Source organism: Pseudophryne corroboree, chromosome 8, assembly GCF_028390025.1.
Source record: "Pseudophryne corroboree isolate aPseCor3 chromosome 8, aPseCor3.hap2, whole genome shotgun sequence".
In the NCBI taxonomy this organism is placed as follows: Eukaryota; Metazoa; Chordata; class Amphibia; order Anura; family Myobatrachidae; genus Pseudophryne; species Pseudophryne corroboree.
This window is the reverse complement of record NC_086451.1, coordinates 33134299-33257830: the sequence shown is the minus strand read 5'-3', so window position 1 is coordinate 33257830 and position 123532 is coordinate 33134299. Positions and strand designations below refer to the sequence as shown.

The window sequence follows — 123532 nt, the reverse complement described above, 5'->3', positions numbered from 1 at the left end:
CAAGCGCTGAGTAGGTCTGAAGCTACTCTGAAACTGCACAAAATTTTTGTAGCCGTTCTGTGATGCGTTCGTTTGCACTTCTGCTAAGCTAAGATACACTCCCAGTGGGCGGCGGCATAGCGTTTGCACGGCTGCTAAAATCTGCTAGCGAGCGGTCAACTCGGAATGACCACCATTATCTTCATCCAAGGCTTAGTAAATAGCCCCTGAGCTGCCATATATTATATCTGAAGGTTATACTATAAAAGGATACAACTTTATTATTATTTTATTATTATTATTATTCTTTTTATTATGAATTACATTTTTGGCGCATGTAGCCATGAGGGAGTTTTTGAAGTTCCCTGCCAAACGCCCACTACTGCTCTGAGTGTTATTCTTGTACAATAAAACGCGACATATTCTTGGACTCTCCTTCAGTTATCAACAATCCACTTACGTCACGCTAAGGAATGTATGCTGTCACGTGTGACTAGCTGAAGATAAGGGTGGTAACGGGAGATTGTCTCCACACAAGATTACTTATCATCAGATACATGTTACTACCCCTATAATTACAGCAAGGGTTATTTACTAATAAAGGGGCTGATTCAGGGGCTGAATTGATTTGTAAGCAAATGGAGTTAACTAGGCATGCGCCGAAGCCGCAATGCGTATGTCCAGCGATGGTTCTGCACCTCCTGTCGCAGTACTCTGGACGCCGATGCCTGTTTTGGGTTGGAGGCGGCGACGGGGAGCGTTTGACACAAAGGGGGCATGTCGGCACTATTTTTTTTGTCTGTATGACGGCACTATTTTTTGTCTGTATGACAAGGCCAGTGTCTGCGTCTTCCAAGGCATATTTACTGGCTCTGCAATGGTGTTCAGACGGCCATTTTGATTAACCTTAGTACCTCTTATAGGTGCAGGTTGCCTAGCCATTGGGACTGCACCTCTTGACTGTCGACCTAATCCATGTCGACTTACCGTCCGGATACCAATCATACATGCCTTTATTACTGTGTCTTTATTATCTGACACTTTATGTGCTTGAAACTTTTAACTACAAATTCTATGTCAAATTCTATGTTACATTGGTCAAAGTGCAAAATGAGTTATTTGTGGAGTTATTTCCTGGCCGTTCTGGGACAGTAGGCAAGTATGATATATGTCCCGTCTCCACAATGTGCGTAGAGTGAAAGCCTGGGCACACACCCCAATGACTCCCACTGCGAGTGAGGGAAATAGAACAGACAGAGAGTGTCCACAATGTCTTCCCCGTAAAGACCTATCTAGGAAGAATAAGAGTCAAATGGGGGAATTCAGCTGTTTGCGCCATCAGCTGTCAGTGCTGGACACCCGACGGAGCAATTCAATTGTTGCTCCGCTCAGGCGCGAATAGTTTCCGGCGCTGGTGTTTCAGCTCGCTGCCTCCTGAAGTGGGAGCATAAATGTGAGATAAGTCCTGGTTTGGACGCCCTAACTAGGACTGTAGATGGGGTTTGCCACTTTATGCGGCGAAACCCTGTATAATTGGGCACGATAAGCGCAATAACTAATGGGCATCCAAAAACAATTGGATTGTAACATTGGATGCCCATTAATTATCGTGGCTTATAAAACAATTGAATCATCCCCAAAGGGTCTGTAAGCTGCTTTTATAATAAGGCTACAGTCATGTGACATTTGCTGATGCTTGCTGCTGATTGGCTTCCTGATATGTTCCAATCACTGCCATTGGCTGGTTTCTCCAGTGGGCGTTATATATTAGGCACATTTTAGGCAAATCAAGACCAATCCACGAATGACTGACAAATGGCCAAGAATGTTTTATATTACTGGGATGAGTTATCAAACCTCCAATAGAGATCAAGTGGAGGTGACCAACCAGATTCTGGCTACCATTTTATAGAACATACAAGATAAATGATAGTGAGAATCTGATTGGTTGCTACGGACTACAGCTCTTTATAAGGCTTGATACATCGTCCCCAGTGGTCAGGGCCGTAACTAGGGGTGTGCGAGCAATGCCGTCACTCAGCGCACAGGGGTCAGGGGTCGGCATCGTTGCTGCCCCACAGCAAGGAAAGGAATAAGAGGGGTGAAGGGATTTCTACTCCTCCATCTTTAATGACACTGTGTAGATACAATAGGTGTTAGAGAATGAGGACCATTAATAATCACAGGTTGTGTAAAGCAAAATTTGCTTAGCTATATAGATTATATGGATCAAATTCACGCTTGTAATTTGCATCACTTGTTTATTCCTCAGTATGTACCTCATCAGAATGTGTGCTATGGACAAATCAGGAAATTGTCGCTGTTTCCTCATGAGTGAGTCAGGAACAACGTGTTAGACCTGTTTTTCCCAAGAAGAAAAGGCCTGTTTCTCAATTTCACAACCAGGACTGACAGGTTGGGTAACACTGGTTATAATGTGCGGAGTCCGCCTTCAGCCGTCACTAGGCACTGCCACACGCCTCGCTAGATCATCACTTCTCACAGTTACCTCACATCTGTCCTGGCCGAAACTGAGGCCTTTATTCATACTTTATTCATGATTTCAGGCAGATTGCAACACCTATTCCCACCCGTGAGGGAGTGGGCTCTCCGGCTCAGTAAGGGTAATCTCAGGGTGCTAGAGGAATGATGAATTGCAACGGAATGATGAATTATGAAGGCAACAGAATCTGCAGAGCTGATGCTAACACAGGTGTCTACTCAGCAAGTAGCTACTTGCCCGTGTTTGTGTGTGTGTGTATATATATATATAATATATATATATATAGGGCTTGCTGACTTCCCAACTGCCCCCTCTGCCTATGCAGCTGTCATGGCATCAACATATGCAGTCGGTGCGGGGGCGTAGAGATGTGAGCATGTAATTGCGTCCCTGCTCACAGCTATACAATGCCCAGACTACCAACATTTTAAAGTAGGGGGCTACAATGACGCGATTCAGTGTGGAGAGCGTCATCGCCTCGCCCACTTTCGCTTGGTAGGCAGGCGGCTTCTGGGGTGTGTTGGCGGTTGCAAGGGTCTGCAGGCGGCTGTAGGTGGGTCGTGGCTGGCACCGAGAGATTTGCCTTTTTTTTCTGGGCGCCAGGAGTGCCGCATGATGTTTCGGGAGCCTCCTGGCCGTTCTGGGACAGTAGGCAAGTATGATATATGTCCCGTCTCCACAATGTGCGTAGAGTGAAAGCCTGGGCACACACCCCAATGACTCCCACTGCGAGTGAGGGAAATAGAACAGACTTGGGAGAGGAGGAGGACTGGCTATCCAGAGGTAAGTATGGGAGCGGGTGAATGGGACAAAGATGGGAGGGGAGCCACGATGGGGCATGGGGTCGGAACTGCGACAGAGTTAGGGGAGGGGGGACAGCAGAGATTGAGGTGACTGGGTATCAATGTTTCAGGCACAAATGGTCCTTTCTTAAGCTGTTATGTAGCAATAAATGGCTCCCGAGAGCCGAGTTGCCGAACCACCATCCACCGGGAGGCAGGACATGCAAGCTACGCGGCGGGGGTTAAATTTAGGCTCCCCAGAGAGGGTTAGGCTGCAGGGTGGGGGGGGGGGGGGGGGGGGGGGGGGGGGGAGGGTTGGGTTTAGGCTTAGGCACCACCGGGGAGGGTTAAGGTTAGGCTACGGGGAAGGGGAGAGGGTTAGGTTTAGGCTGCGGGGATGGCGGGTTAGGGGGCCAGGGGGAAAGGGTAAGTATATCTGATCATCGGGATGCTGCGGTCGGTATTCTGACGGCCGGCATCCCAAACGCCAGCCAATGAATCCCAACCCCAACTTGCTCAGTGCAAATGTTCCAGAGTGCCATCAGTTTCTCTCTCTCTCTCTATATATATATATTATCTAGGTTTATAGTAGGGGTTAGGGACTGGGGGGGGGGGGGTTAGGGTTAGGCTGTGGGGGGGAGGGTGGTTAGGGTAAGGCCGCGGGAGGGTTATGTTACTTCGGGCCAGTCCTCTACAAGGGTCTACATTACTCAGAAATGGTATGACAGTGTCATACTGTTTATGAATGTAACGGAGTAACACAGTCACTTTTTGGTGGAGTCTTTCCGACTGGACCGACATAGCGTGTGCAGCACGCGCTACATTGGTGACAGATCTGACGAGTATTGACCGGTCGTCAGGCTCTGGTGCAGTGTACACTGTAAAGGTGCATACACACCAGGATGTCCTCAGCGAGAGCCATGTGGCCGAATGCAGCATGTCCCCAGCAATCCAACCTGGCCCCCTCCTTCCCTGTCGCTGCCATCATTGGAAAGGGTGTATGCACTCACCCCGCGGGTCCCATCGTTGACGACTTCATATCGCACCATAAGGGGCCCATTTATCATTGAATATTTGCAGCTTAATCCCTGAAAACATAAATGCAATCAAGATGCTGGCATTCGGCATCCCGGCAGTCGGAATGCTGGCATCCTGAAACTGCTTGGAATGCCGACGCCGGCATCCCCGACATGGATAGCAATGCCGGTGCGGGGATGCTGAACACCAGAATCCCAATTGAGCCGGCACTGCAATTTTCCACTGTTAAAAGCCGGGGTGTGGGGGCTAGGTGTATGTGTTATGCAGAGCCGGCGCTACCCGCTCAGCAGCTCCTGCAAAGCAGGAGGCGCTGGTCGAAGAGGCGCTCTCCCCGCTCTGCTGTTGCTGCTGGCTCCCGGCTGCCGCTGCGTCTGTCTGTCACACTGTATGACAGACGCAGGCAACATGAAGCGCGGCTCCGGCTCCCACCCTCCTGTTTCTACACCCTCCTCCCCAATGAACTCTCCCACACAGAGACGGCTTTCAACCCCCTGCCGCCCACCGCAGATCCGATCTGATCTGCGGTGCTGCGGTCCCTGCTCTCAGCTGTTCATATACACAGAGCCGGCGCCGCATACTAGCGCTACAGGACAGCTGAGCGACGGCTCAGCTGTCCAATAGCATGTGAAACAGCAGCCTGCGGCTCAGTCATTGGCTGGGCACGCAGGCTGCACAGATGAGAGAAGAAGGAGGAGGGCTGATCCCGGACGGCATGTGGAGCCCTGTGTCACAGCAGCCTGTCAGCAAACAGTAAGGCTGCCTTTTTAATAAGATTTTTCTTTGCGCTGCTGCTAACATTAAAATTTACATCTTAGGCTGTGGGTCTCTCACACACACACACACATATACGTATATATATATATACACACACACACACACACATATATATATATATACACACACACACACTATATAGTGTGTATGTGTGTCTGTGTCAGTAGCGGATCTTGCCACGGGCAAGCAGGACTTTTGCCCGGGGCGCCGCCTTCCGGAGGGCGCGGCACCGTGGCAAGATCCGCCACTGCTGTCCGCTGTGTCCCCCGTCCGCCTCCGCCCGCCTCCTGTGAAGGGAACTAGACGCTATGCGTCTAGTTTCCCTTCGTGGAGAGTAACTTTGCTGAGCGGTGCGCGATGACGTCATCGCGCACCGCACAGCATAGGTCCACTCCACGAAGGGAATTAGACGCATAGCGTCTAGTTTCCCTTCGTGGAGAGGACCTTTTGCTGTGCGGTGCGCGATGACGTCATCGCGCACCGCTCAGCATTCAAGCGGCGCTAGCAATGTACAGGGGGCGTAACTGACCACGCCCCCTGTATTAGGCCACACCCCTTTTCCTGCCCGGGTCGCAGAGCGCCCTTGAACCGGCCCTGGTCTGTGTGTATATATACTATATAGTGTGTGTGTGTGTATATATATATATATATATATAGCACAGTGACTGATGGCGGCACTCTTTGGAAATAGGGGGTTCTCTGCAGGGCGAACGAGTCAGAACTGCGCATGCGCGGCATTCACATTGCGCATGCGCGTCGTTGCCCGGTGACGGAGGCGCGCACAGCGAACAAAGAAAATTAAGCCGAACACAAGAAGATTGACAGCGGAGAGGCGTTCCGGTGCGGATACTCACCGTTGGATGCCGTTTTCGTGGAGTGGTCATTCGATCGCAGGCGTGTCCAGGCAAATGGAGGGCGGATGTCTGACGTCAACGCCGGGAGGAACGTCGCTGGATCTATCGCACAGGGTGAGTATAACCAGCCTTACTCCTCAGCAGCATAAAACTTTTTTAGCTCAGCAGGGCTGCACAAGCAAACGCAGCCCCGCTAAGCTAAAATACACTCCCCCATAGGCGTGGATTAGTTAATCGCACAGCAGCAAAAAGTTGCTGGCTGCGATCAACTCAGAATTACCACCTTAATACAGAAAGAATCACACACGACTAACAAGTCCTTGTTAGTCGAACATTTCGGTGTTGCCACGTCAAATCCGGAACTGAATAGTCTGAAGTGATCGCAATCGCTGAGTAGGTTTTGAGCTACTCTGAAACTACACAAAAATTGCGATGCAACCGTTCGCACTTCTGCTAAGCTAAAATACACTCCCAGTGGGCGACGGCATAGCGTTTGCACGGCTGCTAAAAACAGCTAGCGAGCGATCAACTCGGAATGACCCCCATTGTGTATAAGGAGCACTACTGTGTGTCGTAATGTGAATTAGGTACAGAACTGTCTGGTGCACTATGAATCAAAGGCACTACGTGTGGTATAATGTGAATACGATTGTGATACTGTGTGGCGTAAATTGAATTTGGGACACTATTATGTGGTCACGCCCCTTCCATGTGAGACCACGCCCCTTTGTCGAGCACTGTCCCTTTATTACATATGGGAGGGAGGGCGCAAATTTATTGTTTGCAGGGGGGGCGCCGGACACCCTAGCACCGGCCCTGGTGTTATGTTTGGTCTGCAAGGGGAGGGTTAGGCTGCTGCGGTTGGAGGGTTAGCGCTAGGCTGCGGGGAAGGGGGTGGGAGGTGGTTAGGCACCCCCGGGGAGGGTTAGGCTGCTGCTGTGGGAGGGTTAGCGCTAGGCTGCGGGGAAGGGGGGGGGGAAGGTGGTTAGGCACCCGCGGGGAGGGTTAGGCTGCGGGGTAGTGAGGGTTAGGCTGCAGGGACGGTGGGTTAGGCACCACTGGGGAGGGTTAGTCAGGCTGTGGGAAAGGAGGGTTGGGGGGGGAGGTGGGAGCGGGACCCTCCCCGGCAACGGCCGCCACGCACCAATGGTCATTATCGCGGTATCCTATTACAGGCCGTTCTCATCTGCCGAAAATGGACCACGATTGCACAAAAACACACGGGATCCAGGATAAGTCCCTGATTCCATGTGTTATCGCAGCTCAAGCAGCCCGCTTATCCGCGATAAGTGCCGGCATCGGAGGGAGGAGCGCGCCACATCGAGAATAAGAGGATAGCTCCCAGCGATACAATTACCTGCGGGTAATTGGATACCGTCAATAGAAATACCACCATCATCTATTTGACAGGTTTTATACACAGTGAGGAGGGATCACCTAAGATCCCCCTCTTATACCCTTATACAGTACAGCCGCGGCGGGGATCAGTGGTCGGGGCATCTGACAGCCGCACCAGCCGATCCTCTGGGCCTATTTACGTGGGGTGGCCTGGAGTTGAAGCAATAATCCGGCCCTGCCGGAGGCTGAGCTCGCTGTACAGCACGCACGGAACAAGAACAGAGACAGCCGGGAAGGTCCTCTAGTGTAGGGGCGGAACCCGTGTGTAGGGGCGGAGCACGGACGCCTTTCCTGGTGACACCCGGTCCCTGGTAACCGGCGGCGTCACTAGGGAGCCCAGGAGACGGCGATACATAGCGGAGGGGAGGATGGACGAGCCCCGGGGGCAGCCTGTGCCGGGCTGGGTAATATACATGTACCTTCCTCTCAGCAACCAGGCTGTGTGTATGTCTGAGTGTTCCCTGTGTACATGCTGCACCATACCATTACATACTACATACACTGTATATACTGCACCTCACCACTATATACTACATGCACTGTATATACTGCACCTCACCACTATATACTACATGCACTGTATATACTGCACCTCACCACTATATACTACATGCACTGTATGTATTGCACCTCACCACTATATACTACATGCACTGTATATACTGCACCATACCACTATATATTACATGCACTGTATATACTGCACCTCACCACTATATACTACAGACACTGTGTATACTGCATATTATCACTGTATACTGCGTGCACTACTGAACCATACCACTATATACTACATGCACTGTATATACTACACCTCACCACTATATACTACATGCACTGTATATACTGCACCTCACCACTATATACTACATGCACTGTATATACTGCACCTCACCACTATATACCACAGACACTGTGTATACTGCATATTATCACTGTATACTGCGTGCACTACTGAACCATACCACTATATACTACATGCACTGTATATACTACACCATACCACTATATACTACATGCACTGTATATGCTGCACCTCACAACTATATTTCTCTATCGTCCTAGTGGATGCTGGGGTTCCTGAAAGGACCATGGGGAATAGCGGCTCCGCAGGAGACAGGGCACAAAAAGTAAAGCTTTTTCCGATCAGGTGGTGTGCACTGGCTCCTCCCCCTATGACCCTCCTCCAGACTCCAGTTAGATTTTGTGCCCGGCCGAGAAGGGTGCAATCTAGGTGGCTCTCCTAAAGAGCTGCTTAGAGAAAGTTTAGCTAGGTTTTTTATTTTACAGTGATTCCTGCTGGCAACAGGATCACTGCAGCGAGGGACTGAGGGGAGAAGGAGTCAACTCACCTGCGTGCAGGATGGATTGGCTTCTTGGCTACTGGACATCAAGCTCCAGAGGGACGATCACGGGTACAGCCTGGATGGTCACCGGAGCCACGCCGCCGGCCCCCTTGCAGATGCTGAAGACAGAAGAGGTCCAGAATCGGCGGCTGAAGACTCCTGCAGTCTTCAAAAGGTAGCGCACAGCACTGCAGCTGTGCGCCATTTTCCTCTCAGCACACTTCACACGGCAGTCACTGAGGGTGCAGGGCGCTGGGAGGGGGGCGCCCTGGGAGGCAAAATGATTACCTATAAAGGCTAAAAATACCTCACATATAGCCCTAGAGGCTATATGGAGATATTTAACCCCTGCCTAATTTCTCTAAATAGCGGGAGACGAGCCCGCCAGAAAAGGGGCGGGGCCTATCTCCTCAGCACACGGCGCCATTTCCTCTCACAGTTCCGCTGGTCAGGACGGCTCCCAAGTCTCTCCCCTGCACTGCACTACAGAAACAGGGTAAAACAGAGAGGGGGGGGCACATTTATGGCGATAATTTGATATAACAAAGCAGCTATAAGGGAGCACTTATTATAAGGCTATCCCTGATATATATATAGCGCTTTTGGTGTGTGCTGGCAAACTCTCCCTCTGTCTCCCCAAAGGGCTAGTGGGTCCTGTCTTCGTTAGGAGCATTCCCTGTGTGTCTGCTGTGTGTCGGTACGTGTGTGTCGACATGTATGAGGACGATATTGGTGTGGAGGCGGAGCAATTGCCAAATATGAGGATGTCACCCCCTAGGGAGTCGACACCGGAATGGATGCCTTTATTTATGGAACTACGGGATAGTGTCAACACGCTAAAGCAGTCGTTTGACGACATGAGGCGGCCGGACAATCAATTAGTGCCTGTCCAGGCGACTCAAACACCGTCAGGGGCAGTGAAACGCCCTTTGCCTCAGTCGGTCGACACAGACCCAGACACAGGCGATGACTCCAGTGGTGACGGTGACGAATCAACCGTATTTTCCAGTAGGGCCACACGTTATATGATTTTGGCAATGAAGGAGGCGTTACATTTAGCTGATACTACAGGTACCACTAAACAGGGTATTATGTGGGGTATGAAAAAACTACCTATAGTTTTTCCTGAATCAGAAGAATTAAATGACGTGTGTAATGAAGCGTGGGTTGCCCCTGATAAAAAACTGATAATTTCAAAGAAATTATTGGCATTATACCCTTTCCCGCCAGAGGTTAGGGAGCGCTGGGAAACACCTCCTAGGGTGGACAAGGCGCTAACACGCTTATCTAAACAAGTGGCGTTACCCTCTCCTGAGACGGCCGCACTTAAAGATCCATCAGATAGGAGGATGGAAAATATCCAAAAAAGTATATACACACATGCAGGTGTTATACTACGACCAGCTGTAGCGACTGCCTGGATGGGCAGTGCTGGGGTAGTTTGGTCAGAGTCCCTGATTGAAAATATTGATACCCTGGACAGGGACAATATTTTACTGTCGTTAGAACAAATAAAGGATGCATTTCTTTATATGCGTGATGCACAGAGGGATATCTGCACACTGGCATCACGGGTAAGTGCTATGTCCATTTCGGCCAGAAGAGCTTTATGGACGCGACAGTGGTCAGGTGATGCGGATTCAAAACGGCATATGGAAGTTTTGCCGTATAAAGGGGAGGAGTTATTTGGAGTCGGTCTATCCGATTTGGTGGCCACGGCTACAGCCGGGAAATCCACCTTTCTACCTCAAGTCACTCCCCCACAGAAAAAGGCACCGACTTTTCAACCGCAGCCCTTTCGTTCCTTTAAAAATAAGAGAGCAAAGGGCTATTCATATCTGCCACGAGGCAAAGGTCGAGGGAAGAGACAGCAACACGCAGCTCCTTCCCAGGAACAGAAGCCCTCTCCGGCTTCTACAAAAGCCTCAGCATGACGCTGGGGCTCCTCAAGCGGACTCGGGGATGGTGGGCGGTCGTCTCAAAAATTACAGCGCGCAGTGGGCTCACTCGCAGGTAGATCCCTGGATCCTGCAGATAATATCTCAAGGGTACAGGTTGGAATTAGAGACGGATCCACCTCGCCGTTTCCTGAAGTCTGCTTTACCAACGTCCCCCTCCGAAAGGGAGACGGTTTTGGAAGCCATTCACAAGCTGTACTCTCAGCAGGTGATAGTCAAGGTACCTCTTCTACAACAAGGGAAGGGGTATTATTCCACTCTTTTTGTGGTACCGAAGCCGGATGGCTCGGTAAGGCCTATTCTAAATCTGAAGTCCTTGAACCTGTACATAAAGAAGTTCAAGTTCAAAATGGAGTCACTCAGAGCAGTGATAGCGAACCTGGAAGAGGGGGACTTTATGGTATCCTTGGACATCAAGGATGCGTATCTCCACGTTCCAATTTACCCCTCACACCAGGGGTACCTCAGGTTCGTTGTACAAAACTGTCACTATCAGTTTCAGACGCTGCCGTTCGGATTGTCCACGGCACCTCGGATCTTTACAAAGGTAATGGCCGAGATGATGATTCTTCTTCGAAGAAAAGGCGTATTAATTATCCCATACTTGGACGATCTCCTAATAAGGGCGAGGTCCAGAGAACAGCTAGAGATGGGATTAGCACTGTCTCAAGAAGTGCTAAAACAGCACGGGTGGATTCTGAATATTCCAAAATCCCAGTTAATGCCGACAACTCGTCTGCTGTTCCTAGGGATGATTCTGGACACGGTTCAGAAAAAGGTTTTTCTCCCGGAGGAAAAAGCCAAGGAGTTATCCGAGCTTGTCAGGAACCTCCTAAAACCAGGAAAGGTGTCTGTACATCAATGCACAAGAGTCCTGGGAAAAATGGTAGCTTCTTACGAAGCAATTCCATTCGGCAGATTCCACGCAAGAATTTTCCAAAGGGATCTGTTGGACAAATGGTCAGGGTCGCATCTTCAGATGCACCTACGGATAACCCTGTCTCCAAGGACAAGGGTGTCTCTTCTGTGGTGGTTGCAGAGTCCTCATCTATTGGAGGGCCGCAGATTCGGCATACAGGATTGGATCCTGGTGACCACGGACGCCAGCCTGAGAGGCTGGGGAGCAGTCACACAAGGAAGAAACTTCCAGGGAGTATGGACGAGCCTGGAAACGTCTCTTCACATAAACATTCTGGAACTAAGAGCAATATACAATGCTCTAAGCCAGGCAGAACCTCTGCTTCAGGGAAAACCGGTGTTGATCCAGTCGGACAACATCACGGCAGTCGCCCATGTGAACAGACAGGGCGGCACAAGAAGCAGGAGTGCAATGGCAGAAGCTGCAAGGATTCTTCGCTGGGCAGAGAATCATGTGATAGCGCTATCAGCAGTGTTCATCCCGGGAGTGGACAACTGGGAAGCAGACTTCCTCAGCAGACACGATCTTCACCCGGGAGAGTGGGGACTTCATCCAGAAGTCTTCCACATGCTGGTAACCCGTTGGGAAAGACCAATGGTGGACATGATGGCGTCTCGCCTCAACAAAAAACTGGACAGGTATTGCGCCAGGTCAAGAGATCCGCAGGCAATAGCTGTGGACGCGCTGGTAACGCCTTGGGTGTACCAGTCGGTGTATGTGTTTCCTCCTCTGCCTCTCATACCAAAAGTATTGAGAATTATACGGCAAAGAGGCGTAAGAACGATACTAGTGGTTCCGGATTGGCCAAGAAGGACTTGGTACCCGGAACTTCAAGAGATGATCACGGAAGATCCGTGGCCTCTACCTCTAAGGAGGGACTTGCTTCAGCAGGGTCCCTGTCTGTTTCAAGACTTACCGCGGCTGCGTTTGACGGCATGGCGGTTGAACGCCGGATCCTAATGGAAAAAGGCATGCCGGAAGAAGTCATTCCTACTTTGATTAAAGCAAGGAAAGAAGTAACCGTGCAACATTATCACCGAATTTGGCGAAAATATGTTGCGTGGTGCGAAGATCGGAGTGCTCCGACGGAGGAATTTCAACTGGGTCGATTCCTACATTTCCTGCAATCAGGATTGTCTATGGGTCTCAAATTGGGATCTATTAAGGTTCAAATTTCGGCCCTGTCGATTTTCTTTCAAAAAGAATTGGCTTCAGTCCCTGAAGTCCAGACCTTTGTGAAGGGAGTGCTGCATATACAGCCTCCTGTGGTGCCTCCAGTGGCACCGTGGGATCTCAATGTAGTTTTGGATTTTCTAAAATCTCATTGGTTTGAACCACTAAATAAGGTGGATTTGAAATATCTCACTTGGAAAGTGACCATGCTTCTAGCCCTGGCTTCTGCCAGGAGAGTGTCAGAATTGGCAGCTTTATCTTACAAAAGCCCATATCTGATTTTCCATTCGGACAGGGCAGAACTGCGGACTCGTCCGCATTTTCTCCCTAAGGTGGTGTCAGCATTTCATCTGAACCAGCCTATTGTAGTGCCTGCGGCTACAAGTGACTTGGAGGACTCCAAGTTACTGGACGTTGTCAGAGCATTAAAAATATATATTGCAAGAACAGCTGGAGTCAGAAAATCTGACTCGTTGTTTATATTGTATGCACCCAACAAGATGGGTGCTCCTGCGTCTAAGCAGACGATTGCTCGTTGGATCTGTAGCACAATCCAACTGGCACATTCTGTGGCAGGCCTGCCACAGCCTAAATCTGTAAAGGCCCACTCCACAAGGAAGGTGGGCTCATCTTGGGCGGCTGCCCGAGGGGTCTCGGCATTACAACTTTGCCGAGCAGCTACGTGGTCAGGGGAGAACACGTTTGTAAAATTTTACAAATTTGATACTCTGGCTAAGGAGGACCTGGAGTTCTCTCATTCGGTGCTGCAGAGTCATCCGCACTCTCCCGCCCGTTTGGGAGCTTTGGTATAATCCCCATGGTCCTTTCAGGAACCCCAGCATCCACTAGGACGATAGAGAAAATAAGATTTTACTTACCGATAAATCTATTTCTCGGAGTCCGTAGTGGATGCTGGGCGCCCATCCCAAGTGCGGATTATCTGCATAAATTGTACATAGTTATTGTTAACTTATTCGGGTTATTGTTGTAGGAAGCCATCTTTCAGAGGCTCCGCTGTTATCATACTGTTAACTGGGTTTAGATCACAAGTTGTACGGTGTGATTGGTGTGGCTGGTATGGGTCTTACCCGGGATTCAAAATCCTCCCTTATTGTGTACGCTCGTCCGGGCACAGTACCTAACTGGAGTCTGGAGGAGGGTCATAGGGGGAGGAGCCAGTGCACACCACCTGATCGGAAAAAGCTTTACTTTTTGTGCCCTGTCTCCTGCGGAGCCGCTATTCCCCATGGTCCTTTCAGGAACCCCAGCATCCACTACGGACTCCGAGAAATAGATTTATCGGTAAGTAAAATCTTATTATTACATACACTGTGTATACTGTACATTATCACTGTATACTGCGTGCACTGCTGCACCATACCACTATATACTACATGCACTGTATATACTGCACCTCACCACTATATACTACATGCACTGTGTATACTGCACCTCACCACTATATACTACATGCACTGTATGTATTGCACCTCACCACTATATACTACATGCACTGTATATACTGCACCTCACTACTATATACACTGTATATACTGCACCTCATCACTATATACTACATGCACTGTGTATACTGCACCTCACCACTATATACTACATGCACTGTATGTACTGCACCTCACCACTATATACTACATGCAGTGTATACTGCACCTCACTACTATATACTACATGCACTGTGTATACTGCACCATACAATTATATACTACATGCACTGTATATACTGCACCTCACCACTATATACTACATGCACTGTGTATACTGCACCATACCACTATATACTACATGCACTGTGTATACTGCACCATACCACTATATACTACATGCACTGTATATACTGCACCTCACCACTATATACTACATGCACTGTATATACTGCACCATACCACTATATACTACATGCACTGTATATACTGTATGTTATCACTGTATACTGCGTGCGCTACTGCATCATACCACTATATACTACATGCACTGTATATACTGCACCTCACCACTATATACTACATACACTGTGTATACTGTACGTCATCACTGTATACTGCGTGCGCTACTGCACCATACCACTATATACTACATGCACTGTATATACTGCACCTCACCACTATATACTACATACACTGTGTATACTGTACGTCATCACTGTCTACTGCGTGCACTGCTGCACCATACCACTATATACTACATGCACTGTATATACTGCACCTCACCACTATATACTACATGCACTGTGTATACTGCACCTCACCACTATATACTACATGCACTGTATGTATTGCACCTCACCACTATATACTACATGCACTGTATATACTGCACCTCACTACTATATACACTGTATATACTGCACCTCATCACTATATACTACATGCACTGTGTATACTGCACCTCACCACTATATACTACATGCACTGTATGTACTGCACCTCACCACTATATACTACATGCAGTGTATACTGCACCTCACTACTATATACTACATGCACTGTGTATACTGCACCATACAATTATATACTACATGCACTGTATATACTGCACCTCACCACTATATACTACATGCACTGTGTATACTGCACCATACCACTATATACTACATGCACTGTGTATACTGCACCATACCACTATATACTACATGCACTGTATATACTGCACCTCACCACTATATACTACATGCACTGTATATACTGCACCATACCACTATATACTACATGCACTGTATATACTGTATGTTATCACTGTATACTGCGTGCGCTACTGCATCATACCACTATATACTACATGCACTGTATATACTGCACCTCACCACTATATACTACATACACTGTGTATACTGTACGTCATCACTGTTTACTGCGTGCGCTACTGCACCATACCACTATATACTACATGCACTGTATATACTGCACCTCACCACTATATACTACATACACTGTGTATACTGTACGTCATCACTGTATACTGCGTGCACTACTGCACCATACCACTATATACTACATGCACTGTATATACTGCACCATACTACTATATAGTACATGCACTGTATATACTGCACCATACCACTATATACTACATGCACTGTATATACTGCACCCCACAACTATATATTACATACACTGAGTATACTGTACATTATCACTGTATACTGCGTGCACTGCTGCACCCTACCACTATATACTACATACACTGTGTACTGTACGTTATCCCTGTATACTGCGTGCGCTACTGCACCATACCACTATATACTACATGCACTGTGTATACTGCACCTCACCACTATATACTACATGCACTGTATATACTGTACGTTATCACTGTATACTGCGTGAGCTACTGCACCATACCACTATATACTACATGCACTGTATATACTGCACCTCACCACTATATACTACATACACTGTGTATACTGCACCTTTACCATTATATCATACATGCACTGTATATACTACACCTTACCACTGTATAGCACATGTACTGTGTATACTGTACCTTATCACTGTATACTGCAGGCGCTATTGCACCATACCACTATATACTACATACACTGTGTATACTGTACCTTATCACTGTATACTGCGTGCACTACTGCACCTTTCCATTATATACTACATACAGTGTATATACTGCACCATACCATTATATACTACATACAGTGTATACTGCACCTACCACTATATACTACATGCACTCTGTATACTGCACCTTATTACTGTATACAACATGCATTGTATATACTACACCTTATCACTGTATAATGCGTGCATTACTGCACCTTATCATTATATACTACATACATGGTATATACTGCACTTTATCACTGTATACTGCACCTTACCATTAAATACTACATACACGGTATATATTGCACTTTATATACTGCACCTTACCATTAAATACTACATACACGGTATATATTGCACTTTATATACTGCACCTTACCATTAAATACTACATACACGGTATATACTGCACTTTATATACTGCACCTTACCATTAAATACTACATACACGGTATATACTGCACTTCATATACTGCACCTTACCATTATATACTACATACACTGTATATACTGATCCTTATCACTGTATACCACATGCACTTTGAGAATGATTGCTGCCCTATAAATGAACAACACAAGACAAGGCAGTTGTGGTGCTGCTGTCCTCCTATCCTGGGTGACCTGGATGAGACGTTGGCAGATATTCCCCACAGCACACAGATATAGATTGAGGCTGGCACCAGGAGGATTAGTTTAGAGTAGGTGCCCGTAGAGAAAACGCTTTCTGGTACTGAGGGGGGTAAAGAGCGCCGAGCTCGTGTCTGAGATTAGACTATACGGCGTGCTGGTGGGGAGATTTTTTTTATTAATTTTTTTTTTAGTTTGACGCCCTAAAATGTTGCTCACATAGGTAATGATCTGTAAATCAGAATTAATCAATTTAGAAAATGGACACAGCAGTGTTATTATATCATTATTAATGCCTTCACTAGTTAGTACTGGTGAGCGGCCGTTTCACCAAACAAATGTTCATTGAGACCCAATATTGGTGCGGATTCTGACGCTGCAGCGTCTGTGTGTGCGTCTTTTGCCGGTATTGCTTATGCGACTTTATACAAATACCGCTATAGGTCCTTTCCTGATGTGCAAGGTCTGAGACGCATCTTTACTTGGCGGAATACCACTTGGTGTGTTCCAGCCCCGTGCTAGGTGCAGATTCTCTGTCAGTATGGCGTCCAATGTGAGAGATTATCAGTGTTCACTCTAGCACCCTGCATCTGTCACATGCCATGCACTTCCTGCTTCCTGTCTGAGGTGTCGCTCTCTGTATCTCAGTGCTGAGCTACAGACTAGAGTGTGCTAGAAGCACCAGAGTAGAGAGAGCGACACCCCAGGCAGGAAAGAAGACCTGCACTTGTTGTGACAGGTGCATTTTACTAGAATGAACACCAGTTATGCTTTTGGGTTCGCAACCACTTCAGTGACATACCTGCGACACCCCATAACACGGACCATCTCCGTGCGTCACAGGGTCACCACTCTCACCATCTAGGAACGCCCAATACATTTTCAAGACGTTTCTGAGACGATGCGTCTCAAAGACAACAGGGACTCTGTGCGTGCGGGCTCTGGACACATGCGCAGAGCGGCTTAGATGCATGCATAGTAGAAAAGAAAGAGCTCAACTGCATCCGACATTGCATGGGGCTCTGGCTCATTGTGTTTACTTCCTATCCATAGTACCGCTCCCTTTGTGTAGAATCAGAACCCCGGTGTTATGTCTGCAATTATATACCGGCGTATAATACTCTTGGTATACACGTGCATGCCTGAGCACCAGGAGCGGTTCTTGGTGCGGGCAAGCAGTGCCTGCGCCTGGGGGGCGCGTCTGCAGTCACCCCGCAGGCACCGCCGCCTACCCGCACCCCGGCTGCAGCAGACGCCGTGGGCTGTGTGGGAGTCTGCTGCATCCGGCTCCAGTGACAGACACTAGAGGTCATTATTGACCTCTAGTGTCTGTGCGGCGCTGCTATGGGAGAGACGTCATGATGTCTCTCCCATAGAGAGGAGCCGCGGGAGGCCAGACGGAGCAGCAGCAGCGGTCGAGAAGCAGGAGCAGGGCAGTGGTAACGGTTGTTTTTTTTACATTTTTGTTTGTGTTTGTAAGCGGCTACTAAGGGGCACAACTACTGGGGGCAAAGCAACAGGGGGCACAACTACGGGGGCACAGTGACAGGGGGCACAACTACTAGGGACATAGCTACAGGGGGCAAATCTACTGGGGGCAAATCAACTGGGGGGCACAACTACTGGGGTCATAACTGTGGTCACGCCCCTCCCCTATGAAGCCACGCCCCTATCTTTTGACGCGCGCCAGAGGCGTGCACAGACTGTTTTACCGGGGGGGGAGGCACCAGTGTAAACTTTCTCACGGGGCGCCACACGGTGTAGAACCGGCCCTGCTGAGCACCCTACACTATGTGTCAAACCTCTTCCCCTTGGTGCATTATGTACGGTAATATATCCTGTAGCTGCCCCTCCCCATGAGAGCCGTAATGGGCTAATGAGCTTCCTGGTGGTGTCATGCCAATCAGACTGTATATCCCAATGGGATTATGGTGGGATGACTTCCATACGTAATGCCAGGCTTCGGAGCTGGTCAGAAAACACAACATTCTCGTTGGAAATAATCTGTTGGGTTTATTTTGTTCCCCTTGAGGAAACCTCAGTTTAGTCCGACCATTACTAATCTCCCAATGCTCAGATGTGATGAGAGATAATGACCAGAGCTGATAAAGCATCTATGCCCGTGCGCGCTGTAATCTTCTAAGACTCTAAAGTAGATTGCAACGTGTCGACTCTTAATGAGTCATTGTGCTGGCGTCGTCCTTCGCACGTCAGTGTAATGATGTCTATCAGCGATGGTGATAGAGCCGTGCAATTGCTGCTGGGTAATTCATCCAATTTGCGGCAGGTGTGTATGTGTGTGCACTGACCCACGTAAGTATACATGTGAGGCTGTAATGTTAGTTACTCGGTAGACTGAGCGATGTGTCTGTGCCTGTCTAGCTGTAGTTATAGTGTGATAGCTCTGCACTAAGGACTGTTGGGTCTGAGGTGACAGCAGCTCGTGTAGGGTTGAACATATATCATTTGCAGAGCGGTTCTTGCTTGTTTTTGCTCTGCGCATCCTCCGGGATCAGCTGTGCACAATGCACAGTCATTGGCAAAGCAGTCGCATAGCTGCATGCGACTGAAGGGGGCGTAACTGGGTCATAGCAGGGTGTGCGCACGTGTAGTTATGCCTATGTCAGATGATACCCTTCTGACATAGACGTAATTACGCGTGCACTATGGATAGGATTGGACTGATGCAAGTGACCATTGCAAATACACACATTTAGGGCATAATTCAGACCCGATCGCTGTTGTGCGTATTAGCAAGGCGGCGGATTATTGAACAACTGCGCGTGCGTACGGATCGCCAAACTACGAAAAAATCCTGCATCTTTTTTTTAACGCTAAGCGAACGCAGGCTGATTGTCAGGAAGTTGGCGTTTGGGGGTGGTAACCGGACGTTTTCTGGGAGTGTCAGCTCCATCCCAATCCGCCTGTTTGTTTCGCACTGTAGGAGTAAGTCCTGGGCTGCGCACAGACTGGAAAAATCATTAGATGGTGAGTGAGTTGCGAACGGATTTGTAGCTGATCGGCCTGTGCAAAGCTTTTCGCACGGCGTACGCAGACTTGCACAGGGCGGTTATTCACTCTGGCTGGGCGGGAACTATCCGATCGCAAACCTCAGCATATTCGCAGTGGTGCGTTCGGGTCTGAATTAGGCCCTTAGTTCATGCCTGAACAATTCTGACCAACTTGCAGTCAGTGGTACTGTACATCAACCCGAGTGTTATTATTCCTATGGGAAGGTAGTTAGAGGTCATTCAAAATAATAATGCTGCACAGTGGAGGATTTAGAGTATAGATCTTCTTGTACAGTGCTGTGGTATATGTTACAGCTATACAGCTAGTGAACGTAGTATTGGACTGCTTGTCTTTATGCTGTGGGGTTATACTACACAGAGGTAAACATGTTAGTCTGTCATAAAACTAGATATGTGTATTTCATAAGAGCTGTCATCACCGAGTCACGAGGAATGCAGCCTATCAATTCGCTAGGAATCGGTGACATCACTGAGTCACGAGGAATGCAGCCTATCAATTCGCTAGGAATTGGTGACCTCACTGAGGCATGAGGAATTCAGCCTATACATTCACTAGGCATCAGTGACATCACTGAGTCACGAGGAATGCAGCCTATCAATTCGCTAGGAATTGGTGACCTCACTGAGGCATGAGGAATTCAGCCTATACATTCACTAGGCATCAGTGACATCACTGAGGCATGAGGAATGCAGCCTATCAAACGTGGCCGGTCCCTACAGATATTCTGTGTACTTTTCAATAGAGTGTCATAGCCGACTGCCTTCAGTACTGTATATCTGCAGAGATCCAAGTCCTCCTCTTTCAGTTTTGAAACATAAATTTAGAATTTGTTTGCCCTGGAATTGCTCCCACTTTATATTATTAATAGGGTACCCTTCTGGCTGCGGTGCTTGTACAACAATGAAGGAGTTTAGTCATGCTTGGGAAAAACTCAAATCAAGTCAGGAAACTAAACCATCAGTAAGAAAAACAGTTAGATAGATTAGACCAGTTGCTGTCTAACTGCTGTTAGTGATCTATGGGTGGTATCCTATTACAGGCGATAAAACATCAGGTTTTTCACACTTTTTTCCGATGTTTCACCAATGTTTTTTTACAGGCGATCCAAATAGGATCGCCCGTAAAAAAACTGCTTTCCTCCCGAAAAAACCCAGAAGTTCAGTGAAACCTGGGTGTTATCATGGGAAATAGCCCCGTTTTCGCTGCATTGAGCATTTTGGTGGACGTTGGAGATCGATTTACTAAAGCTTCTAAAATATACAAGTGGAGGTTTTGCCCGTAGCAGCCAATCAGATTCTGTCTATCATTTTCTAGTATGCAATCGATAAATTTTAGCTATAAACTAAGTTGTTGCTATGGGCAACACCATCACTTTCTGTTTTACAGGCTTTAGTAATCTGTCATTCTGATGTAGCGGTCACTGGGATCCCCTGTGCTCTCCTTGTGTATGTTGCTGGGATTTGGGAATCTGATGTAGCGGTCACTGGGATCCCCTGTGCTCTCCTTGTGTATGTTGCTGGGATTTGGGAATCTGATGTAGTGGTCACTGGGATCCCCTGTGCTCTCCCTGTGTATGTTGCTGGGATTTGTGAATCTGATGTAGCGGTCACTGGGATCCCCTGTGCTCTCCTTGTGTATGTTGCTGGGATTTGGGACTCTGATGTAGCGGTCACTGGGATCCCCTGTGCTCTCCTTGTGTATGTTGCTGGGATTTGGGAATCTGATGTAGTGGTCACTGGGATCCCCTGTGCTCTCCCTGTGTATGTTGCTGGGATTTGGGAATCTGATGTAGCGGTCACTGGGATCCCCTGTGCTCTCCTTGTGTATGTTGCTGGGATTTGGGAATCTGATGTAGCGGTCACTGGGATCCCCTGTGCTCTCCTTGTGTATGTTGCTGGGATTTGGGACTCTGATGTAGCGGTCACTGGGATCCCCTGTGCTCTCCTTGTGTATGTTGCTGGGATTTGGGAATCTGATGTAGCGGTCACTGGGATCTCCTGTGCTCTCCCTGTGTATGTTGCTAGGATTTGGGAATCTGATGTAGCGGTCACTGGGATCCCCTGTGCTATGGGCAACACCATCACTTTCTGTTTTACAGGCTTTAGTAATCTGTCATTCTGATGTAGCGGTCACTGGGATCCCCTGTGCTCTCCTTGTGTATGTTGCTGGGATTTGAGAATCTGATGTAGCGGTCACTGGGATCTCCTGTGCTCTCCCTGTGTATGTTGCTGGGATTTGGGAATCTGATGTAGCGGTCACTGGGATCTCCTGTGCTCTCCTTGTGTATGTTGCTGGGATTTGGGAATCTGATGTAGCGGTCACTGGGATCTCCTGTGCTCTCCTTGTGTATGTTGCTGGGATTTGGGACTCTGATGTAGCGGTCACTGGGATCCCCTGTGCTCTCCTTGTGTATGTTGCTGGGATTTGGGAATCTGATGTAGCGGTCACTGGGATCTCCTGTGCTCTCCCTGTGTATGTTGCTGGGATTTGGGAATCTGATGTAGCGGTCACTGGGATCCCCTGTGCTCTCCCTGTGTATGTTGCTGGGATTTGGGAATCTGATGTAGCTGTCACTGGGATCCCCTGTGCTCTCCTTGTGTATGTTGCTGGGATTTGGGAATCTGATGTAGCGGTCACTGGGATCCCCTGTGCTCTCCTTGTGTATGCTGCTGGGATTTGGGAATCTGATGTAGCGGTCACTGGGATCCCCTGTGCTCTCCTTGTGTATGTTGCTGGGATTTGGGACTCTGATGTAGCGGTCACTGGGATCCCCTGTGGTCTCCTTGTGTATGTTGCTGGGATTTGGAATCTGATGTAGAGGTCACTGGGATCCCCTGTGGTCTCCTTGTGTATGTTGCTGGGATTTGGAATCTGATGTAGAGGTCACTGGGATCCCCTGTGCTCTCCCTGTGTATGTTGCTGGGATTTGGAATTTGATGTAGCGGTCACTGGGATCCCCTGTGCTCTCCTTGTGTATGTTGCTGGGATTTGGGACTCTGATGTAGCGGTCACTGGGATCTCCTGTGCTCTCCCTGTGTACGTTGCTGGGATTTGGAATCTGATGTAGCGGTCAGTGGGATCCCCTGTGCTCTCCTTGTGTATGTTGCTGGGATTTGTGAATCTGATGTAGCGGTCACTGGGATCTCCTGTGCTCTCCCTGTGTATGTTGCTGGGATTTGGGAATCTGATGTAGCGGTCACTGGGATCTCCTGTGCTCTCCTTGTGTATGTTGCTGGGATTTGGGAATCTGATGTAGCGGTCACTGGGATCTCCTGTGCTCTCCTTGTGTATGTTGCTGGGATTTGGGAATCTGATGTAGCGGTCACTGGGATCCCCTGTGCTCTCCTTGTGTATGTTGCTGGGATTTGGGAATCTGATGTAGCGGTCACTGGGATCCCCTGTGCCCTCCCTGTGTATGTTGCTGGGATTTGGGAATCTGATGTAGCGGTCACTGGGATCTCCTATGCTCTCCTTGTGTATGTTGTTGGGATTTGGGAATCTGATGTAGCGGTCACTGGGATCCCCTGTGCTCTCCCTGTGTATGTTGCTGGGATTTGGGAATCTGATGTAGCGGTCACTGGGATCTCCTGTGCTCTCCTTGTGTATGTTGCTGGGATTTGGGAATCTGATGTAGCGGTCACTGGGATCCCCTGTGCTCTCCTTGTGTATGTTGCTGGGATTTGGGAATCTGATGTAGCGGTCACTGGGATCCCCTGTGCTCTCCTTGTGTATGTTGCTGGGATTTGGGAATCTGATGTAGCGGTCACTGGGATCTCCTGTGCTCTCCTTGTGTATGTTGCTGGGATTTGGGAATCTGATGTAGCGGTCACTGGGATCCCCTGTGCTCTCCCTGTGTATGTTGCTGGGATTTGGGAATCTGATGTAGCGGTCACTGGGATCCCCTGTGCTCTCCCTGTGTATGTTGCTGGGATTTGAGAATCTGATGTAGCGGTCACAGGGATCCCCTGTGCTCTCCTTGTGTATGTTGCTGGGATTTGGGAATCTGATGTAGCGGTCACTGGGATCCCCTGTGCTCTCCCTGTGTATGTTGCTGGGATTTGTGAATCTGATGTAGCGGTCACTGGGATCCCCTGTGCTCTCCCTGTGTATGTTGCTGGGATTTGGGAATCTGATGTAGCGGTCACTGGGATCCCCTGTGCTCTCCTTGTGTATGTTGCTGGGATTTGGGAATCTGATGTAGCGGTCACTGGGATCCCCTGTGCTCTCCTTGTGTATGTTGCTGGGATTTGGGACTCTGATGTAGCGGTCACTGGGGTCTCCTGTGCTCTCCTTGTGTATGTTGCTGGGATTTGGGAATCTGATGTAGCGGTCACTGGGATCTCCTGTGCTCTCCCTGTGTACGTTGCTGGGATTTGGAATCTGATGTAGCGGTCAGTGGGATCCCCTGTGCTCTCCTTGTGTATGTTGCTGGGATTTGGAATCTGATGTAGCGGTCACTGGGATCCCCTGTGCTCTCCTTGTGTATGTTGCTGGGATTTGGAATTTGATGTAGCGGTCACTGGGATCCCCTGTGCTCTCCTTGTGTATGTTGCTGGGATTTGGGACTCTGATGTAGCGGTCACTGGGATCCCCTGTGCTCTCCTTGTGTATGTTGCTGGGATTTGGGACTCTGATGTAGCGGTCACTGGGATCCCCTGTGCTCTCCTTGTGTATGCTGCTGGGATTTGGGAATCTGATGTAGCGGTCACTGGGATCCCCTGTGCTCTCCTTGTGTATGTTGCTGGGATTTGGGAGTCTGGTGTAACGGTCACTGGGATCCACTCTGCTTTCCTTGTGTATGTTGCTGGGATTTGGGAATCTGATGTAGCGGTCACTGGGATCCCCTGTGCTCTCCTTGTGTATGTTGCTGGGATTTGGGAATCTGATGTAGCGGTCACTGGGATCCCCTGTGCTCTCCCTGTGTATGTTGCTGGGATTTGGGAATCTGATGTAGCGGTCACTGGGATCCCCTGTGCTCTCCTTGTGTATGTTGCTGGGATTTGGGAATCTTATGTAGCGGTCACTGGGATCTCCTGTGCTTTCCTTAGTAACATAGGGGGTGATTCAGATCTGATCGATGGGCTGCTCATTTTGCTGTCCTGCGTTGAGATAGTCGCCACCTACAGGGGGAGTGTACTTTCGCAGTGCAAGTGTGCGATCCTGTGTGTACGCCGAGCTACTAAAATCCACTTTGTGCAGTGTGTGCGCAGCCCAGGACTTACTCCTACAGTGCGATCACATCAGGCTGATCGGGCCGGAGCTGACGTCAGACGCTTGGTAACGCCTGCGTTTTTTTTGAACACTCTCAGTAAATGGTCAGTTGCCACCCACAAACGGCTTCCACCATTGCAGTGCATACGCATGCGCATTTAGTACCTGATCGCCCACTGTGCGAAAACGCACAGCAATGATCAGATCTGCATGACTACCATAGTAACAAAGTTTCTGAGGTTGAAAAAAGACAATTTGTCCATCGAGTTCAAGCTGTTAGTGATCTCCTACACTGAAATATTTTTAAGACTAATTTTAACTATGGTGAATGTTTAGCCGTAAACTAAAATACTCATTTGTTTTTTTTGTTTTTTTATTACTGTAGTACATGATTTACCCACCATAACCCTGGATATCTTTATCCATTAGGAATTTATCTAGCCCATTCTTAAAAGTAATGACCGAGTCCGCCATTACTACTCTCTCAGGCAGGGGATTCCAAATACGTATTGTCCTTACTGTGAAGAAACGTTTCCGTCTCTGTGTGTGAAATCTCCTCTCCTCTAACCTAAGCGGGTGTCCACGTGTCCTTTTTGATGATCTTACCAAAAACAACTCCACCGCTAGCCCCTTATATATTTGTAAATGTTAATCATGTCCCCACTTAATCTCCTTTTTTTTCCAGTGTAAACATGCCTAGCCTAGCAAGCCTTTCCTCGTATTCTAGCGTCTCCATCCCCTTAATCAATTTGGTCGCCCATCTCTGAACCTTTTCTAGTTCCAGGAGATCCTTTTTGTAGTATGGTGCCCACAACTGTGCACATTATTTGAGATTTGGCCTCACTAGTGATTTATATAGTGGGAGTATAACACACTCATCCCTTGCATCAATTCCCCGCTTAATGCATGCTAATATCTTGTTTGCCTTTTTTTGCTGCATTCCTGCTTTGGGTGCTACTGCTAAGTTTATCTATGTGAATACCTAAATCTTTTTCCAGTACAGAATCCCCTAGTTTCTCCCCATTTAGTATGTAGGTAGTGTTCTTGTATGGGATTTGGGAATCTGATGTAGCGGTCACTGGGATCTCCTGTGCTCTCCTTGTGTATGTTGCAGGGATTTGGGAATCTGATGTAGCGGTCACTGGGATCTCCTGTGCTCTCCCTGTGTATGTTGCTGGGATTTGGTAATCAGATGTAGCGGTCACTGGGATCCCCTGTGCTCTCCTTGTGTATGTTGCTGGGATTTGGGAATCTAATGTAGCGGTCACTGGGATCCCCTGTGCTCTCCCTGTGTATGTTGCTGGGATTTGGAATCTGATGTAGAGGTCACTGGGATCCCCTGTGCTCTCCCTGTGTATGTTGCTGGGATTTGGGAATCTGATGTAGCGGTCACTGGGATCCCCTGTGCTCTCCTTGTGTATGTTGCTGGGATTTGGGAATCTGATGTAGCGGTCACTGGGATCCCCTGTGCTCTCCTTGTGTATGTTGCTGGGATTTGGGACTCTGATGTAGCGGTCACTGGGATCCCCTGTGCTCTCCTTGTGTATGTTGCTGGGATTTGGGACTCTGATGTAGCGGTCACTGGGATCCCCTGTGCTCTCCTTGTGTATGTTGCTGGGATTTGGGAATCTGATGTAACGGTCACTGGGATCCCCTCTGCTTTCCTTGTGTATGTTGCTGGGATTTGGGAATCTGATGTAGCGGTCACTGGGATCCTCTGTGCTCTCCCTGTGTATGTTGCTGGGATTTGGGAATCTGATATAGCGGTCACTGGGATCCCCTGTGCTCTCCCTGTGTATGTTGCTGGGATTTGGGAATCTGATGTAGCGGTCACTGGGATCCCCTGTGCTCTCCCTGTGTATGTTGCTGGGATTTGGGAATCTGATGTAGCGGTCACTGGGATCCCCTGTGCTCTCCTTAGTAACATAGGGGGTGATTCAGATCTGATCGATGGGCTGCTCATTTTGCTGTCCTGCGTTGAGATAGTCGCCACCTACAGGGGGAGTGTACTTTCTCAGTGCAAGTGTGCGATCCTGTGTGTACGCCGAGCTACTAAAATCCACTTTGTGCAGTGTGTGCGCAGCCCAGGACTTACTCCTACAGTGCGATCACATCAGGCTGATCGGGCCGGAGCTGACGTCAGACGCTTGGTAACGCCTGAGTTTTTTTTGAACACTCTCAGTAAATGGTCAGTTGCCACCCACAAACGGCTTCCACCATTGCAGTGCATACGCATGCGCATTTAGTACCTGATCGCCCACTGTGCGAAAACGCACAGCAACGATCAGATCTGCATGACTACCATAGTAACAAAGTTTCTGAGGTTGAAAAAAGACAATTTGTCCATCGAGTTCAACCTGTTAGTGATCTCCTACACTGAAATATTTTTAAGACTAATTTTAACTATGGTGAATGTTTAGCCGTAAACTAAAATACTCATTTGTTGTTTTTGTTTCTCTGACGTCCTAGTGGATGCTGGGGACTCCGTCAGGACCATGGGGATATAGCGGCTCCGCAGGAGACAGGGCACAATAATAAAAGCTTTAGGATCAGGTGGTGTGCACTGGCTCCTCCCCCCATGACCCTCCTCCAAGCCTCAGTTAGATTTTTGTGCCCGACGAGAAGGGTGCAATCTAGGTGGCTCTCCTGAGCTGCTTAGAGTAAAAGTTTTGTTAGGTTTTTTATTTTCAGTGAGTCCTGCTGGCAACAGGCTCACTGCTACGAGGGACTTAGGGGAGAGAAGAAAATTCACCTGCGTGCAGGATGGATTTGCTTCTTAGGCTACTGGACACCATTAGCTCCAGAGGGAGTCGGAACACAGGTCTCACCCTGGGGTTCGTCCCGGAGCCGTGCCGCCGACCCCCCTTACAGATGCCGAAGTTGAAGAGGTCCAGAAACAGGCGGCAGAAGACTTTCAGTCTTCATAAGGTAGCGCACAGCACTGCAGCTGTGCGCCATTGTTGTCAGCACACTTCACCAACAGTCACCAACTGTCACTGAGGGTGCAGGGCGCTGGGGGGGGCGCCCTGGGCAGCAATGTATAATACCTTTTTATGGCTAAAATACATCACATATAGCCCTTGAGGCTATATGGATGTATTTAACCCCTGCCAGATCTCACAAACTCCGGGAGAAGAGCCCGCCGAAAAGGGGGCGGGGCCTATTCTCCTCAGCACACGGCGCCATTTTCCTGCTCAGCTCTGCTGTGAGGAAGGCTCCCAGGCTCTCCCCTGCACTGCACTACAGAAACAGGGTTAAAACAGAGAGGGGGGGCACTTATTTGGCGATATGATTACATATATAAAAATGCTATAAGGGAAAACACTTGTATAAGGGGTTGTCCCTGTATAATTATAGCGTTTTTGGTGTGTGCTGGCAAACTCTCCCTCTGTCTCCCCAAAGGGCTAGTGGGGTCCTGTCCTCTGTCAGAGCATTCCCTGTGTGTGTGCTGTGTGTCGGTACGTGTGTGTCGACATGTAGGAGGACGATGTTGGTGAGGAGGCGGAGCAAATTGCCTGTATTGGTGATGTCACTCTCTAGGGAGTCGACACTGGAATGGATGGCTTATTTAGGAATTACGTGATAATGTCAACACGCTGCAAGGTCGGTTGACGACATGAGACGGCCGGCAAACAAATTAGTACCTGTCCAGGCGTCTCAGACACCGTCAGGGGCTTGTAAAAACGCCCATTTACCTCAGTCGGTCGACACAGACACTGACTCCAGTGTCGACGGTGAAGAAACAAACGTATTTTCCTTTAGGGCCACACGTTTCATGTTAAGGGCAATGAAGGAGGTGTTACATATTTCTGATACTACAAGTACCACAAATAAGTATTATGTAGGGTGTGAATAAACTACTTGTAGTTTTTCCTGAATCAGATAAATTAAATGAAGTGTGTGATGATACGTGGGTTTCCTCCGATAGAAAATTATTGGCGGTATACCCTTTCCCGCCAGAAGTTAGGGCGAGTTGGGAAACACACCTTAGGGTGAATAAGGCGCTCACACGCTTATAAAAACAAGTGGCGTTACCGTCTCCAGATACGGCAGCCCTCAAGGAGCCAGCTGATAGGAAGCTGAAAAATATCCTAAAAGTATATACACATATACTGGTGTTATACTACGACCAGCAATCGCCTCAGCCTGGATGTGCAGCGCTGAGGGGGCTTGGTCGGATTTCCTGACTGAAAATATTGATACCCTTGACAGGGACAAGATTTTATTGACTATAGAGCATTTTAAGGATGCATTTCTATATATGCGAGATGCGCAGAGGGATATTTGCATTCTGGCATCAAGAGTAAATGTGATGTCCATATCTGCCAGACGACAGTGGTCAGGTGATGCAGATTCCAGACGGCACATGGAAGTATTGCCGTATAAAGGGGCGGTCCATCGGACCTGGTGGCCATGGCAACAGCTGAAAAATCCACCTTTTGTTACCCCAAGTCACATCTCAGCAGAAAAGGACACAGTCTTTTCAGTCTCAGTACTTTCGTCCCCATAAGGGCAGGCGGGCAAAAGGGCCAGTCATATCTGCCCAGGGGTAGAGGAAAGGGAAGAAGACTGCAGCAGGCAGCCCATTCCCAGGAACAGAAGCCCTCCACAGCTTCTGCCAAGTCTGCAGCATGACGCTGGGGCCGTACAAGCGGACTCAGGTGCGGTAGGGGGTCATCTCAAGAGTTTCAGCACGCAGTGGGCTCACTCACAAGTGGACTCCTGGATCCTACACGTAGTATCCCAGGTGTACATTGGAAATTCGAGACGTCTCCCCCTCACAAGTTCCTGAAGTCTGCTTTACCAACGTCTCCCTCCGACAGGGAGGCAGTATTGGGAACAATTCACAGGCTGTATTCCCAGCAGGTGATAATCAAAGTACCCCTTCTACAACAAGGGAGGGGGTATTATTCCACACTATATTGTGGTACTGAAGCCAGACGGCTAGGTGAGATCTGAAATATTTGAACACTTACATACAAGCGTTCAAATCAAGATGGAGTCACTCAGAGCAGTGATAGCGAACCAGGAAGAAGGGGACGATATGGTGTCACTGGATATCAGGGACGCTTACCTACATGTCCAAATTTGCCCTTCTCACCAAGGGTACCTCAGGTTCGTGGTACAGAACTGTCACTATCAGTTCAGACGCTGCCGTTTGGATTGTCCACGGCACCCCGGGTCTTTACCAAGGTAATGGCCGAAATGATGATTCTTCTTAAAAGAAATATGGACGCTTTCCTGATAAGGGCAAGGTCCAGAGAACAGTTGGAGGTCGGAGTAGCACTATCTTAAGTAGTTCTACGACAGCACGAGTGGATTCTAAATATTCCAAAATCGCAGTTTTTTCCGACGACACGTCTACTGTTCCTAGGGATGATTCTGGACACAGTCCAGAAAAGGATGTTTTCTCCCGGAGAAGAAAGCCAGGGAGTTATCCGAGCTAGTCAGGAACCTCCTAAAACCAGGAAAAGTATCAGTGCATCATTGCACAAGGATCCTGTGGAAAATGGTGGTTTCTTACAAAGCGATCCCATTCGGTAGATTTCACGCAAGAACCTTTACGTGGGATCTGCTGGAAATATGGTCCGGATCGCATCTTCAGATGCATCAGCGGATAACCCTGTCTCCAAGGACAAGGGTGTTTCTTCTGCGGTGGCTGCAGAGTGCTCATCTATGAAAGGGCCGCAGATTCGGCATTCAGGACTGGGTCCTGGTGACCACGGATGCCAGCCTGAGTGGCTGGGGAGCAGTCACACAAGGAAAAAATTTCCAGAGAGTGTGATCGAGTCTGGAGACTTCTCTCCACATAAATATACTGGAGCTAAGGGCAATTTACAATGCTCTAAGCTTAGCAAGACCTCTGCTTCAAGGTCAGCCGGTATTGATCCAGTGGGACAACATCACGGCAGTCGCCCACGTAAACAGACAGGGCGGCACAAGAAGCAGGAGGGAAATGGCAGAAACTGCAAGGATTCTTCGCTGGGCGAAAAATCATGTGATAACACTCTCAGCAGTGTTCATTCCGGGAGTGGAAAACTGGGAAGCAGACTTCCTCAGCAGGCATGACCTCCACCCGGGAGAGTGGGGACTTCATCGGGAAGTCTTCCACATGATTGTAAACCGTTGTGAAAAACCAAAGGTGGACATGATGGCGTCCCGCCTGAACAAAAAACTAGATATTGCGCCAGGTCAAGGGACCCTCAGGCAATAGCGGTGGACGCTCTGGTAACACTGTGGATGTACCAGTCAGAGTATGTGTTCCCTCCTATGCCTCTCATACAAAAAGTACTGAGAATCATAAGAGGGAGATGAGTAAGAATGATACTCGTGGTTCCGGATTGGCCAAGAAGGACTTGGTACCCGAAACTTCAAGAGATGTTCACGGAAGACCCGTGGCCTCTACCTTTAAGAAAGGACCTGCTCCAGCAGGGGCCTTGTCTGTTCCAAGACTTACCGCGGCCGCGTTTGACGGCATGGCGGTTGAACGCCGGATCCTGGAAGGGCATTCCAGATGAAGTCATCCCTACCCTGGTCGAAGACAGGAAGGATGTAACCGCAAAACATTTTCACCGCATTTGGCGAAGATATGTTGCGTGGTGTGAGGCCAAGAAGGCCCCTACAGAGGAATTCCAACTGGGTCGTTTCCTACATTTCCTGAAAACAGGACTGTCTATGGGCCTAAAATTAGGGTCCATTAAGGTTCAAATTTCGGCCCTGTCGAATTTCTTCCAGAAAGAACTGGCTTTAGTGCCTGACGTTCAGATGTTTGTAAAAGGGGTACTGCATATACAGCCTCCTTTTGTGCCCCAGTGGCACCTTGGGATCTCAATGTTGTTTTGAGTTTCCTAAAGTCACATTGGTTTGAACCACTCACCACTGTGGACTTAAAATATCTCACATGGAAGGTGACGATGCTATTAGCCCTGGCTTCAGCCAGGCGTGTGTCAGAATTGGCGGCTTTATCATATATAAAGCCCTTACTTAATTTTTCATTCTGACAGGGCAGAATTGAGGACTCGTCCTCAATTTCTCCTTAAGGTGTTTTCTGTTTTTCACATGAACCAACCTATTGTGGTACCTGCGGGTACTAGGGACTTGGAGGACTCCAAGTTACTTGACGTTGTCAGGGCCCTGAAAAATATGTTTCCAGGAAGGCTGGAGTCAGAAAATCTGACTCGCTGTTTAGCCTGTATGCACCCAACAAGATGGGTGCTCCTGCTTCTAAGCAGACGATTGCTCGCTGGATTTGTAATACAATTCAGTTTACACATTCTGTGGCAGGCCTGCCACAGCCAAAATCGGTAAAAGCCCATTCCAAAAGGAAGGGGGCTCATCTTGGGCGACTGCCCGAGGGGTCTCGGCTTTACAACTTTGCCGAGCAGTTACTTGGTCAGGGGAAAACACGTTTGCTAAATTCTACAAATTTGATACCCTGGCTGAGGAGGACATGGAGTTCTCTCATTCGGTGCTGCAGGGTCATCCGCACTCTCCCGCCCGTTTGGGAGCTTTGGTATAATCCCCATGGTCCTGACGGAGTCCCCAGCATCCACTAGGACGTCAGAGAAAATAAGATTTTACTTACCGATAAATCTATTTCTCGTAGTCCGTAGTGGATGCTGGGCGCCCATCCCAAGTGCGGATTGTCTGCAATACTTGTACATAGTTATTGTTACAAAAATCGGGTTATTCTTGTTGTGAGCCATCTTTTCAGAGGCTCCTTCGTTGTTATCATACTGTTAACTGGGTTCAGATCACAGGTTGTACGGTGTGATTGGTGTGGCTGGTATGAGTCTTACCCGGGATTCAATATCCTTTCTTATTATGCACGCTCGTCCGGGCACAGTATCCTAACTGAGGCTTGGAGGAGGGTCATGGGGGGAGGAGCCAGTGCACACCACCTGATCCTAAAGCTTTTATTATTGTGCCCTGTCTCCTGAGGAGCCGCTATATCCCCATGGTCCTGACGGAGTCCCCAGCATCCACTACGGACTACGAGAAATAGATTTATCGGTAAGTAAAATCTTATTTTTTTATTACTATAGTACATGATTTACCCACCATAATCCTGGATATCTTTATCCATTAGGAATTTATCTAGCCCATTCTTAAAAGTAATGACCGAGTCCGCCATTACTACTCTCTCAGGCAGGGGATTCCAAATACGTATTGTCCTTACTGTGAAGAAACGTTTCCGTCTCTGTGTGTGAAATCTCCTCTCCTCTAACCTAAGCGGGTGTCCACGTGTCCTTTTTGATGATCTTACCAAAAACAACTCCACCGCTAGCTCTGTGTATTGACCCCTTATATATTTGTAAATGTTAATCATGTCCCCACTTAATCTCCTTTTTTTCCAGTGTAAACATGCCTAGCCTAGCAAGCCTTTCCTCGTATTCTAGCGTCTCCATCCCCTTAATCAATTTGGTCGCCCATCTCTGAACCTTTTCTAGTTCCAGGAGATCCTTTTTGTAGTATGGTGCCCACAACTGTGCACATTATTTGAGATTTGGCCTCACTAGTGATATATATAGTGGGAGTATAACACTCTCATCCCTTGCATCAATTCCCCGCTTAATGCATGCTAATATCTTGTTTGCCTTTTCTCTATCGTCCTAGTGGATGCTGGGGTTCCTGAAAGGACCATGGGGAATAGCGGCTCCGCAGGAGACAGGGCACAAAAGTAAAGCTTTCCGATCAGGTGGTGTGCACTGGCTCCTCCCCCTATGACCCTCCTCCAAGCCAGTTAGATTTTTGTGCCCGGCCGAGAAGGGTGCAATCTAGGTGGCTCTCCTAAAGAGCTGCTTAGAGAAAGTTTAGCTTAGGTTTTTTATTTTACAGTGAGTCCTGCTGGCAACAGGATCACTGCAACGAGGGACTTAGGGGAGAAGAAGTGAACTCACCTGCGTGCAGGATGGATTGGCTTCTTGGCTACTGGACATCAGCTCCAGAGGGACGATCACAGGTACAGCCTGGATGGTCACCGGAGCCTCGCCGCCGGCCCCCTTGCAGATGCTGAAACATGAAGAGGTCCAGAATCGGCGGCAGAAGACTCCTCAGTCTTCTAAAGGTAGCGCACAGCACTGCAGCTGTGCGCCATTTTCCTCTCAGCACACTTCACACGGCAGTCACTGAGGGTGCAGGGCGCTGGGAGGGGAGCGCCCTGGGAGGCAAATGAAAACCTATTTGGCTAAAAAATACCTCACATATAGCCTCCGGGGCTATATGGAGATATTTAACCCCTGCCAGAATACACTAAAGAGCGGGAGACGAGCCCGCCGGAAAAGGGGCGGGGCCTATCTCCTCAGCACACAGCGCCATTTTCCTTACACAGCTCCGCTGGTCAGGACGGCTCCCAGGTCTCTCCCCTGCACTGCACTACAGAAACAGGGTAAAACAAGAGAGGGGGGGCAAAATAGTGGCAAAAATTATATTATAAAAGCAGCTATACAGGGAGCACTTATTATAAGGCTATCCCTGTCATATATAGCGCTTTTGGTGTGTGCTGGCAAACTCTCCCTCTGTCTCCCCAAAGGGCTAGTGGGGTCCTGTCTTCGTTAAGAGCATTCCCTGTGTGTCTGCTGTGTGTCGGTACGTGTGTGTCGACATGTATGAGGACGATATTGGTGTGGAGGCGGAGCAATTGCCAAATATGGGGATGTCACCTCCTAGGGGGTCGACACCAGAATGGATGCCTTTATTTATGGAATTACGGGATAGTGTCAACACGCTAAAGCAGTCGTTTGTCGACATGAGACGGCCGGACAATCAGTTAGTGCCTGTCCAGGCGCCTCAAACACCGTCAGGGGCTGTAAAACGCCCTTTGCCTCAGTCGGTCGACACAGACCCAGACACAGGCACTGATTCCAGTGGCGACGGTGACGAATCAACCGTATTTTCCAGTAGGGCCACACGTTATATGATTTTGGCAATGAAGGAGGCGTTACATTTAGCTGATACTACTGGTACCACTAAACAGGGTATTATGTGGGGTGTGAAAAAACTACCTATAGTTTTTCCTGAATCAGAAGAACTAAATGATGTATGTGATGAAGCGTGGGTTGCCCCCGATAAAAAGATGCTAATTTCAAAGAAGTTATTAGCTTTATACCCTTTCCCGTCAGAGGTTAGGGCGCGCTGGGAAACACCTCCTAGGGTGGATAAGGCGCTCACACGCTTATCTAAACAAGTGGCGTTACCCTCTCCTGAGACGGCCGCACTTAAAGATCCAACAGATAGGAGGATGGAAAATATCCAAAAAAGTATATACACACATACAGTTGTTATACTACGACCAGCTATAGCGTCAGCCTGGATGTGCAGTGCTGGAGTAATTTGGTCAGAGTCCCTGATTGAAAATATTGATACCCTGGATAGGGACAATGTTTTACTGTCTTTAGAGCAAATAAAGGATGCATTTCTTTATATGCGTGATGCACAGAGGGATATCTGCACACTGGCATCACGGGTAAGTGCTATGTCCATTTCGGCCAGAAGAAGTTTATGGACGCGACAGTGGTCAGGCGATGCGGACTCAAAACGGCATATGGAAGTTTTGCCGTATAAAGGGGAGGAGTTATTTGGAGTCGGTCTATCAGATTTGGTGGCCACGGCTACAGCCGGGAAATCCACCTTTTTACCTCAAGCTACTCCCCAACAGAAAAAGACACCGACTTTTCAACCGCAGTCCTTTCGTTCCTTTAAAAACAAGAGAGCAAAGGGATATTCATATCTGCCACGAGGCAGAGGAAGGGGGAAGAGACACCAACAGGCAGCTCCTTCCCAGGAACAGAAGCCCTCCCCCGCTTCTACAAAAGCCTCAGCATGACGCTGGGGCTTCTCAAGCGGACTCGGGGGCGGTGGGCGGTCGTCTCAAGCATTTCAGCGCGCAGTGGGCTCACTCGCAGGTAGATCCCTGGATCCTGCAGATAATATCTCAGGGGTACAGGTTGGAACTAGAGACAGATCCGCCTCGCCGTTTCCTGAAGTCTGCTTTACCAACGTCCCCCTCCGAAAGGGAGACGGTTTTGGAAGCTATTCACAAGCTGTACTCTCAGCAGGTGATCAAGGTACCTCTTCTACAACAGGGAAAGGGGTATTATTCCACTCTATTTGTGGTACCGAAGCCGGACGGCTCGGTAAGACCTATTCTAAATCTGAAGTCCTTGAACCTGTACATAAAGAAGTTCAAGTTCAAAATGGAGTCACTCAGAGCAGTGATAGCGAATCTGGAAGAAGGGGACTTTATGGTGTCCTTGGACATCAAGGATGCGTACCTCCACGTTCCAATTTACCCCTCACACCAGGGGTACCTCAGGTTCGTTGTACAAAACTGTCACTATCAGTTTCAGACGCTGCCGTTCGGATTGTCCACGGCACCTCGGGTCTTTACAAAGGTAATGGCCGAGATGATGATTCTTCTTCGAAGAAAAGGCGTATTAATTATCCCATACTTGGACGATCTCCTAATAAGGGCAAGGTCCAGAGAACAGCTAGAGAGGGGATTAGCACTGTCTCAAGAAGTGCTAAAACAGCACGGCTGGATTCTGAATATTCCAAAATCCCAGTTAATGCCGACAACTCGTCTGCTGTTCCTAGGGATGATTCTGGACACGGTTCAGAAAAAGGTTTTTCTCCCGGAGGAAAAAGCCAAGGAGTTGTCCGAGCTTGTCAGGAACCTCCTAAAACCAGGAAAGGTGTCTGTACATCAATGCACAAGAGTCCTGGGAAAAATGGTGGCTTCTTACGAAGCAATTCCATTCGGCAGATTCCATGCACGAATTTTCCAGAGGGATCTGTTAGACAAATGGTCAGGGTCGCATCTTCAGATGCACCAGCGGATAACCCTGTCTCCAAGGACAAGGGTATCTCTTCTGTGGTGGTTGCAGAGTGCTCATCTATTGGAGGGCCGCAGATTCGGCATACAGGATTGGATCCTGGTGACCACGGACGCCAGCCTGAGAGGCTGGGGAGCAGTCACACAAGGAAGAAACTTCCAGGGAGTGTGGACGAGCCTGGAAACATCTCTTCACATAAACATTCTGGAACTAAGAGCAATCTACGATGCTCTAAGCCAGGCAGAACCTCTGCTTCAAGGAAAACCGGTGTTGATCCAGTCGGACAACATCACGGCAGTCGCCCATGTGAACAGACAGGGCGGCACAAGAAGCAGGAGTGCAATGGCAGAAGCTGCAAGGATTCTTCGCTGGGCAGAGAATCATGTGATAGCACTGTCAGCAGTGTTCATCCCGGGAGTGGACAACTGGGAAGCAGACTTCCTCAGCAGACACGACCTTCACCCGGGAGAGTGGGGACTTCATCCGGAAGTCTTCCACATGCTGGTAACCCGTTGGGAAAGACCAATGGTGGACATGATGGCGTCTCGCCTCAACAAAAAACTGGACAGGTATTGCGCCAGGTCAAGAGATCCGCAGGCAATAGCTGTGGACGCGCTGGTAACGCCTTGGGTGTACCAGTCGGTGTATGTGTTTCCTCCTCTGCCTCTCATACCAAAAGTATTGAGAATTATACGGCAAAGAGGCGTAAGAACGATACTAGTGGTTCCGGATTGGCCAAGAAGGACTTGGTACCCGGAACTTCAAGAGATGATCACGGAAGATCCGTGGCCTCTACCTTTAAGGAGGGACTTGCTTCAGCAGGGTCCCTGTCTGTTTCAAGACTTACCGCGGCTGCGTTTGACGGCATGGCGGTTGAACGCCGGATCCTAAAGGAAAAAGGCATGCCGGAAGAAGTCATTCCTACTTTGATTAAAGCAAGGAAGGAAGTAACCGTGCAACACTATCACCGCATTTGGCGAAGATATGTTGCGTGGTGCGAGGATCGGAGTGCTCCGACGGAGGAATTTCAACTGGGTCGATTCCTACATTTCCTGCAATCAGGATTGTCTATGGGTCTCAAATTGGGATCTATTAAGGTTCAAATTTCGGCCCTGTCGATTTTCTTTCAAAAAGAATTGGCTTCAGTTCCTGAAGTCCAGACTTTTGTTAAGGGAGTGCTGCATATACAGCCTCCTGTGGTGCCTCCAGTGGCACCGTGGGATCTCAATGTGGTTTTGGAATTTCTAAAATCTCATTGGTTTGAACCACTAAAAAAGGTGGATTTAAAATATCTCACATGGAAAGTGACCATGTTACTAGCCCTGGCTTCGGCCAGGAGAGTGTCAGAACTGGCAGCTTTATCTTACAAAAGCCCATATCTGATTTTCCATTCGGACAGGGCAGAACTGCGGACTCGTCCGCATTTTCTCCCTAAGGTGGTGTCAGCATTTCATCTGAACCAGCCTATTGTAGTGCCTGCGGCTACAAGTGACTTGGAGGACTCCAAGTTACTGGACGTTGTCAGAGCATTAAAAATATATATTGCAAGGACAGCTGGAGTCAGAAAATCTGACTCGTTGTTTATATTGTATGCACCCAACAAGATGGGTGCTCCTGCGTCTAAGCAGACGATTGCTCGTTGGATCTGTAGCACAATCCAACTTGCACATTCTGTGGCAGGCCTGCCACAGCCTAAATCTGTAAAGGCCCACTCCACAAGGAAGGTGGGCTCATCTTGGGCGGCTGCCCGAGGGGTCTCGGCATTACAACTTTGCCGAGCAGCTACGTGGTCAGGGGAGAACACGTTTGTAAAATTTTACAAATTTGATACTCTGGCTAAGGAGGACCTGGAGTTCTCTCATTCGGTGCTGCAGAGTCATCCGCACTCTCCCGCCCGTTTGGGAGCTTTGGTATAATCCCCATGGTCCTTTCAGGAACCCCAGCATCCACTAGGACGATAGAGAAAATAAGAATTTACTTACCGATAATTCTATTTCTCGGAGTCCATAGTGGATGCTGGGCGCCCATCCCAAGTGCGGATTATCTGCAATAATTGTACATAGTTATTGTTAACTAATTCAGGTTATTGTTAAGAAGCCATCTTTCAGAGGCTCCTCTGTTATCATACTGTTAACTGGTTTTGATCACAAGTTGTACGGTGTGATTGGTGTGGCTGGTATGAGTCTTACCCGGGATTCAAAATTCCTCCCTTATTGTGTAAGCTCGTCCGGGCACAGTACCTAACTGGCTTGGAGGAGGGTCATAGGGGGAGGAGCCAGTGCACACCACCTGATCGGAAAGCTTTACTTTTGTGCCCTGTCTCCTGCGGAGCCGCTATTCCCCATGGTCCTTTCAGGAACCCCAGCATCCACTACGGACTCCGAGAAATAGAATTATCGGTAAGTAAATTCTTATTTTTTGCTGCATTCCTGCTTTGCGTGCCACTGCTAAGTTTATCTATGTGAATACCTAAATCTTTTTCCAGTACAGAATCCCCTAGTTTCTCCCCATTTAGTATGTAGGTAGTGTTCTTGTATGGGATTTGGGAATCTGATGTAGCGGTCACTGGGATCCCCTGTGCTCTCCTTGTGTATGTTGCTGAGATTTGGGACTCTAATGTAGAGGTCACTGGGATCCCCTGTGCTCTCCTTGTGTATGTTGCTAGGATTTGGGAATCTGATGTAGCGGTCACTGGGATCCCCTGTGCTCTCCTTGTGTATGTTGCTAGGATTTGGGAATCTGATGTAGTGGTCACTGGGATCCCCTGTGCTCTCCTTGTGTATGTTGCTGGGATTTGGGAATCTGATGTAGCAGTCACTGGGATCCCCTGTGCTCTCCTTGTGTATGTTGCTGGGATTTGGGAATCTGATGTAGCGGTCACTGGGATCCCCTGTGCTCTCCTTGTGTATGTTGCTGGGATTTGGGAATCTGATGTAGCGGTCACTGGGATCCCCTCTGCTCTCCTCGTGTATGTTGCTGGAACCTGGGAATCTGATGTAGCGGTCACTGGGATCCCCTATGCTCTCCTTGTGTATGTTGCGGGAACCTAGGAATCTGATGTAGCGGTCACTGGGATCCCCTCTGCTCTCCTTGTGTATGTTGCTGGGATTTAGGAATCTGATGTAGCGGTCACTGGGATCCCCTGTGCTCTCCTTGTGTATGTTGCTGGGATTTGGGAATCTGATGTAGCGGTCACTGGGATCCCCTGTGCTCTCCTTGTGTATGTTGCTGGGATTTGGGAATCTGATGTAGCGGTCACTGGGATCCCCTGTGCTCTCCTTGTGTATGTTGCTGGGATTTGGGAATCTGATGTAGCGGTCACTGGGATCCCCTGTGCTCTCCTTGTGTATGTTGCTGGGATTTGGGACTCTGATGTAGTGGTCACTGGGATCCCCTGTGCTCTCCTTGTGTCTGTTGCTGGGATTTGGGAATCTGATGTAGCGGTCACTGGGATCCCCTGTGCTCTCCTTGGGGTAAATTTACTAAGGTGGGAGATTTTTAGAACTGGTGATGTTGCCCATAGCAACCAATCAGATTATATCTATTATCTGCTAGAAGCAGCTAGATAAATGGTAAGTAAAATCTGATTGGTTGCCATGGGCAACATCACCAGTTCTAAAAATCTCCCACCTTAATAAATTTACCCCCTTGTGTATGTTGCTGGGATTTGGGAATCTGATGTAGCGGTCACTGGGATTTCCTGTGCTCTCCTTGTGTATGTTGCTGGGATTTGGGAATCTGATGTAGCGGTCACTGGGATCCCCTGTGCTCTCCTTGTGTATGTTGCTGGGATTTGGGAATCTGATGTAGCGGTCACTGGGATCTCCTGTGCTCTCCTTGTGTATGTTGCTGGGATTTGGGAATCTGATGTAGCGGTCACTGGGATCCCCTGTGCTCTCCTTGTGTATGTTGCTAGGATTTGGGAATCTGATGTAGCGGTCACTGGGATCCCCTGTGCTCTCCTTGTGTATGTTGCTAGGATTTGGGAATCTGATGTAGCAGTCACTGGGATCCCCTGTGCTCTCCTTGTGTATGTTGCTGGGATTTGGGAATCTGATGTAGCGGTCACTGGGATCTCCTGTGCTCTCCTTGTGTATGTTGCTGGGATTTGGGAATCTGATGTAGCGGTCACTGGGATCCCCTGTGCTCTCCTTGTGCATGTTGCTGGGATTTGGGAATCTGATGTAGCGGTCACTGGGATCCCCTATGCTCTCCTTGTGTATGTTGCGGGAACCTGGGAATCTGATGTAGCGGTCACTGGGATCCCCTCTGCTCTCCTTGTGTATGTTGCTGGGATTTGGGAATCTGATGTAGCGGTCACTGGGATCCCCTGTGCTCTCCTTGTGTATGTTGCTGGGATTTGGGAATCTGATGTAGCGGTCACTGGGATCCCCTGTGCTCTCCTTGTGTATGTTGCTGGGATTTGGGAATCTGATGTAGCGGTCACTGGGATCCCCTGTGCTCTCCCTGTGTATGTTGCTGGGATTTGGGAATCTGATGTAGTGGTCACTGGGATCCCCTGTGCTCTCCCTGTGTATGTTGCTGGGATTTGGGAATCTGATGTAGCGGTCACTGGCATCCCCTGTGCTCTCCTTGTGTATGTTGCTGGGATTTGGGAATCTGATGTAGCGGTCACTGGGATCCCCTGTGCTCTCCTTGTGTATGTTGCTGGGATTTGGGAATCTGATGTAGCGGTCACTGGGATCCCCTGTGCTATGGGCAACACCATCACTTTCTGTTTTACAGGCTTTAGTAATCTGTCATTCTGATGTAGCGGTCACTGGGATCCCCTGTGCTCTCCTTGTGTATGTTGCTGCGATTTGGGAATCTGATGTAGCGGTCACTGGGATCTCCTGTGCTCTCCCTGTGTATGTTGCTGGGATTTGGGAATCTGATGTAGCGGTCACTGGGATCTCCTGTGCTCTCCCTGTGTATGTTGCTGGGATTTGGGAATCTGATGTAGCGGTCACTGGGATCTCCTGTGCTCTCCTTGTGTATGTTGCTGGGATTTGGGAATCTTATGTAGCGGTCACTGGGATCCCCTGTGCTCTCCTTGTGTATGTTGCTGGGATTTGGGAATCTGATGTAGCGGTCACTGGGATCCCCTGTGCTCTCCTTGTGTATGTTGCTGGGATTTGGGAATCTGATGTAGCGGTCACTGGGATCTCCTGTGCTCTCCTTGTGTATGTTGCTGGGATTTGGGACTCTGATGTAGCGGTCACTGGGATCCCCTGTGCTCTCCATGTTTATGTTGCTGGGATTTGGGAATCTGATGTAGCGGTCACTGGGATCTCCTGTGCTCTCCCTGTGTATGTTGCTGGGATTTGGGAATCTGATGTAGCGGTCACTGGGATCCCCTGTGCTCTCCCTGTGTATGTTGCTGGGATTTGGGAATCTGATGTAGCGGTCACTGGGATCCCCTGTGCTCTCCTTGTGTATGTTGCTGGGATTTGGGAATCTGATGTAGCGGTCACTGGGATCCCCTGTGCTCGCCCTGTGTATGTTGCTGGGATTTGGGAATCTGATGTAGCTGTCACTGGGATCCCCTGTGCTCTCCTTGTGTATGTTGCTGGGATTTGGGAATCTGATGTAGCGGTCACTGGGATCCCCTGTGCTCTCCTTGTGTATGTTGCTGGGATTTGGGAATCTGATGTAGCGGTCACTGGGATCCCCTGTGCTCTCCTTGTGTATGTTGCTGGGATTTGGGAATCTGATGTAGCGGTCACTGGGATCCCCTGTGCTCTCCTTGTGTATGTTGCTGGGATTTGGGAATCTGATGTAGCGGTCACTGGGATCTCCTGTGCTCTCCTTGTGTATGTTGCTGGGATTTGGGAATCTGATGTAGCGGTCACTGGGATCCCCTGTGCTCTCCTTGTGTATGTTGCTGGGATTTGGGAATCTGATGTAGCGGTCACTGGGATCTCCTGTGCTCTCCCTGTGTATGTTGCTGGGATTTGGGAATCTGATGTAGCGGTCACTGGGATCTCCTGTGCTCTCCTTGTGTATGTTGCTGGGATTTGGGAATCTGATGTAGCGGTCACTGGGATCTCCTGTGCTCTCCTTGTGTATGTTGCTGGGATTTGGGAATCTGATGTAGCGGTCACTGGGATCCCCTGTGCTCTCCTTGTGTATGTTGCTGGGATTTGGGAATCTGATGTAGCGGTCACTGGGATCCCCTGTGCCCTCCCTGTGTATGTTGCTGGGATTTGGGAATCTGATGTAGCGGTCACTGGGATCTCCTATGCTCTCCTTGTGTATGTTGCTGGGATTTGGGAATCTGATGTAGCGGTCACTGGGATCCCCTGTGCTCTCCCTGTGTATGTTGCTGGGATTTGGGAATCTGATGTAGCGGTCACTGGGATCCCCTGTGCTCTCCTTGTGTATGTTGCTGAGATTTGGGACTCTAATGTAGAGGTCACAGGGATCCCCTGTGCTCTCCTTGTGTATGTTGCTGGGATTTGGGAATCTGATGTAGCGATCACTGGGATCCCCTATGCTCTCCTTGTGTATGTTGCGGGAACCTGGGAATCTGATGTAGCGGTCACTGGGATCCCCTGTGCTCTCCTTGTGTATGTTGCTGGGATTTGGGAATCTGATGTAGCGGTCACTGGGATCCCCTGTGCTCTCCTTGTGTATGTTGCTGGGATTTGGGAATCTGATGTAGCGGTCACTGGGATCCCCTGTGCTCTCCTCGTGTATGTTGCTGGAACCTGGGAATCTGATGTAGCGGTCACTGGGATCCCCTATGCTCTCCTTGTGTATGTTGCGGGAACCTGGGAATCTGATGTAGCGGTCACTGGGATCCCCTCTGCTCTCCTTGTGTATGTTGCTGGGATTTAGGAATCTGATGTAGCGGTCACTGGGATCCCCTGTGCTCTCCTTGTGTATGTTGCTGGGATTTGGGAATCTGATGTAGCGGTCACTGGGATCCCCTGTGCTCTCCTTGTGTATGTTGCTGGGATTTGGGAATCTGATGTAGCGGTCACTGGGATCCCCTGTGCTCTCCTTGTGTATGTTGCTGGGATTTGGGAATCTGATGTAGCGGTCACTGGGATCCCCTGTACTCTCCTTGTGTATGTTGCTGGGATTTGGGACTCTGATGTAGTGGTCACTGGGATCCCCTGTGCTCTCCTTGTGTATGTTGCTGGGATTTGGGAATCTGATGTAGCGGTCACTGGGATCCCCTGTGCTCTCCTTGGGGTAAATTTACTAAGGTGGGAGATTTTTAGAACTGGTGATGTTGCCCATAGCAACCAATCAGATTATATCTATTATCTGCTAGAAGCAGCTAGATAAATGGTAAGTAAAATCTGATTGGTTGCCATGGGCAACATCACCAGTTCTAAAAATCTCCCACCTTAGTAAATTTACCCCCTTGTGTATGTTGCTGGGATTTGGGAATCTGATGTAGCGGTCACTGGGATTTCCTGTGCTCTCCTTGTGTATGTTGCTGGGATTTGGGAATCTGATGTAGCGGTCACTGGGATCCCCTGTGCTCTCCTTGTGTATGTTGCTGGGATTTGGGAATCTGATGTAGCGGTCACTGGGATCTCCTGTGCTCTCCTTGTGTATGTTGCTGGGATTTGGGAATCTGATGTAGCGGTCACTGGGATCCCCTGTGCTCTCCTTGTGTATGTTGCTAGGATTTGGGAATCTGATGTAGTGGTCACTGGGATCCCCTGTGCTCTCCTTGTGTATGTTGCTGGGATTTGGGAATCTGATGTAGCAGTCACTGGGATCCCCTGTGCTCTCCTTGTGTATGTTGCTGGGATTTGGGAATCTGATGTAGCGGTCACTGGGATCTCCTGTGCTCTCCTTGTGTATGTTGCTGGGATTTGGGAATCTGATGTAGCGGTCACTGGGATCCCCTGTGCTCTCCTTGTGTATGTTGCTGGGATTTGGGAATCTGATGTAGCGGTCACTGGGATCCCCTGTGCTCTCCTTGTGTATGTTGCTGGGATATGGGAATCTGATGTAGCGGTCACTGGGATCCCCTGTGCTTTCCTTGTGTATGTTGCTGGGATTTGGGAATCTGATGTAGCGGTCACTGGGATCCCCTGTGCTCTCCTTGTGTATGTTGCTGGGATTTGGGATTCTGATGTAGTGGTCACTGGGATCCCCTGTGCTCTCCCTGTGTATGTTGCTGGGATTTGGGAATCTGATGTAGCGGTCACTGGGATCCCCTGTGCTCTCCTTGTCTATGTTGCTGGGATTTGGGAATCTGATGTAGCGATCACTGGGATCTCCTGTGCTCTCCTTGTGTATGTTGCTGGGATTTGGGAATCTGATGTAGCAGTCACTGGGATCCCCTGTGCTCTCCTTGTGTATGTTGCTGGGATTTGGGAATCTGATGTAGCGGTCACTGGGATCCCCTGTGCTCTCCCTGTGTATGTTGCTGAGATTTGGGACTCTAATGTAGAGGTCACAGGGATCCCCTGTGCTCTCCTTGTGTATGTTGCGGGAACCTGGGAATCTGATGTAGCGGTCACTGGGATCCCCTGTGCTCTCCTTGTGTATGTTGCTGGGATTTGGGAATCTGATGTAGCGGTCACTGGGATCCCCTGTGCTCTCCTTGTGTATGTTGCTGGGATTTGGGAATCTGATGTAGCGGTCACTGGGATCCCCTCTGCTCTCCTCGTGTATGTTGCTGGAACCTGGGAATCTGATGTAGCGGTCACTGGGATCCCCTATGCTCTCCTTGTGTATGTTGCGGGAACCTGGGAATCTGATGTAGCGGTCACTGGGATCCCCTCTGCTCTCCTTGTGTATGTTGCTGGGATTTAGGAATCTGATGTAGCGGTCACTGGGATCCCCTGTGCTCTCCTTGTGTATGTTGCTGGGATTTGGGAATCTGATGTAGCGGTCACTGGGATCCCCTGTGCTCTCCTTGTGTATGTTGCTGGGATTTGGGAATCTGATGTAGCGGTCACTGGGATCCCCTGTGCTCTCCTTGTGTATGTTGCTGGGATTTGGGAATCTGATGTAGCGGTCACTGGGATCCCCTGTGCTCTCCTTGTGTATGTTGCTGGGATTTGGGACTCTGATGTAGTGGTCACTGGGATCCCCTGTGCTCTCCTTGTGTATGTTGCTGGGATTTGGGAATCTGATGTAGCGGTCACTGGGATCCCCTGTGCTCTCCTTGGGGTAAATTTACTAAGGTGGGAGATTTTTAGAACTGGTGATGTTGCCCATAGCAACCAATCAGATTATATCTATTATCTGCTAGAAGCAGCTAGATAAATGGTAAGTAAAATCTGATTGGTTGCCATGGGCAACATCACCAGTTCTAAAAATCTCCCACCTTAGTAAATTTACCCCCTTGTGTATGTTGCTGGGATTTGGGAATCTGATGTAGCGGTCACTGGGATTTCCTGTGCTCTCCTTGTGTATGTTGCTGGGATTTGGGAATCTGATGTAGCGGTCACTGGGATCCCCTGTGCTCTCCTTGTGTATGTTGCTGGGATTTGGGATTCTGATGTAGTGGTCACTGGGATCCCCTGTGCTCTCCCTGTGTATGTTGCTGGGATTTGGGAATCTGATGTAGCGGTCACTGGGATCCCCTGTGCTCTCCTTGTGTATGTTGCTGGGATTTGGGAATCTGATGTAGCGATCACTGGGATCTCCTGTGCTCTCCTTGTGTATGTTGCTGGGATTTGGGAATCTGATGTAGCGGTCACTGGGATCCCCTGTGCTCTCCTTGTGTATGTTGCTGGGATTTGGGAATCTGATGTAGCGGTCACTGGGATCCCCTGTGCTCTCCCTGTGTATGTTGCTGAGATTTGGGACTCTAATGTAGAGGTCACAGGGATCCCCTGTGCTCTCCTTGTGTATGTTGCGGGAACCTGGGAATCTGATGTAGCGGTCACTGGGATCCCCTGTGCTCTCCTTGTGTATGTTGCTGGGATTTGGGAATCTGATGTAGCGGTCACTGGGATCCCCTGTGCTCTCCTTGTGTATGTTGCTGGGATTTGGGAATCTGATGTAGCGGTCACTGGGATCCCCTCTGCTCTCCTCGTGTATGTTGCTGGAACCTGGGAATCTGATGTAGCGGTCACTGGGATCCCCTATGCTCTCCTTGTGTATGTTGCGGGAACCTGGGAATCTGATGTAGCGGTCACTGGGATCCCCTCTGCTCTCCTTGTGTATGTTGCTGGGATTTAGGAATCTGATGTAGCGGTCACTGGGATCCCCTGTGCTCTCCTTGTGTATGTTGCTGGGATTTGGGAATCTGATGTAGCGGTCACTGGGATCCCCTGTGCTCTCCTTGTGTATGTTGCTGGGATTTGGGAATCTGATGTAGCGGTCACTGGGATCCCCTGTGCTCTCCTTGTGTATGTTGCTGGGATTTGGGAATCTGATGTAGCGGTCACTGGGATCCCCTGTGCTCTCCTTGTGTATGTTGCTGGGATTTGGGACTCTGATGTAGTGGTCACTGGGATCCCCTGTGCTCTCCTTGTGTATGTTGCTGGGATTTGGGAATCTGATGTAGCGGTCACTGGGATCCCCTGTGCCCTCCTTGGGGTAAATTTACTAAGGTGGGAGATTTTTAGAACTGGTGATGTTGCCCATAGCAACCAATCAGATTATATCTATTATCTGCTAGAAGCGGCTAGATAAATGGTAAGTAAAATCTGATTGGTTGCCATGGGCAACATCACCAGTTCTAAAAATCTCCCACCTTAGTAAATTTACCCCCTTGTGTATGTTGCTGGGATTTGGGAATCTGATGTAGCGGTCACTGGGATTTCCTGTGCTCTCCTTGTGTATGTTGCTAGGATTTGGGAATCTGATGTAGTGGTCACTGGGATCCCCTGTGCTCTCCTTGTGTATGTTGCTGGGATTTGGGAATCTGATGTAGCAGTCACTGGGATCCCCTGTGCTCTCCTTGTGTATGTTGCTGGGATTTGGGAATCTGATGTAGCGGTCACTGGGATCTCCTGTGCTCTCCTTGTGTATGTTGCTGGGATTTGGGAATCTGATGTAGCGGTCACTGGGATCCCCTGTGCTCTCCTTGTGCATGTTGCTGGGATTTGGGAATCTGATGTAGCGGTCACTGGGATCCCCTATGCTCTCCTTGTGTATGTTGCGGGAACCTGGGAATCTGATGTAGCGGTCACTGGGATCCCCTCTGCTCTCCTTGTGTATGTTGCTGGGATTTGGGAATCTGATGTAGCGGTCACTGGGATCCCCTGTGCTCTCCTTGTGTATGTTGCTGGGATATGGGAATCTGATGTAGCGGTCACTGGGATCCCCTGTGCTTTCCTTGTGTATGTTGCTGGGATTTGGGAATCTGATGTAGCGGTCACTGGGATCCCCTGTGCTCTCCTTGTGTATGTTGCTGGGATTTGGGATTCTGATGTAGTGGTCACTGGGATCCCCTGTGCTCTCCCTGTGTATGTTGCTGGGATTTGGGAATCTGATGTAGCGGTCACTGGGATCCCCTGTGCTCTCCTTGTGTATGTTGCTGGGATTTGGGAATCTGATGTAGCGGTCACTGGGATCCCCTGTGCTCTCGTGTATGTTGCTGGGATTTGGGACTCTGATGTAGCGGTCACTGGGATCCCCTGTGCTCTCCTTGTGTATGTTGCTGGGATTTGGGAATCTGATGTAGCGGTCACTGGGATCTCCTGTGCTCTCCCTGTGTATGTTGCTGGGATTTGGGAATCTGATGTAGCGGTCACTGGGATCCCCTGTGCTATGGGCAACACCATCACTTTCTGTTTTACAGGCTTTAGTAATCTGTCATTCTGATGTAGCGGTCACTGGGATCCCCTGTGCTCTCCTTGTGTATGTTGCTGGGATTTGGGAATCTGATGTAGCGGTCACTGGGATCTCCTGTGCTCTCCCTGTGTATGTTGCTGGGATTTGGGAATCTGATGTAGCGGTCACTGGGATCTCCTGTGCTCTCCCTGTGTATGTTGCTGGGATTTGGGAATCTGATTTAGCGGTCACTGGGATCTCCTGTGCTCTCCTTGTGTATGTTGCTGGGATTTGGGAATCTGATGTAGCGGTCACTGGGATCCCCTGTGCTCTCCTTGTGTATGTTGCTGGGATTTGGGAATCTGATGTAGCGGTCACTGGGATCCCCTGTGCTCTCCTTGTGTATGTTGCTGGGATTTGGGAATCTGATGTAGCGGTCACTGGGATCTCCTGTGCTCTCCTTGTGTATGTTGCTGGGATTTGGGACTCTGATGTAGCGGTCACTGGGATCCCCTGTGCTCTCCTTGTGTATGTTGCTGGGATTTGGGAATCTGATGTAGCGGTCACTGGGATCTCCTGTGCTCTCCCTGTGTATGTTGCTGGGATTTGGGAATCTGATGTAGCGGTCACTGGGATCCCCTGTGCTCTCCCTGTGTATGTTGCTGGGATTTGGGAATCTGATGTAGTGGTCACTGGGATCCCCTGTGCTCTCCTTGTGTCTGTTGCTGGGATTTGGGAATCTGATGTAGCGGTCACTGGGATCCCCTGTGCTCTCCCTGTGTATGTTGCTGGGATTTGGGACTCTGATGTAGTGGTCACTGGGATCCCCTGTGCTCTCCTTGTGTCTGTTGCTGGGATTTGGGAATCTGATGTAGCGGTCACTGGGATCCCCTGTGCTCTCCTTGGGGTAAATTTACTAAGGTGGGAGATTTTTAGAACTGGTGATGTTGCCCATAGCAACCAATCAGATTATATCTATTATCTGCTAGAAGCAGCTAGATAAATGGTAAGTAAAATCTGATTGGTTGCCATGGGCAACATCACCAGTTCTAAAAATCTCCCACCTTAGTAAATTTACCCCCTTGTGTATGTTGCTGGGATTTGGGAATCTGATGTAGCGGTCACTGGGATTTCCTGTGCTCTCCTTGTGTATGTTGCTGGGATTTGGGAATCTGATGTAGCGGTCACTGGGATCCCCTGTGCTCTCCTTGTGTATGTTGCTGGGATTTGGGAATCTGATGTAGCGGTCACTGGGATCTCCTGTGCTCTCCTTGTGTATGTTGCTGGGATTTGGGAATCTGATGTAGCGGTCACTGGGATCCCCTGTGCTCTCCTTGTGTATGTTGCTAGGATTTGGGAATCTGATGTAGCGGTCACTGGGATCCCCTGTGCTCTCCTTGTGTATGTTGCTAGGATTTGGGAATCTGATGTAGCAGTCACTGGGATCCCCTGTGCTCTCCTTGTGTATGTTGCTGGGATTTGGGAATCTGATGTAGCGGTCACTGGGATCTCCTGTGGTCTCCTTGTGTATGTTGCTGGGATTTGGGAATCTGATGTAGCGGTCACTGGGATCCCCTGTGCTCTCCTTGTGCATGTTGCTGGGATTTGGGAATCTGATGTAGCGGTCACTGGGATCCCCTATGCTCTCCTTGTGTATGTTGCGGGAACCTGGGAATCTGATGTAGCGGTCACTGGGATCCCCTCTGCTCTCCTTGTGTATGTTGCTGGGATTTGGGAATCTGATGTAGCGGTCACTGGGATCCCCTGTGCTCTCCTTGTGTATGTTGCTGGGATTTGGGAATCTGATGTAGCGGTCACTGGGATCCCCTGTGCTCTCCTTGTGTATGTTGCTGGGATTTGGGAATCTGATGTAGCGGTCACTGGGATCCCCTGTGCTCTCCCTGTGTATGTTGCTGGGATTTGGGAATCTGATGTAGTGGTCACTGGGATCCCCTGTGCTCTCCCTGTGTATGTTGCTGGGATTTGGGAATCTGATGTAGCGGTCACTGGCATCCCCTGTGCTCTCCTTGTGTATGTTGCTGGGATTTGGGAATCTGATGTAGCGGTCACTGGGATCCCCTGTGCTCTCCTTGTGTATGTTGCTGGGATTTGGGAATCTGATGTAGCGGTCACTGGGATCCCCTGTGCTATGGGCAACACCATCACTTTCTGTTTTACAGGCTTTAGTAATCTGTCATTCTGATGTAGCGGTCACTGGGATCCCCTGTGCTCTCCTTGTGTATGTTGCTGGGATTTGGGAATCTGATGTAGCGGTCACTGGGATCTCCTGTGCTCTCCCTGTGTATGTTGCTGGGATTTGGGAATCTGATGTAGCGGTCACTGGGATCTCCTGTGCTCTCCCTGTGTATGTTGCTGGGATTTGGGAATCTGATGTAGCGGTCACTGGGATCTCCTGTGCTCTCCTTGTGTATGTTGCTGGGATTTGGGAATCTTATGTAGCGGTCACTGGGATCCCCTGTGCTCTCCTTGTGTATGTTGCTGGGATTTGGGAATCTGATGTAGCGGTCACTGGGATCCCCTGTGCTCTCCTTGTGTATGTTGCTGGGATTTGGGAATCTGATGTAGCGGTCACTGGGATCTCCTGTGCTCTCCTTGTGTATGTTGCTGGGATTTGGGACTCTGATGTAGCGGTCACTGGGATCCCCTGTGCTCTCCATGTTTATGTTGCTGGGATTTGGGAATCTGATGTAGCGGTCACTGGGATCTCCTGTGCTCTCCCTGTGTATGTTGCTGGGATTTGGGAATCTGATGTAGCGGTCACTGGGATCCCCTGTGCTCTCCCTGTGTATGTTGCTGGGATTTGGGAATCTGATGTAGCGGTCACTGGGATCCCCTGTGCTCTCCTTGTGTATGTTGCTGGGATTTGGGAATCTGATGTAGCGGTCACTGGGATCCCCTGTGCTCGCCCTGTGTATGTTGCTGGGATTTGGGAATCTGATGTAGCTGTCACTGGGATCCCCTGTGCTCTCCTTGTGTATGTTGCTGGGATTTGGGAATCTGATGTAGCGGTCACTGGGATCCCCTGTGCTCTCCTTGTGTATGTTGCTGGGATTTGGGAATCTGATGTAGCGGTCACTGGGATCCCCTGTGCTCTCCTTGTGTATGTTGCTGGGATTTGGGAATCTGATGTAGCGGTCACTGGGATCCCCTGTGCTCTCCTTGTGTATGTTGCTGGGATTTGGGAATCTGATGTAGCGGTCACTGGGATCTCCTGTGCTCTCCTTGTGTATGTTGCTGGGATTTGGGAATCTGATGTAGCGGTCACTGGGATCCCCTGTGCTCTCCTTGTGTATGTTGCTGGGATTTGGGAATCTGATGTAGCGGTCACTGGGATCTCCTGTGCTCTCCCTGTGTATGTTGCTGGGATTTGGGAATCTGATGTAGCGGTCACTGGGATCTCCTGTGCTCTCCTTGTGTATGTTGCTGGGATTTGGGAATCTGATGTAGCGGTCACTGGGATCTCCTGTGCTCTCCTTGTGTATGTTGCTGGGATTTGGGAATCTGATGTAGCGGTCACTGGGATCCCCTGTGCTCTCCTTGTGTATGTTGCTGGGATTTGGGAATCTGATGTAGCGGTCACTGGGATCCCCTGTGCCCTCCCTGTGTATGTTGCTGGGATTTGGGAATCTGATGTAGCGGTCACTGGGATCTCCTATGCTCTCCTTGTGTATGTTGCTGGGATTTGGGAATCTGATGTAGCGGTCACTGGGATCCCCTGTGCTCTCCCTGTGTATGTTGCTGGGATTTGGGAATCTGATGTAGCGGTCACTGGGATCCCCTGTGCTCTCCTTGTGTATGTTGCTGAGATTTGGGACTCTAATGTAGAGGTCACAGGGATCCCCTGTGCTCTCCTTGTGTATGTTGCTGGGATTTGGGAATCTGATGTAGCGATCACTGGGATCCCCTATGCTCTCCTTGTGTATGTTGCGGGAACCTGGGAATCTGATGTAGCGGTCACTGGGATCCCCTGTGCTCTCCTTGTGTATGTTGCTGGGATTTGGGAATCTGATGTAGCGGTCACTGGGATCCCCTGTGCTCTCCTTGTGTATGTTGCTGGGATTTGGGAATCTGATGTAGCGGTCACTGGGATCCCCTGTGCTCTCCTCGTGTATGTTGCTGGAACCTGGGAATCTGATGTAGCGGTCACTGGGATCCCCTATGCTCTCCTTGTGTATGTTGCGGGAACCTGGGAATCTGATGTAGCGGTCACTGGGATCCCCTCTGCTCTCCTTGTGTATGTTGCTGGGATTTAGGAATCTGATGTAGCGGTCACTGGGATCCCCTGTGCTCTCCTTGTGTATGTTGCTGGGATTTGGGAATCTGATGTAGCGGTCACTGGGATCCCCTGTGCTCTCCTTGTGTATGTTGCTGGGATTTGGGAATCTGATGTAGCGGTCACTGGGATCCCCTGTGCTCTCCTTGTGTATGTTGCTGGGATTTGGGAATCTGATGTAGCGGTCACTGGGATCCCCTGTACTCTCCTTGTGTATGTTGCTGGGATTTGGGACTCTGATGTAGTGGTCACTGGGATCCCCTGTGCTCTCCTTGTGTATGTTGCTGGGATTTGGGAATCTGATGTAGCGGTCACTGGGATCCCCTGTGCTCTCCTTGGGGTAAATTTACTAAGGTGGGAGATTTTTAGAACTGGTGATGTTGCCCATAGCAACCAATCAGATTATATCTATTATCTGCTAGAAGCAGCTAGATAAATGGTAAGTAAAATCTGATTGGTTGCCATGGGCAACATCACCAGTTCTAAAAATCTCCCACCTTAGTAAATTTACCCCCTTGTGTATGTTGCTGGGATTTGGGAATCTGATGTAGCGGTCACTGGGATTTCCTGTGCTCTCCTTGTGTATGTTGCTGGGATTTGGGAATCTGATGTAGCGGTCACTGGGATCCCCTGTGCTCTCCTTGTGTATGTTGCTGGGATTTGGGAATCTGATGTAGCGGTCACTGGGATCTCCTGTGCTCTCCTTGTGTATGTTGCTGGGATTTGGGAATCTGATGTAGCGGTCACTGGGATCCCCTGTGCTCTCCTTGTGTATGTTGCTAGGATTTGGGAATCTGATGTAGTGGTCACTGGGATCCCCTGTGCTCTCCTTGTGTATGTTGCTGGGATTTGGGAATCTGATGTAGCAGTCACTGGGATCCCCTGTGCTCTCCTTGTGTATGTTGCTGTGATTTGGGAATCTGATGTAGCGGTCACTGGGATCTCCTGTGCTCTCCTTGTGTATGTTGCTGGGATTTGGGAATCTGATGTAGCGGTCACTGGGATCCCCTGTGCTCTCCTTGTGTATGTTGCTGGTATTTGGGAATCTGATGTAGCGGTCACTGGGATCCCCTGTGCTCTCCTTGTGTATGTTGCTGGGATATGGGAATCTGATGTAGCGGTCACTGGGATCCCCTGTGCTTTCCTTGTGTATGTTGCTGGGATTTGGGAATCTGATGTAGCGGTCACTGGGATCCCCTGTGCTCTCCTTGTGTATGTTGCTGGGATTTGGGATTCTGATGTAGTGGTCACTGGGATCCCCTGTGCTCTCCCTGTGTATGTTGCTGGGATTTGGGAATCTGATGTAGCGGTCACTGGGATCCCCTGTGCTCTCCTTGTCTATGTTGCTGGGATTTGGGAATCTGATGTAGCGATCACTGGGATCTCCTGTGCTCTCCTTGTGTATGTTGCTGGGATTTGGGAATCTGATGTAGCAGTCACTGGGATCCCCTGTGCTCTCCTTGTGTATGTTGCTGGGATTTGGGAATCTGATGTAGCGGTCACTGGGATCCCCTGTGCTCTCCCTGTGTATGTTGCTGAGATTTGGGACTCTAATGTAGAGGTCACAGGGATCCCCTGTGCTCTCCTTGTGTATGTTGCGGGAACCTGGGAATCTGATGTAGCGGTCACTGGGATCCCCTGTGCTCTCCTTGTGTATGTTGCTGGGATTTGGGAATCTGATGTAGCGGTCACTGGGATCCCCTGTGCTCTCCTTGTGTATGTTGCTGGGATTTGGGAATCTGATGTAGCGGTCACTGGGATCCCCTCTGCTCTCCTCGTGTATGTTGCTGGAACCTGGGAATCTGATGTAGCGGTCACTGGGATCCCCTATGCTCTCCTTGTGTATGTTGCGGGAACCTGGGAATCTGATGTAGCGGTCACTGGGATCCCCTCTGCTCTCCTTGTGTATGTTGCTGGGATTTAGGAATCTGATGTAGCGGTCACTGGGATCCCCTGTGCTCTCCTTGTGTATGTTGCTGGGATTTGGGAATCTGATGTAGCGGTCACTGGGATCCCCTGTGCTCTCCTTGTGTATGTTGCTGGGATTTGGGAATCTGATGTAGCGGTCACTGGGATCCCCTGTGCTCTCCTTGTGTATGTTGCTGGGATTTGGGAATCTGATGTAGCGGTCACTGGGATCCCCTGTGCTCTCCTTGTGTATGTTGCTGGGATTTGGGACTCTGATGTAGTGGTCACTGGGATCCCCTGTGCTCTCCTTGTGTATGTTGCTGGGATTTGGGAATCTGATGTAGCGGTCACTGGGATCCCCTGTGCTCTCCTTGGGGTAAATTTACTAAGGTGGGAGATTTTTAGAACTGGTGATGTTGCCCATAGCAACCAATCAGATTATATCTATTATCTGCTAGAAGCAGCTAGATAAATGGTAAGTAAAATCTGATTGGTTGCCATGGGCAACATCACCAGTTCTAAAAATCTCCCACCTTAGTAAATTTACCCCCTTGTGTATGTTGCTGGGATTTGGGAATCTGATGTAGCGGTCACTGGGATTTCCTGTGCTCTCCTTGTGTATGTTGCTGGGATTTGGGAATCTGATGTAGCGGTCACTGGGATCCCCTGTGCTCTCCTTGTGTATGTTGCTGGGATTTGGGATTCTGATGTAGTGGTCACTGGGATCCCCTGTGCTCTCCCTGTGTATGTTGCTGGGATTTGGGAATCTGATGTAGCGGTCACTGGGATCCCCTGTGCTCTCCTTGTGTATGTTGCTGGGATTTGGGAATCTGATGTAGCGATCACTGGGATCTCCTGTGCTCTCCTTGTGTATGTTGCTGGGATTTGGGAATCTGATGTAGCGGTCACTGGGATCCCCTGTGCTCTCCTTGTGTATGTTGCTGGGATTTGGGAATCTGATGTAGCGGTCACTGGGATCCCCTGTGCTCTCCCTGTGTATGTTGCTGAGATTTGGGACTCTAATGTAGAGGTCACAGGGATCCCCTGTGCTCTCCTTGTGTATGTTGCGGGAACCTGGGAATCTGATGTAGCGGTCACTGGGATCCCCTGTGCTCTCCTTGTGTATGTTGCTGGGATTTGGGAATCTGATGTAGCGGTCACTGGGATCCCCTGTGCTCTCCTTGTGTATGTTGCTGGGATTTGGGAATCTGATGTAGCGGTCACTGGGATCCCCTCTGCTCTCCTCGTGTATGTTGCTGGAACCTGGGAATCTGATGTAGCGGTCACTGGGATCCCCTATGCTCTCCTTGTGTATGTTGCGGGAACCTGGGAATCTGATGTAGCGGTCACTGGGATCCCCTCTGCTCTCCTTGTGTATGTTGCTGGGATTTAGGAATCTGATGTAGCGGTCACTGGGATCCCCTGTGCTCTCCTTGTGTATGTTGCTGGGATTTGGGAATCTGATGTAGCGGTCACTGGGATCCCCTGTGCTCTCCTTGTGTATGTTGCTGGGATTTGGGAATCTGATGTAGCGGTCACTGGGATCCCCTGTGCTCTCCTTGTGTATGTTGCTGGGATTTGGGAATCTGATGTAGCGGTCACTGGGATCCCCTGTGCTCTCCTTGTGTATGTTGCTGGGATTTGGGACTCTGATGTAGTGGTCACTGGGATCCCCTGTGCTCTCCTTGTGTATGTTGCTGGGATTTGGGAATCTGATGTAGCGGTCACTGGGATCCCCTGTGCCCTCCTTGGGGTAAATTTACTAAGGTGGGAGATTTTTAGAACTGGTGATGTTGCCCATAGCAACCAATCAGATTATATCTATTATCTGCTAGAAGCGGCTAGATAAATGGTAAGTAAAATCTGATTGGTTGCCATGGGCAACATCACCAGTTCTAAAAATCTCCCACCTTAGTAAATTTACCCCCTTGTGTATGTTGCTGGGATTTGGGAATCTGATGTAGCGGTCACTGGGATTTCCTGTGCTCTCCTTGTGTATGTTGCTGGGATTTGGGAATCTGATGTAGCGGTCACTGGGATCCCCTGTGCTCTCCTTGTGTATGTTGCTGGGATTTGGGAATCTGATGTAGCGGTCACTGGGATCTCCTGTGCTCTCCTTGTGTATGTTGCTGGGATTTGGGAATCTGATGTAGCGGTCACTGGGATCCCCTGTGCTCTCCTTGTGTATGTTGCTAGGATTTGGGAATCTGATGTAGTGGTCACTGGGATCCCCTGTGCTCTCCTTGTGTATGTTGCTGGGATTTGGGAATCTGATGTAGCAGTCACTGGGATCCCCTGTGCTCTCCTTGTGTATGTTGCTGGGATTTGGGAATCTGATGTAGCGGTCACTGGGATCTCCTGTGCTCTCCTTGTGTATGTTGCTGGGATTTGGGAATCTGATGTAGCGGTCACTGGGATCCCCTGTGCTCTCCTTGTGCATGTTGCTGGGATTTGGGAATCTGATGTAGCGGTCACTGGGATCCCCTATGCTCTCCTTGTGTATGTTGCGGGAACCTGGGAATCTGATGTAGCGGTCACTGGGATCCCCTCTGCTCTCCTTGTGTATGTTGCTGGGATTTGGGAATCTGATGTAGCGGTCACTGGGATCCCCTGTGCTCTCCTTGTGTATGTTGCTGGGATATGGGAATCTGATGTAGCGGTCACTGGGATCCCCTGTGCTTTCCTTGTGTATGTTGCTGGGATTTGGGAATCTGATGTAGCGGTCACTGGGATCCCCTGTGCTCTCCTTGTGTATGTTGCTGGGATTTGGGATTCTGATGTAGTGGTCACTGGGATCCCCTGTGCTCTCCCTGTGTATGTTGCTGGGATTTGGGAATCTGATGTAGCGGTCACTGGGATCCCCTGTGCTCTCCTTGTGTATGTTGCTGGGATTTGGGAATCTGATGTAGCGGTCACTGGGATCCCCTGTGCTCTCCTTGTGTATGTTGCTGGGATTTGGGACTCTGATGTAGCGGTCACTGGGATCCCCTGTGCTCTCCTTGTGTATGTTGCTGGGATTTGGGAATCTGATGTAGCGGTCACTGGGATCTCCTGTGCTCTCCCTGTGTATGTTGCTGGGATTTGGGAATCTGATGTAGCGGTCACTGGGATCCCCTGTGCTATGGGCAACACCATCACTTTCTGTTTTACAGGCTTTAGTAATCTGTCATTCTGATGTAGCGGTCACTGGGATCCCCTGTGCTCTCCTTGTGTATGTTGCTGGGATTTGGGAATCTGATGTAGCGGTCACTGGGATCTCCTGTGCTCTCCCTGTGTATGTTGCTGGGATTTGGGAATCTGATGTAGCGGTCACTGGGATCTCCTGTGCTCTCCCTGTGTATGTTGCTGGGATTTGGGAATCTGATGTAGCGGTCACTGGGATCTCCTGTGCTCTCCTTGTGTATGTTGCTGGGATTTGGGAATCTGATGTAGCGGTCACTGGGATCCCCTGTGCTCTCCTTGTGTATGTTGCTGGGATTTGGGAATCTGATGTAGCGGTCACTGGGATCCCCTGTGCTCTCCTTGTGTATGTTGCTGGGATTTGGGAATCTGATGTAGCGGTCACTGGGATCTCCTGTGCTCTCCTTGTGTATGTTGCTGGGATTTGGGACTCTGATGTAGCGGTCACTGGGATCCCCTGTGCTCTCCTTGTGTATGTTGCTGGGATTTGGGAATCTGATGTAGCGGTCACTGGGATCTCCTGTGCTCTCCCTGTGTATGTTGCTGGGATTTGGGAATCTGATGTAGCGGTCACTGGGATCCCCTGTGCTCTCCCTGTGTATGTTGCTGGGATTTGGGAATCTGATGTAGCGGTCACTGGGATCCCCTGTGCTCTCCTTGTGTATGTTGCTGGGATTTGGGAATCTGATGTAGCGGTCACTGGGATCCCCTGTGCTCTCCCTGTGTATGTTGCTGGGATTTGGGAATCTGATGTAGCTGTCACTGGGATCCCCTGTGCTCTCCTTGTGTATGTTGCTGGGATTTGGGACTCTGATGTAGCGGTCACTGGGATCCCCTGTGCTCTCCTTGTGTATGTTGCTGGGATTTGGGAATCTGATGTAGCGGTCACTGGGATCCCCTGTGCTCTCCTTGTGTATGTTGCTGGGATTTGGGAATCTGATGTAGCGGTCACTGGGATCCCCTGTGCTCTCCTTGTGTATGTTGCTGGGATTTGGGAATCTGATGTAGCGGTCACTGGGATCTCCTGTGCTCTCCTTGTGTATGTTGCTGGGATTTGGGACTCTGATGTAGCGGTCACTGGGATCCCCTGTGCTCTCCTTGTGTATGTTGCTGGGATTTGGGAATCTGATGTAGCGGTCACTGGGATCTCCTGTGCTCTCCCTGTGTATGTTGCTGGGATTTGGGAATGTGATGTAGCGGTCACTGGGATCTCCTGTGCTCTCCTTGTGTATGTTGCTGGGATTTGGGAATCTGATGTAGCGGTCACTGGGATCTCCTGTGCTCTCCTTGTGTATGTTGCTGGGATTTGGGAATCTGATGTAGCGGTCACTGGGATCCCCTGTGCTCTCCTTGTGTATGTTGCTGGGATTTGGGAATCTGATGTAGCGGTCACTGGGATCCCCTGTGCCCTCCCTGTGTATGTTGCTGGGATTTGGGAATCTGATGTAGCGGTCACTGGGATCTCCTGTGCTCTCCTTGTGTATGTTGCTGGGATTTGGGAATCTGATGTAGCGGTCACTGGGATCCCCTGTGCTCTCCCTGTGTATGTTGCTGGGATTTGGGAATCTGATGTAGCGGTCACTGGGATCTCCTGTGCTCTCCTTGTGTATGTTGCTGGGATTTGGGAATCTGATGTAGCGGTCACTGGGATCCCCTGTGCTCTCCTTGTGTATGTTGCTGGGATTTGTGAATCTGATGTAGCGGTCACTGGGATCCCCTGTGCTATCCTTGTGTATGTTGCTGGGATTTGGGAATCTGATGTAGCGGTCACTGGGATCCACTGTGCTCTCCTTGTGTATGTTGCTGGGATTTGGGAATCTGATGTAGCGGTCACTGGGATCTCCTGTGCTCTCCTTGTGTATGTTGCTGGGATTTGGGAATCTGATGTAGCGGTCACTGGGATCCCCTGTGCTCTCCTTGTGTATGTTGCTGGGATTTGAGAATCTGATGTAGCGGTCACTGGGATCCCCTGTGCTCTCCTTGTGTATGTTGCTGGGATTTGGGAATCTGATGTAGCGGTCACTGGGATCCCCTGTGCTCTCCCTGTGTATGTTGCTGGGATTTGGGAATCTGATATAGCGGTCACTGGGATCCCCTGTGCTCTCCCTGTGTATGTTGCTGGGATTTGGGAATCTGATGTAGCGGTCACAGGGATCCCCTGTGCTCTCCTTGTGTATGTTGCTGGGATTTGGGAATCTGATGTAGCGGTCACTGGGATCCCCTGTGCTCTCCCTGTGTATGTTGCTGGGATTTGTGAATCTGATGTAGCGGTCACTGGGATCCCCTGTGCTCTCCCTGTGTATGTTGCTGGGATTTGGAATTTGATGTAGCGGTCACTGGGATCCCCTGTGCTCTCCCTGTGTATGTTGCTGGGATTTGGAATCTGATGTAGAGGTCACTGGGATCCCCTGTGCTCTCCCTGTGTATGTTGCTGGGATTTGGAATTTGATGTAGCGGTCACTGGGATCCCCTGTGCTCTCCTTGTGTATGTTGCTGGGATTTGGGACTCTGATGTAGCGGTCACTGGGATCCCCTGTGCTCTCCTTGTGTATGTTGCTGGGATTTGGGAATCTGATGTAGCTGTCACTGGGATCCCCTGTGCTCTCCTTGTGTATGTTGCTGGGATTTGGGAGTCTGGTGTAACGGTCACTGGGATCCACTCTGCTTTCCTTGTGTATGTTGCTGGGATTTGGGAGTCTGATGTAGCGGTCACTGGGATCCCCTGTGCTCTCCCTGTGTATGTTGCTGGGATTTGGGAATCTGATGTAGCGGTCACTGGGATCCCCTGTGCTCTCCTTGTGTATGTTGCTGGGATTTGGGAATCTGATGTAGCGGTCACTGGGATCCCCTGTGCTCTCCCTGTGTATGTTGCTGGGATTTGGGAATCTGATGTAGCGGTCACTGGGATCCCCTGTGCCCCACTTGTGTATGTTGCTGGGATTTGGGAATCTGATGTAGCGGTCACTGGGATCTCCTGTGCTCTCCTTGTGTATGTTGCTGGGATTTGGGAATCTGATGTAGCGGTCACTGGGATCTCCTGTGCTCTCCTTGTGTATGTTGCTGGGATTTGGGAATCTGATGTAGTGGTCACTGGGATCCTCTGTGCTCTCCTTGTGTATGTTGCTGGGATTTGGGAATCTGATGTAGCGGTCACTGGGATCCCCTGTGCTTTCCTTGTGTATGTTGCTGGGATTTGGGAATCTGATGTAGCGGTCACTGGGATCCCCTGTGCTCTCCCTGTGTATGTTGCTGGGATTTGGGAATCTGATGTAGCGGTCACTGGGATCCCCTGTGCTCTCATTAGTAACATAGGGGGTGATTCAGATCTGATCGATGGGCTGCTCATTTTGCTGTCCTGCGTTGAGATAGTCGCCACCTACAGGGGGAGTGTACTTTCGCAGTGCAAGTGTGCGATCCTGTGTGTACGCCGAGCTACTAAAATCCACTTTGTGCAGTGTGTGCGCAGCCCAGGACTTACTCCTACAGTGCGATCACATCAGGCTGATCGGGCCGGAGCTGACGTCAGACGCTTGGTAACGCCTGCGTTTTTTTTGAACACTCTCAGTAAATGGTCAGTTGCCACCCACAAACGGCTTCCACCATTGCAGTGCATACGCATGCGCATTTAGTACCTGATCGCCCACTGTGCGAAAACGCACAGCAACGATCAGATCTGCATGACTACCATAGTAACAAAGTTTCTGAGGTTGAAAAAAGACAATTTGTCCATCGAGTTCAACCTGTTAGTGATCTCCTACACTGAAATATTTTTAAGACTAATTTTAACTATGGTGAATGTTTAGCCGTAAACTAAAATACTCATTTGTTGTTTTTGTTTTTTTATTACTGTAGTACATGATTTACCCACCATAACCCTGGATATCTTTATCCATTAGGAATTTATCTAGCCCATTCTTAAAAGTAATGACCGAGTCCGCCATTACTACTCTCTCAGGCAGGGGATTCCAAATACGTATTGTCCTTACTGTGAAGAAACGTTTCCGTCTCTGTGTGTGAAATCTCCTCTCCTCTAACCTAAGCGGGTGTCCACGTGTCCTTTTTGATGATCTTACCAAAAACAACTCCACCGCTAGCCCCTTATATATTTGTAAATGTTAATCATGTCCCCACTTAATCTCCTTTTTTTTCCAGTGTAAACATGCCTAGCCTAGCAAGCCTTTCCTCGTATTCTAGCGTCTCCATCCCCTTAATCAATTTGGTCGCCCATCTCTGAACCTTTTCTAGTTCCAGGAGATCCTTTTTGTAGTATGGTGCCCACAACTGTGCACATTATTTGAGATTTGGCCTCACTAGTGATTTATATAGTGGGAGTATAACATTCTCATCCCTTGCATCAATTCCCCGCTTAATGCATGCTAATATCTTGTTTGCCTTTTTTTGCTGCATTCCTGCTTTGGGTGCTACTGCTAAGTTTATCTATGTGAATACCTAAATCTTTTTCCAGTACAGAATCCCCTAGTTTCTCCCCATTTAGTATGTAGGTAGTGTTCTTGTATGGGATTTGGGAATCTGATGTAGCGGTCACTGGGATCTCCTGTGCTCTCCTTGTGTATGTTGCTGGGATTTGGGAATCTGATGTAGCGGTCACTGGGATCTCCTGTGCTCTCCCTGTGTATGTTGCTGGGATTTGGTAATCTGATGTAGCGGTCACTGGGATCCCCTGTGCTCTCCTTGTGTATGTTGCTGGGATTTGGGAATCTGATGTAGCGGTCACTGGGATCTCCTGTGCTCTCTTTGCGTATGTTGCTGGGATTTGGGAATCTGATGTAGCGGTCACTGGGATCCCCTGTGCTCTCCCTGTGTATGTTGCTGGGATTTGGAATCTGATGTAGAGGTCACTGGGATCCCCTGTGCTCTCCCTGTGTATGTTGCTGGGATTTGGGAATCTGATGTAGCGGTCACTGGGATCCCCTGTGCTCTCCTTGTGTATGTTGCTGGGATTTGGGAATCTGATGTAGCGGTCACTGGGATCCCCTGTGCTCTCCTTGTGTATGTTGCTGGGATTTGGGACTCTGATGTAGCGGTCACTGGGATCCCCTGTGCTCTCCTTGTGTATGTTGCTGGGATTTGGGACTCTGATGTAGCGGTCACTGGGATCCCCTGTGCTCTCCTTGTGTATGTTGCTGGGATTTGGGAATCTGATGTAACGGTCACTGGGATCCCCTGTGCTCTCCTTGTGTATGTTGCTGGGATTTGGGAATCTGATGTAGCGGTCACTGGGATCCTCTGTGCTCTCCCTGTGTATGTTGCTGGGATTTGGGAATCTGATATAGCGGTCACTGGGATCCCCTGTGCTCTCCCTGTGTATGTTGCTGGGATTTGGGAATCTGATGTAGCGGTCACTGGGATCCCCTGTGCTCTCCCTGTGTATGTTGCTGGGATTTGGGAATCTGATGTAGCGGTCACTGGGATCCCCTGTGCTCTCCTTAGTAACATAGGGGGTGATTCAGATCTGATCGATGGGCTGCTCATTTTGCTGTCCTGCGTTGAGATAGTCGCCACCTACAGGGGGAGTGTACTTTCTCAGTGCAAGTGTGCGATCCTGTGTGTACGCCGAGCTACTAAAATCCACTTTATGCAGTGTGTGCGCAGCCCAGGACTTACTCCTACAGTGCGATCACATCAGGCTGATCGGGCCGGAGCTGACGTCAGACGCTTGGTAACGCCTGAGGTTTTTTTGAACACTCTCAGTAAATGGTCAGTTGCCACCCACAAACGGCTTCCACCATTGCAGTGCATACGCATGCGCATTTAGTACCTGATCGCCCACTGTGCGAAAACGCACAGCAACGATCAGATCTGCATGACTACCATAGTAACAAAGTTTCTGAGGTTGAAAAAAGACAATTTGTCCATCGAGTTCAACCTGTTAGTGATCTCCTACACTGAAATATTTTTAAGACTAATTTTAACTATGGTGAATGTTTAGCCGTAAACTAAAATACTCATTTGTTGTTTCTCTATCGTCCTAAGTGGATGCTGGGGTTCCTGAAAGGACCATGGGGAATAGCGGCTCCGCAGGAGACAGGGCACAAAAAAGTAAAGCTTTACTAGGTCAGGTGGTGTGCACTGGCTCCTCCCCCTATGACCCTCCTCCAGACTCCAGTTAGATTTTGTGCCCGAACGAGAAGGGTGCAATCTAGGTGGCTCTCCTAAAGAGCTGCTTAGAGAAAGTTTAGTTTAGGTTTTTTTCTTTACAGTGAGTCCTGCTGGCAACAGGATCACTGCAACGTGGGACTTAGGGGGAAAGTAGTAAACTCACCTGCATGCAGAGTGGATTTGCTGCTTGGCTACTGGACACCATTAGCTCCAGAGGGATCGAACACAGGCCCAGCCGTGGAGTCCGGTCCCGGAGCCGCGCCGCCGACCCCCTTGCAGATGCTGAAGCGTGAAGAGGTCCGGAAACCGGCGGCTGAAGACTCCTCAGTCTTCATAAGGTAGCGCACAGCACTGCAGCTGTGCGCCATTTTCCTCTCAGCACACTTCACTGGGCAGTCACTGAGGGTGCAGAGCGCTGGGGGGGGGCGCTCTGAGAGGCAAATATAAACCTTATACAAGGCTAAAAATACCTCACATATAGCCCATAGGGGCTATATGGAGATATTTAACCCCTGCCTGACTGGAAAAATAGCGGGAGAAGAACCCGCCGAAAAAGGGGCGGGGCCTATCTCCTCAGCACACGGCGCCATTTTCTGTCACAGCTCCGCTGGTCAGAACGGCTCCCAGGTCTCTCCCCTGCACTGCACTACAGAAACAGGGTAAAACAGAGAGGGGGGGCACATTAATGGCTATATATATATATATTAAAGCAGCTATAAGGGAGCACTTAATATAAGGATATCCCTTGTATATATAGCGCTTTGTGGTGTGTGCTGGCAGACTCTCCCTCTGTCTCCCCAAAAGGGCTAGTGGGTCCTGTCTTCATTAGAGCATTCCCTGTGAGTTTGCGGTGTGTGTCGGTACGTGGTGTCGACATGTATGAGGACGATATTGGTGTGGAGGCGGAGCAATTGCCAAATATGCAGATGTCACCCCCCAGGGGGTCGACACCAGAATGGATGCCTTTATTTGTGGAATTACGTGATGGTTTATCTTCCCTTAAACAGTCAGTTGAGGACATGAGGCGGCCGGACAATCAATTAATGCCTGTCCAGGCGCCTCAAACACCGTCAGGGGCTGTAAAACGCCCTTTGCCTCAGTCGGTCGACACAGACCCAGACACGGGCACTGATTCCAGTGACGACGGTAGAAATTCAAACGTATTTTCCAGTAGGGCCACACGTTATATGATTTTGGCAATGAAGGAGACGTTACATTTAGCTGATACTACAGATACCGTAAAACAGGGTATTATGTATGGTGTGAAAAAACTACAAACAGTTTTTCCTGAATCAGAAGAATTAAATGACGTGTGTGATGAAGCGTGGGTTGCTCCTGATAAAAAGTTGATAATTTCAAAAAAGTTATTGGCATTATACCCTTTCCCGCCAGAGGTTAGGGCGCGCTGGGAAACACCCCCTAAGGTGGACAAGGCGCTCACACGCTTATCCAAACAAGTGGCGTTACCCTCTCCTGAGACGGCCGCACTTAAGGATCCATCAGATAGAAAGATGGAAGTTATTCAAAAGAATATATACACACATGCAGGTGTTATACTACGACCAGCTATAGCAACTGCCTGGATGTGCAGTGCTGGAGTAGTTTGGTCAGAATCCCTGATTGAAAATATTGATACCCTAGATAGGGACAATGTTTTACTGTCGTTAGAACAAATAAAGGATGCATTTATCTATATGCGTGATGCACAGAGGGATATTTGCACACTGGCATCTCGGGTGAGTGCTATGTCCATTTCAGCCAGAAGAGCCTTATGGACACGACAGTGGACAGGCGATGCGGATTCAAAACGTCACATGGAGGTTTTGCCGTATAAAGGGGAGGAGTTATTTGGAGTTGGTCTATCAGACTTGGTGGCCACGGCTACTGCCGGGAAATCCACTTTTTTACCTCAAGTCACTCCCCAACAGAGAAAGGCACCGACCTTTCAACCGCAGCCTTTTCGCTCCTACAAAAATAAGAGAGCAAAGGGCTTGTCGTACCTGCCACGAGGCAGAGGAAGAGGGAAGAGACACCAACAGGCAGCTCCTTCCCAGGAACAGAAGCCCTCCCCGGCTCCTGCAAAAACCTCAGCATGACGCTGGGGCCTCTCAAGCGGACTCGGGGACAGTGGGGGGCCGTCTCAAAAATTACAGCGCGCAGTGGGCTCACTCGCAGGTAGACCCCTGGATCCTGCAGATAATATCTCAGGGGTACAGGTTGGAATTAGAGACGGATCCTCCTCATCGTTTCCTGAAGTCTGCCTTACCAACCGTCTCTTCCGAAAGGGAGAGGGTGTTGGAAGCCATTCACAAGCTGTACGCTCAGCAGGTGATAGTCAAAGTACCCCTATTACAACAAGGAAAGGGGTATTATTCCACTCTATTTGTGGTACCGAAGCCGGATGGCTCGGTAAGGCCTATTCTAAATCTGAAGTCCTTGAACCTCTACATAAAAAAGTTCAAGTTCAAGATGGAGTCACTCAGAGCAGTGATAGCGAACCTGGAAGAAGGGGACTTTATGGTATCCTTGGACATCAAGGATGCGTATCTACACGTTCCGATTTACCCCGCACACCAGGGGTACCTCAGGTTCATTGTTCAAAACTGTCACTATCAGTTTCAGACGCTGCCGTTCGGATTGTCCACGGCGCCTCGGGTCTTTACCAAGGTAATGGCCGAGATGATGATTCTTCTTCGAAGAAAAGGCGTATTAGTTATCCCATACTTGGACGATCTCCTAATAAGGGCAAGGTCCAGAGAACAGCTGGAGACAGCTTTAGCACTATCTCAAGAGGTGCTAAGACAACACGGGTGGATTCTGAATATTCCAAAATCCCATTTAATCCCGACAACTCGTCTGCTGTTCCTAGGAATGATTCTGGACACGGTTCAGAAAAAGGTTTTCCTTCCAGAGGGAAAAGCCAAGGAGTTATCCGATCTGGTCAGGAACCTCCTAAAACCAGGAAAAGTGTCAGTACATCAATGCACAAGAGTCCTGGGAAAAATGGTGGCTTCTTACGAAGCAATTCCATTCGGCAGATTCCATGCAAGAATATTCCAAAGGGATCTGTTGGACAAATGGTCAGGGTCGCATCTGCAGATGCACCTGCGAATAACCCTGTCACCAAAGACAAGGGTGTCACTTCTGTGGTGGTTGCAGAAGGCTCACCTATTAGAAGGCCGCAGATTCGGCATTCAGGATTGGATCCTGGTGACCACGGACGCCAGCCTGAGAGGCTGGGGAGCAGTCACACAAGGAAGAAACTTCCAGGGAGTATGGACGAGTCTGGAAAAGTCTCTTCACATAAACATTCTGGAACTAAGAGCAATCTACAATGCTCTAAGCCAGGCGGAACTTCTCCTGCAAGGAAAGCCGGTGTTGATTCAGTCGGACAACATCACGGCGGTCGCCCATGTAAACAGGCAGGGCGGCACAAGAAGCAGGAGTGCAATGGCAGAAGCTGCCAAGATTCTTCGCTGGGCGGAGAATCACGTGATAGCACTGTCAGCAGTGTTCATCCCGGGCGTGGACAACTGGGAAGCAGACTTCCTCAGCAGACACGATCTTCATCCGGGAGAGTGGGGTCTACATCCAGAAGTCTTCAACATGTTAATAGACCGTTGGGAAAGACCAATTGTAGACATGATGGCGTCTCGCCTCCACAAGAAACTGGACAAATATTGCGCCAGGTCAAGAGATCCACAGGCAATAGCTGTGGACGCACTGGTAACTCCTTGGGTGTACCAGTCAGTGTATGTGTTTCCTCCTCTGCCGCTCATACCAAAGGTATTGAAGATCATACGGCAAAGAAGAGTAAGAACAATACTAGTGGTTCCGGATTGGCCGAGAAGGACTTGGTATCCGGAACTTCAAGAGATGCTCACGGACGAACCGTGGCCTCTACCTCTGAGAAGGGACCTGCTACAGCAGGGTCCCTGTCTTTTTCAAGACTTACCGCGGCTGCGTTTGACGGCATGGCGGTTGAACGCCAGATCCTAAAAGGGAAAGGCATTCCAGAAGAAGTCATTCCTACCTTGATTAAGGCACGGAAGGAAGTCACCGTGAAACATTATCACCGCATTTGGCGAAAATATGTAGCGTGGTGCGAGGATCGGAGGGTTCCGACGGAGGAATTCCAACTGGGTCGTTTCCTACATTTCCTGCAATCAGGATTATCTATGGGTCTCAAATTGGGATCCATTAAGGTTCAAATTTCGGCCCTGTCAATATTCTTCCAAAAAGAATTGGCCTCTGTCCCTGAGGTCCAGACTTTTGTCAAGGGAGTACTGCATATACAGCCTCCTGTGGTGCCTCCGGTGGCACCGTGGGATCTAAATGTAGTTTTAGATTTCCTCAAATCCCATTGGTTTGAACCATTGAAAAAGGTGGATTTGAAATATCTCACATTGAAAGTGACTATGTTACTAGCCCTGGCCTCTGCCAGGAGAGTATCTGAATTGGCGGCTTTATCTTATAAAAGTCCTTATCTAATCTTCCATTCGGATAGGGCAGAACTGCGGACTCGTCCGCATTTTCTCCCTAAAGTGGTATCAGCATTTCATCTGAACCAACCTATTGTGGTGCCTGCGGCCACTAGCGACTTGGAGGACTCCAAGTTGTTGGACGTTGTCAGAGCCTTAAAAATATACATTGCAAGGACGGCTGGAGTCAGAAAATCTGACTCGCTGTTTATATTGTATGCACCCAACAAGTTGGGCGCACCTGCTTCTAAGCAGTCGATTGCTCGTTGGATTTGTAACACAATTCAACTTGCACATTCTGTGGCAGGCCTGCCACAGCCTAAAACTGTAAAAGCCCACTCCACAAGGAAGGTGGGCTCATCTTGGGCGGCTGCCCGAGGGGTCTCGGCATTACAACTCTGCCGAGCAGCTACGTGGTCGGGGGAGAACACGTTTGTAAAATTTTACAAATTTGATACCCTGGCAAAGGAGGACCTGGAGTTCTCTCATTCGGTGCTGCAGAGTCATCCGCACTCTCCCGCCCGTTTGGGAGCTTTGGTATAATCCCCATGGTCCTTTCAGGAACCCCAGCATCCACTTAGGACGATAGAGAAAATAAGAATTTACTTACCGATAATTCTATTTCTCGGAGTCCGTAGTGGATGCTGGGCGCCCATCCCAAGTGCGGATTATCTGCAATACTTGTACATAGTTATTGTTAACTAATTCGGGTTATTGTTAAGGAGCCATCTTTAAGAGGCCCTTTCTGTTGTCATACTGTTAACTGGGTTTAGATCACAAGTTGTACGGTGTGATTGGTGTGGCTGGTATGAGTCTTACCCGGGATTCAAAATGCCTCCCTTATTGTGTATGCTCGTCCGGGCACAGTACCTAACTGGAGTCTGGAGGAGGGTCATAGGGGGAGGAGCCAGTGCACACCACCTGACCTAGTAAAGCTTTACTTTTTTGTGCCCTGTCTCCTGCGGAGCCGCTATTCCCCATGGTCCTTTCAGGAACCCCAGCATCCACTACGGACTCCGAGAAATAGAATTATCGGTAAGTAAATTCTTATTTTTTGTTTTTTTATTACTATAGTACATGATTTACCCACCATAACCCTGGATATCTTTATCCATTAGGAATTTATCTAGCCCATTCTTAAAAGTAATGACCGAGTCCGCCATTACTACTCTCTCAGGCAGGGGATTCCAAATACGTATTGTCCTTACTGTGAAGAAACGTTTCCGTCTCTGTGTGTGAAATCTCCTCTCCTCTAACCTAAGCGGGTGTCCACGTGTCCTTTTTGATGATCTTACCAAAAACAACTCCACCGCTAGCTCTGTGTATTGACCCCTTATATATTTGTAAATGTTAATCATGTCCCCACTTAATCTCCTTTTTTTCCAGTGTAAACATGCCTAGCCTAGCAAGCCTTTCCTCGTATTCTAGCGTCTCCATCCCCTTAATCAATTTGGTCGCCCATCTCTGAACCTTTTCTAGTTCCAGGAGATCCTTTTTGTAGTATGGTGCCCACAACTGTGCACATTATTTGAGATTTGGCCTCACTAGTGATATATATAGTGGGAGTATAACACTCTCATCCCTTGCATCAATTCCCCGCTTAATGCATGCTAATATCTTGTTTGCCTTTTTTGCTGCATTCCTGCTTTGCGTGCCACTGCTAAGTTTATCTATGTGAATACCTAAATCTTTTTCCAGTACAGAATCCCCTAGTTTCTCCCCATTTAGTATGTAGGTAGTGTTCTTGTATGGAATTTGGGAATCTGATGTAGCGGTCACTGGGATCCCCTGTGCTCTCCCTGTGTATGTTGCTGGGATTTGGGAATCTGATGTAGCGGTAACTGGGATCCCCTGTGCTCTCCTTGTGTATGTTGCTGGGATTTGGGAATCTGATGTAGCGATCACTGGGATCTCCTGTGCTCTCCTTGTGTATGTTGCTGGGATTTGGGAATCTGATGTAGCGGTCACTGGGATCCCCTGTGCTCTCCTTGTGTATGTTGCTGGGATTTGGGAATCTGATGTAGTGGTCACTGGGATCCCCTGTGCTCTCCCTGTGTATGTTGCTGAGATTTGGGACTCTAATGTAGAGGTCACAGGGATCCCCTGTGCTCTCCTTGTGTATGTTGCTGGGATTTGGGAATCTGATGTAGCGATCACTGGGATCCCCTATGCTCTCCTTGTGTATGTTGCGGGAACCTGGGAATCTGATGTAGCGGTCACTGGGATCCCCTGTGCTCTCCTTGTGTATGTTGCTGGTATTTGGGAATCTGATGTAGCGGTCACTGGAATCCCCTGTGCTCTCCTTGTGTATGTTGCTGGGATTTGGGAATCTGATGTAGCGGGTCACTGGGATCCCCTCTGCTCTCCTCGTGTATGTTGCTGGAACCTGGGAATCTGATGTAGCGGTCACTGGGATCCCCTCTGCTCTCCTTGTGTATGTTGCTGGGATTTAGGAATCTGATGTAGTGGTCACTGGGATCCCCTGTGCTCTCCTTGTGTATGTTGCTGGGATTTGGGAATCTGATGTAGCGGTCACTGGGATCCCCTGTGCTCTCCTTGTGTATGTTGCTGGGATTTGGGAATCTGATGTAGCGGTCACTGGGATCCCCTGTGCTCTCCTTGTGTATGTTGCTGGGATTTGGGAATCTGATGTAGTGGTCACTGGGATCCCCTGTGCTCTCCTTGTGTATGTTGCTGGGATTTGGGAATCTGATGTAGCGGTCACTGGGATCCCCTGTGCTCTCCTTGGGGTAAATTTACTAAGGTGGGAGATTTTTAGAACTGGTGATGTTGCCCATAGCAACCAATCAGATTATATCTATTTTCTCTGACGTCCTAAGTGGATGCTGGGGACTTCGTAAGGACCATGGGGAATAGCGGCTCCGCAGGAGACAGGGCACAAAAGTAAAAGCTTTAGGATCAGGTGGTGTGCACTGGCTCCTCCCCCTATGACCCTCCTCCAAGCCTCAGTTAGGTTTTTGTGCCCGGCCGAGAAGGGTGCAATCTAGGTGGCTCTCCTAAAGAGCTGCTTAGAGTAAAAGTTTTGTTAGGTTTTTTATTTTCAGTGAGTCCTGCTGGCAACAGGCTCACTGCAACGAGGGACTTAGGGGAGAAGAAGTGAACTCACCTGCGTGCAGGATGGATTGGCTTCTTAGGCTACTGGACACTAGCTCCAGAGGGACGATCACAGGTACAGCCTGGATGGGTCACCGGAGCCGCGCCGCCGACCCCCTTGCAGATGCCGAAGAGAGAAGAGGTCCAGAAACCGGCGGCTGAAGACTTCTCAGTCTTCATGAGGTAGCGCACAGCACTGCAGCTGTGCGCCATTGCTCTCAGCACACTTCACACCAACGGTCACTGAGGGTGCAGGGCGCTGGGGGGGGCGCCCTGGGCAGCAATGAAAGTACCTATGCTGGCTAAAAATACATCACATATAGCCTCTGGGGCTATATGGATGTATTTAACCCCTGCCAGGTTGTCAGAAAAACGGGAGAAGAAGCCCGCCGAAAAGGGGGCGGGGCCTATTCTCCTCAGCACACAGCGCCATTTTCCTACACAGCTCCGCTGCTAGGAAGGCTCCCAGGCTCTCCCCTGCACTGCACTACAGAAACAGGGTTAAAACAGAGAGGGGGGGCATTTTATGTGGCGATGTTATTATATATTAAGATGCTATAAGGGAAAACACTTATATAAGGTTGTCCCTGTATAATTATAGCGTTTTGGTGTGTGCTGGCAAACTCTCCCTCTGTCTCCCCAAAGGGCTAGTGGGGTCCTGTCCTCTATCAGAGCATTCCCTGTGTGTGTGCTGTGTGTCGGTACGTGTGTGTCGACATGTATGAGGACGATGTTGGTGAGGAGGCGGAGCAAATTGCCTGTAATGGTGATGTCACTCTCTAGGGAGTCGACACCGGAATGGATGGCTTATTTAGGGAATTACGTGATAATGTCAACACGCTGCAAGGTCGGTTGACGACATGAGTCGGCCGGCAAACCAATTAGTACCTGTCCAGGCGTCTCAAACACCGTCAGGGGCTTTAAAACGCTCATTACCTCAGTCGGTCGACACAGACACGGACACTGACTCCAGTGTCGACGGTGAAGAAACAAACGTATTTTCCATTAGGGCCACACGTTACATGTTAAGGGCAATGAAGGAGGTGTTACATATTTCTGATACTACAAGTACCACAAAAAAGGGTATTATGTGGGGTGTGAAAAAACTACCTGTAGTTTTTCCTGAATCAGATAAATTAAATGAAGTGTGTGATGATGCGTGGGTTTTCCCCGATAGAAAATTATTGGCGTTATACCCTTTCCCGCCAGAAGTTAGGGCGCGTTGGGAAACACCCCCTAGGGTGGATAAGGCGCTCACACGCTTATCAAAACAAGTGGCGTTACCGTCTCCAGATACGGCCGCCCTCAAGGAGCCAGCTGATAGGCGGCTGGAAAATATCCTAAAAAGTATATACACACATACTGGTGTTATACTGCGACCAGCGATCGCCTCAGCCTGGATGTGCAGCGCTGGGGTGGCTTGGTCGGATTCCCTGACTGAAAATATTGATACCCTTGACAGGGACAGTATTTTATTGACTATAGAGCATTTAAAGGATGCATTTCTATATATGCGAGATGCACAGAGGGATATTTGCACTCTGGCATCAAGAGTAAGTGCGATGTCCATGTCTGCCAGAAGATGTTTATGGACACGACAGTGGTCAGGTGATGCAGATTCCAAACGGCACATGGAAGTATTGCCGTATAAAGGGGAGGAGTTATTTGGGGTCGGTCCATCGGACCTGGTGGCCACGGCAACAGCTGGAAAATCCACCTTTTTTACCCCAAGTCACATCTCAGCAGAAAAAGACACCGTCTTTTCAGCCTCAGTCCTTTCGTCCCCATAAGGGCAAGCGGGCAAAGGCCAGTCATATCTGCCCAGGGGTAGAGGAAAGGGAAGAAGACTGCAGCAGGCAGCCCCTTCCCAGGAACAGAAGCCCTCCACCGCTTCTGCCAAGTCCTCAGCATGACGCTGGGGCCGTACAAGCGGACTCAGGTGCGGTGGGGGGTCGTCTCAAGAGTTTCAGCACGCAGTGGGCTCACTCGCAAGTGGACCCCTGGATCCTACAAGTAGTATCCCAGGGGTACAGATTGGAAATTCGAGACGTCTACCCCTCGCAGGTTCCTGAAGTCTGCTTTACCAACGTCTCCCTCCGACAGGGAGGCAGTATTGGAAACAATTCACAAGCTGTATTCCCAGCAGGTGATAATCAAAGTACCCCTCCTACAACAAGGAAAGGGGTATTATTCCACACTATTTGTGGTACTGAAGCCAGACGGCTCGGTGAGACCTATTCTAAATCTGAAATCTTTGAACACTTACATACAAAGGTTCAAATCAAGATGGAGTCACTCAGAGCAGTGATAGCGAACCAGGAAGAAGGGGACTATATGGTGTCCCTGGACATCAAGGATGCTTACCTCCATGTCCCAATTTGCCCTTCTCACCAAGGGTACCTCAGGTTCGTGGTACAGAACTGTCACTATCAGTTTCAGACGCTGCCGTTTGGATTGTCCACGGCACCCCGGGTCTTTACCAAGGTAATGGCCGAAATGATGATTCTTCTTCAAAGAAAAGGCGTCTTAATTATCCCTTACTTGGACGATCTCCTGATAAGGGCAAGGTCCAGAGAACAGTTGGAGGTCGGAGTAGCACTATCTCAAGTAGTTCTACGACAGCACGGGTGGATTCTAAATATTCCAAAATCGCAGCTGATTCCGACGACACGTCTGCTGTTCCTAGGGATGATTCTGGACACAGTCCAGAAAAAGGTGTTTCTCCCGGAGGAGAAAGCCAGGGAGTTATCCGAGCTAGTCAGAAACCTCCTAAAACCAGGCCAAGTGTCAGTGCATCAATGCACAAGAGTCCTGGGAAAAATGGTGGCTTCTTACGAAGCGATTCCATTCGGCAGATTTCACGCAAGAATTTTTCAGTGGGATCTGCTGGACGAATGGTCCGGATCGCATCTTCAGATGCATCAGCGGATAATCCTGTCTCCAAGGACAAGGGTGTCTCTTCTGTGGTGGCTGCAGAGTGCTCAACTACTAGAGGGCAGCAGATTCGGCATTCAGGACTGGGTCCTGGTGACCACGGAGGCCAGCCTGAGAGGCTGGGGAGCAGTCACACAGGGAAGAAATTTCCAAGGAGTGTGGTCAAGTCTGGAGACTTCTCTCCACATAAATATACTGGAGCTAAGGGCAATTTACAATGCTCTGAGCCTAGGAAGACCTCTGCTTCAAAGTCAACCGGTGCTGATCCAGTCGGACAACATCACGGCAGTCGCCCACGTAAACAGACAGGGCGGCACAAGAAGCAGGAGGGAAATGGCAGCAAGGATTCTTCGCGGGGCGAAAAATCATGTGATAACACTGTCAGCGGTGTTCATTCCGGGAGTGGACAACTGGGAAGCAGACTTCCTCAGCAGGCACGACCTCCACCCGGGAGAGTGGGGACTTCATCTGGAAGTCTTCCATATGATTGTGAACCGTTGGGAAAGACCAAAGGTGGACATGATGGCGTCCCGTCTGAACAAAAAACTGGACAGGTATTGCGCCAGGTCAAGAGAACCTCAGGCAATAGCTGGGACGCTCTGGTAACACCGTGGGTGTACCAGTCGGTGTATGTGTTCCCTCCTCTGCCTCTCATACCCAAGGTACTGAGAATTATAAGACGGAGAGGAGTAAGAACTATACTCGTGGCTCCGGATTGGCCAAGAAGGACGTGGTACCCGGAACTTCAAGAGATACTAAGAAGGGACTTGCTTCAGCAAGGATCATGTCTGTTCCAAGACTTACCGCGGCTGCGTTTGACGGCATGGCGGTTGAACGCCGGATCCTAAGGGAAAAAGGCATTCCGGAAGAGGTCATCCCTACCCTGGTCAGAGCCAGGAAGGAGGTGACCGCACAACATTATCACCGCATTTGGCGAAAATATGTTGCATGGTGTGAGGCCAAGAAGGCCCCCACGGAGGAATTTCAACTCGGTCGATTCCTGCATTTCCTACAAGCAGGAGTGTCTATGGGCCTCAAATTGGGGTCCATTAAGGTTCAAATTTCGGCCCTGTCGATTTTCTTCCAGAAAGAATTGGCTTCAGTTCCTGAAGTCCAGAAGTTTGTCAAAGGAGTACTGCATATACAACCCCCTTTTGTGCCTCCAGTGGCACTGTGGGATCTCAACGTAGTTCTGGGATTCCTCAAATCACATTGGTTTAAACCGCTCAAATCTGTGGATTTGAAATATCTCACATGGAAAGTGACCATGCTGTTGGACCTGGCCTCGGCCAGGCGAGTGTCAGAATTGGCGGCTTTGTCTCACAAAAGCCCATATCTGATTGTCCATTCGGACAGGGCAGAGCTGCGGACTCGTCCCAAGTTTCTCCCTAAGGTGGTGTCAGCGTTTCAACTGAACCAGCTTATTGTGGTACCTGCGGCTACTAGGGACTTGGAGGACTCCAAGTTGCTAGATGTTGTCAGGGCCCTGAAAATATAGGTTTCCAGGACGGCTGGAGTCAGGAAAACTGACTTGCTGTTATCCTGTAGGCACCCAACAAACTGGGTGCTCTTGCTTCTAAGCAGACGATTGCTAGTTGGATGTGTAGTACAATTCAGCTTGCACATTCTGTGGCAGGCCTGCCACAGCCAAAATATGTAAATGCCCATTCCACAAGGAAGGTGGGCTCATCTTGGGCGGCTGCCCGAGGGGTCTCGGCTTTACAACTTTGCCGAGCTGCTACTTGGTCAGGGGCAAACACGTTTGCAAAATTCTACAAATTTGATACCCTGGCTGAGGAGGACCTGGAGTTCTCTCATTCGGTGCTGCAGAGTCATCCGCACTCTTCCGCCCGTTTGGGAGCTTTGGTATAATCCCCATGGTCCTTACGGAGTCCCCAGCATCCACTTAGGACGTCAGAGAAAATAAGAATTTACTTACCGATAATTCTATTTCTCGTAGTCCGTAGTGGATGCTGGGCGCCCATCCCAAGTGCGGATTGTCTGCAATACTTGTACATAGTTATTGTTACAAAAATCGGGTTATTATTGTTGTGAGCCATCTTTTCAGAGGCTCCGCTGTTATCATGCTGTTAACTGGGTTCAGATCACAGGTTGTACAGTGTGATTGGTGTGGCTGGTATGAGTCTTACCCGGGATTCAAAATCCTTCCTTATTGTGTACGCTCGTCCGGGCACAGTATCCTAACTGAGGCTTGGAGGAGGGTCATAGGGGGAGGAGCCAGTGCACACCACCTGATCCTAAAGCTTTTACTTTTGTGCCCTGTCTCCTGCGGAGCCGCTATTCCCCATGGTCCTTACGGAGTCCCCAGCATCCACTACGGACTACGAGAAATAGAATTATCGGTAAGTAAATTCTTATTATCTGCTAGAAGCAGCTAGATAAATGGTAAGTAAAATCTGATTGGTTGCCATGGGCAACATCACCAGTTCTAAAAATCTCCCACCTTAGTAAATTTACCCCCTTGTGTATGTTGCTGGGATTTGGGAATCTGATGTAGCGGTCACTGGGATTTCCTGTGCTCTCCTTGTGTATGTTGCTGGGATTTGGGAATCTGATGTAGCGGTCACTGGGATCCCCTGTGCTCTCCTTGTGTATGTTGCTGGGATTTGGGAATCTGATGTAGCGGTCACTGGGATCTCCTGTGCTCTCCTTGTGTATGTTGCTGGGATTTGGGAATCTGATGTAGCGGTCACTGGGATCCCCTGTGCTCTCCTTGTGTATGTTGCTAGGATTTGGGAATCTGATGTAGTGGTCACTGGGATCCCCTGTGCTCTCCTTGTGTATGTTGCTGGGATTTGGGAATCTGATGTAGCAGTCACTGGGATCCCCTGTGCTCTCCTTGTGTATGTTGCTGGGATTTGGGAATCTGATGTAGCGGTCACTGGGATCTCCTGTGCTCTCCTTGTGTATGTTGCTGGGATTTGGGAATCTGATGTAGCGGTCACTGGGATCCCCTGTGCTCTCCTTGTGCATGTTGCTGGGATTTGGGAATCTGATGTAGCGGTCACTGGGATCCCCTGTGCTCTCCTTGTGCATGTTGCTGGGATTTGGGAATCTGATGTAGCGGTCACTGGGATCCCCTGTGCTCTCCTTGTGTATGTTGCTGGGATTTGGGAATCTGATGTAGCAATAACTGGGATCCCCTGTGCTCTCCTTGTGTTTGTTGCTGGGATTTGGGAATCTGATGTAGCGGTCACTGGGATCCCCTGTGCTCTCCTTGTGTATGTTGCTGGGATTTCTACTAGAGCTCATATCTGGCATACAGCGGATACAGCCATTGGATGAGAAGATTTGAGATTACAGCCTTGACGAGGAACGAGCGCTTTAGGAACAATAATGTGATGTATAGGGTCTTTAGTGTATTGGGATTCATCCCCCCCCCCCCCACTATGTGTAGACGACAGATGCACTTTAACACTAAAAAATAAACATTTTTGTTGTCTTATTGGTGAAAGCTGTATGTTTATCTGTTATTCTCCTTTCCTACAGGCCGCGGCACAGGGTTCCTGATGTCTCACCTCTGTACGCTGCATCCGCTCCTGTCGTCCTGCCCGTCCGGCCCGTCCTGGAAATATGGGAATATTTCAGAGTAAAGCCAAGCGTAACAGCTCTAAATACAGGTATAACTTAATGCCGACCGGCTAAGGTCCAGTCACATAGGATGAAGCAGATTGTGTTACTGTTATTTGGGAGATATAGACGGTGTATCAGCTATAAGTTATCTGTCTTTGGTGTTGTGCCTGTGTTTACTAACCTGCAGAGCTGACAATCATGTTGAAGAGTGCCATCCGGCCCAGACTACCCAACAGCAGAGCCGGGCTCACAACGAAGCGGTTACATACATCGCTGCCCTGAAATCCGACCTGTGTATCTCTGGAGGGAAAGACAAGGTAAGTGCTAATTGTGCAGCCACTGGATCCATTACCTGCTCTCTGATACTGCCTGCCTTGTAATTACAGGGCAGGTGCTCAGATTGTTGTCTGATTAGGAGACCATGAACGGCGAACAAGCATCGGAGAAACTCTGTCTGTTTAGACTGGGGACTGACTACTGTGTATGCTTAGTGATATTTACAGGACAGTGGCCCTCATTCCGAGTTGATCACTAGCTGCCGTTGTTGGCTGCGTAGCGATCAGTGGAAAAAACGGCTAATCTGCGTATACACCGCAATGCGCACACGCGTCATGCGGGTACGAATTCCTTTGTGGTTTTGCACTGGTTCTAGCGACGATTCCAGTCGCACAGCCGAACGCAAGGAGAGTGACGGGAAGTGGGAGTTTCTGGGTGGCAACTGACCGTTTTCTGGGAGTGTTTGGAAAAACGCAGGCGTGTCCGGGCGTTTGCTGGGCGGATATCTGACGTCATTACCGTGTCACTCGTCGCAGCAATCATCGCACAGAATAAGTAACTACAGGGATGGTCTTGTTCTGCACAAAATGTTTTTGCTGCGCTCGGCTGCACAGGCGTTCGCACTCCTGCAAAGCGAAAATACACTCCCTCGTGGGCGGCGACTATGCGTTTGCACGGCTGCTAAAGTAGCTAGCGAGCGATCAAATCGGAATGAGGGCCAGTGTTCTGTTGTCACTATGTTACGCAGACATGCATGGATAATAACTGTTATGTTACGCAGACATGCATGGATAACTGTTCTGTTACGCAGACACGCATGGATAACTGTTATGTTACGCAGACACGCATGGATAACTGTTATGTTACGCAGACACGCATGGATAACTGTTATGTTACACAGACGCGCATGGATAACTGTTATGTTACGCAGACGTGCATGGATAACTGTTATGTTACGCAGACGTGCATGGATAACTGTTATGTTACGCAGACGTGCATGGATAACTGCTGTGTTACGCAGACGTGCATGGATAACTGTTATGTTACACAGACACGCATGGATAACTTATGTTACGCAGACATGCATGGATAAGTGTTATGTTACGCAGACGTGCATGGATAACTGTTATGTTACGCAGACGTGCATGGATAACTGTTATGGTACGCAGATGTGCATGGATAACTGTTATGTTATGTAGACGTGCATGGATAACTGTTATGTTTCGCAGACGCGCATGGATAACTGTTATGTTACGCAGACACGCATGGATAACTGTTATGTTACGCAGACACGCATGGATAACTGTTATGTTACACAGACGTACACGGATAACTGTTATGTTACGCAGACGTACACGGATAACTGTTATGTTACGCAGACGTGCATGGATAACTGTTATGTTACACAGATGTGCATGGATAACTGTTATGTTACACAGACATGCATGGATGTCGTATGTTACGCAGACATGCATGGATAAGTGTTATGTTACGCAGACACGCATGGATAACTGTTATGTTACACAGACGCGCATGGATAACTGTTATGTTACACAGACATGCATGGATGTCGTATGTTACGCAGACACGCATGGATAAGTGTTATGTTACGCAGACACGCATGGATAACTGTTATGTTACACAGACGCGCATGGATAACTTATGTTACACAGACATGCATGGATAACTGTTATGTTACACAGACATGCATGGATAACTGTTATGTTACACAGACATGCATGGATAACTGTTATGTTACACAGATGTGCATGGATAACTGTTATGTTACACAGACATGCATGGATAACTGTTATGTTACACAGACATGCATGGATAACTGTTATGTTACACAGACATGCATGGATAACTGTTATGTTACACAGACATGCATGGATAACTGTTATGTTACACAGATGTGCATGGATAACTGTTATGTTACACAGACATGCATGGATGTCGTATGTTACGCAGACATGCATGGATAAGTGTTATGTTACGCAGACGTGCATGGATAACTGTTATGTTACACAGACATGCATGGATAACTGTTATGTTACACAGACGCGCATGGATAACTGTTATGTTACGCAGACGTGCATGGATAACTGTTATGTTACACAGACATGCATGGATAACTGTTAGCTTGGTCACTTCTTGTACTGTAATGAGAATATAGTGATCTTAATCTGTATCGTTTTCATGATTTCTGGATATTGGGTGTCAGTACTGAGACATATTTATCTTTTGAAATAGACACTAATAATAAGTTTGTATTGTTACTCTGTTACTGTATGACTGTATCGTTACTGTGTTACTGTATGACTATCGTTACTCTGTTACTGTATGACTGTACCGTTACTCTGTTACTGTATGACTATTGTTACTCTGTTACTGTATGACTGAGAGCGATGTAGAGAATATAATGACCAGAATTAGATCTCTGTACAGAATGAAGGTTTTCTATTGTATCCAGTTGTACTACATCTAGCTGTGGAGGCAAATGAAAGAACCTGAAAGAACACAGGTGGTTTTGTCTTTCTTATGCTGGGTACACACTAGACGATATAGTGGACAATGTGCCCGATTCCGACACATCGTTCACAATATCGTCCAGTGTGTATGCACTATGGCCCCAGGGCCGGATTTAGGGTGGGGCGAAGGGGGCGACCGCTCCCCCCTAACACAGTCATAGCCACACCCACTTTTGAGCTGAAGAGAGCTCTCCAGGGAGAGCCTGAGGCAGAACGCTGTCCTGCAGCCTATACCACAGCAGCACAGAGGAGCCAGGAGAGCAAGGGTTATAGAGCATATGCCCCTCACTTGCAGGTGTGTGGGTACTAGGGCTAATAAATACAATTACCCCACAGCACAGTAACATGTACATAGAACAATCACAAAGCTCTATCTCAGTCTCACTCAAAAAGTTCAGTTTTTCAGGAATTGAGAGAGGAGGAGTTAGGATTGCAAATGGGAGGAGTTGGGACTAGAGAGGGGAGGAGTCAAGATTAAACAGTAAACCACCCCCCCTAAAAGAAAAGTCTAGATCCGTCCCTGTATGGCCCTCATGCCGAGTTGTTCGCTCGCTAGCTACTTTTAGCAGAAATGCAAACACAAAGCTGCCGCCCTCTGGGAGTGTATCTTAGCATAGCAGAATTGCTAACGAAAGATTAGCAATTCTGCTAATATTAGCAGAATTGCTAACGAAAGCAATTTCCTTGCAGTTTCTGAGTAGCTCCAGACCTACTCCTAGATTGCGATCACCTCAGTCCGTTTAGTTCCTGGTTTGACGTCACAAACACGCCCTGCGTCCGGCCAGCCACTCCCCCGTTTCTCCAGCCACTCCTGCGTTTTTACCTGGCACGCCTGCGTTTTTTAGCACACTCCCTGAAAACGGTCAGTTACCACCCAGAAACACCCACTTCCTGTCAATCACACTACGATCATCAGAGCGATTGAAAAGCTTTGTTCGCCCGTGAGTAAAATAGCATAGTTTTGTGTAAATTTGCTTAGCGCATGTGCCCTGCTGTGCATACGCATGCGCAGAACTGCCGGATTTTAGCCTATTAGCAATTCTGCTAAAATTAGCAGCGAGCGAACAACTCAGAATGAGGGCCAATGTCGCTCCCGCGTGTCATCAGCAACATAGCTTGTCGTACATGCAAGCATGTAATTTTGCCAGCGAGGGCCGCAGCATGGCCCCACTCCACCACCCGCTTGTATGCACTTGCCAATGTCTGCACCCCACCGGGTTCCCGTCGCCGCCGATATCGCCGGGAACATACATCACTAGTGTGTACCTGGCTTTACACTATCGTGACTATCAACCAATTGGGGGACACTGAAGCGGTAACCGGATGATAGGTCAACAGTGAATAGGAACCTTGCCTGAAGCGCTGCAAGGGGACGCAGTACACTAATTGGGGTCACATGTCCGTAAACATACAAAATGGCACCTAAAAATGCAAAAAAAAACCAACCGTGGTTTTTTTTTTTGTGTAAACCATTTCCGTGCTGACATTTTTACTGTGTCAACATTTTGTACCTGTCGACCTTTTCAGATGTCTACTTTTTCATTGTCGACCTGTTGACCCAGTCATGTCGGCCATATGGGGCTGACCTAGTGACTGTCGACTCAAGATTGGTTGGCCTAATGCTTCACCTAATGCTTCACACCTTACTGGAGCATGGGCTATAGATTCTCAGACCTGGAGCCTCCTCCACAGGGAATGTCCGTTCTTTTCAGAATGTCTCATGGAGTCCGGTTCCTTTTTGTGATGCCACCAGTAGCCCTTTTCTCTTTTTCCTGCTCGTTCCTCTGGGATATGGTCATTAGGCCGACCACACTTAGGTTGACAGTCATTAGGTCGACCACTATTGGTCGACATGTAAAAAGGTCGACATGCATTTTTCACTTTTCTCTAACGTCCTAAGTGGATGCTGGGGACTCCGTAAGGACCATGGGGAATAGCGGCTCCGCAGGAGACTGGGCACATCTAAAGAAAGCTTTAGGACTATCTGGTGTGCACTGGCTCCTCCCCCTATGACCCTCCTCCAAGCCTCAGTTAGATCTCTGTGCCCGAACGAGAAGGGTGCACACTAGGGGCTCTCCTGAGCTTCTTAGTGAAAGTTTTAGTTTAGGTTTTTTATTTTCAGTGAGACCTGCTGGCAACAGGCTCACTGCATCGAGGGACTAAGGGGAGAAGAAGCGAACTCACCTGCGTGCAGAGTGGATTGGGCTTCTTAGGCTACTGGACATTAGCTCCAGAGGGACGATCACAGGCCCAGCTTGGATGGGTCCCAGAGCCGCGCCGCCGGCCCCCTTACAGAGCCAGAAGGCAGAAGAGATCCGGAAAATCGGCGGCAGAAGACGTCCTGTCTTCAACAAGGTAGCGCACAGCACTGCAGCTGTGCGCCATTGCTCTCAGAACACTTCACACTCCGGTCACTGAGGGTGCAGGGCGCTGGGGGGGGGCGCCCTGAGACGCAATAAAAACACCTTGGATGGCAAAAAATGCATCACATATAGCTCCTGGGCTATATGGATGCATTTAACCCCTGCCAGAATCCATAAAAAAGCAGGAGAAAAGTCCGTGAAAAAGGGGCGGAGCCTATCTCCTCAGCACACTGGCGCCATTTTCCCTCACAGCTCCGTTGGAGGGAAGCTCCCTGGCTCTCCCCTGCAGTCACTACACTACAGAAAGGGTTAAAAAAGAGAGGGGGGCACTAATTAGGCGCAGTATTAACTATACAGCAGCTATAAGGGGAAAAACACTTATATAAGGTTATCCCTGTATATATATAGCGCTCTGGTGTGTGCTGGCAAACTCTCCCTCTGTCTCCCCAAAGGGCTAGTGGGGTCCTGTCCTCTATCAGAGCATTCCCTGTGTGTGTGCTGTATGTCGGTACTTTTGTGTCGACATGTATGAGGAGAAAAATGATGTGGAGACGGAGCAGATTGCCTGTAATAGTGATGTCACCCCCTAGGGGGTCGACACCTGAGTGGATGAACTGTTGGAAATTACGTGACAGTGTCAGCTCTGTATAAAAGACAGTGGTTGACATGAGACAGCCGGCTACTCAGCTTGTGCCTGTCCAGACGTCTCATAGGCCGTCAGGGGCTCTAAAGCGCCCATTACCTCAGATGGCAGATATAGACGCCGACACAGATACTGACTCCAGTGTCGACGGTGAAGAGACAAATGTGACTTCCAGTAGGGCCACACGTTACATGATTGAGGCAATGAAAAATGTTTTACACATTTCTGATAATACGAGTACCACCAAAAAGGGGTATTATGTTCGGTGAGGAAAAACTACCTGTAGTTTTCCTGAATCTGAGAAATTAAATGAGGTGTGTGATGATGCGTGGGTTTCCCCCGATAACAACTGATAATTTCTATAATGTTATTGGCATTATATCCTTTCCCGCCAGAGGTTAGGGTGCGTTGGGAAACACCCCCTAGGGTGGATAAAGCGCTCACACGCTTGTAAGGGCTCTACCCTCTCCTGAGATGGCCGCCCTTAAGGATCCTGCTGATAGAAAGCAGGAGGGTATCCTAAAATGTATTTACACACATACTGGTGTTATACTGCGACCAGCAATCGCCTCAACCTGGATGTGCAGTGCTGGGTTGGCGTGGTCGGATTCCCTGACTGAAAATATTGATACCCTAGATAGGGACAGTATATTTTTGCCTATAGAGCATTTAAAAGATGCATTTCTATACATTCGTGATGCACAGCGGAATATTTGCCGACTGGCATCAAGTCTAAGTGCGTTGTCCATTTCTACCAGTAGAGGGTTATGGACACGTCAGTGGTCAGGTGATGCGTATTCCAAACGGCATTTGGAAGTATTGCCTTATTAAGGGGAGGAGTTATTTGGGGTCGCTCTTTCAGACCTGGTGGCCACGGCAACAGCTGGGTAATCCACGTTTGTACCCCAGGTCGCCTCTCAACATGAGAAGACGCCGTATTATCAGGCGCAGTCTTTTCATGGACAAGCGGGCAAAAGGTTCCTCATTTCTGCCCCGTGACAGAGGGAGAGGAAAAAGGCTGCAGAAATCAGCCAGTTCCCAGGAACAGAAACCCTCTCCCGCCTCTGCCAAGCCCTCAGTATACGCTGGGGCTTTACAAGCAGAATCAGGCACGGTGGGGGGCCCGTCTCAATGAATTTCAGCGCGCAGTGGGCTCACTCGCAAGTAGACCCCTGGATCCTTCAGGTGATATCTCAGGGGTACAATTTAGAATTCGAGACGTCTCCCCCTCGCCGTTTCCTAAAGTCGGCTTTACCGATGTCTCCTTCTGACAGGGAGACAGTTTTGGAAGCCATTCACAAGCTGTATTCCCAGCAGGTGATAATCAAGATACCCCTCCTGCAACAGGGAACGGGGTATTATTCCACACTGTTGTGGTACCGAAGCCGGACGGCTCGGTGAGACCGATTCTAAATCTAAAATCTTTGAACACTTACATACAGAGGTTCAAATTCAAGATTGAGTCACTCAGAGCAGTGATTGCGAACCTGGAAGAAGGGGACTACATGATGTCTCGGGACATCAGGGATGCTTACCTTCATGTCAAAATTTACCCTTCTCACCAAGGGTACCTCAGGTTTATGGTACAGAACTGTCACTATCAGTTCAGACGCTGCCGTATGGATGGTCCACGGCACCCCGGGTCTTTACCAAGGTAATGGCCGAAATAATGATATTCCTTCGAAGGAAGGGAATTTTAGTTATCCCTTACTTGGACAATTCCCTGATAAGGGTAAGATCCAGGGAACAGTTGGAGGTCGGTGTAGCACTATCTCAGGTAGTGTTGCGGCAGCACGATTGGATTCTCAATATTCCAAAATCGCAGCTGGTTCCGACGACTTATCTTCTGTTCCTAGGGATGATCCTGGACACAGTCCAGAAAAAGGTGTTTCTCCCGGAGGAGAAAGCCAGGGAGTTATCCGAGCTAGTCGGGAACCTCCTAAAACCGAGCCAAGTCTCAGTGCATCAATGCACAAGGGTTCTGGGTAAAATGGTGGCTTCCTACGAAGCAATCCCATTCGGCAGATTCCACGCAAGAACTTTCCAGTGGGACCTGCTGGACAAATGGTCCGGGTCGCATCTTCAGATGCATCAGCGGATAACCCTGTCACCAAGGACAAGGGTGTCCCTCCTGTGGTGGTTGCAGAGTGCTCATCTTCTAGAGGGCTGCAGACTGGGCATTCAGGACTGGGTCCTGGTGACCACGGATGCCAGCCTGCGAGGCTGGGGAGCAGTCACACAGGGAAGGAATATCCAGTGCTTATGGTCAAGCCTGGAGACATCACTTCACAAAAATATCCTGAAGCTAAGGGACATTTACAATGCTCTAAGCTTAGCAAGACCTCTGCTTCAAGGTCAGCCGGTGTTGATCCAGTCGGACAACATCACGGCAGTCACCCACGTAAACAGACAGGGTGGCACAAGAAGCAGGAGGGCAATGGCAGAAGCTGCAAGGATTCTTCGCTGGGCGGAAAATCATGTGATAGCACTGTCAGCAGTATTCATTCCGGGAGTGGACAACTGGGAAGCAGACTTCCTCAGCACGACCTCCACCCGGGAGAGTGGGGACTTCACCCAGAAGTCTTCCACTTGTTTATAAACCGTTGGGAAAAACTCGACAGGTATTGTGCCAGGTCAAGGGACCCTCAGGAAATAGCTGTAGACGCTCTGGTAACACCGTGGGTGTACCAGTCAGTATATGTGTTCCCTCCTCTGCCTCTCATACCCAAGGTACTGAGATTGATAAGATGGAGAGGAGTAAGCACTATATTCGTGGCTCCGGATTGGCCAAGAAGGACTTGGTAACCGGAACTTCAAGAGATGCTCACGGAGGATCCGTGGCCTCTACCTCTAAGAAGGGACCTGCTCCAGCAAGGACCCTGTCTGCTCCAAGACTTACCGCGGCTGCGTTTGACGGCATGGCGGTTGAACGCCGGATCCTGAAGGAAAAACGGCATTCCGGATGAAGTCATCCCTATCCTGATCAAAGCCAGGAAGGATGTAACCGAAAAACATTATCACCGCATTTGGCGAAAATATGTTGCGTGGTGCGAGGCCAGTAGGCCCGACGGAGGAAATTCAACTGGGTCGATTCCTACATTTCCTGCAAACAGGAGTGTGTATGGGCCTGAAATTGGGGTCCATTAAGGTTCAAATTTCGGCCCTGTCAATTTTCTTCCAAAAAGAACTAGCTTCAGTCCCTGAAGTTCAGACGTTTGTAAAAGGGGTACTGCATATACAGCCTCCTTTTGTGCCTCCAGTGGCACTTTGGGATCTCACTGTAGTTTTGGGTTCCAAAAGTCACATTGGTTTGAACCACTTAAATCTGTGGAGTTAAAATATCTCACATGGAAAGTGGTCATGCTGTTGGCCCTGGCCTGGGCCAGGCGCGTATCAGTATTGGCGGCTTTATCCTGAAAAAGCCGTCATCTGATTTTCCATTCGGACAGGGCGGAATTGAGGACTCGTCCTCATTTTCTCCCTAAGGTGTTTTCAGCGTTTCACCTGAACCAACCTATTTGTGGTGCCTGCGGCTACTAGGGACTTGGAGGACTCCAAGTTGCTAGACGTTGTCAGGGCCCTGAAAATATATGTTTCCAGGACGGCTGGAGTCAGGAAATCTGACTCGCTGTTTATCCTGTATGCACCCAACAAGCTGGGTGCTCCTGCTTCTAAGCTCGTTGGATTTGTAGTACAATTCAGCTTGCACATTCTGTGGCAGGCCTGCCACAGCCAAAAATCTGTAAATGCCCACTCCACAAGGAAGGTGGGCTCATCTTGGGCGGCTGCCCGAGGGGTCTCGGCTTTACAACTTTGCCGAGCAGCTACTTGGTCAGGAGCAAATACGTTTGTAAAATTCTACAAAATTGATATCCTGGCTGAGGAGGACCTGGAGTTCTCTCATTTGGTGCTGCAGAGTCATCCGCACTCTCCCGCCCGTTTGGGAGCTTTGGTATAATCCCCATGGTCCTTACGGAGTCCCCAGCATCCACTTAGGACGTTAGAGAAAATAAGAATTTACTTACCGATAATTCTATTTCTCATAGTCCGTAGTGGATGCTGGGCGCCCATCCCAAGTGCGGATTGTCTGCAATACTGGTACATAGTTATTGTTACCAAAAAAATCGGGTTATTGCTGTAGTGAGCCATCTTTTCTAGAGGCTCCTCTGTTATCATGCTGTTAACTGGGTTCAGATCACAAGTTGTACGGTGTGATTGGTGTGGCTGGTATGAGTCTTACCCGGGATTCAAAATCCTTCCTTATTGTGTACGCTCGTCCGGGCACAGTATCCTAACTGAGGTTTGGAGGAGGGTCATAGGGGGAGGAGCCAGTGCACACCAGATAGTCCTAAAGCTTTCTTTAGATGTGCCCAGTCTCCTGCGGAGCCGCTATTCCCCATGGTCCTTACGGAGTCCCCAGCATCCACTACGGACTATGAGAAATAGAATTATCGGTAAGTAAATTCTTATTATTTTTTTTTTTTCTTTTCATTTTTTGAACTTTACGATCCAGGTAGACTACGATTGAGAATAGTAACCTGTGCCGGGCGCAGCGGTAGTGGAACAAGGCACCTTGCCCGAAGCATGGCGAGCAAAGTGAGCCATGCGAGGGGACACGGTGCACTAATTGGGGTTTCCCCGTCACTTTACGAAGAAAATGACACCCAAAAAAATATTTAAAAAAACACGTCGACCTAATGACCACTTCGTCCTAGTGACCGTGTCGACCTAATGCATGTCGACCAATAGTGGTCGACCTAATGACCCATACCTGTTCCTCTCTGGAAGTTTGCTGCAAGGAGGGGGTATAGGGGGTCATTCTGACCCGTTCGCTCGCTGCTTTTTGTCGCAGCCGAGCGAACGGGTCCCTACTGCGCATGCGCCGGCACCGTAGTGTGCCGGCGCATGCCAGAAGGCCGAAGGCCGAAGTAGGGCTGCGATTGCCTCTGCCTGATTGACAGGCAGAGGCGATCGCTGGGCGGGAGAGGGCGAAACGGCGGCGTTTGGCCGCCGTTTTGTGGGAGCTCTCTGGCCAACGCTGGCGTGGCCGGACAGAACTGGGGGCGGGCCGCAGCGGCTGCGTGACGTCACACGCAGCCGCTGTGGGCCGGGGAGTGATGAGTAGCTCCCGCCACCACGCTAAAGCTGCGCTGGCTGGGAGCTACTCCTGAAGTGCAAAGGCATCACCGCTGTGTGATGCCTTTGCACTTCTGTGGAAGGGGGGGGGGGGGGGGGTTGCGGCACTGACATGCGAGGCGGGATAGCCCTGTGCTGGGCGTCCCCCCGCATGTCTGTGTAAATTTAGCACAGCTATGATCAACTCGGAATGACCCCCCCCCCCCCCCATAGTGGGAGTGGAGTTGAACATGTGAATATATAAAGTGCTGTGCTCCAAATCTGAACCTCTTTATGCCATGGTCTAGAGCACAGGTTCTCAAACTCGGTGCTCAGGACCCCACACAGTGCATTTTTTCCAGGTCTCCTCACACAATCACAAGTGAAATAATTAGCTCCACCTGCGGACCTTTTAAAAAGTGTCAGTGAGTAATTAATACACCTGTGCACCTGCTGGGTTACCTGCAAAACATGCACTGTGTGGGGTCCTGAGGACCGAGTTTGAGAACCCCTGGTCTAGAGTCCTCCTTTGGAATCAGGGAACAGGATTTAAAGCAGAGGTTCTCAAACTCGGTCCTCAGAACCCCACACAGTGCATGTTTTGCAGGTAACCCAGCAGGTGCACAGGTGTATTAATTACTCACTGACACATTTTAAAAGGTCCACAGGAGGAGCTAATTATTTCACTTGCGATTCTGTGAGGAGACCTGCAAAACATGCACTGTGTGGGCCCCCGAGGACCGAGTTTGAGAACCTCTGATTTAAAGCATACTCATACCTCCCAACATGACCCTCTCCAGGAGGGACAGAATGCTCTGCTCCTGGCCTTCCCTCTTAATTTGTGATTGCCATCACCTGTGCTGAAACACCTTGTGGCCGGAGAGACTAGCCAGCCACACGTGTAATGGCGTCTGCGGCACTGAAGGGGTTAACCCTCGTGCCCGGCGCCATGTTACGGACTGTTTAAAAGTTTGTTGAATCATGTGTTTTATTTTTAACATGTCATATGTAGTGCTCTGTGCACCATTGCAGGAAGACATGTTTAACTGTATCTATTTTATATTCAAGACAGGCTTGGTGTATATTTAAAGGAAAAATGCAGTTACTATAGCTGTCTGAATACGCATCTCTTATCCTCTGGAAATAGGAAGGGGCATGCTAAGGGCCCTGTACTAGCAGTGAGGTGTGAAGGACAATACCTTTTGATGTGTAAGTTCCTTAGAGAGAGATGCTAATCATTGGGTTTATGGGCTTGGATTTGATATACGATCCCTGAATGGAAGTTAAAGGAAGGAAGACCGTTTGTTTGTATTGTAGCCATTCCTGTTGTAATCTTAAACACTGAGATTGCCTGCAGATGGGAATGACCAGACACATTTGTATTTTGAAGATATGTGATAAATTTATCAATAGTGAATGTTAATCTGATACCAAACGTTGTCTGTGTCACAGGAAGGAGGATATTGTTTTATTGCACTTATATCCTTGTAAAATGTAATTTATTGGTATTTTGTAAAATAACCTGATTGGTTGGAGAAGACAGGGAGGGCTTACCCCCCTGTGGTACTGTGTGGAAAACTGACATAAAAAGGAGACCTGCGTGCCTCCAGAGTGGTAGTTGTAACATCTTCTTCTGCTGAAAACATCTAATTGTATGCTGTTGCCCCTAGCAATAGGGAGGAGCCTTTTTAAAGGTTATTTGAGCAATAAACATCTTTGCCTCAAGAAGACTGCTTCATCTTGTGACCAACAGGGTTAGGCCAAACCTAGCCCCGTCCTCCGGCTGTCCAGGGAAGTACCTAGCGTCTCCAAGCTCCGCCTTCCGCCAGCTACCGGTAGAGGCCTAGCAAGTGGCTAGTGGGGATTCGTCAGCACCACACAGCTGTGGTAAGGCAGTGCGTCGGCACATACAGAGCAGAACCGTGGTTCCAAACGCCACGGCAGGTTAGGAGTTTGGTGGTGGCAGCGAGAACCCGCCCACAGCGCAGTGGGTGGAGTCAGTAACAGGCGGTTACTGACGGTAAGCGGGAATCCCCTATGTGGTCAGGCCTCGTGCGGCTTGACCTTCCATTCTGTGCGCAGTCGACGGGACGCGGCAAGCGGCGAGTGCTTCCGTACGGTATCGTCCTGTCACAGAAATTGGTGGCATAGTGGTGGGATAATCCCAGGCGGCTTTTCATCACCCGATTGGAGAAGCCGAGTTACTCAGGAGAGGAGTAACTGCAGCGCAGGAGAACGCACAAGATGGCAGAATTCAGCGGAATGTCCAAGGAGGATCTGGAGATCGTATGCCAGGGGAAGGGTGTGGATATCCCTTCCAACGCGTCCAGAAGCGTCATGAAGGCGGCGCTCAGGAGCGTGGAGGAGTCTCATCGGGCGGAGGTGGAAAGCACTGACGGCGTCAGCATCTCAGAGGACGGCCCAACAGTGGACCTTCGTAAGGAACCGGTGAGAACCACAAGCCCCGCCCTCTCTCACAGCAGCAATGTTTCCCAGCAATCCCTAGCAGGGCCAGGATCCCAACGTCCCAGGGGGGGCGACCCGGATACCCTAGCAGATCGGCTAGCGGAATTGGGGGAAAGGGCAACGGAGCAAGAACGCATGCTTGTCATCCGGATGTGGCATGCGGAGCGGGCACCACAGGCCGTGGTACCCCGGGAGCCGTTGTCAGCTGTTGTACACAGATCGGGACGCATTCAGTTTGCCAAGTTTGCAGACAGTGATGGGGACATTGATGGACATTTACAAGTTTTTGAAAGGACTTGCAAACTACACGATCTACCCAAGTCGGAGTGGGTGAGACACCTTGTGCCCACTCTGCATGGAGAGGCCTTGGAGGCCTATCGAGGAGTGGCGACGGAGGACTGTGGGAACTACGACGAAGTCGCGAAGGCCCTCCTCCAGCGATTCTTCATCACTCCAGAGTCTTACAGGAAGAAGTTCAGAGACTTGCCCAAGAATCCTAGCAGCACCCATGAGCAGTTCGCCAACCAGCTGCGGCAGTACGTGGTGAAGTGGGTGAAGGATTCGGAAGCCACTACATGGGATGCACTGATCGACCTGATCTGCAGGGAGCAGTTCTACCGCCGGTGCGCCCAAGAAGTGAAGGAGTGGGTGCTAGATCGGGAGCCACCCAGCTTAAAGATGGCTGCCCAATTAGCCGACAAATATGTGGCAATTCGGCCACGGGGGCAGAAGCACCCCACCAGCAGCCAGCTCCAACAGACTGTACCACCAAGGGGACCACCCTCTTCAGCTCATCACCCCCAAAGACAAGCATCTTCCAACCCGGGTGCTCTTGGCCAGCAACCGCACCGCAGCGTCCCTGCAACTGATCAGAGATCATCGGTGCCAAGACTGGAGAAGAAGTGCTACGGCTGTGGGAAAATCGGACATCTGAGGATGAACTGTCCTGCATCCCAAGCACCCCAGACTCGTGCCCCAAATCCGAGTGCTGGAGCCCGGCTCGCTTGTTTGACGAGAGGAGATGAGCCTACAGAGACTGTTCCCCCTCCAGTCAGTCCGATGGAGTGTGGCGAGAGACAGGTGCACTCTGCAGAGAGAGTCACCTGCATGGCCAAACAGCCCCTACACAACATGTGGAGGCACCTGCAGCCAGTCCACGTGGGACCCCTACAGGGAGAAGGCCTAAGAGACTCTGGGGCCTCAATCACTGTGGTGAGCCCCCACCTTATAGATCCTGCTGCAGTATTGCAGGGTCGCACTGCCACGGTCACCCTGGCAGAAGGAACAGAAAAAGCGGTTCCCATGGCAAGAGTCTACCTGGACTGGGGAGCTGGACCAGAGTTGCGAGAAGTTGCCGTCATGGATGGTCTCCCAACTGATGTGGTCCTAGGAAATGATCTGGGTGGTGGGATCGTCACTATGTTTGTTGGCGCCATTCCCCGGAGTCAAGTTCCAAAACCACCGTTGACATCAGCTACTCCAGCACAGCCCAGCCCAGAGGAAAAGACTACAGCTGCTAGACAACTGCCAGCACAGCCAACCACAGCATCAACCAGCCCAGAGGAAAAGATCACAGCGGCTAGATCAGTACATCGACCCCGCATGCCTTTTGCCTCTGGTATGCCTACGTCCCCTAGCAACGCAGAGGATGTCGGTTCCAGCTTGTTTGATCCTGTGGGGGTGCCCAATGATGCTCCTGACCCAAGTGGTTTGCCAACTCCGGCGGTGAGTATGAGAAACCACACTGATTTTTCCATGACTGACCCCTACCAGACTGACCCTAGTAGTCCCCACCTAGATCCCCCTGTAGAGTGTCCCAATTTAGGAGAGATTGAGGGCCACAGGCAGGAGTTTAGGGAGGCGCAACTCTCTGACCCATCCCCGAAAGGCATGAGGCGCCACTCTGGCAGCGGCCTTGACAGGGTTGGGGCGGGGAGTTTGACCTGGCGGGAAGGGTTAAGGTACAGGGTAGCCAGGAAAGTGGGAGGGGATAGACCAGATAGGGAATGTGTCCAACTGGTCCCCTCAGGGAACGTTCCTGCGCAACCGGTGTCGGTTGCCAGCGAAACCCCTTTGGACAGTAACCTGGAGACAGACCGTACCCTGAAGTGCCTGATACAGAGCTTACCCTGGTCTGGAATGTCGAATGACGCCCAGACCAACTGTAAGGCTGGTGCCATGCGTTGGCAGCCGGGGCACTCCAGCGGTTGTGTTGTCTCTGGGCCTCTGCCCATAGGAGAACCCTTGCAGCAAGTTGCTGCGGACATAGCAGGTCCCCTGCCTGTGCGCAGTAGATCGGGGAAGACACGCAGCCTCCCTGTAGTGGATGCCACACAGGATCCAGAGGCTGGAGGTCTGGCCGCCATCACTGTGGCACAGGTAGCGGACGAGCAGGAAGGAGTAGGCCTAGGTGACAGGGTAGGTTTCCCGAGTCATAGGTCGACAGAGGAGGATTGGAGGGCAGATCTGACAGTAAGGGCAGACAGTTGCCAGATAGGTATGACGGAGGTGCAGTGCCTGGGGCACCATGTGGGAGGAGACAGGGGTAGGCCCAACCCAGAGGGGGTGGAGGCAACCAGAGGCTGTCCCCGACCCACATCACCCAGACCGGTATTGACCTTAGAACCTGTAAGGCCCTACGGACATGTTGTCATTGACTTTAGTCCTGTAGTGAACCCCTTGACAGAGGTGGCTAGGAAGGGCATTCCCAAGTCAGTGGACTTTGCACCCGCTTGCGAGTTGGCATTCCAGTCATTGAAGGAGGCTAGGGTACCCGCTCCAGTGCTGATGGCGCACATTCTTGACCAGGACTGTGTGTTACGAACTATTGCGCCACTGCATGGACTGGGAGCTGTACCGAGCCAGAAAGAGCCATATGGGCAGGAGCACCCTGTGGTCTGTTTGAGCAGGAAACTGCTATTGTGCGAGGTGGGGTATGCCACAGTTGGGACACCGTGGGTGGCACTTGTTTGTAACCGGCCCCCCACCGTGGTGACTTACCACCTACCTGTTAGGTGGCTGCAACCTACCTTGGGGGAATTGGACAGACTTTTGTGGTGGAGCCTTGAACTTGGACTTCAGGTGGACTATTTGAACATTGTGCACCCACGAAGAGAGGCCCACTGCACTATGGATGAACTGTCTAGGCCAGAGCCTACACCCCCCATGTAGCGTCCCCTTTACCCCAACGGACTGCGGGACCAGGACCCAAATCGTTGGGACATGGGTCCCTGGTTGACCCGCTTGAATGGGGGGGGAGGAATGTGGCCGGAGAGACTAGCCAGCCACACGTGTAATGGCGTCTGCGGCACTGAAGGGGTTAACCCTCGTGCCCGGCGCCATGTTACGGACTGTTTAAAAGTTTGTTGAATCATGTGTTTTATTTTTAACATGTCATATGTAGTGCTCTGTGCACCATTGCAGGAAGACATGTTTAACTGTATCTATTTTATATTCAAGACAGGCTTGGTGTATATTTAAAGGAAAAATGCAGTTACTATAGCTGTCTGAATACGCATCTCTTATCCTCTGGAAATAGGAAGGGGCATGCTAAGGGCCCTGTACTAGCAGTGAGGTGTGAAGGACAATACCTTTTGATGTGTAAGTTCCTTAGAGAGAGATGCTAATCATTGGGTTTATGGGCTTGGATTTGATATACGATCCCTGAATGGAAGTTAAAGGCAGGAAGACCGTTTGTTTGTATTGTAGCCATTCCTGTTGTAATCTTAAACACTGAGATTGCCTGCAGATGGGAATGACCAGACACATTTGTATTTTGAAGATATGTGATAAATTTATCAATAGTGAATGTTAATCTGATACCAAACGTTGTCTGTGTCACAGGAAGGAGGATATTGTTTTATTGCACTTATATCCTTGTAAAATGTAATTTATTGGTATTTTGTAAAATAACCTGATTGGTTGGAGAAGACAGGGAGGGCTTACCCCCCTGTGGTACTGTGTGGAAAACTGACATAAAAAGGAGACCTGCGTGCCTCCAGAGTGGTAGTTGTAACATCTTCTTCTGCTGAAAACATCTAATTGTATGCTGTTGCCCCTAGCAATAGGGAGGAGCCTTTTTAAAGGTTATTTGAGCAATAAACATCTTTGCCTCAAGAAGACTGCTTCATCTTGTGACCAACAGGGTTAGGCCAAACCTAGCCCCGTCCTCCGGCTGTCCAGGGAAGTACCTAGCGTCTCCAAGCTCCGCCTTCCGCCAGCTACCGGTAGAGGCCTAGCAAGTGGCTAGTGGGGATTCGTCAGCACCACACAGCTGTGGTAAGGCAGTGCGTCGGCACATACAGAGCAGAACCGTGGTTCCAAACGCCACGGCAGGTTAGGAGTTTGGTGGTGGCAGCGAGAACCCGCCCACAGCGCAGTGGGTGGAGTCAGTAACAGGCGGTTACTGACGGTAAGCGGGAATCCCCTATGTGGTCAGGCCTCGTGCGGCTTGACCTTCCATTCTGTGCGCAGTCGACGGGACGCGGCAAGCGGCGAGTGCTTCCGTACGGTATCGTCCTGTCACACACCTTTCTTATCCATTAACCTTTTCAACACAGGTGCCGGCAATCATACAGAAATGGAAAAATCCAGAAGCAGAGCATTCTGTCCCTCCTGGAGAGGGTCATATTGGGAGGTATGCATACTTGCCTACCTGACCCTCTCCATGAGGGAGAAAATGCTCTGTTCCTGGACTTTCCTGATAATGTATGATTGCCATCACCTGTGGTGAGCTAGTTAATTGATAAGAAAGGTGTTTCACCACAGGTGATGGCAATCATACATTACCAGGAAAGTCCAGGAACAGAGCATTTTCTCCCTCATGGAGAGGGTCAGGTAGGCAAGTATGATTTAAAGTAACTGTTTTACGTTCTGTGCCTAAAAGTGGTGTCCAATGATCAGTGTTTTAAAGTCATACCTCCCAACATGACCCTCTCCAGGAGGGACACATTGCTCTGCTTCTGGACTTTTCTCTTAATCTAGGACAGAGGTTCTCAAACTCGGTCCTCGGGGGCACACACAGTGCATGTTTTGCAGGTAACCCAGCAGGTGCACAGGTGTATTAATTACTCACTGACACATTTTAAAAGGTCCACAGGTGGAGCTAATTATTTCACTTGCGATTCTGTGAGGAGACCTGCAAAACATGCACTGTGTGTGCCCCCGAGGACCGAGTTTGAGAACCTCTGATCTAGGATCTCTGGCACCTTTTTTAAACAGATTGAGGCTAAGAAAGGTGTTTTACCACAGGTGAGGGCAATCATAAATTAAGAGGGAAGTCCAGGAGCAGAGCATTGTGTCCCTCATGGAGAGGCTCATGTTGGGAGGTATGCTAAAGCTAAAATGTCAGGTTCATGGTTTTCTCTTTTCTAGGGATTGCTTTGTGTGCACGGCATCTTTATATAGCACAGTAGTCTCTCCAAGTATTATCATCACCCAAGATGTTTGAGCACGTTGAATGCCTAGGCTATAGACCAGGGGTAGCCAAACCTGGTCCTCAAGAGCTACCAACAGTTCCCGTTTTCCAGGTCTCCTCACAGAATCACAAGTGAAGTAATGAGCTCCACTTGTGGGTCTTTTAAAATGTGTCAGTTAGTAATGACTACACCTGTGCACCTGCTAGGTGAGCTGGAAACCATGAACTGTTGGTAGCTCTTAAGACCAGGGTTGGCTACCACTGCTATAGACCGTCCTACCGTTTACAAACTGCAAAAACTGTCATACAGCAATGCACTTACTAAGCACGTTTTAAGGTGCATGCTCCATCCACGGTTATGAAACTCCCCCTGGAAAGTCTTTGTGTGTCTGTGCTCGTGTTGCAGAATGTGAAATATCACCTCAAATGCTAAACTGCCAGCACTTCTGGGCTCTGCCCCCTCTCCCACCTGTGCGTCACTTTTGTGTGTTGGATGTTCATAGTACCTAGATCCGGGTGCACCTGGAAAAGTACTTTTCTGCAGAAAAAGCAAAATCCATCTCATCAAAAGACTATCCGGCACTGAGCAGGAAAAGGCTGTACTCCCTCCCAGTGGCGCACACAGGGGGGGTTTCCGAGCACCCAGACCCCCCCCCCCCCCCCCTCCACCAGAAAAAAAAATATATATTTATTTATTTTTGTTGCTGCATGAGTATTATTATTAGTGGCTGTCTGGCGTCCTCTGCAGCCTTCTGTCTTACTGGTGGCACTTGTAAGTGCTTAATAAAAGTTTACTTTATTTTAATTATAGTACATATATATCCATGTGCATACATATATACACACACACACACACACACACACACACACACACACACACACACACATGATGTATATATACGTGTACTGTATGTATGTATGTATATATATGTATGCCTGTTTAATATGCTATGTGTATATGTGTGTGTGTAGCTGTTCCCCACAATCCATGCATTTTACCAATAAAACACAGCCCCATTTTTGCGCTAAAGTAGGCGTGTGACATCACAAAATAACATTCGCGCTGCACGTTTACCACCTTCAGAAATAACACCTATTAACTATTATCACAGCGGCAAATGTATCTCATGTTCTGGCGGTGAGACCATAAACACTTATGCAATAGATCTTTGTATAAACATAAACACGTGTAACACACACTGTTACTAATAGTGCCATTGTCATGTGTCTCTCAGGCTGTTGTTGTGTCTAACTGGAGAACTGGCACCGCCCTGAAGAGATTTGTGGGGCACGATCGGGAGGTTTCCAAGGTAATTTTACATCTGATTATATTGGGCTACATTCTACTACATTATGTAATAGGCCCTACACACTGGCCGACATCACTGCACGATAGGAACGATCTTGTTCATTAATGAACGAGATACCGTTCATATCTTTGAGTGTGGAGGCACCAGCGATGAGCGATGTGCGGCCCTGCGCTCGCTCATCGCTGGTGCCCCGTCGCCTGTGCATGCAGGCCAATATGGACGATCTCGTCCATATTTGCCTGCGCTGCTATGGAGCCGGGTGACGGGGGGAGTGAATAAACTTCACTCCCCCTGTCACCTCCCCCCCGCTGCCGGGTCACCCGTTAGCCGTATCCGCCGTCGAGCAGCTCGGCGGCGGATCGCTAAATGTGTAGGGCCCTTTCGCATATTACAAAACATTTGGAAGCTCTCTTGTTCCCCACCTAACTTCACTTTTCAATAAAGTTTTTGCCGGCGACTGTTTCCGTAGCGAAACCACTAAAGCTTTAATCACGGTCATCCCCAAGCCAGGAAAAGATCGACAACTGGTCTCTAACTACCGTCCCATATCCCTTTTAAACACGGACCTTAAACTTTTCGCAAAAATACTGGCCTTACGTCTCAACCCGCTCCTCCCATCTCTAATACACCCCGACCAAGTCGGTTTTGTTCCCTCCCGTCAAGCTCTAGATAACACTAGACGTACCATTGCCCTGGTTCACCACGCTAACGTTAACAGGCTCTCCTCTATGCTATTAGCTTTGGATGCAGAAAAGGCCTTTGATAGAGTCTCCTGGGATTTTCTCACTCAAACTCTCCATAGTTTTGGTTTCCAAGGTGAATTCCTCCACGCCATTACAGCACTCTACCACAACCCCTCCACTTCGGTCCTCACAAACGGCATCCTTTCGGACTCCTTTCCCATTGCTAACGGCACACGCCAAGGCTGCCCCCTCTCACCCCTTATTTTTGCTTTAATAATAGAACCCCTGGCATGTCGTATTCGACTTAACCCGGACATCTCGGGCTTCACCGTCAAGGATTCACAATACAAACTCTCCCTCTTTGCCGACGACGTTCTTCTAACACTTACCAATCCAATAATCTCCCTGCCTAATCTATTTAAGGAACTAACCTTATATGGGGACCTCTCCGGTTATAGAATTAATAATGATAAATCAGAAGCCCTGCCCCTACATGTTCCAACGGACACATTGACTCTGCTCAAATCCAACTTTGACTTCACTTGGCGTCACAGCTCCATCAACTACTTAGGTATCCATATTACTAAATCGTATCACTCATTATTCGAAGCGAATTACCCCCCCCCTATTTAAAAAAATATCTCAGGGCATTCTATCTTGGCGAAAACACCTTTATTTCTTGGATAGGTAGGATTAACACTATTAAAATGAATGTTCTCCCCAAATTACTATACCTTTTCCAGACCCTGCCTATCCCTGTCCCCCCCCGTACCCTGAAAACTCTCCAGACCCAATTCTGCAAATTCATTTGGAATGATAAGAAGCCCAGATTACGTAGGGAAATCCTGCAGAACAGTTCCATATGTGGAGGCTTGAGCCTTCCTTCCATTCCAAGATACTACCACGCCACGGTCCTGAGTCAATTAGTGGCCTGGCACTCCCAGCGATGTGTGAAACGGTGGGTGGACCTGGAGGGCGATCTGGCCCAGGTTGACTCCATTTCTAACATTCCGTGGCTTCCCAGACTACACCGACCTACAAACATCAAGTCCATTCCCACAGTATCCCTCACATTGTCGATCTGGGACTCACATCAAAATAAACTATCTCCCCACGTATCCCCATCCCCCTTAACTCCTATCTGGAATAACCCTTCCTTCCCCCCGGGCCTCTCTCCTCATATGGCTTCTATCTGGTCCAGCGCAGGTATCACTCGTGTACACCACTTCCTCCATAATAACACACCCTACTCCTTTGCAGACCTCCAGGCAAAGCACTCTATCCCCACGTCCTCGTTCTACCAATATCTCCAAATCCGTGACTTCGCTCTGTCTGTTACGAGGAAAACGCCTATTTCTACTCTTCCCACCCCTCTCGAACGCCTCTGTATTCATTGCTCTATGTCCCGAGGCATTATTTCTACATTATATCGAACTGTTTTGACACCCGTCCCCCCTTCTCGTGCCCCGCATGAAATCGCCTGGGAATCTGACCTGGGGAACCCCCTCGAAGACTAAGTCTGGGACGATATACGTTCGACTATTTCTAAGTGCTCAATCAGCGTATCAGTTAGGGAAAACTCCTACAAGGTATATACACGATGGTATCTTGTTCCAGACCGCTTACATCAAATGTACCCCAATACGCCCAACCTCTGTTGGCGCCGGTGTGGTCAGGTTGGATCATTTTTCCATATTTGGTGGAGCTGTCCCAAGATCGTGCCCTTTTGGAAATTGGTCCAGAACCTGATTAATTCGGTCATTCCCTTTTGTCCCCCACTTCCTCCTATGGTGCTTCTTTTGTGTGCCCCGGCCTGCCAGCTGTCTAGACCCGAAAACAAACTGGTACTTCATATTTCTTGTGCCGCTAAGCTTCAAATTGCTAAATTATGGAAACAAACCTATCCTCCCACGCGTCAGGAACTGGTGAACCGTATTTGGTTTGTGGCTAGAATGGAACATCTTTCCTCTCTGCTAAATGACACTGTGGACAAATTTCATGAAGTATGGAATCCCTGGTACTCTGAATTTCAAATGGACCCACCAGGCCTTAACTGATACCTCATCACTTCCTCTTCTGCCTCCCCTCTTTTCATACCCGGCTCGTTCTCTCTTCTACGTTCTTTTCCCACTCCTCCTGCTCTCCTCCCCCACTCTCCCCTCCTCCCTTCGTTCATTCCTCCCCCTCGTTTTCTCTTTCACTCCTATTTCGCTCTTATATTTTCTCCCCCCTTCTTTTTTTTTTTTCTCTTCCTAAAACTCTCCCAGATGCTCCACTGGCTGGCCCTGGCAAGTAGTTCTTCTCATCTCCCTTGTCTTCTCTCCTTCTCTCTTTGGTCTTGTGTCTGGTTTTCTATCTATTACTAATTTTTCTCTTTCTCTCTTGATATATTAGATTTTTATATACCCATTATCTATTTTGTTATAGTTTGATTTTATTCGTAATCCAGAGCATTATGCTGAGAACTTATTATATATTCCTGTTTTCTCACGCTCTATCTAAAAAAAAAAGAAGAAAAAAAAAAAAAATGTGTAGGGCCCTTAAGTCTTGAAATGTAATCATTAGGAGATGTTTCTGTATCATTTCTTTACCTACAGATCAGTTGCGTGTTCGGCTCAAACCGCTTCTTCAGTGCCTCTCGCGATAAGACGGTCCTTATGTGGGACCTGCACTGTAAGGCTGGCAGTGCTCAGAAGTTCCACGGACATCATTTAATAGTAACTGGATTAGCAGTAAGTCCTGGTGAGTGCTGACCCTGATCTTAATTATTCTATACCTAGTAAAGGGACCTGGCATATTCCAGGTCACTGTATTTCTGCCCACTGCTCCGCCCCCACGCTGTTCCGGCCCACCTCCCTCTCTGTAAGCTGCTCCACCCAATCTCGCTCTGTCCCACCCTGCCCCTCCTCTCTGTCCCGCTTTTCACCCTGCTTATGTCTCGCCCCATCCCTCCCTGCTGCTTATACGTACTCATTCCTTGGCGGTCCTTCTGTTCTCCTGCTAGGCCAGGGACTGTCCAATAACTCTAGCAGTGGGGAGCTTTTGGAGGCACGTGCCGCAGTTTCCACTGCGCGTGCATGCTGGAGACGGGACCGATTATTATATAGATTCCCTAAGCTTGGTCCATTTAGGTCATGCTTGGTGGCCCCGGCTCATGGCTCCAGCTGTTGTTAGCTGAATGGCCACAGTGACTGGAGACCGATGACCTGTACGGGACTCAGGTCAGATGCCCCGGAGCCCAATCAGAGAGTGTACAGTGGATAGAGCATGATTAAGCGAGATGGGGGAAGAGAGGAGTAGATAAATGGGGAGAGACCATGATGAGGGTTGGGAGAGAGTTGGCATAAGTGAGGGTAGAAAGAGAGAGACGGGAGAGTAGAGCGACGAAGGTTTCCAATAATTGAGACGAGAGATAAGGGAGAGGATCTACATTTTGATGGCGTGAAGGGTGAGGAAGGGTCTAATCCAGGTGATTTTCTGGAGCGGGAACCAGCAGGAGTGAGTGAACCCCTACAAGGAATCCGTAGTCGCTCAGTGTCACATGTCCATCATTTCAGCAGCTGTTTTCATAGACTCTTCTTTCTTATTGGCAGATTGCACTCAGCTGCTGTCAGGCTCCCGGGACAACACTGTGTGTAAATGGGATGTGGAGTCCGGCCAGTGTTTGCACAGAGCCGCAGTGTCTAGAAACCTGGTACGACGAGATCTTTGTTCATTGTATAACGGTGATTGTTTCCCTGGTTGCAGGAATGTCAGCGGGCTGTATCAGAGTCACGGGTGCAGTACATGGGCCCAGGACTCCCAGCATCACATTATCGATGTATCGGTCAGAATGGGTGTAACTGAGATTGGATTATGATCTGGCTGTGGGCCTGACTCCGAGATGTACACAGAGCTGGTGGCTTGCCTACATCTCCGATGGTTGCTGCGCATTTGCAAGGTCACCGCTGCGCACGTGCAGATCAGTGGATGTGACGATGGTCGCACTGCCCCCTAAGCCGCAGCATGGTTGAGTTGCTGCGCCCGTGTTGGGGGGAGCGTATTACAAAACAAGTGTGTCGGTCTTGTTTCGTAGGCGTGGGTCGCAGATTTCCTGGCCTCTGCTACGTAATTACACTATGCATCCTGAGTAAGCTGAGGGCCACTCAGATGTCCGAGGGTCCTGCAGAGGATCTGATGCTGCATCTTTGAGCACAGCAGGGGATCTCAGAAGCCGGCAGCAGGGGATCACAGAGGCCGGCAGCAGGGGATCACAGAGGCCGGCAGTAGGGGGATCACAGAGACCGGCAGCAGGGGATCACAGAGGCCGGCAGCAGGGGATCACGGAGGCCGGCAGCAGGGGATCACGGAGGCCGGCAGCAGGGGATCACGGAGGCCGGCAGCAGGGGATCACGGAGGCCGGCAGCAGGGGATCACGGAGGCCGGCAGCAGGGGATCACGGAGGCCGGCAGCAGGGGATCACGGAGGCCGGCAGCAGGGGATCACGGAGGCCGGCAGCAGGGGGATCACGGAGGCCGGCAGTAGGGGGATCACAGAATCCGGCAGTAGGGGGATCACAGAATCCGGCAGTAGGGGGATCACAGAATCCGGCAGTAGGGGGATCACAGAATCCGGCAGTAGGGGGATCACAGAATCCGGCAGTAGGGGGATCACATAAGCCGGCAGTAGGGGGATCACATAAGCCGGCAGTAGGGGGATCACATAAGCCGGCAGTAGGGGGATCACAGAAGCCGGCAGTAGGGGGATCACAGAAGCCGGCAGTAGGGGGATCACAGAAGCCAGCAGTAGGGGGATCACAGAAGCCGGCAGTAGGGGTCTGTTTACACAAGAAGCCTCCTACGATATTAACATGTTATCACACAGCTGCTGCGTCCAAAGATGTAGGGGTAAATTTACTAAGGTGGGAGTTTTTTTTAGAACTGGCGAAGTTGCCCATGGCAACCAATCAGATTCGATCTATTATCTTTTAGAAGCAGCTAGATAAATGTTAAGTAGAATCTGATTGGTTGCTATGGGCAACATCACCAGTTCTAAAAAAACCTCCCACTTTAGTAAATTTACCCCGTAATGTGGTGCTCTGTCCAAACATCCAAATGTGTCCTTTTTTTTCCGGATTTGGCTATTCCTAATATAAATCTATACATATAATAAAACTGTAAAGGTTGTGTCTATACATAGCAATGATTATTGGGAAGTACAATATACAGTACTTCTAGGAACTGTTTATGAACTATAGAGATGAAAAATCATTGGGGAGGAATTTTGTGTTGGTTCATCACGCAAAAACTACTGGATAAATTTGGATGGCGTTTTCACTATTGTATAGCTTAGTGACCTAGGGGGTCATTCCGACCTGGTCGCATGCAGGCTATTTTTAGCACTGCTGCGACCAAGTAATCGCGGCCTACAGGGGAGGGGGTTAGAGCTGTACAGGGGAGTGATCAGCTGTGCAGAGAGCTGCGCAAACAAAAAGTTTGTGCAGTCTCTGCACAGCTCAAGACTTACTCACCCGCTGCGATGATCCTTCCTGGAGTGGACGTCAGGATCCCTCCCTGCAAACGGCCGGACACGCCTGCGTTTTCCCCGACACTCCCAGAAAACGGTGAGTTGACACCCCCGGCCGGCCTCTTCCTGTCAATCTTCTTGCGTTCGCCATGGCGAACGCGTTCTTCTTGCCGGGCATCAACGTGCCTGCTCATTGCGACCCATGCGCAGGCGCACTTCAGTCCTGATTGCACCGCTGTGAAAAACGTCAGCGTGCGATCAGGTCGGAATGACCCCCCCTAGAAAGAAACAGCGGTATGTATGATCTCGATGTGACATCAGGGAGAGGAGCAATAAGGGAAAAGCCAGATGCTTGACATTCGACGCACTGAAAGTTAGTGTTCCGATCACGCTTCTGCGGAACTTGACTCCGCCCAAGTTATGCAGAACCCAGCTTAAAGTGACTGCTCTGCAGAGGAACCTGATTGAGGCAGAGATTCTAATGGGATGTGGCTCAGGTGAGACTGTGTTTATACCACATACACCCCTTATCTCCAACAGTTTTCCTTTTCAGTTCAAGCACCTGCAGTTTCCTGTAAGCGTCTACTTTGTTATGACGATCAACAAGTTAGAGGGACAAACGCTCAGGGCTGCAGGCGTAGATCCCATGACCAGCTGCTTCTCCCATGGGCAGCTTTACGTGGCTTGCTCACGAGTTAGTAGCCCCAAGCATCTTTTTGTGTTACTCCCTAAAGGAAAAACTGCAAATATTGTTTACAAAGAAATTTTGTGATCAATATAAAATATATAAATGGCCAAATCTGACAGAGTTCTAAAAGGAGGGCAGAGTAAACAGATCAGTGTATAAAGGGGGTCATTCAGACCCGATTGCTGCTGTGCGTTTTCACACAGTAGCGTTCAGATTGAAGTGTGCCGGCGCCGCAGTGCGCCGGTGCATGGCTGACAGCCGACGGCTGTCGTAGGCTAGCAATCGCCTCTGCCTGATTGACATGCAGAGGCGGTTGCTGAGTGGGAGGGAGTGCATAGGGGGCGCCGTTTAGGGGACACGGTCTGGCCAACCCAGAAGTGGCCGGACTGCAGCCGCTGCAACCCGGGTAGCGACTAGTAGCTCCCGGCTAGCGCGCAGGAGCTGCGCTGGCCGGGAGCTACTCCTGGAGTACAAAGGCATCGCCGCTGTGGTGGTGGTGGTGGTGGGGGGGGGGGGGTCGGGCCTGACATGCAGGGCGGACTAGCCCTGTGCTGGGCGTCCCCCTGCATGTCTGTGTGCCTGATCGCAGCCCTGCTAAATTTTGCAGGGCTACGATCAGGTCTGAGTTAGGCCCATAGACACCTTACAGGTAGTAGGGATATGGTTTATGTGATTCCGCACCTCCAATGTCAGCTGGATATTTTATACATTTCTCACTTGTAGAAGGGAATAGATTAGTATTAGATTGGTACCAGATCTGTCTGAGCTTGTGTCCCGTGAGCTGATTCTAACCCAGGGTCTCCGTTCTGCAGGTTACTCACATGTGCTGGGTTCCCGGAGAGTCCTGTGTTGTCCAGACCTCAGAGGATAAAACTACCCGGTCAGTAATGTATTATATTACGCTGTATGTTACAGTAGTAAATGCATGTTTGCAGGCATAGCCGTCATATGATCTAAAATCCCAGTCTTACCACCATGAATTAGTAAATAAAGGACAGGACAGCCTGAACCGTAAATCTGCACAAATGCCGGGGGCCTATTCAATGTCTGAACGCTTGGTATAAGTCTGGCTAGATTCACTTACCGTACAGTAACTGCTGCGGTGCATCTTCCGCCTGTTATATGTTATAAATATAGGTCTGCAGTTTGGATCTCAGTAATTGAGTATGGGGTTAGTGGGGTAGCTGGGGGCAACATAGATTCCTTGGGGCAGATCATTTCCAAATGTTGGCAGCTGAGTGCTGGAGAAATGGTCGGAACATCGCACATTTTACCTTATTGTAGCAAGGATCACATACACTGGAACTCAGATGAACACTTTCAGTGTTTATTTTGAACAGCACGTTACAACATAGCAAGTTAAGTCCGCATGCCGTCGGTATTACAGACGGTAGCATACAGGCAGACTCTTGATAGGCTCCAGTGGTCCCTAGTCTAACCCACACAACCCGGCCTGTCACCTGGACACTAACTGCCATCAGGAGCAATGTGACTCTGTCCTGGAAACCCTTCTATCAGGAAATCCCAGGTGCTGCTGATCACACACCTGGGATTCTGCTACTGCTTCCAAAACCTGGTCTGGATCCTCCACATTACTGTCACATGGAAAAACGCTGTCTCTGCCACACAGACTTCCCGTTACATAATGAGGGTACACACAACATACTAACTATGGAACAAGTCATATGCAAAAGACAGAAATACATTGCTGGGAAGTGATGCGACTCCTCCATACCTGCTTATACATAATGCATGTGCTGACCCCGCCCACTGGCAGATTGTCTTTCTAAAGATAGCCAGACGTAGGTGTTAAATCCTGCCACCCGGTCTGAGCGTCCAGTGTCGTGGGATCCACTGTCCAAGGCCTGGGTAGTAACCATAGCACACCGTGTGGCTGCTACAAGATCCAGCGTCAGCGTGAACCCAGCCAGAATCAGACCCCTAAGGGGCCAACATGCTCAGTGCGAAAGCTGCCACTAGAGTGTGAGCTGGATATGTATTACACACTCACATGAGTGATGGGACAAACCACCATGATCGCTAATCTCGTTCTCTTATCACTCATGCATCATCCAGTGTATGGGACACTCGGAACCTGCAGGTGGCGCACTTGTTCCCCATGAAACAGTACATTCAGATGCATTGCGATGTCAGCGAGGACGGCAATTACTGTCTGACCAGCAGCAACGGGTTTGGTGGACAGGGCTGTGAAGCTACGGTGAGAGATTACTTTACCTTCTTCCGCAACTAGAATTATTATACACTATTAAAAGACGCGTCCTGATAAGGACCAAAATTCCCCGTCCTTTTTGTTGTATTCTCTTTGTTTCTATCAGCAGATAACAAACAAGAACCGTAATACGTTTACTTCTTATCCTCTTTATAGCCTCAATAATCCGCACTGGGGGACGGTTGTTATAACTAGTGGTGTTAATGGATTTTGAGTTAGTTGGCACAGATTCTAGTGCTAGAGCTGTATATATGTATGTGTGTGTGTGTGTGTGTGTGTATGTGTGTGTATATATATATATATATATATATATATATATAAAGAGAGAGAGAGAGGGGGTTTTATAGCGATAGATTTATAGTGCTATCTCATATCTCCCTCCAGCTATGGGACCTCCGACAGAGCAGAGACAAAGTGTGTGAATACAAGGGACACCTACAAAGCACCACGTCCTGCATCTTCCTTCCAAAGGACACGTATGACTCCCCGCTGGTTGCCACCGCGTCACATGACTGCACCGTGAAAGTGTGGGAGCGGGATACCGGAGGTACAGAACACCCAGGAGCTATGAGATATGCACTGATAGATCCCCCAGGAGACCGCTAGTCTGGGTGTTTGGGAGGTAGTCCCCTCTTGTACAGTACAGACCATATTCTTCTATACCCACTGGGGCTCATTTAGAGTTTGGCACATTTATGCCAGAAGTGCGGGCGCAAATAAAACCAAAAATGTATGTTCTTATTTATTTTACAGTATAATAATAATAATAATTAAAAAAGTGGCAGCCCCCCCCCCCCCCCAAGTGCTCCCAGCTCCAGGACCCAATAATTGTGTGGGATACGCAGTGCTGGTATCACAGCAATAGCCCCTACCTTCATTAGGCTAGGACAGGCTGGGCTTCTGGCATTTAGGGAAAGCCGCTCCGTCTTGCATTATCACCTGGACTGGTCACTAGTTGTCAGGCAGCTCTTCTTATGCCAGATACATTTCCCTACAGCGTCAGCATGTGCTGGGAGACACTTTTTGCATACGGAGCCCACGCTGATAGTGCCCATGTAATTGCTACCACCAGCCTAGGTTATGAGCGCTTCTGCTGGGTGTACTTTTATACTTTTAGGAGGGATGGTTATTTATTATTCTTAGTACTTATGTTAAATATATATATATATATATATATTTTTTTTTTTTTTCTCCTTCATCCACTGGGGGACACTGGAAGGTCATTACGGTGGGACATAGATGGTGGTCAAGTGGAGCCGGCACTTTAAATTCTTTGAATAGTGACTGGCTCCTCCCCTCTATGCCCCCCCCCTCACAGACCAGTTTCAAAAATGTGCCCGAGATGGTCATTATCCTCATCCGCCTGGGTTAGATATATGCACCCTGATCGGCGTGTTTGCAGCTGTGCCCACCTGGAGTGTGAGTACATCATGCCTCTTCCCTGGGCTGCCAGGTATACAGCATGTACATGGTGTAATACAGATGTAGGGATATGCATTTGTTCTGCGTATGCACAAATAACAGAATAAAAAACAGGCCTTGTGTGCTTCTCTAAATGAGCCTCTGTGTGACTGCGTCAGGCTGTACCACACCCCACGGGATAATGGTACTGTATTGTCCTCCCCTAACATATTGTAGATTGTTAATACACATATTTGTCTTATATATATTTATCTCCAATGCCCATCACTTACTCCCAACGGAGGCTGCCTTTTGTTAGCGGAACTAGGAGCTGGCGATGTCACTGTGACGCTAAGCAGCCACTTTTTGGACTGAACCGTTATGTTACTGGGGGATGCGGTCATGTGACCCACGCTCGGGTTTAAAGTTTCTACAACCCAGAAAATGGCACCAGGTGCACTGGGAAGCAAATGCATATCAGGGTTAATTCCAAACAAAGCCCCACTCTTGTCTCTTTTCTTTCTCCAAAGCATGTGTGAACAGCCTGTTCCTGGATGGCTCCGGGCCCCTGTCATCCCTGGCAGTCTGCGATAACGCATCCATCCTGTGTGCCAGCTTCAACTCCGGAATACACTCGCTGCACATGGAGAGAGGACGGGGAGCTCTGCAGCAGGTTGCGCAGTTCTAACTGTGGCGCTGCAGTGTGTGTGCTCTGATGCCGATCTTCCTCCTGTAAAGACCACGAATGCCTGACCAATGTCCAGATTCTGTCGTGAACAAGGGCTGGTTATGATACAACCAATCTGTCCAGCAAGATCAGAGGGTGGGGTGGTAAGAGTAGCCAAAAATGCCTGTCGGCGCTCGTGACCTTGTGTCGGTTACTGTAGGAGTCTTGGGGTTGAACCAGTGAATGGTGCAGGTGTACACCTAACGTGGAAAGACCTGAATACTGCGGCTTGTACAGGAGCCGTAAGATTTAGGGTCACCTCCGTCATTCGCTGGCGTGGAGGTTCATGCCCCTTTTCTTCATAACTTGTGTACGTTTCTATCACATGACTTCTTTTTTTATCTAAACTTTTATCACTTAACATCTTGTAACAGGAACGTGAAGAAAATTAATTTGAGAGCTAGATATTGCTGTCCGGATAGATTGATTCCAACCTCTGTAAGTAATGTTCTCAATTCCTCATCCAATATAGCAGGACCAGTATGCAGGACACCACAAAGACCGTCATATGTTCATGTTATAGGTTCTGTCAGCGTAGAGAAGCCATTGGCTCTGGGTTCGTGTAATTGATTACAAACGTGTCTGGCAGTTGGAGCACTTAGACCTTAAGCACATCAAACTGTGGGGGGTATTCAATTAGCTGCGATAACTGACTTTTCGCACCAAAAAAACAGGCTTTTCCCACGAATCGCGATTACAGCCTATTCAATTATCCGGAAAATTTATCGGTGATAATTTTTTCGCAAATTTCACTTCACCTACTCTGAGCAGGTGAAAAGTTGGGAAAAATCCCTGTTTTAAGGTAAAAATGTTTGGATATGGTACAGAATTATTTTTTATTGGCCAATAATGACAACATTTTTGGGGTGAAGAAGTACAAAGTGATGGAAATTGGGGTTCAAGGTATGGGACAGGTATATTGGGGTACTTTATGACTGGGACAGGTGTTTTTAGGTTTGCAGGTGGGAGTAATCGTTCTGTTTCCTCTTTTTTTTTTTTTTTTTTTAAGTACCCTAAAATGACCCAAATATATACGTATACCCATTTTCGGGTACCCCAAATGTAATGAGAGCATTTATTTTGCACAAAAAAACTTGCTTTCTATAATTTATGTGATCTCTAATGCACTTCTCTTCTGTTATCCTATGTTAATATAGCATTTTATTGGCTACAGGCTGATTTCCCCATTTTCACCTACACTTTTCACTGCAAGAATTTTCACGTGAAATCCATTTGGAATTGAATAGGTTGAAAAACGGGAGCGCGCATACCCGCCAAAAGCTGTTTTTTCGCAGCAATTTTCAGCAGACTGCCACGCAAAAAATTGCCGCGTGTTCACGGCTAATTGTATACCCCCCGTGACCTAGAAAGATCTGGTAGTCCAACGTGTTTATCTTACTGACAACCTACACATCTGTTCTGTTTTGGACTAGCGAGCATGTCTGGGCCTAAAGGTAGTAGCCTGCAAATTGCAAGCACCAGCGAGACTCTGGCGAGGTAGCCAGTAGATTTAAAGTGGCAATTCATTTTATCACCAATTGCCGCTTTAAATGAAACAGCTGTCTCGCTGGAATTGCACTAGTGGCTGCAAATCGTAGACTGTTAGAATTGGGCCTTGGGAGGGAATTATAGCTGGAGGCGTTATACGTAAAAAAGACAGTCAGTATGCTGAATCGGGCGGATGTCAATACGCCGAAAGATGTAGTTGACAGCATTAATGGTAAATGCTACAGTGCCAGCGCAGAGGTCATACACCATATATACATAAGACTCTCTGCCTTTGTCTAGACAGTGTTAATAAATAATAAAGTCACATTAACCAGGTAAAATACATTTAAATAAACAAGCAAATACAAAGTAAAAGTACTAATTAATTTCAAATAAATAGTCATCCATTTTGTTCCCCTTTATAATGGGAATCTGCTTTCCTGACACAGACTGAATTCAAATATCAATGAATTAACGAGACTTAACTTTAATACTACTATTTATTAGTTTTTATTTATAAAGTGCCACAGATTTCCGCAGCGCCGGACGGAGCACAAATACAAAACCGGGTAAACTGAGTAATAGGATGACAGATGCACATTGTAGCAAATATGAGCCATAGGGGTCTATTCATGAAGCAGTGAAAAGTGTGGAGAAGTTGCCCATGGCAACCAATCAGCATTGAAGTAACATTTGTAATTTGCATACTATACAATTGTACGGAGCAGCTGATTGGTTGCCATGGGCAACTTCTCCACAGGCTCACTTCTCCACTCTTTTCACTGCTTCATGAATAGATCCCTAATACTGACACATTATTGGCCTGAGAACACGTTGGGTCAGCCAATAGGAGATAAGAGGATGGCGAGTGTGACGTGTGTCAGAGGGGCCACACTGCTAATATATATACTGTATTTGGGATCAGGACACACTCAGTCCAACTCTACATCAAGACCATAGTGTCCTAGATGGAACCGCACCCATAGTCCCCAAACTGTGAGGCAGCAGTGCTAACCACATATCTCTGTGCCGCTGTGTCCAGAGTTTGATCGTACTATAGCACATATTCATAATCTGACTGCCCCTCTAAAATGAAGGGTTGGACAGTACCAAAATAAAGTCACTATATCTGACCCACACTTTCAACAGCGCTCATATACACAGTGGTTATAACTAGATAATATAGGCAGCTATGATGTGTGCCCATCTGCCATGGTGTAGCACTTTACGGAGCAGTAGCCTGCTGCAATGATTCTGCACACAGTAGGGGCCCGCCAGCCTGGTCAGCCTGGCCTGTAGGTGGTGCTCTCCTCTGGGGCAGACGTCTCTGTAACTACCTGTCCCATCAGGGCTCATAACGGAGGTTCCTGGAATTACAGTCAGGCTACAAGCTTTGTCCACATAGAACTCTGCACTTAATAGGTTTTATAACACTGTTCAATTGCTTATTGGGGGTCATTCCGATCGCTCGCTGCAGTTTGTCGCAGCGATTGGGTTGGAACTACGCATGCGCCAGCGCCGTCGTTGCCTAGCGATAGCCTCTGAGGCAGAGGTGGTCGCTGGGCGGGAGGGGGTTGGACGGCGGCGTTAAGCTGCCTTTTAGGGGAGCGGTCCGGCCAACGCAGGCATGGCCGGACCATTGGGGGGGCGGGCCGCGTCGGCTGCGTGACATCACACGCAGCCGCCGCGGGCCGGGGAGCGACGAGTAGCTCCCGGCCAGCACGCTAAAGCTGCGCTGGTCGGGAGCTACTCTTGAAGTGCAAAGGCATCGCCGCTGTGCGATGCCTTTACACTTCTGCGGGGGACGACGGGGGGCGGCACGGACATGCGGAGCGGACTAGCCCTGTGCTGGGCATCCCCCCGCATGTCAGTGTAACTCGGAATGACCCCCATTGTCTTTGCAAAAATGTGACAATTTCTCCTTCATCCACTAGGGGCCACTGGAGCGCAGTTACAATGGGGAAATAGTAGGCAGTAATTGGGAGCTGGCACTTTAAAATTCTAATACTGTGGCTAGCTCCTCCCCTACTATCTCCCCTCCAAGCCAGTCTTAGTTAGTGCCCGAGGGAGCTGGTTCACTTGGGTTTTAGCTGAAGAATTTTTTTTTTCTTTTTTCTTTATTATTTAAATTTTTCTTTCTTACACAGACTGGCAGCTCTGCCACTGCCAGTCTGCACCGCGGGAGCTGCCGGCGGGGTCCCATCGCAGCTGCTTGCGGCTCGGGATGGGCCCCGGCTGAGGGAGACACTGAGCTCTCCTGAGCTGGCCGGACACCGCTGCGTGCGGCGCGTGTCGGGGCTGCTCCACCAGCAGAAGATTCCGGCAGCATGGCAGCGGTGAGTATCAGTGGCCGGACACCGCTGCGTGTGTCGGGGCCACTCCACCACAGAAAAGGTGAGTGTGTGCTTCCTCACCCTACCCCCCTACCCCCCCTCTTCACCCCAGGCTCTCTGCAGGGTTGAGATCACAGGGTGGCAGGGGGGTTTGAATAAAGTTACAGTGAATGATTTTATTATTTATTTATTGTAGATGCTCTGCTTTTGTTACCACACGCAGCCCGCCCGCCCGCCCACTCGGCCCCCCCGCTCGGGTCCCCGCCAGCGCGGATCACAGAGCCGCTACGGGGATCCGTCAAAAGGCGCAAAGCAGACTTTGAATCTGGCGCCTTTGTGGAGGGGGCGGAGCTTAGTCCCGCTCTGCACCGCCGGAAGTAGCGCGCGCGGGCGGCCATTCCTTTTCAGCAGAGCGGGACGGAGGAGCGCCAGACACAGTGAGGCTGTTACAGTGGGGAAGGGGGGCACTGGGGGACACCTAAATCGTCCTGCAAGCCTGTCACTGCACAGTATCGTGTAGGATAGATCAGGCTGCTGTGGCTGCTTTTTTCCCTGCTTTCCCCCCTCCCTCCCCTTCTGCCTATTGCTGTTTTCCTGTGGGGAAGGGTCAGAAGTGTTAGGTGCTGCCATGGCCAATAAAGGCTCCAAGGCAACACAAAAGCAGGGTCAGATTTTATGTGAGGAGTCACAGCCATCTGCTCAGCCCTCCTCAGAACCCCAGAGCGCCCCGACATGGACGACACAACTCACAGAGGTTATGTCCCTGCTGACTGGGGAACTTAAAGCCTCTCGGGAAGATAGGGAGGCGGCCCGGTTCCGACAGCTTGTCCAGGTACCGGAGCCAGAACCTGCATGGGCTGTCTCATTGGCAAAGTCAGTGGAAGGGCTTTCTAGGGCTGTGATCCCTTCCCAAGCCCCGTCCTTTAGCCCCCCTCAACAGGCTTCTAAAAAGAGATTGCTAGCCTCTGTGTTGCAGGACTTTGACGATGATATGCCTCAATTAGATGAGGCGGGGTTAGATGTACAGGATATACAGGATGTTGATATACAGGATACTGATGCGGATCAGGTATACGGGGACTCTGAACCAGTAGCTCAGGGTATAGAGGCTCTTATTACTGCTATTCGCTCAGTATTACAGGTGGAGGAGACGGGGCAGGACGCCTTACGCCCTTCAAGGTTTGGCACCAACCAATGCCTGCCGGTGACCTTTCCAGTTTCGGAGGAGCTGGATGCGCTCATAACGGCAGCCTGGAAACATCCAGACGCAAAATTTCAGGTATCAAGAAAACTGTTGTCTTCCTATCCTTTTCCAGCAGATAGCAGGACACGTTATGAGACCTCTCCGATTGTGGATCCTTCGGTATCTCATCTGTCCAAAAAGACGGTCCTACCGGTTCCGGGTGTAACTTCGCTTAAGGATGCGTGAGATAGGAAGTTGGAATCTACCTTAAAGAATATTTACTCTGCGGCAGGGGTATTACATCGCCCGGCGTAGGTAGGTTGTTGGGTCAACAAGGCGATCGAAGCTTGGGCGGAGCATTTGTCCTCTGGAATTCGTGACGAATTGCCGGCGGATCAATTGATAGAGTTGGCGGAACACATCTGTAAATCAGCCCTTTATCTTTGCGAAGCGTCCAAGGACATAGGTATTCTCGGAGCTAGAATTTCCGCTTTAGCAATTGCGGCCCGCAGAGCTCTCTGGCTCCGGCAGTGGCAGGCGGATACGGAATCCAAAAGGGCGGCAGAAGCGTTGCCCTTTACGGGTGAGTTTCTGTTTGGTAAGGATCTGGATGTCTGGATCTCTCAGGCCACCGGAGGTAAGTCGACTTATCTTCCTTCTGCTGCTCCAGCCACTCGCAGGCCATATAGGGGTCCGTCTTTTCGATCCTTTCGTGCCCCTTCCAGGTTTTCGAGGCCAGGCCAGGGGTGGAGCTTCTACCTTCCGTGGCCATAGAGGTAGAGGCGGCGGCAGGGGTAGAGGTTCCGCAGCCTCAGCCCAGTCAGAGGTTAAGTCCTCTACCACTACCACCGCATGACGGGCTTCCCTCCCACCTGGGAGATCACAGGGTGGGAGCTCGTCTGTGGGATTCTCAAGGAGGTCTGGATACAGTCATGCCCAGACGCTTGGGTCCGGGATCTAATCACTTGCGGTTACAAGCTCGATTTTCAGGAACAACCGCCCCAGCGGTTTTTTACCACGGGTTTGCCAGTTTCCGACAACCGAGGAGTTGCCTTACAGGCAGCGGTCCAGAAGCTTCTATCCGCAAGGGTGGTAATCCCTGTTCCCTCTCATCATCGGAAACAGGGCTATTACTCAAGCCTGTTTCTGGTACCGAAGCCGGACGGCTCGGTCAGGCCAATCCTGAACTTGAAAGATCTAAATCCGTATTTGAAGGTATTCAAGTTCAAGATGGAGTCCCTCCAGTCTGTTATTGCGGGTTTGGAAAAAAACGAGTTTCTGGCATCCTTAGACATCAAGGATGCATACTTACATGTTCCCATTTGGCCTCCTCATCAGGCTTTTCTCCGGTTCGCAATACAGGACGCTCATTTACAGTTCCAGGCCCTTCCTTTCGGTCTCTCTTCTGCTCCCAGAGTGTTCACAAAGGTTATGGCGGTCATGATGGCCCTACTTCGGAAGCAGGGTGTGACAATTATTCCCTATCTGGACGATCTGCTAATAAAAGCAAGCTCAGCAGAACGGTTACTTCAGAATATCCGGATGACACAGGACCTTCTGATTCGACACAGGTGGATCCTTAATTTCCCGAAGTCTCACTTATGCCCCTCACAACGGCTGTTGTTTCTGGGGATGATTCTCGACACAGTCCGTCAGAGGGTTTTCCTTCCGCAGGACAAGATACTGTCTCTGCAGACACTGGTAAGATTGGTTCTTCGACACCGTCGGGTGTCAGTGTATCTGTGCATTCGCCTTCTGGGAAAGATGGTAGCAGCGTTCGTAGCTCTTCCGTACGGTCGCTTCCACTCTCGACCGTTTCAGCTGTGTCTTCTACATCAGTGGTCAGGATCTCATCTGTTCCTTCATCAGCGGATGACGCTATCTCCAAAGGCACGGTCGTCGCTGCTCTGGTGGCTCCAGTCGACACATCTGTTGGAAGGAAGACGGTTCGGTATATGGGATTGGACTCTCCTCACCACGGACGCCAGTCTGCGAGGTTGGGGGGCAGTGACCCTGGAACATCGGTTTCAGGGGTGCTGGTCAATCCACGAATCCGCTCTCCCCATAAACATTCTCGAACTAAGGGCGGTGTACAACGCCCTGCTTCAGGCACATCACCTACTGCGCGGTCGAGCGGTCAGAGTTCAGTCCGACAACGCCACGATGGTAGCGTACATCAACCGTCAGGGCGGCACTCGCAGCCGCGCGGCGATGAGGGAGGTCACCAACATCCTTCTCTGGGCGGAGAAGTATGCTCTGTCCTTCTCGGCGATATTCATTCCGGGAGTGGACAATTGGGAAGCCGATTATCTAAGCCGCCAGGACATGCACCCGGGAGAGTGGTCACTACATCCCCAGGTGTTTTGGCAACTGGTACGCCGGTGGGGAAAACCACAGATCGACCTCATGGCGTCCCGCCGGAACCATCAGTTGCCTCTTTATTACTCTCGGACAAGGGACCCGGCGGCGGCGGGCGTGGATGCCCTCACGGCTCCTTGGAATTTCCAGTTCGTTTACCTCTTTCCTCCTTTCCCGCTGTTGCCGAGGGTACTGCAACGCATCAAGAGAGAAGACGCTCTGGTCCTCCTGGTGGCTCCGGATTGGCCACGCAGGGTTTGGTACTCCACCCTACACCTGTTGTCAGTGGCCGAGCCTTGGCCCCTGCCTCTACGAGACGATCTTCTACAACAGGGTCCTTTTCTTTATCCAGACTTACGCAGGCTACGTTTGACGGCGTGGCTGTTGAGAAAGCCATCTTGAAAAGGAAAGGGATTCCTCGTACAGTTATCCCTACTATGCTTCGGGCTAGAAAGTCAGTCACATCTTCTCACTACTACCGCATTTGGAGGGCTCATGTAGCCTGGTGTGAACGTCGAGAATTTTCTCCTTCCGTGTATAGCTTAGCCCGTCTTTTCCGTTTTTTGCAGGCGGGTTTTTCAGCAGGCCTAAGACTGGGTTCACTAAAGGTGCAGGTCTCTGCTCTTTCGGTTTTCTTCCAGAAAAAGTTAGCCTTGCTGCCTGAGGTTCAGACTTTCTTTCAAGGGGTTCCTTTCCACCAGAGCAGCGACGACCGTGCCTTTGGAGATAGCGTCATCCGCTGATGAAGGAACAGATGAGATCCTGACCACTGATGTAGAAGACACAGCTGAAACGGTCGAGAGTGGAAGCGACCGTACGGAAGAGCTACGAACGCTGCTACCATCTTTCCCAGAAGGCGAATGCACAGATACACTGACACCCGACGGTGTCGAAGAACCAATCTTACCAGTGTCTGCAGAGACAGTATCTTGTCCTGCGGAAGGAAAACCCTCTGACGGACTGTGTCGAATACAGCCTCCCTTCCGTCCTCCGACAGCGCCATGGGACCTCAGTCTGGTCCTGTCTTTTCTACAGTCTTCATTGTTTGAGCCCCTGGAATCAGTAGAGATAAAATATCTCACCTGGAAGGTGGTTCTTCTCCTGGCGCTGGCTTCAGCTAGACGGGTGTCGGAACTTGGGGCTCTCTCTTGTAGGTCTTCTTACCTGGTGTTTCATGCGGATAGGGCCGAGCTTCGTACTCGTATGTCCTTTCTACCTAAGGTGGTGTCTGATTTTCACATCAATCAGCCGCTTGTGGTCCCGGCCCTCTCGGGGGACTCTCCGGATTCGAGATCATTGGACGTTGTCAGGGCGCTCAAGATCTATGTGGATAGGACTTCAGCTATTCGGAAGTCAGATTCATTATTTGTTCTATACGATGCTGCCCGCCGTGGTTGGCCGGCTTCTAAGCAGACCTTGTCTCGATGGATTCGACTGACCATCAGACAAGCTTATTTGGCAGCTTCTCGGGAACCTCCATCTTCCATTTCAGCGCACTCCACGCGCTCTGTGGGACCCTCGTGGGCGGCTGCCCGTGGGGTCTCCATGACTACTGTATGTCGGGCGGCTACTTGGTCGGGCCGACATACGTTTGTCAAATTCTACAAGTTTGACACTTTTGCAGCCTCGGCATCTCAGTTTGGCCGAGCGGTTTTACAGGACTCTCAGCGCTCTCCCACCCGTTTTGGGAGCTCTGGGACGTCCCGATTGTAACTGCGCTCCAGTGGCCCCTAGTGGATGAAGGAGAAATCAGGATTTTGGTACTTACCGATAAATCCCTTTCTCCGATTCCACAGGGGCCATTGGACGCCCGCCCAGCGCTGTTTCCTCTTTGTTTTTTGCTTAACGGTTTGCAGATCAGTATATGACTGCTTGTTGAGTTCAGGTTAGCCTGTTTTTTGTTAGGTTCTGTTCCAGGTTTGGTTTGTGTTATCCTGGTTTACAGGGCGTCATTAACCTCCTCTACCTTAAGGTTTGTTTATTCCAGCTCTCCTCGGGCACAGTTTTACGTAGACTGGCTTGGAGGGGAGATAGTAGGGGAGGAGCTAGCCACAGTATTAGAATTTTAAAGTGCCAGCTCCCAATTACTGCCTACTATTTCCCCATTGTAACTGCGCTCCAGTGGCCCCTGTGGAATCGGAGAAAGGGATTTATCGGTAAGTACCAAAATCCTGATTTTTCCTTTTATAGAAATGTTTGAGTTTATGTTGTCAAATATAATTTATTGCCATACAGAGTATCAGGGTGTAATTATATTATTATATTGTACTTTTCAGTGTCTTCTAGCAACACTGTTATTTATATATATATATATATATATATATATATACTGTATGTGTGTGTGTATATACACGGTGGAGTCACATTATTATAACCACCTCCTACATGTGACGTCTGCAACATGTAGCCCTTGAAGTACGTCACGTGACGTGCGGTGGTTTGGTGGGTATATAAGGTGTGTGATAGGCCGCCTGCACACACGTCACTCGTTGCTGTCATGGGTAAAAGGGGCGATTTATCCGAGTTGTAAAAAGGGCAGATTACCAGCTTTCGGGCGGCGGGTGGCAGTATTTCTGACAAAGTGCAGTGTGTGAACTGTCCGCGTGCTGCTGCGGTGAAGGTGTATCCTGACCGGACAAATGGCACCAAAGCGAATAACCGTCGTGGAAACTGCGGAGCACCACGTGCCATTGATGTGAGAGGTGAACGTCGGCTAGGAAGGTGCGTGAGATGACCGACACACTACAGTGGAGCAGCTCACCGTCGGAATATACCTGGGGCTACCAGACGTGTGTCTGCACATGACAGTTCATACGTCTAGCTGCTGTCCGTGCCTCACACAATGGTTACTCCGGCTATTAGCTGGTGCCCATAATAATGTGACTTGACCATGTGTGTGTATATATGTTTATCTAGTACAGTATTAATGGGTTCAAGGTAGTAGAAATCCCACCAAAACCCCTAAAAACTCAGGCTTACCAAAAGGATGTTTATCAATAAATACCAACCATCCTTCCGGCACACACCGGCATTTTTAGGGGTTTTCTTTGGCTGGGATTTCTTCTGCTTTGAATCCATTAGTACTACAGTAAATGGCACTGTTTTCTCACCCATTGTTCTAGATCAGTGTTTCTCAAACTCCTAACAGTTCATGTTTTCCATATCTCCTGTGGATCTTTTAAAATGTGACAGAGTTAGTAATGAATACACCTGTGCACCAGCCAGGAAATCTGGAATTATGATACCCAGGTTCCAGGATCAGTGCAGTTACCTACTGTCCTGTTACCCACGTTCCCGATCCTCCCCTGTCGGGCACACACTGGGCGTGTTGGGTACACTGAGATATATCACCGATAAGCTGTATGGCGGTGATTGTGACATATCAGGGAGCATTGCAGCTTCTATAGGGTGCTGTTTTATAGATACTTACTTTATATGTGAATAAAAGCTTTTGAACCAGTCTGTATATTTGTATAATAGCTGCTAATGCTGATTTCTTCCTGCGCCATCCATTAGTGTATAACCATGGTTAATGGTTTGTTAGAGAAGGCAATGTTTACATTTTCTATAATTTATTTTCTTGGAAACTGGTCCTGTAGTCAGTTTTACTTTGACCTTTTGTAATTACTGGATCATCCATTAATTGCAAGTAAGCACTTAGGTTTTTTTTTAAATACTATTGTACTGTAACTCTGCTTTGTAAAATGTTCCAAATGTACATTTGGGTTTATTTATATACTGATCAAAAATACTTCTCATGGCCCCCAGTCTATTAAACTGTACCTATCTCCTACAGAGAGTAGAGGCAACCATATTGTAGTTTGGACTAATATTTACTGTACATCAGTGATGTCACTGGTTCCTAGTGACTGGCTGCATTTTCAGTGATGTCACTGGTTCCTAGTGACTGACTGGCTGCATTCTCAGTGATGTCATTGGTTCCTAATGACTGGATAGGCTGCATTTTCAGTGATGTCACTGGCTCCTAGTGACTGGATAGGCTGCATTCTCAGTGATGTCACTGGTTCCTAATGAATGGATAGGCTGCATTTTCAGTGATGTCACTGGCTCCTAGTGACTAGATTGGCTGCATTCTCAGTGATGTTACTGGCTCCTAGTGACTGGATAGGCTGCATTCTCAGTGATGTCACTGGTTCCTAATGAATGGATAGGCTGCATTTTCAGTGATGTAACTGGCTCCTAGTGACTGGATAGGCTGCATTCTCAGTGATGTCACTGGTTCCTAATGAATGGATAGGCTGCATTTTCAGTGATGACACTGGTCCCTGGTGACAAGATTGGCTGAATTATCAGTGATGTCACTGGCTCCTAGTGACTGGATAGGCTGAATTGGGAGTGATGTCACTAGCTCCTTAGTGAACTGATCTCAGTGATGTCATCTAGAAATGTATCCTTGGAGGTGGAGCATAGCTTTACGGAGCAAGCTGCCAGTGAATGCTGAGGAGCAGCAGATTGCAGAGCAGAGGGAAGGACTTGGGGGGTGAATCAGACCTGATTGTAGATGTGCTAAATTTAGCACATCTACGATCAGCTTCCCTGACCTGCGGGGGGACGCCCAGCACAGGGCTAGTCCGCCCCACATGTCAGGGCCCCCCCCCCCACCACACACACACACACACACACACACACACGTACAAAAGCATTGCACAGCAGCGATGCTTTTGTACTGTAGGAGTAGCTCCCAGTCAGCGCCGCTCCTGCACGCTGGCAGGGAGCTACTCGTTGCTGCTCGGGGCGCAGCGGCTGCGTGTGTCATCACGCAGCCGCCGCGGCCCGCCCCTCGCCCGGTCTGGGCACGCTTGCCTAAACGGCGGCCAAACGCCGCCTCCCGTCCAGCGACCGCCTCTGCCTCTTAATCAGGCAGAGGCAATCGCAGGGCTGTCTGCCATGCGCCGGCGCACACTCACTACAGACCTGATTGCTGCTGTGCGAACATGTCTGAATTAGCCCCTAGGAGACAGTGAAAGTGACTGCACAGATATATGTAATAGTTGCACTCCTGTGCTTCACTTTGTGGAGTGGTGTAGAAATTATTTGATTTTGGAGTCTGATTATGGTAATGATTTTTGGGGCCGGAGAGAACATATTTTTAGGTATGTTCCTTGCCTTTTGCAGGGGGATCAGTTATTTTCATTCCACAAAAGAGCTTAAAGCCTAGAGAAGGCAGTGGCTAATGTTTTGGGACCATTTAATAGGCCAGTCTATGTTCTAATTAATTAATTCCTCAAATACAGGGGGGAGATGGCGTGTTCCCCACAAGAGCACATGCTTTATGTATCCTGCAGTTATTGAACACTGTGGTTTTAGGCACTTGTGATATTATATGTATGCCATGAAAACTAGTTGCATACACTGAAGTTGCTGTGCTGGGCATCAGACACACCAATGTACTAAGCACCGAAACTGGACGCCACTCTCACTTTTGTGAACCCACTAAGGCCAGGTTGACAATGAAATTATTACGAGTAACCAAATCTCCTACGGCAACCAAGTAAAGATAAGATACTTTACAGTACAGTACATATTTTTGTGTGTGGCCATTGTCCAGTACCAGTTTTTAGGCTTCAGTTGTACCTGCATTGTGAGCCCTGTCCGTGGTCATAGGCTTCACCGGATGTTTTAAAGTGACAAGAAATCCTATATCCCTGTAAGGCAAAATCGTGGGATTACACTCAACACTCTTGCCTTTACCATTCTAATGATTAGTTTTCTATTGAAGAGATCACGGTGTAATGTGACAGTCCTCCACCAGAGGGCACCCACCTGCTATTTACAGAACTAGTTTGTTTTATTATTTGCACTTTGCCATAAAGGTTCCTGGTATGAGTTGTTACATTGTGTATAGTTGTAACTATTGCTGGTTTTGCTACATAGGTTTGTATTTTTATTCTTTGTACTTACTGTAACACAATAAAGCAAATACCATGTGTCTGTGTTGCCTCCTCATTTTTTAATCAAAATAAATTTTGGTGTAAAGGAATAGTGTACATGAAATATAAATTGCTGTGTAGTAACATTTACTTTTTGTCTATTTCATGCTAAAATTTGCAGACTAAAAGGGCCTTACAGTAGGTGGATTTTGGGGGTAGGTGCCGGCCAGCACGATGCATGTAACTAGCATGTAACAGGACATTGGTCCTGATTCAGAGAGGACGCACTGACGATGTCGGACGTAGAGGAGCGATTTCTTTTGCTACGGCGCATGTGTCCAAGTCGCACCGCGCACATGTCCCAGTTGTGTCTTTGAAGAGTCGCAGTTGTAGTTCCAGGCGCACGCAGGGAGAAGTGCATTGACACTGTAGTGGGCGTCCCAGGGAAGTGACAAGAAGGGGTCTTAGTGCATGCATGCAGATGATCCGTGTTATGGGAGTGTCGCAGGTGTGTCTTACTAACACTTTACCTTCTCGCATTGTGCTGCCCTGGGGTAGCTGGCCTTTGTCCAGTGGGATTCAGCTGGTTTGCA

General features: G+C 49.3%; 1 protein-coding gene across 2 annotated transcripts; it reads left to right on the top strand.

The window, feature by feature from the left end:
- The first annotated feature begins 7471 nt into the window (after positions 1-7471).
- Positions 7472-112772, top strand: WDR31 (WD repeat domain 31). Of its 2 annotated transcripts, XM_063936201.1 has the most exons (10): positions 7474-7732; positions 78249-78379; positions 78520-78649; positions 98378-98452; positions 101733-101877; positions 102729-102829; positions 106141-106208; positions 107405-107546; positions 107943-108105; positions 109490-112772. In XM_063936201.1, exons 2-10 carry the CDS (start codon positions 78333-78335, stop codon positions 109645-109647), a joined length of 1029 nt encoding a protein of 342 aa, XP_063792271.1. In that variant the 5' UTR covers positions 7474-7732; positions 78249-78332; the 3' UTR covers positions 109648-112772. The 2 variants fall into 2 exon arrangements, with proteins under 2 accessions (XP_063792272.1, XP_063792271.1); XM_063936202.1 differs by lacking the exon at positions 98378-98452 and having other exon boundaries at positions 7472-7732.
- The last annotated feature ends 10760 nt before the right edge of the window (positions 112773-123532 follow it).

What these genes read in the sequence shown, in the direction of transcription:
- WDR31 (XM_063936201.1), top strand. Translation starts at nt 78,333, where the DNA reads ATGGGAATATTTCAGAGTAAAGCCAAGCGTAACAGCTCTAAATACAG. An exon ending in ACGATCGGGAGGTTTCCAAG is followed by an intron (nt 98,453 to 101,732) that starts GTAATTTTACAT and finishes CTTTACCTACAG; the next exon opens with ATCAGTTGCGTGTTCGGCTC. An exon ending in TGGATTAGCAGTAAGTCCTG is followed by an intron (nt 101,878 to 102,728) that starts GTGAGTGCTGAC and finishes TCTTATTGGCAG; the next exon opens with ATTGCACTCAGCTGCTGTCA.